This window comes from Bufo gargarizans, chromosome 2 (genome assembly GCF_014858855.1).
Source record: "Bufo gargarizans isolate SCDJY-AF-19 chromosome 2, ASM1485885v1, whole genome shotgun sequence".
NCBI lineage: Eukaryota > Metazoa > Chordata > Amphibia > Anura > Bufonidae > Bufo > Bufo gargarizans.
The window spans coordinates 110,832,299-110,968,021 of record NC_058081.1 but is presented as its reverse complement, the minus strand read 5'-3'; the positions used below and the strand labels follow the sequence as shown (position 1 = coordinate 110,968,021).

Here is a 135,723-nt window from a genome sequence, read left to right as displayed (position 1 = left end):
TTTTACAAACTTTGTTAACCCTTTAAGTGTTCCACAAGAGTTAATGGCAAATGGAGATGAAATTTCAGAATTAAAATTTTTTGTTACTTTGCCTCACAAAAAGTGTAATATAGAGCAACCAAATATCATATGTACCCTAAAATAGTATCAACAAAACTGCCACCTTATCCCGTAGTTTACAAAATGGGGTCACTTTTTTTGGAGTTTCTACTCTAGGGGTGCATCAGGGGGCTTTAAATGGGATATGGTGTCTAAAAACCAATCCAGCAAAATCTGCCTTCAAAAAACCAAATGGTGTTCCTTTCTTTCTGTGCCCTGCCGTGTGCCCGTACAGCAGTTTACGACCACATATGGGGTGTTTCTGTAAACTGCAGAATCAGAGTAATACATTTTGAGTTGTGTTTGGCTGTTAACCCTTGCTTTGTTAATGGAAAAAAAATTATTAAACTGGAAAATCTTCCAAAAAAGTATAATTCTGAAATGTTATCTCCATTTTCCATTAAATCTTATGGAACGCCTGAAGGGTTAATAAAACTTGTAAAATCGGTTTTGAATACCTTGAGGGGTGTAGTTTCTTAGATGTGGTCACTTTTATGGAATTTCTACTCTAGGGGTGCATCAGGGGGACTTCAAATGGGACATGGTGTAAAAAAAAATAAAAGGCCATCAAAATCTGCCTTCCAGAAACCATATTCCTTTCCTTGTGCGCCCTGACATTTTGTCATACAGCAGTTTACGACCACATATGGGGTGTTTCTGTAAACTACAGAATCAGGGCAATAAATATTGAGTTTTGTTTGGCTGTTAACCCTTGCTTTGTCATATATAGTCTCACAAAGTGACTTCAGACCTGAACTGGTCCTTAAGTGGGTTTTTGAAAATTTCTGAAACATTTTAAGATTTGCTTCTAAACTTCTAAGCCTTGTAACATCCCCCAAAAATAAAATGTCATTCCCAAAATGATCCAAACATGAAGTAGACATATGGGGAATGTAAAGTAATAACTATTTTTGTAGGTATTACTATGTATTATAGAAGTAGAGAAATGGAAACTTGGAAATGTGCAAATTTTTTTTTACTCCATTTTACCAGTGTCATGAAGTACAATATGTGACGAAAAAACAATCTCAGAACGGCCTGGATAAGTCAAAGCGTTTTAAAGTTATCAGCACTTAAAGTGACGCTGGTCAGATTTGCAAAAAATGGCCTGGTCCTTAAGGTGAAAATGAGCCCGCTCCCTAAGGGGTTAAGGTAGCAATTTCTGAGATGGTTATTGGCAGTATTCCCATTCTAGAAGTAGCTTTGTTTAGGAATATGTTGTACGTTATTATAATTATTTAATATTTTGACTCAAGTTATTAAAACCATTATTGGCTAAATTTTCTCAGAAGCTTTAGTTTTTTTACCTCATTGTATTGTTGTGTTTTAATGAGTTAGAAGTTGCTTGTATGTACTTGTAGTTCATCACACACTTTGAGCTTTGCCTTCTTAGGTGGGGAGGGGGAGCACAGTAGTCTATTTGTTGTTTCCTTGCGTTTGGTAGACCTATATTTAAAAAATATGACATTACGTTATTGCTTTTATTATTTTTTATTTGCTTTACACCATCTGTCACAGGTTGTATCTGATGGCAGCATTAAAGGGGTTTTCCAAGACTTTAATATAGATCCATCCTCTGGATAGGTCATCACAGGGACACCCAACGATCAGCTGTTTGAGAAGGCAGTGGTGCTCCTGTGAGCGCCGCAGCTTTCTTACAGCTTTTTCTAGGCCAGTGACGACACGTTCATCTGTCCCGTGGCCTAGATGCAGCTCAGCCCCATAGAAGTGAATAGGGATGAGCACGATACCAAGTATGACGCTGTGCTTGGTAAGCTCACAGAAGCTCCGCTGCCTGCTCAAACAGCTTATCAGTGGGGGTCCCTCACCGATCAGATACTGATGACCTATCCTGAGGATAGGTCATCAGTATTAAAATCTCAGAAGACCCTGAGCAAAATCCAGGGTCACTTTCTTGAACTGACCCAGTTCTGCTAAAATCAGTATTGAGCAGCTAAGCTCTGGAGTCTGCTCAATCCCGGGAATCCTCACAAGCTCCGTATGCGTCTCACAAATGCTTTCAGTCACATCCAGATCGGCAGATCCGGCAGGCTTTTCCGACGACGGAACTGCTTGCCGGATCACACTGCCGCAAGTGTGAAAATAGCCTTAGACACTATCACTAGCCGACACTATCAGTTCTATGTCAGAAGCATCAGCAGTGCAAGCTATGCATAGGACAGGGATCAGCAACCTTCAGCACTCTAGCTGTAAAACTACAACTCCCACTATGCATTCTTCCGCTTTGGTTCTTTTAACTCCCATGGAAGTGAAAGGAGGATTCTGGGAGTTGTAGTTTCCAAACAGCAGGAGTGCCGGAGATTGCTGATCCCTGGTATAGAAGCTGCACACCCTTTACAGCATGTCGGGGATATAAAGCAAAAGGCTTTATATAAACGAAAGGATCAAAGAAAAAATTTCAAATGATTATTGATTCTTGAGGTGGACATATAAAACACCTCAAAAAGAGTTTGATCGGGTATTTAATTATATTGTGCAATCAGTAAAACAAGGGGTACAAGCGTCTATGCGAAAATATTAATGATTTATTATACAATAATTTAAAATACAATCAAAGATCAATGTGAAATTCAATAATCTGCAATGATACACAGTGATATGCAGTAACCAAAATTCGCCACTAGATGGCACCAACACAAATATCAGCGCATACACAGTACCTCTCGGACATAAGATGAAATATAACGTCCCAACCACACTTTTGATATATAAAAACGTAATAACGTTAATAAAAGATACGAATCCTTGTTCTGCACAAACTGTGACAAATCTTGGATAATGGGGTAACAATATAAATTATGAAGCCTGGTATTGACTATGGAATGAAATTATTCCAATCTGAGAGTTACCTCTGAAATCAATATTTTGGTCTTTTATTCGGTAATATGCATCGTTATTGAATACTGACAGTATTGATGTAGCACTTTTAACAACTATACTTCCGCCAACAGCAGGGAGTTTGCTGAATATCAGGCTGATTAATTTATATCAACACTGCACAAAATAAAGTTATACATTACCGAGAATGCAGATGATGTGCAGAGACTAAGGGAAATAATCCAAAACACCTTCCTATAAATCTAAAATATACCTTTTAATAGTCACTTAAAAATAAGCTCAGATCGGGCTCAGATCCCATGGATCAAGACAACATATATACAATAAGTATGCTGTATATATCAGAACAAAAAGTTCTCCAGGGTTACTCACGGTTTGCTGAAATAACCCGATATCCTTTCTTTAAGGGTAGGAGGGGGACTCATCCACACAGGGCCGTCTTTGCCGCAGGGCAAAAGGGGCAGCTGCCCCGGGCCCAGTTGCTCCTGGGGGCCCATGGGAGCTCCATTTCCCGACTCCCATTCACTAGTGACTAGGTTGGGGCGTCGCTAGGTTAAAACATTCGGGGCCTGGGCCCCGGATGTTTTGTCCCAGGCCCCGAATGTCCTGCCTGCAGCTAGATACAACTGTATTGCCGTACACAGAACGGCAATACAATTGAATCTAATACACTGGGAAGAGGTGAAGGACCTGTGGTGACATCACAGGTCATGTGATCAGCAAAACAGGCTGTGATAGGATGACCTGGATGATGTCACCATCATGTGACCAGTGCAGGATTGGACCAGAGTGAAGAGGAGGAGCCTAATGCAGGACTGGAGAGGTAAGTGAAGGGAGAGGCAGAGCAATGCTGGGAGTTGTAGTTCTTTAACTGGGATGTATGTTAGGGCTGAAGGGAGGGATGTTATTGACATGGGACTGTATGTTGAAAGTGGATGGTGGGGGGGGAATAATGTTTATGTACATGGGTTTAGGCTACGTTCACACTTGCATTTGGGGATCCGCTTGTGAGATCCGTTTCAGGTCTCTCACAAGCAGCCCCAAATGCATCAGTTTAACCCCAATGCATTCTGAATGGATGCGGATCCATTCAGAATGCATTCTTTCGGCTCCGTACAGCCCCACTGTTCCGTTTTGGAGACGGACCCCAAAATGCTGCAAGCAGCATTTTTGTGTCCGCATGTCCTTGCGGAGCCAAACGGATCCGTCCTGACTTACAATGTAAGTAAATTGGGACGGATCCCTTTGCATTGACACAAAATGGTGCAATTGTAAACGGATCCGTCCCCCCATTGACTTTCAATGTAAGTCAGGACGGATCCGTATAGGGACTTAGAAATTCAAATCTAATACAAACGGATCGGTCCTGAACGGATGCATTCATTTGTATTATCGGTGCGGATCCGTCCTGTACAAGTACAGGACAGATCCGCATGAACGCAAGTGTGAAAGTAGCCTTAGGGGGTGATGTTTACATGGGATTGTGCGTTGGAGGTGGCTGGGGAGGAGATGATGTTATTTACATGGGACTGTATGGTGGAGGGAGGAGTATGACTGCAAGAGGCACTGCAGATCCAGGGGACATTATAGGCGGTCTTATTACTACTGGGGGCTCTATAGGAGGGTCTTATAGATCCGCCTTATTTCTACTAAGCGCACTATGGGGGCCTTATTACTACTGAGGGGTCTGTAGGGAGCCTTATTCCCACTGGGGGAACAATAGGGGGCCTTATTTCTACTGGGGACTCTGTGAGGGTATTATTAATATGGGAGGGCTCTTCTAATAATGGGGGGCATTGTTGAGGAGCATTATCACGGTTGGGGCAGTGTTACTAATGAGGGCATTCTAGAAGGAAATTACTATTGGTGGGACTATGAGGAGCACTATTACTATGGGGGGCAGTAATGTTTCTTCAGGATAGTATTTGGGGGTATTGGGGGGGGGGGGCAGGTGCGTAACTAAAGGCTCATGGGCTCCGGTGCAAGAGTTCATCTTGGGACCCCCTTCCCTCAGTGCTTTGTGTGTCTTCTTATGCGGCACAAGTGTCTTTGGGCCCCTTCATGCTCCTGGGCCCGGTAGCGACTGCTACCTCTGCACCCCCTATAGCTACTCCCCTGGGGGGGAACAGCAAGCAGCAGGATAACACTGTGGGGACTCCAGTTGGGGGATAATGATAGAATGTGAGGAAGCTAAGATGTCTGTGTGTCACACTCTGCAGAGACAAGGCGGCTGAGAGAAGTTGTCCAGACCGAGTGGAGAAGATGATGAGAGAGAAGATCTACAGAGAAGATGATGACAGAGAGGAGACGTCACCTGGAGGCCCTGGATGTGACAGGTAAGTGCTGCTGTATAGCAAGTACAGCAAAGTGCGGGGGGGGGGATCGTTATCCAGGGGGCCCAAGTAAATTCTTGCCCAGGGTCCAATCAATATTAAAGACGGCCCTGCATCCACAAGTCGGGTGTTGAAGAGGAACTTGTTGATAGTATCACCAATGGTAATTTTAAGGGTAATATATTATGTACATCGATGGATAAAAGACCTAATATCTCCCTGTATGTCCCTTACTAGACCTCAACCCAGGGACACCCCTTGGTGGTAGGGTCGTACCTAATCTGAAAACCCCTATAATCCCCTATCCTACACAGAAGGAATGAAAAAGCTGAGTACATATAAGCATACCATTGAAGGACAAACAGTGACAAATAACACAAATTCCCGATGCTGCGTTTCCCCAGTCGGCATAGATCACGACCAGTTCGTCAGGGGAAAGATAATACTTAACCATCGGTCTCACAGTGGAGACTGTCATTCAGTGCCCCTCAATCGAGACCCTCTGGGAGACTAGAGCCAGGATGCAGGCTTGCGATGTCAGGTGTCTCAGTACTAGTTCAAAACTGGCGCCTTAAATACTGTCCTCCCATATCTCACCCCTCCCACATACACGCCCACACCATCTACTCCTCAAATAGTCTACCTTCTACTACTTCACTTGATAATGCTGTCTACCCACAGTTCATATTATCAATATTGATACTTATCGAAGTACTTAAGACGTGTGGAGTGGTTTATCTCGTTACCTGCCAATGCCCCATGAACTACATGGGGAAGACAAAGAGGGAATTGAGGAGAGTTCGGGAACATCTAGGAGACATTAAACATGGACGGGATGAACCGGTGGCAAACCATATCCATGAGTTTCATGGGGGTAATGCCAACTCCCTAGGCTTTCAGATTATCAAGGTAATCCCACCCTCACCACGAAAGGGTGACTGGGATAGAAGAATTTTGCAAAAAGAATGTCAATGGATCTACAGACTTAAAGGGGTTGTCCATATCAGCATGGCTTCGTGAGGGATCGATCATGTCAAACAAATTTAATCAGTTTCTATGAGGAGGTAAGTTCTAGACTTGACAGCGGCGAATCAATGGATGTCGTGTATCTTGACTTCTCCAAAGCATTTGACACTGTACCACATAAAAGGTTAGTATATAAAATGAGAATGCTCGGACTGGGAGAAAACGTCTGTAAGTGGGTAAGTAACTGGCTCAATGATAGAAAACAGAGGGTGGTTATTAATGGTACATACTCAGATTGGGTCACTGTCACTAGTGGGGTACCTCAGGGGTCAGTATTGGGCCCTATTCTCTTCAATATATTTATCAATGATCTTGTAGAAGGCTTGTATAGTAAAATATAAATTTTTGCAGATGACACTAAACTGTGTAAAGTAATTAACACTGAAGAGGACAGTATACTACTACAGAGCGATCTGGATAGATTGGAGGCTTGGGCAGATAAGTGGCAGATGGGGTTTAACACTGACAAATGTAAAGTTATGCACATGGGAAGGAATAATGCAAGTCACCCGTACATACTAAATGGTAAAACACTGGGTAACACTGACATGGAAAAAGATCTAGGAATTTTAATAAACAGCAAACTAAGCTGCAAAAAACAGTGTCAGGCAGCTGCTGCCAAGGCAAATAAGATAATGGGTTGCATCAAAAGGGGCATAGATGCCCGTGATGAGAACATAGTCCTACCACTTTACAAATCATTAGTCAGACCACACATGGAGTACTGTGTACAGTTCTGGGCTCCTGTAAACAAGGCAGACATAGCAGAGCTGGAGAGGGTCCAGAGGAGGGCAACTAAAGTAATAACTGGAATGGGGCAACTACAGTACCCTGAAAGATTATCAAAATTAGGGTTATTCATTTTAGAAAAAAGACGACTGAGGGGAGATCTAATTAATATGTATAAATATATCAGGGGTCAGTACAGAGATCTATCCCGTCATCTATTTATTCCCAGGACGGTGACTGTGACGAGGGGACATCCTCTGCGTCTGGAGGAAAGAAGGTTTGTACACAAACATAGAAGAGGATTCTTTACGGTAAGAGCAGTGAGACTATGGAACTCTCTGCCTGAGGAGGTGGTGATGGTGAGTACAATAAAGGAATTCAAGAGGGGCCTGGATGTATTTCTGGAGCGTAATAATATTACAGGCTATAGCTACTAGAGAGATATCGTTGATCCAGGGATTTATTCTGATTGCCTGATTGGAGTCGGGAAGGAATTTTTATTCCCCTAAAGTGAGGAAAATTGGCTTCTACCTCACAGGGTTTTTTTGCCTTCCTCTGGATCAACTTGCAGGATGACAGGTCAAACTGGATGGACAAATGTCTTTTTTCGGCCTTATGTACTATGTTACTATGTCCGGGTTCAGAGCTGAACCTGGACATACCCTTATTTTCACCCAGGCAGCCCCCCTAAGGCTAGCATCGGAGCATCTCATGCTCCATGCGCTCCCTTGCCCTGCGCTAAATCACGCAGGGCACGGGCTCTTTTGTTTTCAATAACACACTGCCAGGCGGAAACTTCCGCCCGGCAGTGTGTTCGGTGACGTCACCGGCTCTGACGGGCGGGCTTTAGCTCTGCCCTAGCCGTTTTACTGGCTAGGGCAGAGCTAAATCCCACCCATCCGTGCCGGTGACGTCACCGGGGTTCCTGGCAGCCCCATGGAGAGCCCCGGTACATCACCGGATCTCCAAAGCGCAGGGCGATTTAGCGCAGGGCAAAGGAGAGCATCGGAGCATGAACTGCTCCGATGCTCATGTCAGGGGGGCTGCCGGGGTGAAAATGGAGGGATGTCCGGGTTTAGCTCAGAACCCAGACAACCCCTTTAAGACATCTAGTCCTAACGGCCTAAATGAACAACTATCATTTGGCTGCTTTCTGTAGGACCTACATGTTCTCTCTCTCTCCTCCTCATCCCTTACACAACGGATATGTATCTCCCCCCTTATCCTTTGATTCCCACCCCCCCCCCCTCTTCGGTCTCCAGCTTCTAAATGGGGCTCTATATATTTTTAATATTCATGCCAAGTTGTTTTATATTGGATCACAAGAGATCTATGACTATATAATAAAACCACAATGGGGTCAACCTTATTTTTATGGATGTCCCCACTGTGGTATGTTATGTGGGCAATTATATGAGTTAGGCCTCTTTAACATGGGTGAGTTTTCCGCGCGGGTGCAATGCGTGAGGTGAACGCATTGCACTCGCACTGAATCAGAACCCATTAATTTCTATGGGGCTGTGCACATGAGCAGTGATTTTCACGCTCTATTTTGTGCGTTTTTCACGCAACAGCAGGCCCCATAGAAGTGAATGGGACCGCGTGAAAATCGCAAGCAAGTGCGGATGCGGTGCGATTTTCACGCACGGTTGCTAGGAGACGATTGGGATGGTGACCCGATCATAATTTTTTTCCCTTTATAACATGGTTATAAGGGAAAATAATAGCATTCTGAATACTTAATGCAAGCCGGGCTGAGCGAACAAGTGGATTAAGGTGAGTTAAATTATTATTTTTATCCCCTCCAGCACTATTATACTATGCATTCTGTATTCAGAATGCTCTTATTTTCCCTTATAACCATGTTATAAGGGGAAATAATGCAATCTACAGAACACCTAACCTAAACCCGAACTTCTGTGAAGAAGTTCGGGTTTGGGTACCAAACATGCCGATTTTTCTCACGCGCGTGCAAAACGCATTAAAATGTTTTGCACCCGCGCAGAAAAATCGCGCATTTTCCCGCAACGCACCCGCCTCTTATCTGGGCAAAAAACATGACTACTTATTTCTCTGGCCTCCTCCCCCCCCCCCCCCCTCTTTTTTGACACGCCCCCTCCCCTCTATAGGCTCCCATTCAATTGTGCCTTCTTTGCCTGCAGATTTATGAAGTTCTGGAATATGTTATGTAAAATAGAGATTTATAGTAATTATAATCATAAGGAGATGAATGCATAATGTGTTGGATACATAAAGATCTATATCAGTGATGGTGAACCTTTTAGAGAGTGCCCAAACTTCAACCCAAAGCACACTTATTTATCGCAAAGTGCCAACACGGTAATTTAACCTGAATTCCACAGTCAAACATAGTATATCTTCCATGTACTCTATCATTTAGCTATAATAGCCTGCTACACTCAGTGCGCTGCCTGTGCTGTTCATAGCGAGCCCTGCGCTGATGAAGGGCAGGAAAAATCTAAGTCATATTAGTGTGCCATAGACTTTTTCCAGGGTGTGGGTGCCGCCTCTGGCACCCGTGCCATAGGTTCGCCAACACTGATCTGTATGGTACTCTGTTTCACCTGTCAGAATGTGGTTCCGTATGATGGAACGTGTAAGCAAGTATTAGATGATGAGGAAACTTCACTTCCGGTCTGTGGAACGCATGGAGGTGACGTGACATCCGGCCTCCGAGCCCGGCGGTGACATGACTTCCGCTCTGTGGACGCCAATACATTGCGAGGACAGGGAACCCCTACCACCAAGGGGTATCCCTGGGTTGAGGTCTAGTAAGGGACGTACAGGGAGATAGTAGGTCTTTTATCCATCGATGTACATAATATATTACCCTTGAATTACCATTGGTGATACTATCAACAAGTTCCTCTTCAACACCCGACTTGTGGATGAGTCCCCCTCCTACCCTTAAAGAAAGGATATCGGGCTAATTCAGCAAACCGTGAATAACCCTGGAGAACTTTTTGTTCTGAGATATACAGCATACTTTTTGTATACACTCACCTAAAGAATTATTAGGAACACCTGTTCTATTTCTCATTAATGCGATTATCTAGTCAACCAATCACATGGCAGTTGCTTCAATGCATGTAGGGTTGTGGTCCTGGTCAAGACAATCTCCTGAACTCCAAACTGAATGTCAGAATGGGAAAGAAAGGTGGGCTACAACAGCAGAAGACCCCACCGGGTACCACTCATCTCCACTACAAATAGGAAAAAGAGGCTACAATTTGCACGAGCTCACCAAAATTGGACTGTTGAAGACTGGAAAAATGTTGCCTGGTCTGATGAGTCTCGATTTCTGTTGAGACATTCAAATGGTAGAGTCCGAATTTGGCGTAAACAGAATGAGAACATGCATCCATCATGCCTTGTTACCACTGTGCAGGCTGGTGGTGGTGGTGTAATGGTGTGGGGGTTATTTTCTGGGCACACTGTAGGCCCCTTAGTGCCAATTGGCCATCGTTTAAATGCCACTGGCTACCTGAGCATTGTTTCTGACCATGTCCATCATTTCATGACCACCATGTACCCATCCTCTGATGGCTACTTCCAGCAGGATAATGCACCATGTCACAAAGCTTGAATCATTTCAAATTGGTTTCTTGAACATGACAATGAGTTCACTGTACTAAAATGGCCCCCACAGTCACCAGATCTCAACCCAATAGAGCATCTTTGGGATGTGGTGGAACGGGAGCTTCGTGCCCTGGATGTGCATCCCTCAAATCTCCATCAACTGCAAGATGCTATCCTATCAATATGGGCCAACATTTCTAAAGAATGCTATCAGCACCTTGTTGAATCAATGCCACGTAGAATTAAGGCAGTTCTGAAGGCAAAAGGGTGTCCTACACCGTATTAGTATGGTGTTCCTAATAATTCTTTAGGTGAGTGTATATTTAATGTATATGTTGGTGGTATATAGACAGGACATTATAGATAATTCTACTGTATAATAGACGCTTGTTTCAGGACCTGCTGCTATTTCTCCTAAAACTTTTTTATGTTTGTTGTTTTTTTCCAATAAACTTTATTCATTTCTCCACAGATACAATACACTGGGGCCTATAGGCACATAACCATAGCGTCCCATAAGTCGGTCTTCCTTATTCATGATGGGAGTTATTCACCAGCAGCGAGTGGTATAGCCCTCCGCCCCTGAGCTGGCGCCATCCCCGCTCCATATATTATCATTGTATCTATCGCTCTTGACATTGATACAATTTTCTCCTGATTCGTTATTTTGTGTCACTGACACCTGAACCAGTGATGTGTAACCTGCTGTTCTGCAGCTGATGTGTTACTACAACTCCCAGCATGCCATGGAAAATGCAGACTGTCAGCCTATGCTGGGACTCCACAACAGCTGCACATTGCAGATCTGTAATATTAACAAAGGGTTAATGTACCATGCGGTGATCGGAAATATACAGGGCATACAGGTACGCCCTGTGTCCTAAAGGACTCGGACGACAGGGTGCCCCTGACAAGAGTCCTGTAGACACAAGTGAGGGAAGCACAAGGAGCTCGAGTTTGTTCCTTGGGTAAATTGTTTGAACATTAATAAAACATGGCTTAGCTAATTTTGATTAACCTGAGAAAGGAAAGGAAGAAAAAGGAATAGCATCACAGGACCTCTGATGCTGAAGCTAAGGCAGCCACTCTATATCCTGCAGCTGTGATACGATAGTGCAGGTTTCCTGCCTGCCTGAGGCTGTGGCCCCTTCTGCCCAGATGATCCTGCTGGAGCAGAGGAGGACAAATGGCTCCAGTGTTGATGGAAAATAGGCTTCAGGGGGCAATCTGGTACTGTTCTGGTGCTAATGCTATGCTTATTTTGTAAATTTCTGATTCTTGGCAAATACATTTTGTACAAAATTATTTGGACCCATCTGCCAGCGTTATGGCGACCTCTATAAGATGGGAACCTAACACTAAATACTACCTGGTGTAGTGGCATATGGTCCGCCTTAAAATTATGGGAATGCAGGTTCCACGTGCATGCTGGGTCCACTCTGCCTTTTAACATTTTCTGTGCCATAATGGCCTCCATTAAATCCAGGGAATGCAGGTACCAACATGCATGCGAGTATGGACCCAGCATGCATGTGGAACCGGCATTTCCTGTATTTTATGGTGGCCAGTATGGTACAATAACAGGTAGTATTTAGTGTTAGATTCCTGTCTTATAGAGACATCGCCTTGATGTTTGGCAGACGGGCCCAAATAATTTTGTACAATGCTGTTGCATTGTCTTTTTTTCTTCGTGTGTGCAGCCATGGCATTGGGATGTGCTAACTGACCCCTATTTGTATGTAAAAAAGGCCACGCTGCATTTCTAAAGGTCTTCTAAGCATCAAGAAACCATTAGCATAGTAGGTGGTTGCGCTGGGTTTTGGGCCAGTACGGTGGACGCGGCGGCCAGTCTAAGAGTTGAAAAGTTGCTTCTGCCCTAAGTAAGGCCTGTCTGAGCATCGCAGAGAAAACCGGGGAGTATTAGCTGGAAACGATTGGCTAATGTTTTCACCTAGAGTTTATAATCGTGGTCAAGCAATGAAATTGGGCAGAAAGATTGAGTCTTCAAGGGATCTCTACCAGATTCATGGAGATCTGTCCAGGAGTCAGTAACACAGTGAATAGGAGTCAGAAGAGTAAAAACCGAGTTAAATAGTGCAGTTAGGACAGGTATTGTCAGAGGATGGGATGTTTTGTAATACTATGCCAAAAGACCATCTGGATCCAGTGTTTTCCCATTCAATGCCACAAAAATGGCCCGCCAAACCTCCTCCTCCTCCATGATATCAGAATCCAATGAGTATAGAAAAGAATTAAAGGAGTTATCTAGCTTAAAACTTTTACTCAGTCCCCATTAGAGTAGCCGGAACAGTAGCTGTGGTCATACTTACTTGGTACCTGCGTTACGGCTTAGTTGCTTCATGGCTGCCTATGCAGGTCTAGGGTCTCTGGGAAACAACAGTACCGGTAATTTGCTGCAGTGGTCAAGTGCCACCTCGTCAGCAGGATGCTGATTCTCAAAGACCCCGGACCTGCGGAGGTGGATGTGGAGCGATGGAGCCGGAATCCAGTGGGGGAGACAAGATAAGTATGAACACCACCTGAGGTCTGGACACTTTGAAGGCATCTGTTAAAAGGTTTAAAGCTGGATAACCACTTTAATAATGGAGAGGAGACCAGGGACTGCCCTGTAGAGGTCTTCATAGTAATCACTGAATATTTAAGCAATTTATACAGGTTTAGCAGTAACTGTGCCAGTCAGAGGGTTCTGCAACTGGATGACTGGTTTATAAAGTTGACTAGATTTAGTAAGGGTCGCTAATAATTTACCCGTCTTATTGCCCCAACAATAGAATTTAATTTATGATATCTGCATCTGACAATGAGACTATATATAAAAGAGTCCAGAAGATGTTCAGCCATGAAGTATTCTTGTGGTCTCCGTAGAAGGGGATAAGACAAGCGCACCTCGGGCCTGTAACGAGGAGTTATGTATTTCATCAAACCCTTTCTCCTTCTTTCTACACGAGAGATAATGGACTGTTATACATTTTTTTGCTTTATTTTTGGTTTTCTCCATTTATTAGATTTCTATATTTTATCTTTTATTACATATTTTTCTTCATAATCTATGTCCGGGCAGCAGGATGTGTGTCCTTATATAAAGGGGACTTAGGGCAGCAATCAGATAATGTCTATACACAGAGATGCAGGGAAGACATGGCTAGTGTGTCCTCTGCCTGCCCTTTAGCCGCCTCTATTCCGCTTATTCGCCGGTTTCATCATAACTGCAGCAGCAGAAGAATCTGAGGCATCTGCAGGAGATAAGACGGGAGGGGGGTCATGAGAGTGGACAGGTCAAGTGGTAACAGTGGGGACTGATGAAGAGAGGGGTAGGAGGTCCTAGAGATACGAGCTGATTACAGTGAGTCCTGCTGCTGAGTCCCCCCACAATCAGCTGGTATCACTGGAGGAAACATTTAGGGAACTCTTCTAGAAAAGTCAAGTGTTCACCATAGGGTAGGAAATGTCCTCTATAGCGAGAGTGGCCCTCTGTGATGCCTCTCTGTTCGGGATGATAGAGAGGATGCTGACAGGGGACCCTCAAATATTTTCTGCATTTGCACTAATAGAAGGAGTATAGGGGGGTCATGTTAATTTGTGTACCTACCTTGTTAGTCTGTTCCTGCTCCTCTTTCTGATGCTGCTTGGAAAAGTAAGAATAGACTTAAAAAAAGATTCCCTGCATCGGCAAACACAGTGGGGCTCTAGTGCCCCAAAAAACAATCTAGCCCCCCTCCCTAGTTCATGAACGTTTAATGCAATTAAATCAATTATTTATGTGACCAATAGGGGGAGCTCATTGCATACTGATGTATCATAGAGTTCACTGTGTAAACCCCTATGCAGTGAGCTCCTTCAAGTGGCAGTTACAGGTAGACTGAAGGTAAATTATTACTTACCTGCTGCTCTTGTTTTGTCTTCTCAGACAATTTGGTGTCCACCAACCGCGTCTTGTCCTAAAGGAAAAGATTAAAGTAGATAAGATCAGCTCCATGTGATGACAGGATCAGTCTATACAGTTCTGTACACGGAGAATGTCCTATGGACACTAAATGAGGCAGAGCTCAAAGCAGGAAAGTATGTGACCACTACAATTCAGTCTTACTTATTCTATAAACTTACTGGGTGGTCTCCTCAGTTGGTCGGGCCGGCATCGCCTCTATGCTCAATGGTCTATAATGAAAAAAACAGCTCTGACAACAATGTATGGGCTTCGATGACATAGTTATATATACCTATATCTGGAAATATCAGCTCATTATATATAGAGTCTGTACTCACCTTGCTGTGTTCTCAGCTTGTTCCTCCACTACAGTCCCTTTCTCCTCTACTTCCACTACTCCAACCTTTTCCTTTTCCATTTCTTCTCTAGCATTTTCCTCCTTTACTTCCTTCTCTCCCGCCTTTTCCTCCTCCGCCACCTTCTTCTCCTCCTCTTCTTCCTCCAGTTCTATTTCCTCCTTGCTATTAGATATAGAACATACATTATATCAGCACTTTGTTCTCACCATTATTAGGGGAGGAGTTTAGATGGGATATTTTTTAGAGAATGGAATAAACCTCAATAATCCTCAGTGTGATGCTCTATGGTTTGTGCTCCCCCCCCCCCCTGTTGCCCAGGCTCCAGCATTGCTAGTTACTCACTGCCAGGTTTATACACTTACATAGTGTCCATCTTAAAGGGTGGTTCCAATTTCTTCACTGTTCGTATCCTATAATAGAAAACAGCTCTGGTTAATGGAACTACCCAATTTACACCCCAAATATAAGATATGGCAAGACTGGTGCCCCCATTGATCATTATCACATTTACTAGTAATAATTAATATCCATGGCATCACAACATAATTAACCCCTTGCATCTGGAATGTTTTATGATGAGAATGTCGTCTATATAGCGAGTCTCTCAGATAAATAGACTGATATTAAATTCAGAAGCTTTCCTTCTACCTTCCTATAGAGGATACAGGAGAATTGTCCTTTCTATAAATATGCATGTCACATATCTTGGGGGACAACTCCTGGATCACCTTGTAAGGCAGACGCCTATATTGCCCCATTATTCTATGATATAATCACCTTACTGGCAGCTCGGAGCCCTCCACCGTCCACCACCACCTGTTAGGGTAATACAACAAGATTATATTTACAGGTTAGGAATATTCTCATTCATAGACATGATACAATATGACACCATTTGAGATTTCCATAGTAACAGCCAATCAGATCTCTGTGTTCATTTTCCCGCATTTTTATGTATAAGGCCTGATGACTGTATGAAATGTTTTGTGGTTGCCTGAAGTGTGTTTTCTGTGCACTCTGCAACGCATGGAGATTTAAACTGTGTCCTTTCCACTATGGACATCTCATATATGAAGGTGGAGCTGTGGATGAAGAATACTTTTATCTATTAGTATTCAGATCTAGAGATAGAAATATTATAGATTATATATGACCTCTTGACCTTGGGGTGCTTTACCTATAGGTAGAATGATGGGTGATGTTCAGGACAATAAATGTCGCATGTTGTAGATCAGTAATTCTTCTACACAGTGTATAAGATTTATCAAACTACTGCAAAGTGAAGGTGGTGCAGTTTTCCAGTGTGACCCATCAGATTGTAGCTCTGAAAGCCAGTTGGAAAATGCAAAATATGACCTGATTAGCTGCTATGGAGAACTGCTCCACAGGTGTTTTGCCATATTCTTGATTAATCAATTCAATCACTGTCCTAACTCAATACACAGAACTTTACATTAATGTACTTACATGAGAGCCTGATATTTTTCCTCTTCACTTTCTTCTTCTGACTCTTCCTCTTCCACCACCGCACCTTCATTCTCATTTTCAGTATTGATGACCTCCACCATCACTTCCAGTACTTCTTCTTCCTTGATGTTCTTCTCCTCTACCTCCTTGATTATATTGTCCTCCACTTTCCCCTGCTTTTCGATGTTTATCTCCTCTTCAATCTTAATCTCTTCCTCCTCTCTGATCATAACCTTCTCTACCTCCTCGATCTTAATCTCCACCTCCTTGATCTTAACTTCCTCTGCCTCTATGATCTTAATCTCCTCCGCCTCCTCAATCTTAATCTCCTCCACGGCCTCTCTGATGTTTATCTGCTCCAACTCCTCCTCAGTGTTAATCTCCTGCAACTCCTCGATGTTAATCTCCTCTATCTCATCCTCCATGGTTATATCCCCCAAGATGTTAATCTTCTCCTTCTTGATGTTACCATACTCCACCTCCTCATCGATGTTAATCTTCTCCATCTCCTTCTCCTCAATCTTAATCTCCTCCATCTCCTTCTCCTCAATCTTAATCTCCTCCTCCTCCTTTTTCTTCTCCTTGACTTCTTCCAACCTAAGAGTAGATAAGACAGTGAGAGTCCAGGACATGCTCTATGTGCTCTATAGATATAGAAATGATGAACAGTCGTATAGAAATGAGTTATGGATAAGCCCCAATTACCAGATCTATCCTCAACTAGTACCATACCTCAGGACCTGAGCCTATAACGAAAAATTTCTATTAATGTTTATGTCTTATCTAAACTTCAAGACCTATCCTCAAGTCTTCACTTATTGGTCCTTGAACTTTATCCCATATCTGACCATCAAAACACTAACCGATAGCAGCAACTACGGATCTCCCCAGCACTCAAAACCCTGAGGATCCACTTACGGTTACCAATACCCAAAAAGTACTAGGGGATACAGAAACAATAAACACAGTAATATCACAGTACAGAGACTCTGTATAGGTGAAAACATAATGAAGTTCAGGCACAGGAATGATGCACACAGCAGAGATGACCATGGGGCTCTATAATAACACTGAGGATGGGGCCACATGCTATTTTCCACACCCCCTTACATCCTCTATAGTCATCATTAACTGCACCTTATATCTTACTGAAAATTGGCCTCCAGTTGTTTGACCCCATAGCAACTGAAATGTCTGCAAACCCAGCAGTTTTATCCCTAATCCACATAGCAAAACACAGAATGTCCCTTCCAAATCTCCTACTTCCCTGACCCAGCAGCTGGCAGCCACCACTAGGGGGAGCTCACTGAATACGGATTTATAAAACAACAATCAAACGGCATGTGAGCTGTATACAGTGAGCTTGCCCCTAGTGACCACTGCAGGAAAAAACACAACAGGAAGCAGAAAAAGCAAATGCATAGAGCAGCCCCTGTCCCATAGCAGTCACCAAGTCTGTCTCTGATATTTATACATTCCATCACTGGGCCCTTCCAGTGAATGTTATACGCTCAGTGGTAGTTGGGCTATATCGTGGCCTTTGCATTCTTGTATTCACCTTGATTTGTAGGGCGCATTTTATCATATTTGAATTAAAAGTTAATTTTTAAGGGTCCCTTTATAATTTTGCTTGTTGTGCAGTCACCAAGTCTCCCTCTGCGGTAGGTACACCACTGCCACCCGCATCCCTTCTACTGGGCCCATCTGTGAAGCTTCTACATGCGGTTATACTCAGGTGCTTAGAGTAATTAGACATATTGTACACTTACAGGAAAGATGGACTTACCTGACTCTACGCAATTCACCAACCAAAACTGTAGAAGAGGAAAAGGAAAGAGGCCATTACTGAAGAGAAGGAGACATGATAGAAAAAGATGACAGACACAACAGGAGCTGAGGACACAGCAGACTTACCTCCAGCACCAACTACAACCCTCAGGGGAGTGTCAGCTCTGCAGCCCCTTATATAACATGTGTGATGTCATAATGTGTGGGGGAGGAGCCAAAAGCACAACATTCCATAACATCATAAAGAGGCCGGAGGAGATAGCCAATCAGAATGTGCGGGGAGGAGCCAAAAGCACAGTATTCTGTGACATCATAAAGAGGCCGGAGGATGCATCCAATCAGAATGTGTGGGGAGGAGCCAACAGCACAGTATTCCGTGACATCATAAAGTGGCCGGAGGAGGCAGCCAATCAGGTGTAATCTATATTGAATGTATGTAAATTTCCCACCTTAGCCCTGTACAATGGATGACATTATACACTCACCTAAAGAATTATTAGGAACACCTGTTCTATTTCTCATTAATGCGATTATCTAGTCAACCAATCACATGGCAGTTTCTTCAATGCATTTAGGGTTGTGGTCCTGGTCAAGACAATCTCCTGAACTCCAAACTGAATGTCAGAATGGGAAAGAAAGGTGATTTAAGCAATTTTGAGCGTGGCATGGTTGTTGGTGCCAGACGGACCGGTCTGAGTATTTCACAATCTGCTCAGTTACTGGGATTTTCACGCACAACCATTTCTAGGGTTTACAAAGAATGGTGTGAAAATGGAAAAACATCCAGTATGCGGCAGTCCTGTGGGCGAAAATGCCTTGTTGATGCTAGAGGTCAGAGGAGAATGGGCCGACTGATTCAAGCTGATAGAAGAGCAACGTTGACTGAAATAACCACTCGTTACAACCGAGGTATGCAGCAAAGCATTTGTACAGCCACAACACGCACAGCCTTGAGGCGGATGGGCTACAACAGCAGAAGACCCCACTGGGTACCACTTATCTCCACTACAAATAGGAAAAAGAGGCTACAATTTGCACGAGTTTACCAAAATTGGACTGTTGAAGACTGGAAAAATGTTGCCTGGTCTGATGAGTCTAGATTTCTGTTGAGACATTCAAATGGTAGAGTCTGAATTTGGCGTAAACAGAATGAGAACATGTATCCATCATGCCTTGTTACCACTGTGCAGGCTAGTGGTGGTGGTGTAATGGTGTGGGGGATGTTTTCTGGGCACACTTTAGGCCCCTTTGTGCCAATTGGCCATCGTTTAAATGCCACGGGCTACCTGAGCATTGTTTCTGACCATGTCCATCCCTTCATGACCACCATGTACCCATCCTCTGATGGCTACTTCCAGCAGGATAATGCACCATGTCACAAAGCTTGAATCATTTCAAATTGTCCATGACAACGAGTTCACTGTACTAAAATGGCCCCCACAGTCACCAGATCTCAACCTAATAGAGCATCTTTGGGGTGTGGTGGAACGGGAGCTTCGTGCCCTGGATTGTGCATCCCTCAAATCTCCATCAACTGCAAGATGCTATCCTATCAATATGGGCCAACATTTCTAAAGAATGCTATCAGCACCTTGTTGAATCAATGCCACGTAGAATTAAGGCAGTTCTGAAGGCATTAGCGGGTCCAACATCCGTATTAGTATGATGTTCCTAATAATTCTTTAGGTGAGTGTATATGTTGTCTTGATCCATGGGATCTGAGCCCGATCTGAGCTTATTTTTAAGTGACTATTAAAAGGTATATTTTTGATTTATGAGAAGGTGTTTTGGATTATTTTGACTTATACTTCCCTGGTTGTTATTTGCTGCTGAGGCGGTTTTCGTGTGTTAGAGACTAAGGGAAGTCAGCTCTAAGGTACGATCTGGTCATTAGGATCTTTCTCCTGGGTTTTCCTTGTTTCTCTGTATTTTCTAATTTTTTCTTGTTCTTTTTGTTTCCGTTCTGTTCCTCTCCATCGTGTGTGTGGTTTATGATTACAAACTTATCAGTTAGACACACCTTCCTAGCTTGGAGTTGTCAAATCATTGTCGGCTAGGCTTGTACATATGATAATGACTATGATGTCACTATATTACCCAGAATGCATTTCTGCTGTTGGTGTAATGTTACCCATTCGTACCTAGGTGGCACTATTGCATAAGCTACTAGCATCATACTAGTAATGGTTAAATGTCCAGGTCTGATTTTGTCTTACATTCTATACACATAACATAAGGAATCCTAAATCAGAGATAAGGGATTATCTTTGATAGAGCACTTCTGCTGTTGGTGTAATGTTACTCATTTACCCTTAGGTGACACTATTACCTAAGCTATTAGTATCATTCTGTTAAGGGTTAAATATCCAAGTATGACTTTATCTCACATTCTATACACATGACCTTTGGAACCTAAATCAAAGCTAGAGGGATTAATTCTAACACTTCTACCAAATAAGCACAGACTTTTAGGCACCTTTGGAATGTTTCCCACATTGTTAATTTATAGGACCAATAACAATATGATGAGCCTTGCTTTCTCACAGAGATATCTGTGCCTCCTCTGCTACACCAACGGGTGCTTGATGGTTAGTTAAAATACCACATCTTTACAGATACTCATTAACAAAGTCCATATTTAAACAGTTCTCATCATATAATAGGAATATATGTGTTCCTTTTGAGAAATATATATGACAGATACATAAATGTCCTTAAGAATACGTAACAATATAAAACGATACATATGTCTTATTGATTTTCTTGTACAAAACTAAGGTTGATTATAGGCGTATATAGATATCACAGATTTTTTGCTTCATTAAAAAACACCAAACTGTAGAGGTAATTAGCACCAGCTGCATCTGGAGAGCACCCTTATCTCCTGTCATAAATCCATAAGGAGACAAGAAGGCCTCGTCTCAGACTGGTACATCCATGAGAAGAAATCTTAACAGCGTCCTTCCCATGACCCTCTCTCGGCCATCTTTAAAATACATACATATATCAATATGGCCTCTTATAGGTCTAATCAAATCCACTATAATTATGATATTTAGATACATTTTGTATACACTTATGAAAAAGCACAACAAATCCCCCTTTATTACAATATGATCCATTGAAATAAAATTGAATTTTATTGGAATGCCAAAAGGGCTTTTCATACAGGTTCCTTTATGAACATAAGTTCTTGTTTAAATTGTCCGTTACACTCATGAAGATTTATTGAGTGGGTCAATAACTTTGAATGTAAGTTAGTGGTGACGATAGTGTCCTCCACAACGGAATATAAGTCCGATAAATGTTGCTTCTGATTTTCCAGCTCTGCATGAATATTCATCAGATTCTTAGCGAACCGATCTCAAGTTCCAATGTCTTAATAGAGATGGAATTAGCAACTGATACATTGGTGGCAACGACAGCACCTACTACGGCAAAGATTATGGCGGCTGCAATCACAGAAATGAAACGCTTTGGTCGTTGACTCGTGGAAAACTGTTCGCTGGTCAGAGTTTTTCTTGTTTGTTCCAGGATCTGTGTAATCCGTTCTTGGGAATAATCGACTTGCATATCTTTATCTCTGGAGACTGAATCTCGGAAACGTTGAACTGTCTTTTAACGGAGATGTTTGGATCCAAACTGACGTAAATCTTCTTGGATAGAATCCTCTTATTCGTCAAGATGAATCCCGTGGTATTCTGCAGCATGACCCCAGATGAAGGGCCTGGTACAGCGATCGGTACAGCGATCGGTTCAGCGTGGAACTTCTTCCCCAAGACCAGGACGATGTATATAACAGCAACAATCTTTGATGCCATCTTGCGCCTATAATATATTGTATGAAAAATATGAGCACATACATCTTTCCACTTTTCCTTTTAACAACCCTACGATGAAAGAAGTGATACTACCATATATCTTCAATTTGGCATAGTTTTCTTTCTGGAACAGAGCAAGTTCTTGGTTCATAAGTGAGTTAAGAGATAATTAGTTACAGAGGAAAAATACATGAGGATAGGTTAGTACACTCGTATGTTTATACTATACCAATCTTGGGTGTCCACCTTTAGCTAGAACCTTGATATCTCTTTACTCCTCCTCATCCGGTAATCCTTCCATTTGGCGAAGTTGTGACCTGCAAAGCGTCTCCACCTACACTTATCAAAGAGCCATCAAACGATTTCAATCTCCGCCTTTCTGTCACATCCATAACCTGTTGGAAATAACTATATGACAATATAGTTACTTGTGATCCTGTGTCAAGTAAACCACTAATCGGCCCGACAAGTTCATCTTAGAGATAAGAATCAACAAAAAATCGGCCTTCAACCTGAAACAAATCACATAAGAAATTAGGATGTTCACTCATCTGACGCTTTTTGAGGATTTGATCCTTTTGCAGCGATGCGACTTCTGTAGAAATCCGGACATTCTCACTGCATGCGGCAGCAGCCCCCACCTTTGGGGAAAACTGGATTATATCACAGTTTACAGACGGCGGCTCACAGATTGACGCTGAGATGATGGGATCACTCATTGGAGAAGACACATTAGTGCACGAATCAACATGGTTAGGCTGCAAAATAGACAACACGTCAGACTCCTCCTCTTTAGCCTCAATTTTAGGGTCAGGAACGCTGCAAGGCAATATAGGATTAGAAATCACATTAGATTCTTCTGCAACCAGCTCGGTAACCTTGCGTTGGCCTGGGCTCTGACCCCGCCCTGCCTGCTTTATAGGTCTGAGCTGGGACATCTTAACTATTTCAGTTAATTTAGCCACTTAACTCCTTAAAGGGGTTATCCGACTTAAAAAAATATGTGTTAGGGCTGCTTTATACATCATTTAAGATACATTTCTAATGTACTCACTTTATTGATTTTGCGCTGTTTCCACACTGCTGATTTGGGTCATGTGACCCCCGACGTCATCAACCCTTCTCTGGCACTGACGTCTCGTTTACAAGCTTCTCCCTGCTTGAGGGAGTGGCCCAGCTCTGTCAATAGAGCAGCAGGGCTGTCATTACCATACACAGGGCTGACTGTGCAAAACAGAAGCTCCTGTGTTGCACTGAAAGAGTGTACAGGAGAGCTCTGATTAGGAAAGGGTTACCCAGGTGCTGCCAGTCGCTGTATTGCTGTGATCCAGGAGCAGGAATGAAGGACAAGCAGCTCAGCCAATAAAAGGGAGAAGGCAAGTCAGGACAGCCAATCAGATGAAAGGCCCGCCCTCTCTGCTATTTACACTAGAGAGTAAAGACATGTGCTTCTGCCTGGGCTCTTAGATTTCCCGGGGAGAGGAAGGTGGGGGTGACTGCATTGTGTATATTGTGGGTATGGAGCGGTGGGGGTGACTGCATAATGTGTATGGAGGGGTGGGGGACACTGCATTGTGTGTATGGAGCGGTGGGGGTGACTGCATAATGTGTATGGAGGGGTGGGGGACACTGCATTGTGTGTATGGAGGGGTGGGGGTGACTGCATTGTGTATATTGTGTGTATGGAGGGGTGGGGGACACTGCATTGTGTGTATGGAGGGGTGGGGGTGACTGCATTGTGTATATTGTGTGTATGGAGGGGTGGGGGACACTGCATTGTGTGTATGGAGGGGTGGGGGTGACTGCATTGTGTATATTGTGTGTATGGAGCGGTGGGGGTGACTGCATTGTGTGTATGGAGGGGTGGGGGTGACTGCATTGTGTATATTGTGTGTATGGAGGGGTTGGGGACACTGCATTGTGTGTATGGAGGGGTGGGGGTGACTGCATTGTGTATATTGTGTGTATGGAGGGGTGGGGGACACTGCATTGTGTGTATGGAGGTGTGGGGGGACACTGAATTGTGTGTATGGGGTGGGGGTGACTGCATTGTGTATATTGTGTGTATGGGGTGGGGGAGGGGGGACACTGCGTTGTGTATATTGTGTGTATGGGGTGGGAGAGGGGGACACTGCATTGTGTGTATTTGGTGTATGGAGGGGTGGGGGACACTGCATTGTGTGTATGGGGTGGGGGTGACTGTATTGTGTATATTGTGTGTATGGGGTGGGGGAGGGGGACACTGCATTGTGTATATTGTGTGTATGGAGGGGTGGGGGACACTGCATTGTGTGTATGGGGTGGGGGAGGGGGACACTGCATTGTGTGTATTGTGTGTATGGAGGGGTGGGGGACACTGCATTGTGTGTATTGGGTGGGGGTGACTGTATTGTGTGTATTGTGTGTATGGGGTGGGGGAGGGGGACACTGCATTGTGTATATTGTGTGTATGGAGGGGTGGGGGACACTGCATTGTGTGTATTGGGTGGGGGTGACTGCATGTGTACATTGTGTGTATGGGGTGGGGGAGGGGGACACTGCATTGTGTATATTGTGTGTAGGGGGTGGGGGAGGGGGACACTGCATTGTGTATACACAGAGCTGCCTCAGAGCTTAGATACACAGAGCTGCCTCAGAGCTTAGATACACAGAGCTGCCATAGAGCTTAGATACACACAGCTGCCATAGAGCTTAGATACACACAGCTGCCATAGAGCTTAGATACACACAACTGCCATAGAGCTTAGATACACACAGCTGCCATAGAGCTTAGATACACACAGCTGCCATAGAGCTTAGATACACACAGCTGCCATAGAGCTTAGATACACACAGCTGCCATAGAGCTTAGATACACAGAGCTGCCATAGAGCTTAGATACACAGAGCTGCCATATAGCTTAGATACATAGAGCTGCCATATAGCTTAGATACATCGAGCTTAGATACACAGAGCTGCCATAGAGCTTAGATACATAGAGCCTGTGTTTCTGCAATGTGACAGGATGATCTGTCTGTGTGAGCTAGGAGATGATCATGTGACTGGTTTATGCAAAGTTAGGATGTGCAGAGCAGGGTGAGGGGAAGGTCAGATTGTTTACGCCCACAAGTATTCATGAGGCAGAGCTCAGGCTTTGTTGTTACACGCCCCCTCAGCATTGTACTTCAGCATGTAAACATAGCAATGACAGAACCATGAAAAGGTGTAAGTATGGGTTTTAACTTGATGAAATCTAGCTTAACCAAATTATATGTATATCCAGATGGGTTTTAAGAGTTTTTTTAGTTTTTTTTTTATTAACTCGGATAACCCCTTTAACCCCTTAAGGACACAGGGCGTACAGGTACGCCCTTGTGCCCTGGTACTTAAGGACACAGGGCGTACATGTACGCCCTGTGCATTTTCGATCACTGCCGTGCGGCTGGCAGTGATCGGAACCCGGTGCCTGCTCAAATCATTGAGCAGGCACCTAGGCTAAATGCGCGGGGGGGTCCCGTGACCCCCCCATGTCGGCGATCGCGGCAAACCGCAGGTCAATTCAGACCTGCGGTTTGCTGCGATATCTGCAGTTTATGATCCCCGCGGTCCCTGACCGCGGGGATCAGAAACTTTAGGATTCAAAACTTTGTCCAGTATTCCTCCCCCTGCACCCCTGAGTTATTTGGGCACGGTGGGAGGTGCAGGGGGAGGGTTGCGGGCGGTGCGGGCGGTGCGGGAGGCGGGCGGTGCGGTAGGCGGGATCGCGATCCCCCGCCCGCCTCCCATTGCGTAATCGTTGGCGTCTAGTGGGTATACCAGGGTGCCAGCACATTGCTGGCACCCTGGTATAAACGGCTGACATCGGTGATGCGATGTCAGCCGTTTAACCCTTTCCATACAGCGGTCCGTACGGACCGCTGTATGGAAAAGGTTAACAGTAAGAGGGAGCTCCCTCCCTCTCCCATCGGGGGGCTGCTGTGCCTTTGCAGTCCCCCGAATGGAGAGGGAGAGAGCTCCCAGGCAGCCCCCCCAAGCCCCGTCCTTACCCTTCCCCGTCTGCGCAGTTCTGACTATAACTGAGCAGACGGGGAAGGTTCCCATGACAACAGGACGCCTTCTCAGGCGTCCTGCTGTCCATGGTTCTGAACAGATCTGTGCTGAAAGGCATAGATCTGTTCAGACAAAGTGTAAAATACAGTATAGTACTATATATTGTACTGTACTGTATTATGTAGACATCAGACCCACTGGATCTTCAAGAACCAAGTGGGTCTGGGTCAAAAAAAAAGTGAAAAAAGTGAAAAATAAAGTAAAAATCAAAAAACACATTTATCACTGATTAAAAATGAAAGAAATAAAATTCCCTACACATGTTTGGTATCGCCGCGTCCGTAACGACCTGATCTATAAAACGGTAATGTTACTTTACCCGAACGGTGAACGCCATAAAAATAAAAAATTAAAAACTATGATGAAATTGGAATTTTGCCCACCTTACTTCCCAAAAAAGGTAATAAAAGTGATCAAAAAAGTCGCATCTATGCCAAAATTGTAACAATCAAACCATTATCTCATCCCGCAAAAATCATACCCTACCCAAGATAATCGCCCAAAAACTGAAAAAGTTATGGCTCTTACACTATGGAAACACTAAAACATGATTTCTTTTGTTTCAAAAATGAAATCATTGTGTAAAACTTACATAAATAAAAAAAAGTATACATATTAGGTATCGCCGCGTCCGTATTCACCGGCTCTATAAAAATATCACATGACCTAACCCCTCAGATGACCACCGTAAAAAAATAAAAACGGTGTAAAAAAAGCCATTTTTTGTCATCTTCCGTCACAAAAAGTGTAATAGCAAGCAATCAAAAAGTCATGTGCACCCCAAAATAGTGCCAATCAAACCGTCATCTCATCCCACAAAAAATGAGACCCTACTTAAGATAATCGCCCAAAAATTTAAAAAACTATGGCTCTTAGACTATGGAGACACTAAAACTTTTTTTTGTTTTAAAAATGAAATTATTGTGTAAAACGTACATAAATAAAAAAAATTGTATACATATTGGGTATCACCGCGTCCGTGACAACCTGCTCTATAAAATTACCACATGATCTAACCTGTCAGATGAATGGTGTAAATAACAAAAAAAAAAAAAAACGGTGCCAAAAAAGCTATTTCTTGTTACCTTGCCGCACAAAGTGTAATATAGAGCAACCAAAAATCATATGTACCCTAAACTTGTACCAACAAAACTGCCACCCTATCCCGTAGTTTCTAAAATGGGGTCACTTTTTTGGAGTTTCTACTCTAGGGGTGCATCAGGGGGGCTTCAAATGGGACATGGTGTCAAAAAAAACCAGTCCAGCAAAATCTGCCTTCCAAAAACCGTATGGCATTCCTTTCCTTCTGCGCCCTGCCGTGTGCCCGTACAGCAGTTTACGACCACATATGGGGTGTTTCTGTAAACTACAGAATCAGGGCCATAAATAATGAGTTTTGTTTGGCTGTTAACCCTTGCTTTGTAACTGGAAAAAAAATATTAAAATGGAAAATCTGCCAAAAAAGTGAAATTTTGAAATTGTATCTCTATTTTCTATTAAATCTTGTGCAACACCTAAAGGGTTAACAAAGTTTGTAAAATCAGTTTTGAATACCTTGAGGGGTGTAGTTTCTTAGATGGGGTCACTTTTATGGAGTTTCTACTCTAGGGGTGCATCAGGGGGGCTTCAAATGGGACATGGTGTCAAAAAAACCAGTCCAGCAAAATCTGCCTTCCAAAAACCGTATGGCATTCCTTTCCTTCTGCGCCCTGCCGTGTGCCCGTACAGCAGTTTACAACCACATATGAGGTGTTTCTGTAAACTACAGAATCAGGGCCAGAAATAATGAGTTTTATTTGGCTGTTAACCCTTGCTTTGTAACTGGAAAAAAAATATTAAAATGGAAAATCTGCCAAAAAAGCGAAATTTTGAAATTGTATCTCTATTTTCTATTAAATCTTGTGCAACACCTAAAGGATTAACAAAGTTTGTAAAATCAGTTTTGAATACCTTGAGGGGTGTAGTTTCTTAGATGGGGTCACTTTTATGGAGTTTCTACTCTAGGGGTGCATCAGGGGGCTTCAAATGGGACATGGTGTCAAAGAAACTGTCCAGCAAAACATGCCTTCCAAAAACCAAACGGCGCACCTTTCACTCTACGCCCCGCTGTGTGGCCGTACAGTAGTTTACGGCCACATATGGCGTGTTTCTGTAAACGGCAGAGTCAGGGCAATAAAGATACAGTCTTGTTTGGCTGTTAACCCTTGCTTTGTTAGTGGAAAAAATGGGTTAAAATGGAAAATTAGGCAAAAAAATGAAATTCTCAAATTTCATCCCCATTTGCCAATAACTCTTGTGCAACACCTAAAGGGTTAACAAAGTTTGTAAAATCAGTTTTGAATACCTTGAGGGGTGTAGTTTCTTAGATGGGGTCACTTTTATGGAGTTTCTACTCTAGGGGTGCATCAGGGGGCTTCAAATGGGACATGGTGTCAAAAAACCAGTCCAGCAAAATCTGGCTTCCAAAAACCATACGGCGCACCTTTCACTCTACGCCCCGCTGTGTGGCCGTACAGTAGTTTATGGCCACATATGGGGTGTTTCTGTAAACGGCAGAGTCAGGGCAATAAAGATACAGTCTTGTTTGACTGTTAACCCTTGCTTTGTTAGTGGAAAAAATGGGTTAAAATGGAAAATTAGGCAATAAAAGGAAATTCTCAAATTTCATCCCCATTTGCCAATAACTCTTGTGCAACACCTAAAGGGTTAACAAAGTTTGTAAAATCAGTTTTGAATACCTTGAGGGGTGTAGTTTATAGAATGGGGTCATTTTTGGGTGGTTTCTATTATGTAAGCCTCGCAAAGTGACTTCAGACCTGAACTCGTCCCTAAAAATTGGGTTTTTGTAAATTTCTGAAAAATTTCAAGATTTGCTTCGAAACTTCTAAGCCTTGTAACATCCCCAAAAAATAAAATATCATTCCCAAAATAATTCAAACATGAAGTAGACATATGGGGAATGTTAAGTCATCACAATTTTTGGGGGTATTACTATGTATTACAGAAGTAGAGAAACTGAAACTTTGAAATTTGCAAATTTTTCCCAATTTTTGGTAAATTTGACTTTTTTTTATGCAAAAAAAAATATTTTTTTAACTTTATTTTACCAGTGTCATGAAGTACAATATGTGACGAAAAAACAATCTCAGAATGGCCTGGATAAGTCAAAGCGTTTTAAAGTTATCAGCACTTAAAGTGACACTGGTCAGATTTTCAAAAAATGGCCTGGTCCTAAGGTGTAAAAAGGCTGTGTCCCTAAGGGGTTAAGGACACAGCCTTATTTCACCTTAAGGACCAGGCCATTTTTTGCAAATCTGACCAGTGTCAATTTGGTGATAACTTTAAAACGCTTTTACTTTTCCAGGACATTCTGAGATTGTTTTTTTGTCACATATTGCACTTCATGACGCTGGTAAAATGGAGTCAAGAAAATTCATTTTTATTTATAAAAAATTACAAAATATGCCCAAAATTAGCAAATTTCCAAGTTTCAATTTCTCTACTTCTATAATACATAGTAATACCTACAAAAATAGTTATTACTTCACATTCCCCATATGTCTACTTCATGTTAGGATCATTTTGGGAGTGACATTTTATTTTTGGGGGACGTTACAAGGCTTAGAAGTTTAGAAGCAAATCTTGAAATTTCTCAGAAATTTTCAAAAAAACAACTTTTTAAGGACCAGTTCAGGTCTGAAGTCACTTTGTGAGGCTTACATAATAGAAGCCACACAAAATGACACCATTCTAGAAACTACACCCCTCAAGGTATGCAAAACTGATTTTACTAACTTTGTTAACCCTTTAGGTGTTCCACAAGAATTAATGGAAAATAGAGATGCAATTTCCAAATTTCACTTTTTTTGGCAGATTTTCAATTTTAATATTTTTTTTTCCAGTTACAAAGCATGGGTTCACAGCCAAACAAAACTCAATATTTATGGCTCTGATTCTGTAGTTTACAGAAACACCTCATATGTGGTCGTAAACCATTGTACGGGCACATGGCAGGGCGCAGAAGGAAAGGAATGCCATACGGTTTTTGGAAGGCAGATTTTGCTGGACTGTCCCATTTGAAGCCCCCCTGATGCACCCCTAGAGTAGAAACTCCAAAAAAGTGACCCTATTTTAGAAACTACAGGATAGGGTGGCAGTTTTGTTGGTACTAGTTTAGGGTACATATGATTTTTGGTTGCTCTATATTACACTTTTTGCAAGGCAAGGTAACAAGAAATAGCTGTTTTGGCACAGTTTTTTGTTGTTGTTATTCATCTGACAGGTTAGATCATGTGGTATTTTTATAGAGCAGGTTGCCACGGACACGGCGATACCTAATGTATAATTTTTTTTTTAATCTAAGTTTTACACAATGATTTAATTTTTAAAACAAAAAAAATCATGTTTTAGTGTCTCTATAGTCTGAGAGCCATAGTTTTTTCATTTTTAGGGCAATTATCTTAGGTAGGGTTTGATTGCCACTATTTTGGGGTGCATATGACTCTTTGATCGCTTGCTATTACACTTTTTGTGATGTAAAGTGACAAAATATGGCTTTTTTTACACCAGTTTTTTTTATTTTTTTTAAAGGTGTTCACCTGAGGGGTTAGGTCATGTGATATTTTTATAGAGCATGTTATTACGGACGCAGTGATACCTAATATGTATACTTTTTTTATTTATTTATGTAAGTTTTACACAATGATTTCATTTTTGAAACAAAAAAAAATCATGTTTTAGTGTTTCCATAGTCTGAGAGCCATAGTTTTTTCAGTTTTGGGGCGATTATCTTGGGTACGGTATGATTTTTGCAGGATGAGATGGTAACCATCACTCGCTGCCACAGCAGAGCAGTGGGTGATGGGGAGGGAGGGGGGCCCCCTCCCTCTCCCATCGGGGGCTGAAAAGGCACAGCAGCCCCCGATGAGAGAGGGAGGGAGCTCCCTCCCTGTTAACCTCTTCCATACAGCGGTCCCTACGGACCGCGGCATGGAAGGGGTTAAACACCTGACATCTGTGCCAGCAGTGGTGAAGATGTTCTGTGATCTGTATCGTCCTGAGGTACGTTCCTGACGTGTGAAGTAAATGATCCCCTGATCTCCCAAAAACTGGATCAGATATTCTAATCCTTATCTATGCCCATCCCCTCTTGGATTAGGGATTTTCAATTAGATAAGTTGGGTGTGACGCATGTTAATCATGGGGATGATGCCACTTAATTGGCATTCCTTAGAAACTTCTGCCCATCTACCACTTGATGGCACTGTTGTATCATATATGAAATTTAAATATTTTAAGAATTAACACATATATATGGCTTCATTTTACAACTTAAACTTTGATCTCTCCCAACTTAAATCATTTAGGAGGGACTCTTCTTTGATACTTTTCCAGACATCATGGATCCATCTTGACAGTTAACATATCATCTTATTTATGGTCAGATAAGAGAACAAAATCTTTTAACTTTACTCCTGGATTGTGTACCCTGTCTATTGAGTAATGATGTTTGAAATAACATCAGCTCCTCTGAATGGATCCTATTTAGGAAAATTCAACTTAAACGCTCTCTACATCCCCTAAGATTATATATCCACTCAGTGAGATACACACAGTATAAAATATACATGAGCAATATTTGGTTATAATACATCAATATTGCATAGTATATATGAATCATTAACAAGTTCAAACTCTAAATAAATGCACACATATATCTATTCCACACCAGATGTGTTTTATGGGTATCTTTCCTTGTCAGATCATGGCTCAGCCATGAAACACCCATTGTTCCTCAGACAGACATGTTTAGAGAAACCAGTACCGATAAATCCATGTCTCTAAACAATAATAAAAAGTATAATGTTCTCTATATATTCACTTTTAACAGATTGAACTTGCTATGAACCCATCTTGTTTTCAGGTTCATGCTGATCACATGCTGTTAAAGGCAATGATCATCCATATTGAATATAGTATCATCAGATACATTGTACACTTATGAAAATGCACAACAACTTGGCACAGGTGACTTAACCCTAACATCCCTTTCTAGGGGAAGGTGTGGGGAACACTTCTGTGGCCTTCGGCGTCGCTAGCGCCTAGTAAGGCGATTACCGTTTGAAACGCCTGATTTAATTGGGTTAAGGCCTCCTATGTAATCATGCCATCACCCTCGGGTGGCTTAGGGTCTCAGATGGATTCCGCTTTAGGAGCACGTGATGATGACATATCTATATTTTTGGGTGTGAGATCTGGAGGATCCAAAAATCTCTCATTATCAGACCGATGTTTCAATGTTGACTATAGTATGGCTTGGTCTATCTGTTTGCTACAGTCTGCAAATACGGAGGTTCAGCTCATCTGCCTCCTTTTTTAGTCGATGATGGGCATCATGGCTGAGATTGAGCTCATGTTTTAAGTCCTCGATTGATTCTTTTGCAGATTCTAACTCTGTTTCAATACAGGGTATATAGGCCTGCATATCTGCTATGTGCACATTTCTACTCTTTAAGAGGGTACTGACTTCTAATATTGCATACAGGACTGATGGCAAAGATGTGTTGGTCTTTACTGCTGTTACTTTTAAGCACAGAAAATAGATTAGATGTCTCCTGACTGTACCAAGTGATGTCCATACATCCACACATTCTCTCTTGGCTTCTGCCTGCAGCTCACTTAACCATGCAGTTACATCCTGATCCAAACTCAACCGTGAATTTACATATTCGACAATGTTATGGATTAACTGTCCGGGCTAGATGGACTACCTTGTGTAGCTTCACCAGAACCCGCTTCACTACCGGCTGCGCTAATTTTCTCTACCAATAATCAGTACACAGATATATCAAGAAAACTATGGAACGTTTTACTATTTGCACGTATAATTAATAAATTAACACAATCTCGCTGGGGCCTCCAATTTTATGTTGTAGATAATAAAATGATGAGCCTTGTTTTCTCACAGAGATATCTGTGCCTAATTTTGTATGTAGGAAGCACGTGAATAAAAATACATTTCAGTCCACACCATTTAAAGTAGCTTTCCATGTGATATAAAGTATTAGTAGAAGTATAAAAACCTCAGAGTGCTGTAAGGAAAAAAAAAATCTATATTATTGTTGCCCTGCCATTCCCTGACTGTTCCCGCTCCTCCTCTAGTCTCTACTTTCTGGTGTCCCTCAACACGCAGGAAATGACTTCTCAGTCAATCACTGGCTATGGAAGGTCAAAGCTGCGGCCAGTGATTGTCACATTGGTCATTTCCAGAGTCCAGAGACCAGTGGAGGAATGGGAGCAGCAGGGAATTGGTGAGGTAAGATTTATTTTTTTTTTTTTTACAGCAGGCCAAGGCCCCATTCACATGACTGTACTATTGGTCTTTGCTGCTGCTCCAGTAAACAGTTGCTGTGACTTGTTTTGGCTACTGTGTACCCTATACAGTAAATTACATCACTGATAATGGCTGACTTGTCTCAGCAGACACTGTGTGCTCACCTCCTGTCCTCTACTGAGCAGACTCCTCATCAAACGTTCAGCATGTGCGCAGTGGAAACAGTTATCTGCCTCCAGTGTGCCATCTGTTGTGCGCAGCTGGCAAGTGAAGCAAGCATGCACACTGTGAAGACCCACCCTTCTGCACTGGTCGAACGAGGGCTTTCACAGTCTGCGCAGTAGAAGACAGAACGCAAGTGTGCAGTGCCGGCTGAACGGGGTAGACAAGGCAGCTATTATCAGTGATGTCATATATAGGGGACGCCGCAGCTAAAACAAGCCACGGCAACTGTTTAATGCAGCTGCAGCAAAAATGAAGAATAAACACAATATGGATACAAAATAATGAACAAAACAGGAGCAATAACTGAAATATTGAGTAACTTGAAAATATTGCTAAGTGATCAACCTCTTTACAGGTGAAACTCGAAAAATTAGAATATCGTGCAAAAGTTCATTTGTTTCAGTAATGCAACTTAAAAGGTGAAACTAACATATGAGACTCATTACATGCAAAGCGAGATATTTCAAGCCTTTATTTGTTATTATTCACAATCTCAGAAAATTAGAATACAGTGTCACACTGTAGTCAGCTTTTAAATCCATAACACCCGCAAAGGGTTCCTGAGCCTTTAAATTGTCTCTGTGTCTGGTTCAGGTGGAATCACAATCATGGGAAAGACTGCTGACCTGACAGCTGTGCAGAAAACCATCATTGACACTCTCCATATGGAGGGAAAGCCTCAAAAGAAGTTGGATGTTCCCAAAGTGCTGTATCAAAGCGCATTAATAGAACGTTGTGTGGAAGAAAAAGGTGCACAAGCAGCAGGGATGACCGCAGCCTGGAGAGGATTGTCAGGAAACGGCCATTCAAAAGTGTTGGGGACTTTCACAAGGAGTGGTCTGAGGCTGGAGTTGGTGCATCAAGAGCCACCACACACAGACGGATCCTGGACATGGGCTTCAAATGTCGTATTCCTCTTGTCAAGCCTCTCCTGAACAACAAACGTTAGAAGCGTCTTACTTGGGCTAAAGAAAAAAAGAACTGGTCTGTTGCTCAGTGGTCCAAAGTCCTCTATTCTAATTAGAGCATCTTTTGCATCTCATTTGGAAACCAAGGACCCAGAGTCTGGAGGAAGAATGGAGAGGCACACAATGCAAGATGCTTGAAGTCCAGTGTGAAGGGGGGGGCGGACCCTGACTGTGCAGCGTGATGGGCGCTTGTTAGAGAGCTCCCGCAACATAGGCCTGTATTTCAGCTATAAATATTGCTCACCTTGCCCCAAGATGGTGAAGATAGGCAAAGACAGAGCCAGAGACAAGAAGTAGCCTGACTGCAGCGGGTGATGGCGCCAGAGGGGAAGAGAGATCATTCAGCGGACTCTGATGCGGAAAGTCTATCAGACTCAACAGTGGCCAGTGTGACAAGAGACCCTGCACAGGTATCCCAGCGCTTCCTAAAGCAAGCCTTATCTCAAGCCATTATGCCAATCATGAGGGAATTGGCTGAAATGAAAAGTGATCTTAAACAACTGGGCCACAGAGTGGAAACCCTCGAGACAAATCAAGCGGCCATAGTTTCTTATAATGCTTTACTGGGCAAAAGCTATGCTGCACAGATGGACTGTCTTAACACAGCATTTGCTTTAATAGAGGACCAAGAAAACCGCAGCCACAGAAAAAAGCATTCGGATCCGTGGTGTTCCTGAAACAACGTATGACCAACTACCAGATGCTGCAACAACCATATTTACTAGCCTGTTGGGAGAGGAGAGGGCAACAAAGATAGTGGTAGAACGTATTCACGCTTGCTGAAGCCGGCGCCAAAGCAAAATGAGCCCCCACGAGACATAGTATGTGGCCTCCTCAGCTACTTAGATACTGCAGCGCTGCTGAAAGCAGCCAGAGGAAAAGAAGGCCTGCAATTCGAGGGTGAGCGCATTCTTTTATTCCAAGACATAGCCCCCTTGACTTTGTATAAAAGACGGCTGCTACGTCCATTAACAGATCACTTGAAAAAGCCAACCATGTCGCTTTTAGGTGGCTTTTCGCCTCGCGTTCACTAAAATTGGGAAGAAATACGCCAGCAGACCTCCCGACTGCGTGGACCATCCTGCAGATTTCTCCGCTGGACATTCCATCGTGGCTGTCAGTGAATGCACAGCAAGATTCCCTCCCTGCCTTACTGGACCTGGAACCTGGTCTCTAGTGGGGAAGAAGACATCATCCAGCCCTAAGAAGCACCCCTCCTGAGTCATGTCCTCTAATGTACCTCACAATTCTCATTCAGTTAGTGATCAAGATAATAAGCAGGGGGCTCACCATGCCACCACAAGTTTATGCACCTACTACATGTATATTTTCATCTTGTTTTATTTTTCTTTACAACCATCCCTTCCCCTCCTCCTTCCGCCCTCCCTCCTCCATGTGGCTTATCTCTAGTCCATATGCGTAGAATGCTTATAAATGTTTGTTTAACCTCTCTAGGACACATGACGTACCAGTACGTCATGTGTATTTCGATCACCGACAGGCGGTGATCGGAACAAGGTGCCTGCTCAAATCGTTGAGCAGGCACCTTGGCTAAATGTGCGGGGGGGGGGGGGGGAAATCCTGTGACCCCCCCTGTGTCGGCGATCAATTCAGACCTGCGGTTTGCGGCTTTTTATGGTGCGGCGGGCGGTGATGCCATCGGGTCCCCATGGGGCTGTAGGGGGGACCCGATGGCATGGAAGGCAGCGTGATGCCTTCCTGAGGCATCGCCGCTGCCTTCCTGTGACGTGCCTGTGAGATACAGCCCCCTGGATCTCACAGGCCGGAAGCTTTATGAGTAATACTCACTGTATTACTCATACAGCCAATGCATTCCAAAACAGAAGTATTGAAATGCATTATAAAGGATTAGACCCCCAAAAGTTAAAGTCCCAAAGTGGGACAAAAAAAAGTGAAAAAAGTTAAAAAAAATAAAGTTTTCCCCCCCAAAAATTAAAAGTTTCAAGTAAAATAAACAAAAACGTAATTTTCCCCAAATAAAGTTACAAAAAATTGGTAAAAATTGGTAAAAATAGGGGGGGGGGGGGAAAGTAGACATATTAGGTATCGCTGCATCCGTATCGACCGACTCTATAAACATATCACATGACCTAACCCCTCAGATGAACACCATATATAATAAAAAATAAAAACTGTGCTAAATAAACAATTTTTTTGTCACCTTACATCACAAAAAGTAAAACAGCAAGCGATCAAAAAGGCATATGCCCACCAAAATAGTACCAATCTAACCATCACCTCATCCTGCAAAAAATTAGCCCCTACCTGAGAAAACTGCCCAAAAAATTAAAAAAAATATGGTTCAGAATATGGAGACACTAAAACATCATTTTTTTTTGTTTTTAAAAAGCTGTTATTGTGTAAAACTTACATAAAAAAGTATACATATTAGGTATCACCGCGTCCATATCGACCGACTCTATAAAAATATCACATGACCTAACCCCTCAGATGAACACCATAAAAATAAAAACTGTGCTAAATAAACCATTTTTTTCAACTTACATCACAAAAAGTGTAATAGCAAGCGATCAAAAGGTCATATGCACCCCAAAATAGTGCCAATCAAACAGTCATCTCATCCCACAAAAATCATACCCTACCCAAGATAATCACCCAAAAACTGAAAAAACTATGGCTCTCAGACAATGGAAACACTAAAACATGTTTTTTTGTTTTAAAAATGAAATCATTGTGCAGATTTTGAATGCAAACAGGTAGGGCCGGCAGAGAACGATCCTGTTCGCTGGCCCTGTCAATCAACATGCAGAGGGGGCGTCATTATGATAGGAGGATGCAGCTGCTACCAGCAAGTAGCCGCCCTACTTGCTGGTAGACAGGTAATTTACATATTATAAAAGTATGTTTTTAGCAAAATCTACTGAACCAAAATGATTAATCATATTATGTATGGATAAATCGCAGTATAGGGGTTATAAGTACACAAAAACAAAACAAACAAAAAAAACTGTTTAGTGGGGTGACAGAAGCCCTTTAAAGCTATCATGGAGCACCCACATAACCAGGGACTCCCATTACCTAGTCAAGTACCCGCTTATTCTACGGAGGCCTTTGCGGATGATTTACTCATCTTTATCGCCAATCCTTTGGGGGCCTTCACTCACTTATTTGATCTCTTTGAGAGATTCGGAACACTCTCCAACTTTAAAATTAATCATACTAAATCTGAGGCCCTTAACATAACAGCCCCGACTTCTGCAGTGTCCAAACTAAAACTGACTACTCACTTCAAGTGGCAATCTTCTCACCTCACTTACCTGGGCATCAAGATACCCTCAGACCCATCAAAGATTTACCAGATCAATTACCCACTTCTGCTAAAGGAGATACAATCACACTTGAAGTCTCTCCAGATTCCCTTTCGTCTCCTGGATGGGGCGCAAAAATCTGCTCAAAGCTTTTATAATGCTCAAACTACTCTATGCCTTACAAATGTTGTCAATCTATATACCAATGCACTTCTTTAGACAAAGTAAATCCACCTTCTCTTCCTTTTTATGGAATGGAAAGAAAGCACGTCTGGCATATAGTAGACTTGTATTACGAAAGGAGCATGAAGGTCTGGGTCTCCCTGACCCCCTGACATATTACAGAGTGGTACACCTAAAAAGATGGCTCCAACTTAATGCGGCATCTAGTCAGGTGCTGGGTACTTAACTTGAGCGGTGCGCACTGAGTCTGGAGCGGCTGGCGGGCTTGTGGGGACTGGGAGTAGCTACACCAACAAGTAACCCTCTTCTCAAAGGGAGTATGTCAGTAAAGCGTTATGGGAGCGCTTGACATTATTCATTCCCTATCACCTCTTTTTCCGGCTCAGCTGATCCCGTTTCTCAATCGCCCAACAGTTAAACAACCGTCTCCAATTTGGAGCAAGTTTAAAGGCCTTTCATTGGCAACCTTTTTGGAGGACCTGGCGGATGTTGAGGGGGTCCCCAAACCCAAACTATTATCTACCTTTAGCATAAACTTTCTAGATAGGGCAGAGGTATTGATGACTTGTAGGGCACTAAAGCAGAAGAAGATAGCATTAGGAGAACATACATGGTTTGAAAAATTGCTCCTTGGTGATAGATTACCTCGCAAACTGATCTTAATCCTGTATAACTCCCTCTTAACTAATCTATTAGGCCTACAAAACATGGATCTGTGCTGGAGATATGGGGAAAAAGAGGGTACACTAAGTCACATATTTTGGTCTTGCCCGAAGATCTCAGGGTATTGGGAGGAGGTACAGAAAGAAATTAACTTAATCACTTCAAATAATATTAAGCTTACACCGGAGTCGCTGTTGTTGTGGCTACCAAATACATGGCGCCCAGCTAAGAATGACCTGGCCACCCATCTTCTCCAGGCAGCCAGGTTGCTGATCCCACTTAAATGGCTTAGTAAAGACCCCCGACTTGGCCCAATGGGTTGACAAGGTAGATCACATATGTCGCCTTGAAGAACTGGCTGGATGGGAAGATAGGAATCATCATAGATACATGAATCTTTGGGGACCTTGGAAACAATATCGAGTAATAGGCCAAGGCAAAACATAGATGTCATGTCCTTGTCTGGGTAGCAACTTACTAACATATACATGACTTTCTGAGTACTTATAGAACATGGAGACGCAGAAGGGGAATCACAAATTGGGCACATGCTCACTTCTGTACTGGACCAGCACAACAGACTAGGAGCCTATGCCCCCCCCCCCCCCCCATCTACACTCCTTTACTTCTTGTTTCCTTATTTATTATTTGTCTATTGTAAACTATTGCAGAATAGATATACCTACCAAATACCATGTAACCATATATTGTGCCTTGACCTTCATCCTCCCTGGAAAGGAAGCTTTATATTATGTATAGAGAGGTCAAACATGTTACACTCTGTTTGAATATATAATTGTATTCTTAATTCTTGCGAATTGTACAGTTAATGTCAGTTTCAATGTATTATTTTGCTGATTAATAAAAATAAATGTGAAAGAATTCCAGTGTGAAGTTTCCACAGTCTGTGTTGATTTGGGGAGCCATGTCATCTGCTGGTGTTGGTCCACTGTGCTTCATTAAGTCCAGAGTAAACGCAGCCGTCTACAAGGAGATTTTGGAGCACTTCATGCTTCCTTCCGCAGACGAGCTTTATGGAGATGGTGACTTTATTTTCCAGCAGGACTTGGCACCTACCTACACTGCAAAAAGTACCAAAACCGTGTTCAATGACCATGGGATCACTGTGCTTGGTTGGTCAGCAAATTCTCCTGACCTGAACCCCATAGAGAATCTCTGGGGCATTGCCAAAAGTAAGATGAGAGACTTGAGAGCGAACAATGCAGAAGAGCTGAAGGCTACTATTGAAGCATCCTGGTCTTCCATAACACCTCAGCAGTGCCATAGGCTGATGGCATCCATGCCACACCGCATTGAGGTGCCCATACCAAGTACTGAGTACATATGCATGGTTATACTTTTCAGAAGTCCTACGTTTTTCTATTTAACATCCTTTTTTTTTTTATTGATTTCATGTAATATTCTAATTTTCTGAGATTGTGAATTGGGGTTTTTCATAAGCTGTAAGCCATAATCATCCAAATTATAACAAATAAAGGCTTGAAATATCTCGCTTTGCATGTAATGAGTCTATCTCATATGGTAGTTTCACCTTTTAAGTTGCATTACTGAAATAAATGAACTTTTGCACAATATTCTAACTTTTCAAAATGTTACCAGTAATCTCCTTTTCTTTGATCCTATTTTATGTCATATAACAGTTATAACTGATAAATACAACATATAAAGAAATCTTTTGTATGTAATCCTGAATTTCAGCCATGTCCTCCTCACGGTCTTTGGTCTGGCTGTAAAACACCTGGCTGGAGAAGAAGCCCTCTCTCCTCCGCCCTGTTTATAGCAGAACAAACAGATCAATTAGTCCCTCTCCCTTAGCTGTTCCCAAAACTAAAAGCTTAAAGGGATTGTGCGGGTTTTTTTTATTGATGACATATCCTCAGTCCGACACCTGACACCCCCACGATCAGCTGTTTGAAGAGGAGGCGGCGCTCCTTGCGACTGCTGCTTCCGCTTTAATTTGCTGTCCGTCATCTCAGAAGTGCAGTGTAAACAATTACTTGTTTCATTCACTTGAAGGGAGCAAGTACTTGTAATTACACTACGCTGCTGCCGCAAGGGAGATGATGGGCAGTGTAATGAAGAGGAATTAGTGCTCGCATGGAACCCACCTCTTCAAACAGCTGATCGGTGAGGGTGCTGGGTGTCGGAACCCTGCAGATCAGATATTGATGACTTATCCTGAGGATAAGTACTCAATATAAAACCCCTGCACAACCCCTTTAACTCCTGTGTTGTCTGCAAGATTTTTACAAGACTGTCACAGGAACCTGCCGAAAATCTATCATGCTGATGTCTGAGTCTGTTTCCTTTATCGTTCAGTTCCAGATTTAGAGTTCTTTTTAAATATATTAGTATTTTTCCCTTCACCCATGACAGCACCATAGAGAGAGAGAGAGAGATGGATGGATCCGCCCCCACAATTGGTCAACAATCAAAAAGGTAACACCCTCTTCCTCCCTCAGTATGGTTTCCTGTCCTCTGGACAGAGGAGCCTGGAGCATGCAGCCTCCAGGGCTGTGAAACAAGGAACACCTTATGATGGATTGAATTTAGGCGATACAGCGAATATTTGTGTTATGTGGTTGGTACAAATCTGGTTCACTGCCTCATGGCTTCAGGGCCTGGTTGGCTGCCTCATGGCTTCAGGGCATGCTTGATTGCCTCATGGCTTAAGGGCCTGTTTGGCTGCCTCATGGCTTCAGGGCCTGGTTGGCTGCCTCATGGCTTCAGGGCCTGGTTGGCTGCCTCATGGCTTCCGGGCCTGTTTGGCTGCCTCATGGCTTCAGTGCCTGGTTGGCTGCGTCTTGGCTTTAGGGCTTGGTTGGCTGCCTATTGGCTATGGGGACTGGATGACAAACTTCAGGCCTTCCTGGCTGTATGCCTTTGATTTTATGTTGGCTTGGCTGAATTCTGATGCCTGTGTTGTCTGCAAGACTTTTACAAGACTGTCACAGGAACCTGCCGAAAATCTATCATGCTGATATCTGAGTCTGTTTCCTTTATCGTTCAGTTTCAGGTTTAGAGTTCTTTTTAAATATATTAGTATTTTTCCCTTCACCCATGACAGCACCATAGAGAGAGAGAGATGGATCTGCCCCCACAATTGGACAGGAAGCCTCAGAGCAATCAAAAAGGGAACACCCATTCCTCCCTCAGTATGGTTTCCTGTCCTCCGGACAGAGGAGCCTGGAGCATGCAGCCTCCAGGGCTGTGAAACAAGGAACACCTTATGATGGATTGAATTTAGGTGATACAGCGAATATTTGTGTTATGTGGTTGGTACAAATCTGGTTCACTGCCTCATGGCTTCAGGGCCTGGTTGGCTGCCTCATGGCTTCAGGGCATGCTTGATTGCCTCATGGCTTAAGGGCCTGTTTGGCTGCCTCATGGCTTCAGGGCCTGGTTGGCTGCCTCATGGCTTCAGGGCCTGGTTGGCTGCCTCATGGCTTCAGGGCCTGGTTGGCTGCCTCATGGCTTCAGGGCCTGGTTGGCTGCCTCATGGCTTCAGGGCCTGTTTGGCTGCCTCATGGCTTCAGTGCCTGGTTGGCTGCGTCTTGGCTTTAGGGCTTGGTTGGCTGCCTATTGGCTATGGGGACTGGATGACAAACTTCAGGCCTTCCTGGCTGTATGCCTTTGATTTTATGTTGGCTTGGCTGAATTCTGATGCCTGTGTTGTCTGCAAGACTTTTACAAGACTGTCACAGGAACCTGCCGAAAATCTATCATGCTGATATCTGAGTCTGTTTCCTTTATCGTTCAGTTTCAGGTTTAGAGTTCTTTTTAAATATATTAGTATTTTTCCCTTCACCCATGACAGCACCATAGAGAGAGAGATGGATCTGCCCCCACAATTGGACAGGAAGCCTCAGAGCAATCAAAAAGGGAACACCCATTCCTCCCTCAGTATGGTTTCCTGTCCTCCGGACAGATGAGCCTGGAGCATGCAGCCTCCAGGGCTGTGAAACAAGGAACAGCTTATGATGGATTGAATTTAGGTGATACAGCGAATATTTGTGTTATGTGGTTGGTACGAATCTGATTCACTGCCTCATGGCTTCAGGGCCTGGTTGCCTCATGGCTTCAGTGCCTGGTTGGCTGCCTCTTGGCTTTAGGGCTTGGTTGGCTGCCTCTTAGCTATGGGGACTGGATGACTAACTTCAGGCCTTCCTGGCTGTATGTGCAGTACGCAGCCCTGCAGGGTGAGAGATGTTGAGGTCACAGGGGTAGTTACTAACCAAGGGTGTTTTTGGTACTCACAGTTTTTTATATACCCTGGGCAGGCGTACAGCAGTGATGGAGAGGCTGGCACATGGATCCTCTGGGGCACTCTCTATGTATAGGGACCAAGCCCTGTGGTAGGTGAGGTGCCCTGGGTGTTGCAGGTTTACTGTGCCGGTGGCAAGATCCCTTTAAGTTTGTGACGCCAGTGCCGGTAACGGTGGCACACCGATTTATTGTAGTAATAACTGAGGAACACAAGTTGCAGTGAACCAAAACTTCCTTTTACTGAATAGTTAAACTATTTACAGTCTTTAGTCAGTTCCACATGTAAAAGGTTGTGACAGGCAGGCTTTATATAAAACGGCAGGCAAAGTCCTTGCAAGATACTCAGAGGGAATAACACTTACAGATCAGGCTGTATTTTTCCTCAGTTCCTGTCTGGCTTTCTCCAAGGCCCGTATGCCCTATTGCTGGCTTTATCCTTGGGTAGGGAAACTTTCCTCTGGTATATGTATCCTTGCTGTAGAATATCCTTCTGCCCTTCGGCTCTCTATTTGGCTGGAAATAAACTTGGCTCTGCACTGTACTTGTAAGGGAACTTCAGGAGGCAAACTCTTCCCATGGATGCAACTTCTGAGCTTACTTTTGCTCAGGAAACTCAGGCAGGCTAGACTGCACTAACTAGCCTCCTGGACTATACTGCACTGACTCTACTGATTTTATGTTGGTTTGGCTGAATTCTGATGCCTGTCTGGCTGAAAGAGGACCTTTCACCAGAATTAAACATCTAAACTAACTATACAGACATGTAGAGCGGCACCCAGGGACCCCCCTGCACTTACTGTTATACCTGGGCGCCGCTCCGTTCTCCCGTTATTGCCTCCGGTATCTTTACAGTTAGGCTCCACCCAGGGGAACCTGCCGGCGCCTCCTTCTCCCATGCTGCAGCGCTGGCCAATCACAGCGCTCAGCTCATAGCCTGAGAGGCTATGAGCTGAGCGCTGCGATTGGCCAGCGCTGCAGCATGGGAGAATGAGCCGACGGCAGGTTCCCCTGGGTGGAGCCTAACTGTAAAGATACCGGAGGCAATAATGGGAGAACGAACCTTTTTAAATTAGAGGGGCAAAGGTTTGGAAGTAATATCAGGAAGTATTACTTTACCGAGAGAGTAGTGGATGCATGGAATAGCCTTCCTGCAGAAGTGGTAGCTGCAAATACAGTGAAGGAGTTTAAGCATGCATGGGATAGGCATAAGGCCATGCTTCATATAAGATAGGGCCAGGGGCTATTCATAGTATTCAAGTATTCAGTATATTGGGTAGACTAGATGGGCCAAATGGTTCTTATCTGCCGACACATTCTATGTTTCTATTCCTGGTTGACTGAACAGCATGTAGCGTCTATACCTAGTCGGCTAAATGTCTGCGAGACTATGCCTGTCTGGCTGGCTGCCTTTTAGTCTGTGTCTGTCTGGCTGCCTTTGAGTCTGTGTCTGTCTGGCTGCCTTTGAGTCTGTGTCTGTCTGACTGACTTTGAGTCTGTGTCTGGCTGGCTGGCTGCCTTTGAGTCTGTGCCTGACTGGCTTTCCTGGCTGACTGACTTTTAGTAAATCCCTGGATGGCCTCATGTGCTTATGGAGCTGATTGCTTCTGTGTTTATGCTTGCTGGGATGACTGCTCCTGCAGCCTTGCATTGTAGCTGTCTGCTTCTGCTGCTGGGCTTATCTAGTGCATTTGTGTTTGATTGGCTGGCAGCTTCTGCGGCCGTGTCTGCATGGCTGGCAACTTCTGCGGCCGTATCTGCATGGCTGGCGGCTTCAGCGGCCGTGTCTGCCTCTGAGTGGGTGTCTATGTGACCAGCTGTGCCTGAGGTTTTGCCATGTCTCAGTGGTGGTCTACCTTGGTGGCCATGCATGCAGGGTGGCTATGTCTGTCAATTTGTAGTTTAATGGTCTACAATAAGCATAGCACTCCAACAAAGCCCTATAATGCTCCTGGTGGAGAGTGAGAATATGGGCTGGACCATATTGTTTGGATGGCCTACAGGATATATGATGTACCAACAAAGCCCTATATGGCTCCTGGTTAAGAGTAAGAAGATGGGCAGGAACATTTAGTCTGGATGGCCTACAGGAGGTATGGCGCACCAGCAAAACCTTATAAATACTTGCTGCCGATCTAGAACTTCCCAGGATCGGTGGTTATCTGCCAGGGGCCTCTCTGCTACGGTAGTTCCGGCAGTGGGGACCCTAGGAGGTCTGAAGGGCCCAAGGGGCTCTTTGGACCTCTCGCGGCAGATCCATGAGCTCCTCCAGAGGATGGATGCCACGGTAGGGTTCCATCATGGATGCCAGATTGCGAGGAAATTTGGAGATTTTGATGTCTGAAGTTCTTCTGGTAAATGTAACAAAGGGCCTCTAGTGGATCTTGGATCAAAGCATCTGTCTCGCAATATATTCTGCACCAAAGGAATCGGTGTTCAGCAATCATCTTCAGTTTGATTATTCTGTATCAAGATAAGTACTTTAATATGTTTTGTTAGATCTGTTATGATTATTTTGATAAACACTTGATAAACCCATATGAGATTTCTTTTATAAGACTATGCTGGGCTTTAAGTATAATGTCTAGTATAAAAATTTCCTAGGGTTTTGGGATGTTTATTGATCCGACTTTTTTTTAGTTCGGACATCTTGTTAGCCTTTGGGTTCCCTATGCTTCCATCTGGGTCTTCTAAGTTTAGATTACTTTTCAAGCACGGTCCCGTCTGAGGGGTGTTTTTATCTCTCTGCTATTCGGTCTCTCTATGGTGCTGTCATGGGTCAAGGGAAAAATTATAATTACACTTACCGGTAATTAGATTTTCCAGAACCCATGATAGCACCCCTCTAATTCCCTTCCTGGTGCTTATGGTATGGTTGATGAGAATTGTTTCTGTCTTTCAAGTAAAAGAAAAAAAAAAGAAAGGAAGAATGAAGTAATAGGAATTCTATTTGTACAGCCCTTAGTGATCTACTCTGGAATCAACACTGAGGAAAGCAGTGGGTGTTCCCTCTTTAATTGCTCTGAGGCTTCCTGTCCAATTGTGTGGCTGGATCCATCTCTTGCTGTATGGTGCTGTGATGGGTTCTGGAAAAATCCAATTACCGGTAAGTGTAATTATCATTATTTATTACAGCATCAACAAAACTACTAATTTATCCCTTAGATGTAAAGTCCACAGGTACTGGAAATGTGGTGGATATTTTGTATGGAATTGTACACAGAAAATCCACAGCAGATTAAAGTACTAGCCATGTGGATGAGATCTGAACAAATCCCGTCCACGCGCTGCAGGTCTGCTGTCCTTTTAGTTGCTGTGAGCTTATTTGTTGGATGATGTCTGCACGAACAATGGTGCTACCATATATATACTTCCATTAGGCACATGTGACAGCATATCATGTCACCCTAAATTGAAAACACTTCTTCTGGAACTTGTGCTTGAGATTCTTTATTGCGCAGCATACAATGCGGTTTGGAACGGGACCTTTTACTTTGTCAGGTAATAGGAGATACCAATGAGCAATAAAACGCAAAATCGGAATGTGACTGTACAAACACAAATAGAACGCAAGTGTCAAAAATGAATAGCTCCTTGATGGGACAAACCCAGACACTTAGCATATACACAGATATAATACAAAAATGTATATAAATATTGTATCTTTATTGAAATCGATAAAACAAATAAATAGATGCATAAATTGGCAAAGACAGACACAACCACATGGAGAGTGCACACAATACGTCGGGATTAGTAATATAACAAAAAGAGAGCTGAAACAGCCACCATATATACCGCACGGCCACAAAATATTAAACTCCTATAATTGCACAACACACCAGCGGTAATGTTCATACAAAATCTTTATTAAACATATATGCATACTGACAACATGAATAAATAATACATGATAAAAACTCAGTAGGGAAATACAGAAGAGTGTGGATGAAATCCCCCCAAGACCACTACATATATCAATAGATCATGCTTATATCAAATTGCCACTGCCTGTATAGTGCACAGGACACTGTATAAATCAAAATAAGATATTGAATGTGCTCAAATATCAGTCAACTCGATGAGTGCACAACCTCACCACAAGTTGCATTAGCCAAACCTGGGTGGATTGAGATGACGGATGAGCATACCACTATGCACAAAACAGCGTAAACCCAGTGACACCAATAACGGCATATAAAGTACATATCAATACTGAACCTGGTAGGGGGGCGGCCCCATATTTGAGCACATTCAATATCTTATTTTGATTTATACAGTGTCCTGTGCACTATACAGGCAGTGCCAATTTGATACAAGCATGATCTATTGATATATGTACTGGTCTTGGGGGGATTTCATCCACTCTTCTGTATTTCCCTACTGAGCTTTTATCATGTATTATTTATTCATGTTGTCAGTATGCATATATGTTTAATAAAGATTTTGTATGAACATTACCGCTGGTGTGTTTATAGGAGTTTAACAATACGTCGGGATATCAAGTTATAGCATTGCAAGTAATGGAAAAGGTGGGATGGAAAAACAAGTTTAAATAAATACAAACCATGTGGCTTCCCCACCTAGATAAAAAAAAAGCATGATTTACAGACCCGGCTAGTGGCACCTCCTAGAGACCCCGACACGTGTTTCGCGCCAGCTTCCTCAGGAGGAGTAGAGGTAATACACAACACACACGTTGCAGCCACTGTGCATGGTGTGAATTACACGATGAAGGAACTGGTTCGATTCCAAAACGTGCTGTATCTGCAGAATGAAGAATGTCAAGTGCAAGTTCCAGAAGTGTTTTCTTCAAGAAACGCCACATTGGTGTCCTAACTTTTTTTCCTGTGCATCCTGTTGTTTATATGGCCTTTCCCTTCAGAGCCTGGCAAGGACAGCAAGCAGCAGCCAGGGACGCTCCTCTATTCTGCCCATCAAGGTGTTATGCCCTGTGCATAACCATTCAAGGTAAGCGGGTATATCCCGTATCCTTTGGCCTGTCACCTAATGGTCCTTTTTACAATGTGCTCTCCTTTTTTGTTTCATGTGATGCCATGGTCTGCTGAGCGCTTCTCTCTGTTTAATTCATCATTGTGCAGGGGGGGTTCATCATTCATGCCCCCACTGATCAAAACATTTGATGTGTCCAATGACGTATCAACAGTTTTTGGAAAGCGTGGTTACTCTTTAAAAGGAACCTGTCAGAAACATTTGGCATATTATACTAATGGCATGGTGCTGCAGGGCTCGTTATACTGAAATCAAGCATGCCCCCGATGACAATCCTGTTTTAGAGATACTTAATTTTGAAAAGTACCTTTCTGTATGTAAATGAGGTGCATGGGCAGAGCACGTCTGAGAACCCGCCCATCTTAGTTTGACTATTCCTCTACCTGACATATTCACGGATATGGTGGATTTAGGAGGATGTGCATGTGCCACAGAGAGGAATAGTTCTGTCTCCATTCATGGCCAAGGCCAGAAAGATGGTAAAGGATGTGATGTTAACAGAATCTGCATTTTTTGAATTTAATAATAATATGAATCTTTAGAAGCCAATCCACGGAGCTTCTGAAAGGTAGGTACATTAAAGACTTTGGCTACATGGACACGACCGTTCCGTTTTTTGCGGTCCGCAAACTGCAGATCCGCAAAAAACGGAGGCCACCCGTGTGCCTTCCGCAATTTGCGGAATGGAAGGCCCATTGTAGAAATGCCTATTTTTGTCCGCAAAATAGACAAGAATAGGACATGCTATTTATTTTTTGTGTGGCCACGGAACAGAGCAAAGGATGCGGACAGCACGCGGTGTGCTGTCTGCATCTTTTGCGGCCCCATTAAAGTGAATGGGTCCGCACCCAGGGCGCAAAAAACTGCGGCTCGGATGCGGAACCGAAAAACGGTCGTGTGCATGAGGCCTTTCTCTTAGAGGTGTGTGAGATGGGTCTGTGGGAATCAATGTACCGCACAAAACCCTTTAAACAGGGCAGTTCACTCTCTCGAAAAATACTTTTTTCATGTGATTGATACAGGTTTTGAATAAATCTAAATAAATGGGATGATTTACAAGCTACATTTTGTGTTTATTCATGATGTCTTTGTCTTATATAAAAATTAGTTGGATGATCTTAAACATGTAAATGTGACAAATTAGCAAAAATAAAAGAATTCAGGTGAGCGGCAAGTACTGTTTCATAGCACTGTATGGTTAAGTTCACATTGATACACTCGGAAGTGGAGTTGGGATTTTTACACACATTGGTGTAAGTGATTGGAAACTACAACCAGATTTGTTCACAGGGGCCACCATTAGAAATTTGCTCTTAGCATGTGACAGCCTTCACCCAAAGGCAACCATCAGGGCTCCAAAAGAGTCAAGGCGACTGATTCAATGGAAATGTGGTAAAATTCAGGAAAAGAAGGTGTGCTCTACAGGAGTTGGATCATGGGACCTGCCCTTGCAGGCTCTCTCTTGCTATTCACCATCATTAGTTTGTCAAATAAAACAGTAGGTTAAAGGCTAATCCGCTCACTCATTTTCTCCAATAAGGATACAATTAAACAACAAAAAAACGCGTCCATTAAATACAAACACACTGTCTGTTTTTCATGGCCATTAAAAAGAGAAAGCTTTTTGTTTGTTTTTTTAAACCCTAAGGCCTCTTTCACACGGGCGTGAGTTTTTTTGCCCGGATAAGAGCCGGGTGCGTTGCGGGAAAATGCGCGATTTTCCCGTGCGAGTGCAAAACATTGTCATGCGTTGCACTCGCGTGAGAAAAATCACGCATGTTTGGTACCCAAACCCGAACTTCTTCATAGAAGTTCGGGCTTGGGATTGATGTTCTGAAGATTGTATTATTTTCCCTTATAACATGGTTATAAGGGAAAATAATAGCATTCTGAATACAGAATGCATAGTAAACCAGCGCTAGAGGGGTTAAAAAAAAAAAAAATAATTTAACTCACCTTAGTCCACTTGCTCGCGAAGCCCGGCATCTCCTTGTGTCTCCGCTGCTGATGAACAGGACCTGGGGTGAGCTGCTCCATTAAATACAGGTTAAGGACCTTCGATGACGTCACTCCGGTCATCACATGGTACGTCACATGATCTTTTACCATGGTGATTCACCATGGTAAAAGACCATGTGATGACCGGAGTGACGTCATCGAAGGTCCTTAAGCTCTATTTAATGGAGCAGCTTACCCCAGGTCCTGTTCATCAGCAGCGGAGACACAAGGAGATGCCAGCTTCGCGAGCAAGTGGACTAAGGTGAGTTAAAATTTTTTTTATTTTTTTTTAACCCCTCTAGCGCTGGTTTACTATGCATTCTGTATTCAGAATGCTATTATTTTCCCTTATAACCATGTTATAAGGGAAAATAATAATGATCGGGTCTCCATCCCGATGGTCTCCTAGCAACCATGCGTGCAAATCGCACGGCATCCGTACTTGCTTGCGGATGCCATCCGATTTTCACACACCCCATTCACTTCTATGGGGCTTGCGTCACGTCAAAATCGGAAAATATAGAGCATGCTGCGATTTCAACTGAACGCACAAGTGATGTGTTAAAAACATCGCTCATGTGCACAGCCCCATAGAAATGAATGGGTCAGGATTTAGTGCGGGTGCCATACGTTCGCCGCACGGATCGCACCCGCACGGAAAACTCGCCCGTGTGAAAGGGGCCTAACTCTGCAGTGCGCTTAGTATACCTAATGTCTTCCATGTTGCCCCCTGGACATCAAATGCACCTCACTCTGAATACTGAGCCTGTGAGTGGCATCCCAGTAATATATAATGCCCCTCTTAGCGTATAGTGCCAAAACAAAAAACAAACCTCAACCAGGTGCACGGGCTGGAACACTCCCACCTTACTGTAGGCAGCAGGACCTGTGCTCCCAACATGATCATGTGACATCAGGTCCCGTTGCCTCCCATTTTTCCCTGGGGGTCTAATCTGTAAAGAAATACAATTGCTTTCCACCATATTACATTGCATAGAAACAGGAGTCAATTTATTAAAGGGAAGATGTTCGGTTGAACATGGTGTCTGAGTTGCAGGGTGCATGTTATAGAGCAGGAGGAGCTGAGCAGGTTTATATATAATGTTGTGGGAAAAGATTCAGTAAAACTTGCAATTTACTCTTAATTTCGTGCTCTTTCTGGGCTTTGAAGTCCAGGAGGTCCCATCAGTGATTGACCGCTATCTCTGTATACACAGTCATAGAGGGAAGGCTGTCATCACTGATGGGACCACCTCTTCAGCTCAGACACCATGTTCAATGCGAGTCTTTTTTTTTTTCCAGGTCAGGGACCGTGCGCCATATCACTGAATAAACAAACATAGTACCCACACAGTCAGTGTTTGGTCAGTGATTTCCATCAGCGATTTTGAGCCAAAACCAGGTGCGGCTCCAAACACAGAATAGGTGCAGGTCTTTCCCTTATACCTTATTTCTTTGGCTCACAATCACTAATGGAAATCACTGACCAAAACACTGTTGTGTGAATGAGGCTTAAGGTAACCACATAGTTTATGCAAGCCCTAGAAATGACAGTGTTTGCTCCATAAGGCTGAGTTCACACTTGGCGTTGAGCTTACTGTCAGAAGTAAAACAACAAAAATAAAGACAAATAAATAAATACCAGACAAAAAATAAATATTATGTACGATAATTCATGGAATGTGTGTTACTAAAATTAATATAAGCACTCGACATGAAAGTATCAGGCTTTAGTCACATACGTTTTGGATATTTCATAAAAACCTGGCTAAAATAGTGCAGCATGCAGCACTACGATGGAAACCCAGCTAACTCCATTATAGTCAAGAGGTCTGCCGATCGCACTTGGCATCAGTCATGTGATGGATCTGGAACTGCCAATATTTTCATTGTTCTGCTCCTATAAAAGAGCAGAACAATGGAAATAACAATGTAGATGTGAACGCAGCCTTAAAGGGGTTGTCTTACTTCAGCAAATAACCTTCTCTACATAATAAAGGCTAATACAATCCACTTACTAACTAATGTATGGTGATATTGCCATCTTTGCTGCTGGATAAATTTTTCCATCCTATTATACACTGCTTGTTTCCATGGTTACGACCACCCTGAAATCAATCAGTGGTGGCCGTGCTTGCACAGTATAGAGAAAAGCACTAGCCTATGTGCGCTCCTATGATCGCGGCCTCCAGAAAGGCCGGCACTTTTTCGTATAGTGGGCAAGCACGGCCACTGCTGGATTTCAGGGTGATCGTAACCATGGATATCAGCAGTGTATATTGTGATACAAAAGTAAATCAAGCCAGCAAAGGAGGCAATATGGACAATCACAATACATTAGTAAGTGGTTTCTATGAACTTTCTCTTTATAATAAATGCTATTAACTGAAGTGACACAACCCCTTTAAAGGGGTTGTGCCAAGTTTTCAATTAGCGTTCGAGTGTGAATGGGGGATAACCGAATGGTGGGGGTTCGATATTGAGAACAGGGTCCTGGTGCCATCATTTGATGTAGCGGCAGGTCGAGCATGAACCTTGGTCACTCCATTCATTCTCTGTGGGAGTGCTGGAAATAGCAGAGTACAGCACTTAGCCATTTCAAAGAATGAATGGAGCAGTAGGGTGCATGCTTGACCAGGCTCCATGAAATTGGGGGTACAGGACCCCGTTCTAAGGATCAGTGAAGCTACCAGTGGTCAGACCCCCAGCAATCAGTTACATATACTCCATCCAGTGCATAGGGGATTACTTAAAGGGTTTCTATCACCAGACATACTGTTATGTAGCTGACTGACATAGCGATGCGCCTATATCAGCACTACATAACAGTATGTTTCTAACATTAGTCCCTGCTGCCGTTTTTGTTAAAAAAAGCACTTTTATTATATGCTAATGAGCCTCTAGGTGCTATGTGGGCGTAAAATCAGCACCTAGAGGCTCCGTCCACTCCCCCTGTATTCCGTCCAGGTCCAGTGTTGTGCCCGCCCCGCTCCTCTTGATTGATGCCACTGTTCCCTGCATCGTTGGCGAAATCCTGCACCATTCACTTCGGTCTTCGGCGCAAGCGCAGTGAGTGAATGCCGCTCTCCTGATGCCGGCTTCCTCACTGTGACGTAGTCGGCGCAGGAGCGGTGAGGAATCCGGAACCAGGATCGCATCATTCACTCACTGCGCCGAAGACAGAAGTGAACGGCGCAGACGCGGGATTTCGCCAACGATGCAGGGAACAGTGGCATCAATCAAGAGGAGCGGGGCGGGCACAACACTGGACCTGGGCGGAATACAGGGTGAGTGGACGGAGCCTCTAGGTGCTGTTTTACGCCCACACAGCACCTAGAATCTCATTAGCATATAATAAAAGTGCTTTTTTTTAACAAAAACGGCTGCAGGGACTAACGTTAGAAACATACTGTTATGTAGTGCTGACATGGGCGCATCACTATGTCAGTCAGCTACATAACAGTATTTCTGGTGGTAGAAACCCTTTAAAGAGGACCTTTCACTACAATAAAAAAAAATCTAAACTAGGCATGCAGACATGGAGAGCGGCGCCCAGGGATCTCCCTGCACTTACTACTATCCCTGGGCGCCGCTCCGTTCTCCTGGTATAGGCTCTGGTATCTTCATATTTTCAGCTCAACTGGGAGGAACCTGCCGTCGTCTCATTCTCCCAGGCTGTAGCGCTGGCCAATCGCAGCGCTCAGCTCATAGCCTGGAGAGGTTTTTTTTCTCTCTCAGGCTATGAGCCGAGCGCTGCGATTGGCCAGCACTACAGCCTGGGAGAATGAGACGACGGCAGGTTCCTCCCAGTTGAGCTGAAAATATGAAGATACCGGAGCCTATACCAGGAGAACGGAGCGGCGCCCAGGGATAGTAGTAAGTGCAGGGAGATCCCCGGGCACCGCTCTCCATGTCTGCATGCTTAGTTTAGATTTTTTATTGTAGTGAAAGGTCCTCTTTAACAACCAGGCTCAACCCCTGTAACCTGAGCAATAGCTATTTTCAAATATAATACATGATAAATGTCATTGGCTGATTAGACGACTCCTTTAAAGGAGGAAAAACACTAAATGTGGTTAGTTGCTATGGGCAACAAACAAAACAATTTTTTTTTATAATGTAACTACTTTCCCAGAAGCACTGAAATAAGAAATGATGGTGGCCAATGAGATTTTAGCCTATATTTTCTGACACACTCTCCATATGCAACAACTTGATGTTAGAGGAAGTTCACAACTTTTCCTAATTCATCTCAATGTGGTAAAGAAAGAGAATTTCAGCTGTGTAAAAGTACACTTTTTAATTAAACAGATACAGCATATTTTTTTAAATACAGATATGAGTCTTGTAAAACATTACTCTGTATACAAAATGTCCTTAAAGGGGTTTCCAGGCTCCCGATATTGATGGCCTATCCCCAGTATAGGTCATGAATATCTGATCACTGCAGGTCTGACGTCTGGCACCCCCACCAAACAGCTGTTCCCACTACTGCACTTTAACCCCTCAACAGTCACTTTAAAATTGAAAAAACACTCCCGAAAATGTAACTTTTTTATTGTAGATTTTGAACTTATGTCAAATACAGTTGGCGCACCCCTTGGGTGACTGAAGTGCATTTTACCCCTTAGTGACATAACCAATTTTAGCCTTTATGACCAGTAACATTTTTCCCCCCTCCATGTTCCTGTTTTCTTATTTTTTTATTTCGCTGTAGGAGACCTTAAATTTTGTAGGATGAGTTGTAGTTTTTTTGGAACCATTTTCAGGTACATCTAATGTATTAAATAACTTTTCTTATTTTATTTTTAGGGGGAAAATAACACTCCCCAGCAATTTTAACATTATTTTGTGGGATTTATTTTTACAGCGTTCACTATGTGGTATAAATAACATAACTTTATTCTGTGGGTCAGTAAAATTATGATGCCATATTTAAATAGTTTTTATTATGTTATAATAATTGCAAAATAAAAATCATTTTTTTTTTACAAAATAATAGTTTCTTCGTGTTTGTGTTCCAAGACCCAGAAAATCCTTATTGCTATTACTGTAGTGTGTAAAGTTTATTGCTAGAGAAGCGGTTTGCTTATTGTATGGTAAAGATTGAGTGTCTGGTGTTACTTACTTCATGCTGTGATCCAGGCGCTGGTAAACGTCTGGGTCATAGCTTCAATAAATGTCCTAATGTGGCACAAAGAGGCTATTAGATAGGCAAGTGCTCTTATTCTCAATGAGGAAAGTATGTTTCCAGATTGAGGGAAGAGAGGGGGATATGTAGCATGCACAGAAGTTCATATTTGGGAGGAGGGAAGGGGGGGGTTACTATTTTACTGCAGGTTGTCACCTCTGCGCCCCTCCTGAAGGGAGGTGGGTTGTTTTAAACCTATTTCGGGCTATGTAGCAGCTAAACATATGTCCTGGTCATGTTTGAAAACTGACAATCTAAGCTTCAAAACAAGACCAAGATCAATACATTAGCTGCTACAGGTAGGGAGATATAACTTTTATTCAGCTATTCACTTCCAGCTTCTATCACTCCCGACATGATTTCTAAAAGACTATATCTCCCAATGTAGAGGAGCTAATGCTGCGATCCTTGTCTTGTTTTACAGCTTAACTTGCCAGCTTTCAAAGAACAGGACCATATCTCTATCTTCTACACAGCCCGAGATATGAAGGGTTAAAGCAACTGTACCCCTAACCCAGCTGCTGGAGCTGTGCTCGGGATAAAGGTATTTTTCTCAAAACATGAACACAGTTCGTGCAAATCTGTTAGGGGGTTAAACAGAGCTGGAAGAACAGCTCCTTCCAAAGTGTAGCGGCCGTGTCTGGTTACTGCAGTTCGGTTCCTACTCACATTAATGGGAACTCCGCACAACCACTCCACTTTGAAAATAGCTATGCTTTCTGTTGCTAGTACCTGCATCAGAGGCTGCAGGGAACAGCTGATCGGCGGAGTTGCATGCTGTCAGACCTGCACTGATCAGATACTAATGACTATCCGGAGAATAGGTCATTAATATCAGGAGCCTGGAAAAGCCTTTTGATCTCTACTTCCTTCTGGATATCAACACGTGTAGTTGAAGGTGCAAAATATCTATTAATTCACGTACTGAATATGTGACAATGAAAAGACATATATAGAGCTGACCGCAACATCACATCAGTCATCCTTATTGGCTTAACACCATTTCTAAGGAAAACATCATTGATAGCGTCACACTGCAGTGACCCAGAATAAATCTACATCATTTTCTGTTAAATCGATAGGTCACTAGATTTTCTGGATATGAAACATGCCCCTCCAAATCCAGGCATCACACTGAACATAGACGCTGAAGGGACAATTAATTCACTGTGTGCTCCATTTAAACTCCAGATAAGGGATACAATTAGATTCCCTTAGGGGCAGAAGAAGACGCTTTGTTTGCTGGCGGTCCAGTCCCTTATCCTTGCTGGTATTTTTCAAAGAAATAACACCAGCAAGGTGCTTTAACCTCACCCCCCTGCAGAGGGCCCTCTTCTTCCAGGTCTCCAGGCACATGTACCTCCTCCGTTACCGGTTAGAGGGTTATAACCTAATGGGGAAAAAATTGTAAACATAAAAAAACATGTTGTATGTTGGCATGGTTATATATGCAGAGTCATGGTAAGTAACTAGTTTCCTGTTCAGAAAGCTTTGTTCTGTAAGAGGACAGTTCTTGTGTGCCCTCTGCAGGACAATACGAGTATGACATGTGGATTTCTAAATAAAACCCTGTTAGTGCAAAATATCCCTATGTGCTGTGTTACAGTACAAAGCTCGGCCTTGTGTATACAGAGCCATGGGTACAGCCAGAGGATCAGCGGTGACACAATTCAGCGTCATTGAAAGATCAAGCTACACGTGCCTATAGACAACTATGGAGAGGAAGCAGGAGTCTAGCTGCCATGACATCTTATAAGTATAAGCAGCAGCATGGAGGACATAATACAGCAGTATTGAGCAGTGTAGCTGTGAATCCAGCACTGTAGTGATTCAGTAAACACTTACGATAAGCAGCAGCAGGATGAAGAACATAATACTGCATTACTTAGCAATGTCCAGAAGTGGATGAGATAGAAAACCTACTAAAACCAAAAGGTAAGGTCTCTGTGTGTATGTATGCTTTACGCTCACACTCGGAAGTTGCTCCCCCCTAGAGTGTTATGGGCTCTTTGTAACCTGATCCCTCAGTAAGGCTAAAATCAGAGGGGCGGGATAGAAGGGAGTGTGCCTGATCAGTGGAGAATGGGGCATTTTTCTCTAATAAGATTAAATACTAGCGTTATTATCCCCCAGTATTATTACTGGAGGCATTTACACTATATACACATGCATTACATAGTTCACTTGCTTAGCAATGTAAAATAACAACGTCTGGTTTATTTTATGGTTCAATATCTTTTTATTGAAATACAAAGTACATATTAGCATAAATCGTTTATCGGTTTCTTTTAAACCCCTGACCCATTTTCTACCACACCTCTCCCCGCTTAATACATACTGACCTCCACCCCTGAGAGGTCTCCGATCTGGTTTTGGCTTTGGAGCAGCTGATGATGTGGATGTGCTGGGAGCTGGCTCCTGAGGCTGCAAATGAATAAAAAGAAATATGCTAACAGTATAAGAAAAGAAAGGATAAGGCCCCTTTCACGCGGGTGCAATGCATTGCACCCGCACTGAATCCGGACCCATTCACTTCAATGGGGCTGTGCAGATGAGCGGTGATTTTTCATGCATCACTTGTGCGTTGCGTGAAAATCGCAGCATGTTTTATATTCTGCATTTTTCACCTAACGCGGGCCCCATAGAAATGAATGGGGCTGCGTGAAAATTGCAAGTATCCACAAGCAAGTGCGGATGCGGTGCGATTTTCAAGCATGGTTGCTAGGAGATGATGGGGGATGAGCAACCCTGGACCCCATTAAAGTCCATTCACTGTATTATTTCCCCTTATTACATGGTTATAAGGGAAAATAATAGCATTCTTAATGCAGAATGCTTAGTATAATGTCAATTGAGGGCTAAAAAATAATGAACACATAACTCACCGCATCCACTTACTCGCGCAGCCGGCATCGTCTCCTTTCTTCTTCTTCTTTCAGGACCTGCAAAAGGACCTTTGATGTAATCGCGCTCACTGCGTGGTGAGCGTGATTACGTCAAAGGTTCTTTTACAGGTCCTGAAAGAAAAAGAAAGAAGACGATGCCGGCTGCGCGAGTAAGTGGATGCGGTGAGTTATGTGTTCATTATTTTTTAGCCCTCAATTGACATTATACTAAGCATTCTGTATTAAGAATGCTATTATTTTCCCTTATAACCACGTAATAATGAAAAATAATAAAATCTACAGAACACCAAACCCAAACTTCAGTGAAGTCCGGGTTCGGGTTCGGTTCTGGGTACCACATCCAGTTTTTATTCATGCGCGTGCAAAACGCATTGCACTCGCACGGAAAAAAAAACCTGAACCTCGGAATGCAATTGCAGACAAAACTGACTGCAATTGTGTGCCTACTCGCACGGGTTTCCCGCAATGCACCCTGAACCCATCCGGCCCTCAACCGCGACGCCTGTGTGAAGGGGGCCTTAATCTCCACATAAGAGAACATAAACATCAATGGTCATTTACACACAAAGCGACCAGCATGCAGGATTCATATAATCCCGTGTGCATGCCATTTACTAAGGCTTCTTCCCCACTAGCGTTAGGCTTGTCCAGCAGGGGAACAGACTGCCGGATCCGTACTACAGTGTACCCCCATGTGCTGCCGGAAATCCAGCCCAGCCCCATTCACTATAATGGGGACGGGCGGGAGATGCAGCCGCAGCACGGCAAACAGCTGAATTTAATGATAACTTTTAATTAGCGATCTGTTGCCTCACTCTGGAGAAAAAGTACTTATATGTAAATAAGTTAACTGCACTGAGGACGGGCCCAAGCCACTCTGTGCACCATGGTTCTCCTGCTTCCTCTGCCAGTCCCTCCATCTCCTTCTTGATTGACAGGTCAGGTGACATGACAGCGGAGTGGCTGGCAGAGGCAGCAGGAAGAGCAAGGGTGCACAGAGTGACTTGGGCACATGGATTAACAGAACTTTCCACTGGAATGAAACAACAGATCTCTAAGTGATACGTCATCACATTTAACTGAGCTAGTCCTACAAGGCACTGTGCCTGGTTTAACCCCTTCCCGACATCTGCTGTACAGGTACACAGAGAAGACACCCGGGGCTAATGTTTGCGATCGGCAGTAATGCCGATCACAGACATTTAACCCCTCACATAACCACAGCATCTGAAAAAAAAAAAACAAAAAAAAAACAAAACAGAAGCACGTGCTTTTCAAGCAGGATCGCCTCTCCCTGGCTGAGATCGGGGAAGTTGTTCCGTTGAAATAACAAGACAGAACCTGTACTAGGCTTCTAGGTTTATTACTGGTGTATTCCAATTCAGGCCTGCAGGTGGCAGCCCTGTATTAGAATATACCAGGCATGCTCAACCTGCGGCCCTCCAGCTGTTGCAAAACTACAACTCCCATCATTCCTGGAAAGCCAACAGCTATCAGCCTACAGAAGGGCATGTTAGGAGTTGTAGTTTTACAACAGCTGGAGGGCCGCAGGTTGAGCATCCCTGGAATATACCAATCTTTTTATATTTTAATTAGTGTTAAGCGAATCAGGTTTAGATTTTTGTATCTGAACCAGATTAGTTTGTAAACTTAGTTAACAATATAGCCTCCGTGGTACCGTAAAATGTATGGAGGTCTTTGTGAACTTGCAGCAAATATCGTGAGACTTTTTTCGTCTCGCGTCTATGATGTGACACTTTGTTTATTCGCATAAATTACAGAGTCAAAATCCGATGCTGAACTCTACTTTCTGTCTCATTAACGAAGCAGAGTTCATCTTCGGATTTCGACACTAATTTATGTGAATGAATTGTGTCACGTCATAGATGCGAGATTAACCAAGTCTCGCGATATTTGCTGCAAGTTCGTAAAAGAGTTATGGCTCTATGAAGGAAGGGAGGGAAAAAAAAATATATGAAAATCACCATGTTAGAAAGGGGTTAACAGTGAATTTCCAGCTGACATTTAAGGGCATGACTAGCTGACAGAAAGCAAACCAAAGTTAAATATCAGGCTAAGGGCCCTTGCAAACGACCGTATGCCCTCCGATACATACGGTCCATGAGCGGCATTGATCGTGCGCACAGAATCATAGATTACAATAATACTGTACACGTCGGGCCGCCCGCGGGGCTATGTCCCACATTTATAAGATCATATGAGTGCGGGACAATAGCCCCGCGGGTGGCCCGACGTGCACAGCATCATTGTAATCTATGATGCTGTGTACTCCCATGCGCACAATCAATGCCGCTCTGGGACATATGGCCCGCTCACAGACCGTTTGTCTTGGAGGGCATGCGGTCGTGTGCAAGGGCCCTAATTGTGGATCCTTTGGTTGAACAACTGCAGCTGTGTCCACTTGCTTTAAAAAAACTAAACTTTTTTTTTTTTTTTTCTACTTCCCCAGATGCAGGCCAAATGGCGAATGTTCACGTTATGTCAGATTATTGCCAGAAACAATGTAGGAACAAAGATTCGGTGAATTGTCTGCAGTAACTAGTCTCACAGACAAAGAACCTGACCAATTTGTGGCCAACAGTAGGACATCAGTGTCAGACATTGACCTCATGTCTTAGGATTCTTAGGCCACCGCTGAGAAGCTATAAGCTATGGAGAAGCTAGCCAAGTTGTGTCCAGTCTTACCTGACTTAGGCGAGAGGTCGCCTTGTAACTTTTTCCTTCCTTCATACTCTCCCAGCTCTCAATCTTCTGACGCCTTTTCTCTTCTTCCAGCTAAAATGCAGCACACACAGTGAGGTGGTTAGAGAGGTAGACTATATGATGACTGTTACATATTCCTGTTTTCACATTCACATTTTAGGAGGACGCATGCACCAGCAGTTCTGCACTTGTGTCAAAAAGTGGCGCACTGCCTGCGATCCACATACATATTCTATTATGACCTTTGGGGTATGGCAAAAGGAGCACCAATAGAAGTTATTCTGACACCTAAGGCTAGTTTCACACTAGCGTTCGGCTGTCCGCACGTGACCTCCGTTTCAAGGGGCTCACGAGCGGACCCGAACGCTTCCGTCCAGCCCTGATGCAGTCTGAATGGATGCGGATCCGCTCAGACTGCATCAGTCTGGCGGCGTTCAGCCTCCGCTCCGCTCAGTGAGCGGACACCTGAACGCTGCAAGCAGCGTTCGGGTGTCCGCCTGGCCGTGCGGATCCGTCCAGACTTACAATGTAAGTCAATGGGGACGGATCCGTTTGAAGATGCCACAATATGGCTCAATCTTCAAGCGGATCCGTCCCCCCATTGACTTTCAATGTAAAAGTCTGGACGGATCCGCTCAGGCTAATTTCACACTTAGATTTTTTTTGCAAATATAATGCAGACGGATCCGTTCTGAACGGAGCCTCCGTCTGCATTATTATGATCGGATCCGTTCAGAATGGATCCGATCGAACGCTAGTGTGAAAGTAGCCTTAGTAGTGTTGAGCAATCTTGTGTTTTAAGTTCGGCGTATCTAAGAATTCCGTTATGGATTCCCCTACCACGAACCATAACGCAACTCTATGATGGCATGCACCACGGAAGCCTAAAGGAATGTCACAATAGAAGTCTATGCATCCAAGTATTGACATTAATCCAGTTTACTGCCTTGAGCGCCTTTCACACGAGCGAGAATTCCACGCGGGTGCAATGCGTGATGCGAACGCATTGTGCCCGCAAGGAATCTGGACCCATTCATTTAAAAGGGTCTGTGTACATGAGTGGTGGTTTTCACGCATCACTTTTGCGTTGCGTAAAAAAAAAAAAAAAAAAACGCAGCATGCCCTATATTCTGCGATTTTCACGCAACGCTGGCTCCATAGAAGTGAATGGGGCTACGTGAAAACTGTAGGGGGGCTTGCGGATGCGTTGCGATTTTCACGGATGGTTGCTAAGAGATGTTGTTTGTAAACATTGTTTTTATCACGCGCAAAAAAAAAAACGCAGTAAATCGCATTGCACCTGTGCGATAAAAACTGAACGCGAACGGCTTTGTTTGCGAAATCGCGCAGTTTTCAGTGCACACTTCCGGACACGCTCGTCTGCAAGGAGCCTTAGTCTACCAGGGACAATAACTTTTACTGCACTAGACCTGGGTGCTGATGAATACCATCTGACCGGATGCTAGGTGTCCCTGTAGATCTGGCTGCTAAATCTTAGGTTATCTGACGCAGTTCTGTAAGGCCTGGCTTAGTGAGAGCAGCACCCAGGCTTATAGAGAACATCGGTTCACACTGGGCACAAATGCTATGAATTTTGCTTGCAGTTTGTGCTCTGACCTCTTCTGCTTCCCATGATTCACGCAGAGATATGTATTATATCTGGCATCGTGCTCTGCTATGTTCAGATTCCCACAATCCAGGCTGCTACGAGCAGGAGAGGATGCTGCCAGGACCGCCATGTCAGTATTTGTATTGGGTAAACCAGCCAGCGGTTTTCACTGCCAACATGACTATTGTTACGCTGGGTGAGGAACCCTGGCAAGACATCTCCCCTCATACAGTATGTGCTTATTTACTAAAGTATAAGCAAACTTCTTCAGAGAAACCCAAAAAGACAATACGAGAGCCCCAGGGTGTGACAGTGTGGAGCAAATCTTAGGAAAAATTTGCCATTCTGCATGGGGTTCTGGTCCCCACCCTTCTGGATGGACAGAGTCACGTGCACAGCTACAGCCAATGACTGGTCTCAGTGGTGACGTGTTCCCAAGTGGTACATCACTACTAGGTCACGTCACTGCTGAGGACAGTCATTGGCTGCAGCAGCGCATATGACCCTGTTCGTCTAGAGGTATACAGGCTGGGATCAGGATGATTGATGAACGGAGACAGGAAGCGGGCACAGAGCAGTGAGAAGCAGAGGAGTACGATTTGTTTTTCAACCGGCACACATGCCACTGGGGACAGCTAAAGAAGACCCAAAGGCTGGACAACCCCTTGAAGCATAAGACAATAACCTCTACCCACCTGTCTCTGCTTCTCTTTAAACCTCTCGGCCTGAGCGTTGAGCTCCTCCTGCATCCTCAGCCTGGCTGCAGCCACTGCTTCCTGTCTTCTAACCACCTCATCCGGGTCTATAAAGAAAAACATTTACACCCTAAAGGTGACCAGACCGATTCTGCACAAAGGATCACACATTTGCATTGCTGCAGTGCTAATATGCTTATCATTGAGCTTTACATTGGGTGGCTATCATTACAATGGCTTAAGATCATTATACTCTGCATGTGCAAAAAAATAACTTTTTCTGATATGGAATAAAAGGAAAAAAAAATAAAAAAATCACATATTAAAAGATAAAAAAAAGAGCCAAATATTGCCTTACACTTAAAGGGAATGAGTCATCAGATAATGACCCATTGTTTAAATCATGAATTTATGTTAAACATATTCTCAAATAATTTGTTTAAAGGGACTGCAGCACAAAGTGTAGGTGACGTGATGACGTAGTGGACGTCGCGCTCCCGGCTCTCCCCGCTGCTCTGCTACCTCGCTGCCGCTTCGAGTATGCTGGCGTCTGTGTGCCGAATCCTCCATCTACCCTCTCAGTGACCGGGACCGTGTGATCAGCGCTGCTGCCTTTTGTCCAAAGCCTGCCACGCTGCTGATATCGGCTGTTAGGTTCAGGCTGCCTCCGGCTCTTTCTTGATTGTGCCGTGCTTGATGCTGCCGCTCCTGCCTCCTTTCCTGCTCTCCATTTTACTGTGAACAGTTTTGCAGTCTGGAGGTTTTCTCTCCTTTACCTCCGTGGAGTGTGCCTCCGGTTCCTGCCTGATCCGCTACCCCCCCTTGCTCTGATGTCAGTGAGTAACCTTGTGTTCCCTCATATCTGATGGTTTTTTGAAGAAGCTATAAGCTTCTCTCCTCTAGTGACTAACCTCCCTATAAACTGCTGACTCCAACTAACCTTGAATGGACTTTGAATAAGTTGTGTATGATTGCATATGATTACAAGCTGCATTTGATCATAAGATCACAAGAAAGCCAACTTTAAAGTCTAAAATATAAGCTGGAGAAGGGGGGGAAAAAAAAAAAAAAAAGGAAATAAGAGGAGAAAGAGTATAAAGAAGAGTGGACATAAAAAAAAAAAAAAAAAAAGGAAGAGTGAAAAAAAAAAAAAGGGAAGATAAACAAGAACTAAGAAGAAGGCACTGAAAAAAAAAAAAGGAAAAAAAAAAAAAAGGAAAAGGGGGATAAGGAAAAAAAAAAGGAAAAAAAAAAAAGGAAAAAAAAGAAAAAGAAAAGGAACAAAAAAAAAAAAAAAAAAAAAAAAGAGAAAGAGGGAGAGCAAAAAAAAAAAAAAAAAAAAAAGGTATATATTTAAAAGAGAGAAAGGAGGCGGAATAAGGGGAAAAAAAAAATCAAATAAATATCTAAAAAAAATATATTTAAAAAAATAAAATAAAATTAAAAAATAAAGAGGAATAAGATATGGGCCCAAAAGCCCCAAGGCGTTCGACCGATCTATCAGGTCAGAAACATGGGTCTAGAACGGCTGAACCAACAAAACTTGACCAGTTTCTGAAATCCCCAAGGGTCAATACGAGGGGCGGACAAAAGGAATTCTCTGAAAAAAAAAATTATGAATTAGAGGTAACTGAGCGAGAAATACAAAAAGGCGCTAGATACCCTGAGGAGGAGGATGGAATATTGGGGGAAGTTATCCCTGATGACAATTCGTCCCCGCTGGAAGAAATACTCCTAGCGGTTAAACAGAACGGAGATTTAATACAGGTGGTTACAACCCAACTTGGATCTATTCAAGTTGATGTGGGACTAATAAAAGATGAATTGACCAAAATGCGAGACAGACTCAACACCCTTGAAAGTTCTGTCACCCTTATACAGAAGGAATCCAAAAAAATAAATACGGAAGTTTCTATACTTAAAGTGGAAAATAATCTCCTGAAGAAAAAGGTAGTGGACCTTGAAGATAGGTCACGAAGATATAACGTGAGAATAATAGGGATTCCAGAGGGTGAGGAAGGAAAAAATCCAACCGAATTTGTACAGAAACTAATTCTTGAGAACTTTGGTAAAGAGTCATTTTCTCCTCTTTTCATGATTGAAAGAGCTCATCGGGTCCCAGGAGGAAAACCAATTCCAGGGAGACAACCTCGGACAATCCTTGCTAAGTCACTGACTTCAGGGGACAGAGATGTCCTCCTGAGAAGGGCGAGGGAATCCTCACCGGTTGTGTATAACGGGATTAGACTGGCCTTTTTTCCTGACTTTTCGAAAGAAATACAAGAAAAGAGACGCACATTCATGATTGTTAAAAAGAAGCTAAGAGAGAGGGATATTAAATATTCTCTTATATTCCCGGCCAAACTGCGGATTATTTTTGAAGATAAAACTTTTTTTTTTGATACCTCAGAAGAAGCCGCGGACTGGATTGAGCGAAACAATCGATGACTCAATTGGGTTATGAATTGACGGGAATAATTAGTAATATAAGGGGCTCATACCCCTAAATGTAGTCTTCCTTGCTTCAAAATGGCGGTGTGGGGGTGGTTGACTGGGGGGAGGGTCGAGGGTTGGTCATAGGAAAGAAATCTACTACAATATGTGGTGGGTTGCCTGTGGGAGGGGGGTGAGGGGGGGGGTTGGGTTGTGGTGCGTCAAAGTAGGTGTGGTTCCCTTTTTTTTCAGTTTATTATTCTCTTTTTCCATCTTGTTTTCTCCTTTTTCCCTCTCTCCTAATCTTCCATTTAACCATTGTTGATGACGATGATTAGAATTTTTTCTTGGAATGTACGTGGTTTGGGGGAAAGAGGTAAGAGACAAGCGGTTTTTGACTTGACTCAGGCCCATCTACCAGCAATAGTATGTTTGCTCGAGACCCATCTTACTGAGGAGACCACTAGAGTGGTCGACAGGGGATGGGCTGTGCATACGTATCATTCTACCCTCTCCAATTACTCGAGAGGTGTTACGGTGTTGATACATAGACTTATTGACTTCGTTTGTGAGGCATCCTCTGTCGACCAACAGGGAAGATTTATTTTTCTATATTGCAGGTTAGGGGGAGAGTTATGTATTTTGGCCTTTGTCTATATCCCTCCGCCATTTTCTCTTCTGGTTCTTAACTCTCTTCTATTATTCATGGATAAATGGCCAGAATGTCCAACATTGATTATTGGTGATTTTAATTGTGTCATCGATCCTTTACGTGATAGGGTCTCTATGAGTGCTAGGGGTGACAGTACGGTCCAGGGGTCCCCTCTCGCACGGTTCTGCCTGGAGGCTGGATTTGAGGACGCTTGGGAATATCTGGGACAGGGGAAAAGGGTTTTTTCATGTTTTAGTAAAGCCGGTAAATCATTGTCTAGAATTGACCTAGTACTGATAAATAGCAAATATATGAAATTGATAAAACGAATGAAATATGAAACAAGGTCAATATCTGATCACTCCCCGTTAGTACTTGAATTATGCTTCTCTCAGGATAGATATATATCAAAACCTCCTTTTAGACTAAACCCTTACTGGCTATCAGTCATAAAGACACATGAAATAATTCGAAATGAAATAGGCCGATTCTGGGATATCAACGACGGCTCAGCAAAAATTCAAGTGGTATGGGATACCTTTAAGGCGTACATGAGGGGATTGATGGTTAGTAATATCACGAATCTTAGAAGAGAATATGGAAAAAAACAGAAAAATCTAGAGAAACATGTGATCTTAGCGACAGAATCCTTCCATATAAATAAGACGGAGAAAAATAGGGAAAATATGCAAAAAGCCACACAAATATATGCTAATTTTTTACTGGATAAAGCTCAACAGAATCTTTTCTTTAAAGGGCAAAAATACTTTACTGATTCTGGGCGACCCGGTAGGCTACTCTCCAGAGTAATCTCCAATCAACAACCTAAAAAACATATAGAGAAGGTTCGAGTGAGGGATGGTAGAACAGTTACTGGTCAGGGTCCGGTGGAGAAGGCCTTTTTTGATTATTTTCTTGATATGTATAAGGCTGATTCTAATATTACAGACGATAAGATAGATCTCTACCTAGATAGGATTAACTTTTCAACTATTACTGAGAACCAAAAGAAAGCATTAGAACTGGAGGTCTCAATTAAGGAACTTGAGGGAGCTATTAAATTATGTTCACCTAATTCTACTCCTGGTTCAGACGGGCTTCCATATGAATTTTATAGCAAATATGGGGACTGTATTTTTCCTAGATTACTGGAGGTCTTTACTGAATCAATGGAGGATGGGAGGTTGCCAGATTCAATGATGGAGGCTACAGTGATACTAATTCCAAAAAAAGGCAAGGACCCTCTAGATTTAGAATCTTACAGACCAATTTCACTGCTTAATGCAGATGTAAAGCTTTTGGCGAGGGTCCTTGCTACAAGGCTCTCTGGGGTCATCTCCTCCATAGTCCATCCGGATCAGAGCGGTTTCATTAAAAATAAGGGTACACATTATAATCTACAACGGCTCTTTTCTAATATCCAGGCCCCTGGGGGGACCGCCCGCTCCATCCTGTCATTAGATGCCTCTAAGGCCTTTGACAGGGTGGAGTGGCGTTTCCTCTGGAAGGTTCTTGCTAGGATGGGCTTTGGAGAGAGGTTTATACGTACTCTTAGGCTATTGTATGGATCTCCAAGGGCTAAATTGAGTCTTAATGGAATTTTGAGTAGCAGTATCGAGTTAAACAGAGGCACCCGTCAGGGTTGCCCACTATCTCCCTTATTATTTGATATATATATCGAACCCCTTGCGATGGCCATTAGGCAGGACGATCAGATCAAAGGATTTGGTACGCTAGGAACACAAGATCGTATCTCACTATATGCAGACGATGTTCTGTTTTTTATAGATCATACGGAAACCACTCTCCCTAGGATTATTCAAATGGTTAAATTATTTGGTGAGGTTTCTGGTCTTCTTATAAACTGGACCAAGACTAGTCTGCTTCCAATAGACCCCCTACCACAGAAAGAGATTCCTGTTACACAGTTGGATATTGTTGATACTTTTCAATATTTGGGTTTGACGATATCGCCTCGGGTCGAAAATTTTGTAGAACTTAATTTGATCCCCATAATAGTAAAGATCAGAGCTAAAATAGGAATTTGGCTGAAACTTCCCCTATCTAGAGCTGATCGAGTTTCACTAGTCAAAATGGTGATATTACCACAATTGCTCTATGTGCTCAGGAATACACCTATTTGGATACAAGACAAACATTTTAAACTTATAGAGAGACTAATTAATGATTTAATATGGGGAAGAAAGCGAGTTCGAATTAAGTTGGAGTATTTGTATAGATCAGTGGAGTGCGGGGGTTTAAATCTCCCCTACTTTAAGGGATACTTTATTGCAGCCCAGCTATTGAGGTGCTATGAATCAGAGCATAGCGCACTACTGGGGAAGTTGGTAAATAGTCATGCCCACAATAATATTTTTTCCTTGTTGGAATCTGGCCTATTGAAGAGCTATGAGCAAGGCTACAGAGAGACTATAAAACTACTCCTTAAGGTGTGGGCTACAACTAGGACATGGTTGAAAGTTAAGGGTTCACTTACATTTACGCCTCTTTGGCATAATTTGTATTTACAAAGGCTGGATGAAATTGCAGCTGACACATTTTGGCAGAAGAATAAAATTTTATATATCTCACAGGTAGTTAAAGATAGAGAAATTAAATCCTATATAGAAATGATACAAAATTTAAAAAATCTTTCATGGTTTAGGTATTTCCAATTGCGTTCTGTGTTATCCAGCTTGGATGATAAGCGGCTGTTGGATATAGATAATGTATCCTTTCTGAATGATTGGGTATCAGGTACACATTCCAGAATAAAAATTTCAAATATATATAAGTTATTACTTAAAGCACGGTTTAGTGACATACACTCTCCAGGACAAAAAGCGTGGGAGGTGGACTGTCCGAATGTACAAATAGAAGGGTGGGATAATATTTTTGGGAATCTATCTTCACTATCCCAGAACTTTAACCATGTCCTGATACAATTTTATATCTGCCACAGATTATATATTACTCCATTGTGGATGAACAAATGTGGGTTAAGAGACACGTCCAACTGTCCCAAATGTGACACTGTAGGAGCAGACTTTCTCCATATGATATGGACCTGTCCAGAACTTATAAACTACTGGAACGGTATCAATAACTATATTATGTGTAAACTAAAAATTCGAATTCCTTTTGAACCACAAGTATTTATTCTCAATGATCTCTCCAAATTAAAAAATCATAAGTATCAAAAGATTCTTTTGAGTAGAGTATTGATGTTGGCTAGAGTTTTGATCAGCCGCACCTGGTTTGCCCGATCTACTCCAAACAAAAACACATGGATAAATTTAATTGATAAGGTAATGAACTATGAAAAAATTTTATACAGACGGAGGGAAAATGAATATCAATGGACCAGGATATGGGGTGGTTGGAGGTCTGGTTAGCTGAGATCAAGTTGTTTTATATATAAGGGTCCTACTTTGACGCACCACAAACTGGGAGGGAGGGAGGGGAGGGTTTTCTAAATATTTTGAAAAGATGAGTGGAATATACGCACATATAATCACTTGGGTTACTAAGAATTGAGAGACTGTAATACATTTTTTATTGTAAATGTTTTGTAGTTTTCCCAATAAAAAAAAAAAAAAAAAAAAAAAAAAAAAAAGGGACTGCAGCACTTGTATGAGCGCTGCCTTCTCTTCATTGTTTACCAGCGCACCATCACAACTGCAGCGGTGAACAGTGCAATTACAACTCCGCCGTCCCATTCACCTCTATGGGACGTTCCCTCCTGATCACTTGACTAGGAAGGAGCTGTTCCATTGAAGTGAATGGGATGGCGGAGTTGTAATTAAACTGTTCACCGCGGCAATGCTGGTCTCTTCAAACAGCTGATGGGCGGGGATGTTGGCAATTGACCCCCCTCTTTCACCTATAATTTTTGTGACATTTTGGGGGGGGGGGGGGGGGGGGGGGGGGGATTGGGTAAAAAAAACACTGAGATTCAGACATTTTTTTCCCCCTACAGAGAATGCCAGAGCACACGGTGATTAAGAAGACAAAAACAAAACACCATGGACCTAAAAAAAGTGAAGAAAACAAACATTTGTACTGCTTTTCAGTAGCTGCATTTATTTGTTTTATGCATTTATATAGCGCTACTATATTCCGCAGCACTTTACAGACATTAGCATCACTCGCTGTCCCAATGGGGCTCACAATGGGTTTTCTCCCACACTCTTTGGAGTGTGGGAGGAAACCCAACCGAACACGGGGAGATCATACAAACTCCATGTGGTTGTATGACGACAAGTGATAGCAGAAGCCATTGCTCATCTTCATACTGTACAGGCTTCACCTCTAAGGGCAGGCAATTGTTGGGAAGGAGCACTTCCTTTCTGAAAATCGTGTGCTCAATTGTTGCATGAAAATTACAGCTAGCGTCTGGATGTATTATTTTTATTTATTTATTTTTTAACTAAAATGCGCAGCAAAAACACCATAGAAAAAAAAAGACCTGTATGCAACTAATGAAAAAGATTTAAATACACAAGACGTTCCTTTACATGCAACCAAGGATATAATAGATGGGCATCTGTACAGATGAAGTAGTTATGCAGGCTATATAGACTGATAACCTATCCTTAGAATAGGTAATAAATACTGGCTCGGTGGATAGGTCCGACACCTGGGACCCCCACCGATCAGCTGTTGGAGAAGGCAGTGGTGCTAGAAGGCTTCTGTGTTTTTCCTAGGCCAGTAACGACATCTTTATCGGTGACATGACCTAGGCGCAGCTTAGCCCCATAGAAGTGAATGGGGCTGAGTGCGATACCAAGCACAGCCACTATACAATGTACGGCGCTGTGCTTAGTGAGCAGGAAGAATCCCGTGGCAGGAGCGCCGGTGCCTTCTCAAACAGCTGATCGACGGGGGTCTCGGGTGTCGGACTCACCGATCAGATACTGATGACCTATCCTGAGGATAGGTTATCAGTAGTAAAGTTTTGGAAAACCCTTTTAAAAGGGGTTGTCTGGCCGGTAAAGTTATTTTAAAGGGAGGCTCAGAAGTGATACTCAACTTACTGATTTCTTCCCGGCCCCTCTTGACACACTCCTTGAAATTGAACATTTTCTGTTGCAAGACGCCAAGCTAGATATAAAACAGCCTAACCCCTGCCCCTTGAACAGACTACCTCACATTCTCTTACACTGAAAGGGAGACAAGAGGGGGGCCAAATGGATGTCTCCTCGGACACATATGGACACATTTTTTAATACAACGGGGGACAAAGAAGCATATAAGGGAGGATATTATGGTAAGGCCATTACTCTAGTATATCAGTACGCCATATAGCTAATATCCCACTTATCCTGGACAGCTGCATTGTGATATGATGTCTCAGCAAATCATAGGCCATTCTGCAGAAAACAAAAAACTCAAGAAAAGCTGCAACAAATACCTTCTGTGGATCTGGGTGCAGATGTCAGCAAAGAGCTGAAGTTGTCCGAGAACCTCTGCTTCACAATATACAGTAATATACAGCCCAGCAGGATAAACCAGCCATAGCTCGCCAATGTGGTGCCAACTGCAGGAGGAAGGAACATGATGAGAAATGGCTTCACCCCCCACCCACCCATATACATGGCCTCTTCTCACTGCACAACTCATCAGTAACACATTATGTGTAGTGAACATATTCTATGTAAACCTCAGCAAAGCTCCCAAAGCATAAGGTGATCAAGTCCCTATTATCCTAAGAAAGGTCAAAAGAGTGTGTTTTGGGTCTCCTTGTGGGCTGGTATGGGGCAGTATGCCTCTTTTTGTTTACTGCCCTCTCCATGTCTTGTTATAGCACCAGGGAGACTATGCCTACCCGCTGCCCAGTCAATAGTGCATTTACCAGTGACATCAGATTACATTAGCTGTGAATGCCTGGAAATGGGTAATATGTGCAGCGGGTAAGCGGGGATGGATGCACTAGTAAAACCACTGATCCTGAGCATATGATGTGACCGATACTTCCAGCTGCTGACTGTTTCAGGCGCACCGAGGCGCGATCCTTCTGAGCTCCATGAACCCATAGCTGTCCATAGTGGGGTAACCACCAGCTGCATTGCCCACTTCATCAGGGTTAGGAGCAAGCCAGGGGACCTGCACATAAGAGGTACTGGCACGGCCACTTATAGGGTAGGAAGGATGAGGATGAACCCAACGATCAAACCCAGGCCATCAGAGAACCCACCTATAGGCTTGGACTCCGCCAGGTGGGTTCCGGCCTGCTAAGGGACCTCTACCCTGAGAGGTGTTAGCAAGGAGAGGCCGGACACCCCCCAGTCCTAGTCCCAGCCTTAGGCTCTAAAAGTTCTTGTAGAATCTCTTCAACCCAAGAGCAGGGAACCTCTCTGCGTCTATCCCCTGTAGGGACCAGAAGAACACTGGTGGGTGGAGGTGGGAGGGACCTTTTAACCACTCTGTTTCCTGTCCCAAGAAGGTCTTAGGGGAACAACCTCCTGTTGTGCTGTCATGAGGGATTAGCTGGAAAATATCGGTGTGTCTTATGGGGCAAATACTAATGAGGGCTCATGAGTACAGGAGGACCAGGAAGCGGTGAATGCAGCACTCCCCATGTGGGCTCTGTACTCACAGCTTCCTGGTCTTTTCCTGCAGGGCTCCGCACACTGTGGTCTGATTGAAGGTCTGAGCTGCAGTCTAATTAGCATTAGGGATCTGATCTGAGATCTGATTGGGGGTCTGATCTGAGCTGAGGTCTGATGTATTATATTTTCATTATTTTTCTCCTCTAAAACCTAGGTGCGTCTTATAGAGCGAAAAATACAGTAAATGTATTGGATTATATAGGTGAACCACAAAAGCAGAGGAATAATCGGATTTAGTAACTTTGTTTAGTAAATTCGTGGGTGGGGGCACCCTAATTGCCCTCTGCGATCTGTGGGTAAAATAGTAAAGCTCCAGAATCTGCGGTCATGTAATAAAGCTGTATGGTGAGATACTATGCTTGACATATTCGCAGTCCAACTATGTTTACCGATCCGGGTTCTGAATGTCCTTGAGGTGTCTCCCACATACTGGAGACCACATATTCTGAAGAACAATCCAAAGAGGGGGGGGATCATTCAGGAGAACTGGCCAGAATCCGGCGGATCTCCTTGTGGGAATTGTTACAAGTAGTTAATAAGCTGTATCTGAACAAGCCACAGGACTTCTGGAACAATGGAAGAGATTTATCAAAACTGGTGAAAAGTAGAACTGGCTCATAGCAGCCAATCAGATTCCACCTTTCATTTTCCAAAGGGGCTCTAAAAAACTAAAAAAAAAAAAAAAAAATAGGAGGAGGAATCTGACTGGGGGAACTAAGACAGTTTTCTTTTACACCATTTTTGATAAATCTTCCCCCAATGTTCTTTGGACAGATGAGACTAAAGTGGAGATGTTTGGCCATCTATAATGCACAGTGGTCACACATTAGGCTTGTTTTGTAGCCACCTGGGCACCTTGCAGTCATTCAGTAGAGGATCATTTGCATATAATAAAACCTCATTTTTCTCAGTAATGTGAGCACAAATGAACATGGGACCAACACAGATGCCTTTAGCTGCCAAGAGCACATGTAACAGGCCAGCCAGCGTCATAAGTACAAAAGACCTAGGTTTCCCACGACCAGGGGTGCACCTAGGGTTGCCATCCGTACGGGAATGACCTGGACAGTCCGGGTTTGTAATCCTGTGCCCGAGTACAAGCCTTTCTCAGACCTGGGCACAGCGATCAGCTGGGAGTGATGCGATGCTAGCCCAGCCTCCCTCCCCTCTGTTGGGGTTTGGCTTTGGCTTTAAGAAAAAGGTGGCAACCGTAGGTGCACCACCAATGAGGCCAGGTGAGGTGATCGCCTCAGGCAGCACCAGGTAGGGGCAAGAGGGGGGGGGACGCAGAAGGGCCATGGGAAATGAGCGTTTTCATTGTGGCAAAGGGGTTAGGTTAAGAAATTGGCATTGGGGGGTGCGTTGCCGGTTCAGTTTTTGCAGCAGAAAGGCTAGGTGCACCCATGACTGTATGTACTCCTATGTCCATGTATCAGATTTGGGGGTTTGGCGCGCGGTGTCATTGGAGGTCTTCAGGATGTCACCTAGTCTCCACACACCTGTTACCATTATCCTCTACTATCAGGCACATTGCTTTATGAGCAGCGCCCTATCCTGGTGGTATCCTCGGGGTCTTACTGCCTGCAGGGATGGATGCGCCCCGCTATGTCGCCCACACCCATGCTGGTTACACTCCCCGTACCGACCTGTCCCCTGGAGGAATTGGCTCCACTCCACCTCTATATCAGGCTTGGCAGCCGGGACATCCTGGTCCCCCAACTCCATGCTGACTGTGCCAAATCCGCAAGTCCGGCTTCTTCTGTGTGTTTATTCCGCTCCAGCCAAATAGCCAATGACAGCTCAGGGTGACGTGTCCCTGTCTGACTGACGTCACAAGCAGGCGCCCTGGAGAAAGCTGCGTTCCAGGCCTCGCTGTGAGGATGACAGGCGGACATGTGATTGGACGAGCGGGTGACGCCCGCAGACTGTGAGGAAGTGTCCGCGGGTTACTTTCTCGGCCCATAGGAAACGCATGCTGTGAGGCCGGGCTGCTCTTGGAGACATGTCGGCTTTCTCCATGGAGACTCTGGGTGAGTAGAGCCTCTTCCTGGTTTCCCACCTGGCGGGAATCTTGCGGTTGCAGTCTTAGAGTTGTGCGGCAACGCTTCCTATTTAGCCAAGTCTGTACAGGGTCCTGCACATGACAGCTCCTCTGTTTTTAGCAAATGCTGCTCCTCGGTGACCTGAGCGCCGGGCTGCGCCTGTCCCAGTGTCAATTTGGCACATGGCATCCTGGCAGTGCCCGTATACACCCATCTATAAACCAGACTGGAAATGAGTCACAGGTGCTGTCTGCTGAATCGCATGGCTGGATCCAGTTAATTTCTGTGTCACATATGACCAATCGATGCCATCGGAACGCACTGGGGGAGATTTATCAAACTGGTGCAAAAGTAGAACTGGCTGAGTTGCCCATACCAACCAATCAGATTCCACCTTTCACTTTCCAAAGGAGCTCTGAAAAAAGGTGGGATCTGATTGGTTGCTATGGGTAACTCAGCCAGTTCTACTTTACACCAGTTGTGACAACTCTCCACTGACGCCAGACAAGTCATGTGTGTGAGGACCCTCAGGGGGATCTTTCTGGTGTCCACTCATTGTACTGGTTGAAGAACCTACTGACTGTTCTGCGTGGATGTAGATGAGGACCACAACCTTGTTTCTGGGCAGATGCTCTATTTCCTCTGTTTTCAAGATCTCTGCTTTTGGTCAATGGATGAAAACTTGGCATCAAAATTGTACTGCTCACAAGTACAAAATACAGCTTGAATAAACTTATGAGCGCTGTGTCATTGAGTGCCAGCAAGCAGACATTGTGAAAGCAAAAGTATATTAGAAAGTTACTTAAAGGGGCTGGTCTCCTGAACACATATTAGCTTGTATCTACTGGATTGCTGAATATGGAATAAAGTCTCCACGTCTCATCGTTTGCAACCATGAGTGCCGCCGTTCTCTCACATTGGATTGCTTCTGGGGGACTGGTTTGAACTCTGCTCCCACCCGGGCGTGCAGCGCTCCTCCACTGGTCTGTGGGTGCTGTATCTCTCCTCTTTTTGTGAACACAGCCCATGTCCATATTCTATATAATATTAAGAATCAGATGTTTGTCGGGTGCGAGATCAAGGTGATAAGCTGATCTTCCTGGTGTCGCCTTTTTAAAGGAAATTTGTCAGGAGCAGCACTGCAGATAAGGAGTCCAAATCGCCATTTTTTATCCCCCCCCCAATTCCTCCGCTGTCAGTGCTCAGAGCTGCACCAAAATACACAGCCAGGACTGCTGTGCTGTGCTAACATAATAGAGAGGACTTCTGTGCGCATGCACAGCAGTCCTGACAGTGTATTTCAGTGCGGCTGGTGGGGGGATACAGATTTCTTTTAAGAGACTCCGTTATGTCAGCTACATCCTTATAGTGCAGCCGGCTGGCGGGGGTGGGGGGATACAGATTTCTTTTAAGAGACTCCGTTATGTCAGCTACATCCTTATAGTGCAGCCGGCTGGCGGGGGTGGGGGGATACAGATTTCTTTTAAGAGACTCCGTTATGTCAGCTACATCCTTATAGTGCAGCACTTGTTTTTGGAAGTTCTGTATTAGAGCAGCTGGAACATAGACATAGGGTGAGAGAGCGCCCCACACAGGCTGATGAAAGGGTTGCATCATTTGGGAAAGAGGATCCGATTGTAGCAGACATTCAGTGTATGGCTAGTTCCACATTTGCGCTCGCTGCTCTGGTATTCTGATGTGGCAGATTAGAATCCTGGAATTGTATCGGTTCCGTTTTTAATCCGGAACTTCATAAAATAACTTCAGGTTGCTTCCTTTTTTTTTTTTTTTTTTTTTTAACGGTTTATAAACCGCGGCTTGCAGCGGTTTTATGTCCGGCCGAAATACCTGATCACTGCCAGATTAAATGGATGTCTTTGGTTTCTGGATCACCTACATCCTTTATTGCCTGTTCTGTTATGGTCCGGTACGTTAAATGCTCTGGTGCCTTCTTCAAGTCTAAAAACCTGTACTGACCAACAGTGATCACATGGGCAGTGAAAAGTACTCTCCCCACTGTCCTTGTACCTTATAGACAACAATAGACGCTCTTCCGGAGAAATGGATCCTGCCGTTCACTTCTGCTGGGAGCACATTGAACCAGATCGTCCAAACTTTCAGGCGTCATGCGCAGATAGTCAAAATTTTTCGGGCCATGATCTGAGCTCGGGATTATAGCCCTTGTAAAACTGTCCTGGTCATTCAGGCGGAAGTGATTGGGTGAATCCAATACCGGCGTCTACGTCTTTCCCTGGCACATCGTCTCCATCAGGATCTTGCGTGCGCTGGCAGCATCTTCAGAGTATTCTCCCGGTTCTAGTTATATCCCATTTTAGTGGACATACTATGTAGACAGTGCAAATAAAATAACCTATTGTCCATTGAAAAAGCCAAGCAAAGAACAATAAAAAATATAAAATTGATCCATTAAAAGTTCATAAAAATTTAACGGATCCGACAAATTGATTCAGTAAACTATTCAATAGGTTACATCTGGTATCTTCCATTCCATAGTTTTTTATTCTATAATGGGTCCATTAGTAAAGGGTCCATGGACTCAAGTGTGAAACTAGCCTAAATGAGATATTTGGGTAAAGAGGAATTGCCAGTTTGGTCGGAGTCAGTAAGACTGTACGGTGTCTATATTGAACTTGTAATTATTACCAGGTGTTAAAGGGGTTGTCCACTATTATTATATTGACTACGTATCCTATAGCTCATCAGTATCAGATCGGTGGGTCGGGAACTCCCAGCACCCCCGCTGATCAGCTGTTTGAAGAGAAGGCAGCGCTTGTACGAGCGCTGTGTTCTCCCCCCTGAAGTGACTGGGCCGGCAGAGCTGTAATTACACCTGCTTGCCGCTACAATGTAAACGGCGAGCAGATGAACAGGGAAGAGAACGCGGCTCTCATACAGGTTCTCTTCAAACTGATAAGCAGCGGGGGTGCTGGGAATCAGACCCCCGCCTATCTAATATTGATGACCTATCCTGAGAATAGTTCATCAGTATAACAAAAAGAGGACAACCCCTTTTAAAGGGGTTTTCGGGAAAAATAGAAAAAAAGCCACAAGGGGTTAAAATAATAAATGGACCACACTTGCCCTGATCATTCCCATTCCACTGCTGCCATTCCGACTGGTTTGTCCCCGCAGCTGGTCACTTCGTGATTCCAACTGGTCGAGTTGGAAATATTAGTAAAGGCCCATCCAGCCAATGACTGGCTCAGACAGGTGACCACTAGCGCTGTGATTGGCGGGGTGGGCCCTTCCTGACATTTCCAGTGTGTGAGACCAAGACCAGGAAGTGGAGCGCGAGGACCGGAGCAGCGAGAGGAAGTGCGGCTTGTTTTTAACACTTTGTGTCCTTCATTTTTTATTTTTTTCCCCCTTTTAAACTGTTTATTTTCCTGCATGGGGATTTACTTTTCTGTCTTGTATGCTGATACTTTCTTCTTTCCTCAGGCGGAGAACCAATGGTGATGGGTTCGCTAACATCTCCAAAGCCAGGTGGCAGTGCCCAGTTTCTGCCTGGTTTTCTAATAGGTGACCTGCCCACACCTGTAACACCACAGCCACGGTCGTCATTAGGATTTCTGGAGTCACGATCACCAGTGTTGGGAGGTAATGTATGAGAGGAAAAAAATGTCATATGTGCCATGGCTGTCGCTCATAAGTGGCCACCGCAGGGAGTCATGTCCAACAAGTGGATTGTTTTCTGGATATCATTTCTTTGAAGTCACCCCATGTATTCTGCTTCCTCTCCTGGTTCTTTAAAGGGAATCTGTCACCTATCACACTATTTGCGCTGACACATAGCTGTGATTCTCCTGATTAAAACACTGTATTTCTTTTGCTGATTCGAGGCTCCGTTCCTCCGATACTTTTTCTTAATGTGCAAATTAGGCCTTTGGTGCAAGGAGGGCGTCACATATTGCACCCAAGCTCCACTCTTTTTCTGTGGCCAGCCCCCACCTTGCTGTTCTGGCACTGCCTACCCCCAGGAAGGGTCTGACCACCGAAAGAAGTGGAGCTTGGGTGCACCAAGAGCAATGAGGATGCCCTGAATGCACTGAAGCCCGAGTTTGTGCATTTGAAATGGATTATAACTTTGGCACAGAGTTTTAATCAGATGACTCGCAGCTATGTGTCAAACCGTTTACTAGAAAGGTCACTGAACCATCTGTCCTTGTGACTCATTGTACACAACATAGCCATAAGAATAGAGGCTCCAGAATAATTACATGGCGATTGCAAGTAGTCCCCCCTCGCTTGACTTTCTCAGTCAGACCATTCACTATGGCCAGAGAGGGAAGGGGGATCTGATAAGTGCAGTGTAGGCCTATAAAGCGAGCTGTCATACTGTTCTACAATCTTTGGCCACCTGATGGAGATATCTGCCTGTAGTTAACTGTCACTTTTTACTAATAAATTATACTTTATTTATTTTTTATTATGTTTTTAGGTGGTTCTCCTCCTCAGCCTGTGGTTCCTTCTCATAAAGATAAGAGTGGTGCGCCCCCTGTTGGAAGCATTTATGATGACCTGTTACTCCCAGGTTTTAATACTACACCTTTACGTTCCAAAAAGCTGGTAAAGTATGTTTCTGTCTGCCTTGACCAGTAGGCTGTCGGGTTAGGAGCTGATGACTTATTCCCTATTACTTCTATAACCAGTGGCCCGCCGCCATTTATTTTTTAGGGAGTTTTGTTTGCTACTTGGTGAATAATATTATTTGCACCCCTTTTGCTGAGCCATTGCCCGAATATACCCAGCAGCCATATCATAGTTCTGATTTCTGTGGAGATAGGTGGTGCATATCGATGGAAGTTGGCACTGGAGAGCAGATTTAGCGTTATTCTTTTCCAAATGCCATCAGTTTGCATACGTTTTGATGGATCCAGAAAAAGATAAATATTCTAGTTGCCTCATATTAAAGGAGTGCTTCGGGATTTATGTATTAATGACCTATCTTCAGGATAGTATTGCAGCTCACTTGAATGGGGCTGGACTGCGCCTAGGCCATGTAACCTATGAATGTGACATCACTGGCCTAGGATCTGTATTATTTTCCCTTATAACATGGTTATAAGGGAAAATAATAGCATTCTGAATACAGAATGCAAAGTAAAATAGTGATGGAGGGGTTAAAAATTAAAAAAAAAAATTAACTCGCGAGTCCACTTGATCGCATAGTTGCGGATCTTCTTCTGTAATGTTGAGCTGCCGGCTAAGGACCTGTGGTGACGTCACATCACATGATCCAATTACATGGTCCCTCACCATGGTGATGAACCATGTGATTGGACCATGTGATTAGCACAGTGACGTCATCAAAGGTCCTATTGCTGTGCACAGCAAAGAAGAAGACAGAAGAGATGCCGGCTGCGCAATCAAGTGGATTAAGGTGAGTTAAATATTTTTTTTATATATATATTTTTTTTTTTTAACCCCTCCAGCCCTATTGTACTATGCATTCTGTATTAAGAATGCTATTATTTTCCCTTATAACCATGTTATAAGGGAAAATAATACAATCTACAGAACACCTAACCCAAACCCGAACCCGAACTTCCGTGAAGAAGTGCGGGTTTGGGTACCAAACATGCCGATTTTTCTCACGCGCATGCAAAACGCATTCCAATGTTTTGCACTCGCGCGGAAAAATCGCGCATGTTCCCGCAACACACCTGCACCTTTTCCCGCAACGCCCGTGTGAAACCAGCCTTAGCCTCCCCGCAGCTTGCCAAGCTTGACTCCGTACATTGCATAGCGGCTGTGCATAGTATTGCAGCTCACTTGAATGGGTCTGGACTGCGCCTAGGCCATGTAACCTATGAATGTGACATCACTGGCCTAGGAAAAGGCCTAAGCGGATCCCAGAGAACCTCTTTAACCCCTTAAGGACAGGGGTCATGTGACCCCCCCCCCCCCCAATGTCGGCGATCGCAGCAAACCGCAGGTCAATTCAGACCTGCGGTTTGCTGCGCTTTTTGCAGTTTCTGATCCTTTAGAGTGCCTAAAATCAAGATTTTTCACCCCTCCCTGCACGATTTGATGCCGGCGGGTGTGGTGCGAGGGGGGGGGGGGGGGGTGTATGTCGCAGGCGGTGGGGGCGTTGCGGGGGTATGTCGCAGGCGGTGGGGGCGTTGCGGGAGGCGGGCCCCTGCCTGCCTCCCCTTGAAAATTCGTTGGCTTCTAGTGGGTTATACCAGGGTGCCAGCACATTGCTGACACCCTGGTATAAACGGCTGACATCTGCGCAGATATCAGCTGTTTTACCCTTTCCATACCGCGGTCCGTACGGACCGCTGTATGGAAAAGGTTAACTGTCATCGGTCAGGGAGCTCCCTCCCTCTCCATCGGGGGGCTGCTGTGCCTTTGCAGCCCCCCGATGGAGAGGGAGAGAGCCCCCCGCAGCCCCGTACTCACCCTTCCCCGTCTGCGAAGTTGTGGCAGACGGGGAAGGTTCCCATGGCAACAGGACTCCTGCTGTCCATGGTGCTGAACAGATCTATGCTAAAAGCATAGATCTGTTCAGTGTAAGCAGACATCAGACCCACTGGATCTTCAAGAACCAAGTGGGTCTGGGTCAAAAAAATGTAAAAAAAAGTTAAGATAAAAAAAAACAACATTTATCACTGAATAAAAATTTAAAAAATTAAATACACTACACATATTAGGTATCGCCGCGTCCGTAACGACCTGATCTACAAAACGGTCATGTTACTTTCCCCGCATGGTGAACGCCATAAAAATAAAAACTATGAGAAAATGTAAATTTTGCCCACCTTACTTCCCAAAAAAGGTAATAAAAGTGATCAAAAAAGTCGCATGTACGCCAAAATAGTACCAATCAAACCGTCATCTCATCCCGCAAAAAATGAGACCCTACTCAAGATAATCGCCCAAAAACTGAAAAAACTATGGCTCTTAGACTATGGAGACACTAAAACATTTTTTTGGTTATTGTATAAAAGTTATTGTATAAAACTTACATAAATAAAAAAAATTGTATACATTTTAGGTATCGCCGCGTCCATGACAACCTGCTCTATAAAATTACCACATGATCTAACCTGTCAGATGAATGTTGTAAATAACAAAAAAAAAAAAAAAAAAAAAGGGCCAATAAAGCTATTTCTTGTTACCTTGCCGCACAAAAAGTGTAATATAGAGCAACCAAAAATCATATGTACCCTAAACTAGTACCAACAAAACTGCCACCCTATCCTGTAGTTTCTAAAATGGGGTCACTTTTTTGGAGTTTCTACTCTAGAGGTGCATCAGGGGGGCTTCAAATGGGACATGGTGTCAAAAAAACCAGTCCAGCAAAATCTGCCTTCCAAAAACCGTATGGCATTCCTTTCCTTCTGCGCCCTGCCATGTGCCCGTACAGCAGTTTACGACCACATATGGGGTGTTTCTGTAAACTACAGAATCAGGGCCATAAATAATGAGTTTTATTTGGCTGTTAACCTCTTGCTTTGTAACTGGAAAAAAAAAATATTAAAATGGAAAATCTGCCAAAAAAGTGAAATTTTGAAATTGTATCTCTATTTTCCATTAAATCTTATGCAACACCTAAAGGGTTAACAGAGTTTGTAAAATCTGTTTTGAATACCTTGAGGGGTGTAGTTTAGGGTTGCATCAGGGGGCTTCAAATTGGACATGGTGTCAAAAAAACTGTCCAGCAAAATCTGGCTTCCAAAAACCATATGGCGCACCTTTCACTCTACGCCCCGCTGTGTGGCCGTACAGTAGTTTACGGCCACATATGGGGTGTTTCTGTAAACGGCAGAGTCAGGGCAATAAAGATACAGTCTTGTTTGGCTGTTAACCCTTGCTTTGTTAGTGGAAAAAATGGGTTAAAATGGAAAATTAGGCAAAAAAATGTAATTCTCAAATGTCATCCCCATTTGCCAATAACTCTTGTGCAACACCTAAAGGGTTAACGAAGTTTGTAAAATCAGTTTTGAATACCTTGAGGGGTGTAGTTTATAGAATGGGGTCATTTTTGGGCGGTTTCTATTATGTAAGCCTCGCAAAGTGACTTCAGACCTGTAGTGGTCCCTAAAAATTGGGTTTTTGAAAATTTCTGAAAAATTTCAAGATTTGCTTCTAAACTTCTAAGCCTTGTAAAATCCCAAAAAAATAAAATATCATTCCCAAAATAATTCAAACATGAAGTAGACATATGGGGAATGTTAAGTCATCACAATTTTTGGGGGTATTACTATGTATTACAGAAGTAGAAATTTGCAAATTTTTCCCATTTTTGGGTAAAATAGGTATTTTTTTATGCAAAAAAAATTAACTTTTTTGACCCAATTTTAGCATTGTCATGAAGTACAATATGTGACGAAAAAACAATCTCAGAATGGCCTGGATAAGTCAAAGTGTTTTAAAGTTATCACCACTTAAAGTGACACTGGTCAGATTTGCAAAAAATGGCCTGGTCCTAGGGCTGCAGCTAACGATTATTTGAATAATCGATTAGTTGCCGATTAATTTCTACGATTAATCGATTAATCGGGAAAAACGACAAAATTACAAAACAGAGAGGTTTATATGATCTTACTTGAAAAATTATGTTCAAAGGTCATATTAAAACAAATTGTGGACGACACTATTATGGGGGATCTGTGGACGACACTATTATGGGGGATCTGTGGACGACACTATTATGGGGGATCTGTGGACGACACTATTATGGGGGATCTGTGGACGACACTATTATGGGGGATCTGTGGACGGCGTAGTTATGGAGAGGGGGATCTGTGGACGGCGTAGTTATGGAGAGGGGGATCTGTGGACGGCGTAGTTATGGAGAGGGGGATATGTGCACTGTTATGGGCATAACAGTGCACAGATCCCTTTCCTCATAACAGTGCACAGACCCCCCTCCCCATAGCAGTGCCATACACAGACCCCCCTCCCCATAGCAGTGCCATACACAGACCCCCCTCCCCATAGCAGTGCCATAGACAGAGCCTCCCCCCTCCCCATAGCAGTGCTATACACAGACCCCCCTTCGCATAGCAGTGCCATAGACAGATTCCCCCCTCCCCCTAACAGCCCCGGCCCCGATGCTTGCATCTTTATTTTACCTTTTTACAATGATGCTCCCGCTCCTGTAACAGCCAGGCAGAGCGGACGGCGGCGTAACGTCACTCAATCACGTGACGCGCCTGCTCCGCCCACTTCATGAATGAAGGAGGCGGAGCAGGCGTGTCACGTGAGTGAGTGACGTTACGCCGCCGTCCGCTCTGCCTGGCTGTTACAGGAGCGGGAGCGTCATTGTAAAAAGGTAAAATAAAGATGCAGCGCCCGCCCGAATAGCAACGAATCGGCGATTATTCGATAACTGGATTCGTCGACAACGAATCCAGTTATCGAATATAATCGATTACATCGATTAATCGTTGCAGCCCTACCTGGTCCTTAAGGTGAAATAAGGCTGTGTCCTTAAGGGGTTAAGGGAGAAAAATTTCTACCCAATTCCAAATCTGGGAATCGGAATAAATCCCAGGCTCAATGTCCCACCTCCAGAAATCTAGTACCCATCACCTGCAGTATTTTTAGCTTCAGAGAAGGCATCCAGACCTTTCTTGAACTTGTTCAATGAATCGGCTATCACAACCCACTCTGGCAGAGAGAGCTCCATAGTTTCACTGCTCTTACAGTAAAGAATCCATGTCTATGATGACGATCAAACCTCCGCTCCTCTAGATGTAGAGGATGCCCTCTTGTCTTAATTACTGGCCTTGGTATAAAAGACTATTAGAAAAATCTGTGTGCTGTCCATTCCTAAATCTGGACATTGTAATTAGATCGCACCTAACCCCAAGTTTGATAGCCTGTCATGGTATGACAATCATAATTATCTTGGTTGCCCTCCTCAGAACCAGCTCTAGTTCAGATATGTCCTTCTTGGACACAATATTCCACATGTGATTTCTTTTTTAATTTAAGCTGTGTGTGGAAGAGAAACAAAATACCATGGTCTTCTTCTAGTTTCCAGGCCTGCATACTTCTAGAGTGATCGAGACTGTCAGCAGTATTGACCATATTAAACTGCTGACAGCCCTAGGTAGAGGTACAAATATACCTCTGTAGAGCTTTTCTCATCAGAGTTCAATGTTAATCTAAGTTAGGTTTAGCAGAACTGCATATGGTCCAGGTGTTATGTCCACAATACCGAAACGAAAATGGACCATGTGGCCCGTAAAACCAGTCTAAGATCAGGGTTGTGGTTTGAAGGGCTATTCCCGTTATAACAAGTTATGCCCCATCCACTGGATAGTGAATAACTATCAGATTTGTGGAGGTCCTATCGCTGTGACCCCCACTGATAACTAGAGCGGGGGCCCTGTAAACTGTGGAGCCCCCCGAAATGGACAGAGCAACCGGCCCCTCTCATTCATCATTTTCCATGCCAGTTTATGGACACAAACTATGTGTGGACTTTCTTTCTTGGAGGGGGTTGTCTTAAGATGTGGAGGAGGTGAGCTGGAGCCACAGCACCGACCTTCAGTATACTGCGTGGTCTTTCAGGGCTAGACCAGCCAGCGACGTGCTACTTCCTGACTCCTTCCTCCTCATGTTGCCCGAAGTGCAAATATGGAGCACGAGCACGTTCCACTCACTATTAGGGGGAAAGAGGGGTGTTGTAAACCACAGTATCCAGTGGCACTTCTCAGATCCATGCACAATGCTGATATCTGGTGCTTGGCCAGGGAGCTTTCAACTCAGATGAGGCCATAAGCAACTGAATTCTGGAGGACATCCCGTGCCTCACAGGTCAGGGAGCCGTGCTTCACTGTTTGAGAGGTACTACTTTAGAGACCTTTTTACTTGGACATTTTGCTGACTGGTCTTCTTTTTAAGCGTTAGGCAGTTTTTTAAAGAGCATTTATCCCATCACATCATAACCTTGCTGGTTGTCCTATGTGATTGGCCCGAATTTTACCAGCCAGCCAGTTGCCCATGTTCATTGTGAGAGAATCTGAATTTTATGACGAGGCTTCTTCATATCAAACTGTGAAGAATATTTCCCTCTCCTTTATATGACTTGAGGGGATGTGAATTGGCAGCTCTGGTTTCTTTCATTCTACTAGTTGGGTCCAGTTTACCAGGTTTACTTCTTGCACCACATCGTGATCCTGTGGTGTCAGATTTTTCTTTATTACTTTCCTCTATACTGATGTAGTTATTGATATACCATTTTTCTTAGCTATATTACTGTTTGCATGATTCTTAATATGACTTCTGTTCTTTTTACAATGTAGACGACGTTCACAGCAGGAATTCCATTGACCCCATCAACCCCGTATTCATGTAAGATTCGGTCACAAAATCCAAGCTGTTACTGTTTTGTGTACCTTTGTGAACCATCGCTTGTATATTAAAGAATTGCTGGCCCGTATTTCTTCCATTCTTCAGTACTGTAATACAAGTGAAGGTTCACAACGTGTGAATGCTGCCATAGAGCTAAAGAGGACCCGTCGCCATGAAAATACTGAGTTATCTGCAGGAAGTATGCTATAGAGCAGGAGGAGCTGAGCAGATAGATATATATCGTTTTATGGAAGTGATTCAGCATAACTTGTAATTTATACATTTAAAGGCAATGTACACCTTTTGTGGGCAATGATTTTATGATTGCATTGTACTTATTTTGAGCTCAAATTTTTTTTTTCAATCGGTCTTTACTAAAAATATGGAATCCTTTATTGTGTACAGAGCTGACTAGCTGCCTGTGGACTTTGTCTTTTCCGTCATCTGGGGAGCAGAGGGACTCCTTATGTCTGTTCTCTGGCATTATAAACACTCATCATAGCTCAGTTATTTTCTTACTGATAGGAATGTGGCTTAAAGGGGTTGTCCGGGTTCAGAGCTGAACCCGGACATCCCTCCATTTTCACCCCGGCAGCCCCCCTGACATGAGCATCGGAGCAGTTTATGCTCCAATGCTCTCCTTTGCCCTGCGCTAAATTGCGCAGGGAAAAGGCATTTTTAAATTTTTTTATTCTGTGACGTACCAGGGCTCTCCATGGGGCTGCCAGAAACCCCGGTGACGTCACTGGCACTGATGGGCGGGATTTAGCTCTGCCCTAGCCAGTAAAACTGCTAGGGCAGAGCTAAAGCCCGCCCCTCAGAGCCGGTGACGTCACCGAACACACTGCCGGGCGGAAGTTACCGCTCCGGCAGTGTGTTATTGAAAACAAAAGAGCCCTTTCCCTGCGCGATTTAAGCATCGGATTTTTTTTTTTAATAAAGGCCAATTGAAAATATGATTTTTTGCCAAAAATGAGTAAAATGTAATCATAAACAAAAATTGCCTCATAAAGGTGTACATAGCCTTTGTCTCCGATATTTTTTTTTTTTAATGCTTAGGAGTCACATAGGCAGGCTTATCAGTGATTGACAGTCTTCCTTTACTTAAGTCATGCAGAATTGGCTGCCAGTCACTTATAGGATTACTCAGGTGACTCCTAAACATTAAAAGTGCAGATAGAAATGTGTAAATTACAAGTTTTACTGAATCTTTGCCCTTAGAACTATATATCAATCGGCTCGGCTCCTCCTGCTCTATAACATTCTGCCTGCAGATAGCACAGCATTTTCATGGTATCAGGTTCTCTTAAAGGGGTTGTCTGATCATGGACAATGGGGGGCATATTGCTGTTGTCTTATAGGTGCGGGTCCCACCGCTGAGACCCTCATCTATATTGAGAACGGGGCCCTGCAAGTGAAGGAGGGCGCATGTGCGGCCCCCGCTCCCATTAATTTTTATGGAGCCGACGGAAATAGCCGAGCCAGCGCTCTGCTATTTTCGCCAGCCCCATATAAAATGAATGGAGGGCGGCTGCGCATGCGCAGTGCACCCTCCTTCACTTGTGGGGCCCCGTTTTCGATATAAGCGGTGGGACCCGCACCTATAAGACAATGGGGGCATATCCTAGCAATATACCCCCATTGTCCATGATGAGAAAACTCCTTTAAGTGTGCCTTCAGTGACGGAATAATGATAGATATTCTTTTGGTGCTTTGTCTGTAAATATAAATTGCCCTCCAATTAAAAAGTCTTAGGATGTAGTGGGTTATTTGATACCGCAAATAACTGGTTACAATATTGCTAACAGATGTTTATTTTTGTTCTATGATCCACAAACTCAAAGGGGTTGTCTACTGTCCAATGTAATTATAACCACCCCGCTCCATCCACTTCAATGTAATTAGTGGGGAGCTGTCCCATTGAAGAGAATGGGGACGGTGGAGCTGTAGTCTGTCTTGTTAAGGTGGATTTAGATGGGCCAACCAAGCGGCCGATTATCGGGAAGGAGACGTTTCTTCCCGACAGTTGGCTGATCGTTCAGTGAAGGAGAGCACGTATTTACATGCAGTGATCTCCTCCACTGTATGAGGACGGGGGAGCTATTGCGATCCCTCATCCTCATACAGAATCATGGCTTCTGAGCAGCAGATCGCTGTTTAGACCACACAATCTGCTACTCAGAAGCCACGATCGGTGGTGCCTGCATAAATGACAGGATCGCTCGATGAACATGCGTTTCACGATTCCCTAGAAACAGGGGAGCGAGACAAGGGGGATAAAAACGAAATATGGCACCGAAATCTGTCAAGAAGTGGCTAAAGCCAGGTAATGGCATGACGTAACGGGTTCACTTTTAAAGGGGTTGCTTGCTTTTAATATAAATTTCAGGAATGCCATACATTAATGTAAAGACCTAAAAATCAGCTACATTGCTTTTGGGGTTATGCTAGCCCACATGGAGACAGCGCCCCCTCAGTACAGATTTTACACCAACTGCTGTGTACATGGCCTTCCGGAGGTGTCGGCTGTGCAGTTTCTGAAACCATTCAGTACAAGTGCAGATACAAGGACATGCGTTGCTTCCCTGGATAGTCCTGTATCTGCGCCTGTGCAGCACCTGCACAGTAGAGGACACTGCCACCATCTTGAGAAGAGATATGGCTGCTGCAGCTTATTTACATAGACTAAGTTAAGCCCAGATTTACTGAATACTTATGCCATTGCACATTAGTGTTTGGTATTTTGGAAATTTATGTAGAAAGCAAGCAACCTCTTTAAGGGAAAAAACAGCTTCTGGTCGCAAAAAACAAAACTAAGGAAAAGATGGACTGGGGACTACATAAAATGTATAATTCAACAGAAGTTGAGATTCTGATATTGGTGACCTATCCTCAATATCGGATCGCTGGGGGTCTGACACCCGGCAGCCCTGCTGATCAGCTGTTTGAATAGGCTGCAGAGCTCAGGTGAGCGCTGCAGCCTTTACTAGGTCAGTGATATCGCGTGGCCTAGGCGCAGCTCCGTCTCAGTCCAGTGAATGAGGCACAGCCACTATACAATGGACGACGCTGTGCTTACTGTATCACCACAGCCTCCTCAAACAGCTGATCAGTTGGGGTCCTGGTTGTCAGACCCCCGTCCTGTGTTTCACCTTAATGATTATTTTAGTCTGTGCTTACTGTCAATTCAAAACTTCTATGTTAACAGCTTCAGGAGTATTCAGTCCATCAACCATTATGCAAAGCAGACAAGCCACGCTATCGCCTGCTCAGCTCGATCCATTTTATACACAAGGTGATTCTTTGACCTCCGATGACCAGCTGGATGATACTTGGGTTACAGTATATGGGTGAGCCATGTTCTATTTTTTTCTACTCTGTTTTAGAACAAGAAAAAAAATGGAGAGAGAGAGAGAGAGAGACCCTCCACCGTCACTCACTAAAAGTGTCATTAGACTGTAGGAAATCTGCACCGGGCTACTGTGATGGGGGAGAGTCTGATGTACTCGGGAGTGAGATCGAGAGTATGGAGGATGCGCAGGAGAAATTCTGTAGAGTATGTGAGGAGCGGAGAAGAGGAGAGGGCGCAATGAAGAAGGCCTTTGAGAATGAGAGATTACATGTGGTAAAGTGAGAGTAGGTCAGAGATGTACAGAGGGGACAGATTATGGATGGGCTTGTATATCATTGTTAATATTTTGAACTGAATTTGCTGGGCAATGGGGTACCACTGAAGAGAGAGCTGGAGTAACCAGGCAGCAGAGTTTAGATTGGATTGGAGGGGCACAATAGATAGGAGCCCACAGAGGAGGATGTTGCAGTGTAGCCAGAAGGTGATGAGGGCATGCAGTAGTATTTTAGTTGACTCCTGGTTGATGGAAAAAAAGTGGATATGAGAAATATTTTTGTCTTGCACTTCTTGTGGAAGACGTTGAAGTGCAGCCCAGATGTAAGCTGTGGTTCAGTAGATTTATGTTCCTGTAAGACTTATAGAAAGATATTCAGTTAAAAATATAATATATCATTTGTATATATAGGACATGGATATATAGATATGCTTTACATCATGAGAAACTAAGATTGATGTATTATGTGCCTAAGGGCTGTTTCACACGAGCGTGTCCCTTGTGGGAATCACTTTTCGTATAAGAGAGGGATCATGCTTTCTGGACTTAGGAAGGGCACGGCATTATAGTGATTTATTATGCTGTGTGCCTCTACATGACCTTACTTCTACAGGATTATACTGACATTAAACTGTCAGTATGATTCCGGTACAGAAAGGTCAGGCAGAGGCATACAGCATTATAAATCATAATAATGCTGTGTGCTTCTAAGTCCAGAAGGCACGATCCCTCTCGCACACACAGTGATTCCCACAAGAGACACACTCATGTGAATGAGCCCTAACCGTTTGACACTGCTGTTCTTTTTCCACAATTATTCCTTTTTGGTGTAGGTTCACATCTCTTGCACTCAACTTCGGTTCCAGCAGAGGAACAGACTACTACCACCGGATCCCCATTGACTATAAAGAGATTTGACGGGAATCCATCTGCTTTCCAGCATTCGGACGGACAAACACCATTGCATGCACCGGTATTTGTTCCGCCGAAAGCTGTCTGATCCCTTTGTTCAATAGGAATCTGGTGGTATCTGGCTATGCCTGATAAGGTAACTCCCTTACTCTGTTCCTCTGCCAGAACAGACTAGCAGCTAAAGGTGTGAACCTAGCCTTATGTATGTATACAGCTGATGTTATCCTCCGTCAGATATGCAGATGTTCACCCCATGCCTGCCAGGTGAAAAGATGTGACTCACCAGGTGGCAGCAGGTCTGATACCTCTGTGTTCGGACATGTAATGATGAGATCTCCAGTGATGTAGGCCTTATTCAGATTGTCTTCTAGTCTACGTAAACATAATGCGATTGTAAATGTAATGCTATATGCACATTGCAGAATGATGGTGAGCTGTGGGCACTTTGTGTAGAATATTTTCAGGGGTACGGTATTGGCCTGGTGATCTCTATGGATTCCATGTTACTGATACAGCCATGTGCATAAAGCCATGGGGGGGGATTTATCATGAGGGATATATTTAAAGTCAGTTTTGCTAGAGTCTGTGTTGGCGTACTTTATGCCACATTTATTTCACATCACACGCTCTTCTAGAGTGAGATTGCAACTTTTTTTTTTTTTTTTTCAATAATAAATCTGGAGTGAATCTCATTAACATAACTAGCCACACCCACTTTTCTTTCAAAACTTGAGCGAGTGGTGTAAAAGTGCAAAACATTGCAAAGTTTTTGTGCGAGTGTAAAAAGTCGCGAAAGCCCTATTTTGTGACTTTTTGGCGCCAGATTTCTGGAATGAAGGAAACCAGGCCCTTAGTCTTTGTCTATATTTCATTCTTGTGCCTTATGTTTCAGGTTTCCTCAAGCCTCTGCGTCTTACATATTACTACAGTTTGCTCAATATGGGAATATAGTAAAACACGTGGTAAGGATTGCTTTCCTCTCTGTTTTATGAGTCTATGTAACTAAGTTAAAAAAAAAAATCCATGCTTGCTTACTATGGCTGCAAATCTTTAGCAACTAATTGTGCTGCATGACGTGACTTTCACATACATAAAAATGACATTGACATCATAACTCTTGCTGTTAGTAACTAGGGATCTTTTAACTTCTGATGTTAATGGTGACTACTCCAGATATATAACACTACTGCTTGGCAGGTTGTGATGTCTTGATTAAAGGGGCAACACGCATGCCCGACCTGCTGCTCCAATCATACAGGGAGATGGCACAGATCACTTATCAGTGAACAGAGGATATTTGTCTTGTGAAAACCCCTTTAAGCTGGCGAGACTGGAGGATCATCTAATGTTCTAGTGTTGCCTCCCTTCACCTCCCCATCGAGACAGCTGATGTGCAAGGAGATAAGGGTCGGGTAGATCTTTTTTGTTTTCCCCTCATCCCATTCAGGTCACACACACCCTCAGCTAAGCCAAACTGCCATATTTATAGGGGGTCTGGATAGATAATGGTCGTCCGAGCAAGCATTCAGCTGACATCAGTCTAATTTGTAATGCTGACCTAAGGCCGAATTCATAATTCAGCTAAATATTAGCAGCCATATTAGGGTTTCACCTAAACAATAGACCATTTTCTGAATATACTGTTTATTTTATTTAACCTGCTATACAGATGTCGAATGCTGGAAACTGGATGCACTTACAATACCAGTCCAAGCTTCAGGCAAGGAAAGCTCTAAGTAAGGACGGCAAGATATTTGGCGATTGCATTATGATTGGCGTGAAACCTTGCATAGATAAGGTAAGTACGATGATTTGTACAAAAAATTACATACATTTTCCTCCTCCCACCATTTCCATATTCAGCTACTATTCTCTTATATGAAACAAGTACAGATTACCTATACTGTTTAACAGGGGTCAAGTCCTGGGAAAAAGGTGTGGGAACTCACCCAAGATCCACTGCCACCCCGACCCCCAGTAGCCTCTCCATCAGCCCCCAGTGCACGTTCCCGCAGGACTCGAGCCCTGCTGTTAAACCAATATGAATATTGTGTGCATCTTCCACCATAAAAGCTATTCTGAACTTGGCTGTTTACGGCCCACTGCTATACTGAGATTTTCCAGGATACATTGATAGTGTCATTTTAGCATAGACCATCAATCTATAATTATTGAGGGTCCATTTGTCATGACCTCTGCAGCTCATCGTGAACAGTGGTAGTGGTGTTTGCTAAAGTAATTCTGCAGAAACCCTGCTGGAGCGGTACCACATGCAGTACTTGACATAGTGACGCGTATTGCTGTCTTTAACTGCTTCCCTGCCCATTCACTTGAATAGGCTGAGTTGCACTACCAGATACAGCTACATGGACATTGCTGTCAGGTACTGCACTGAAGAGGCCTCTGTGTTGCAGGAAGCAATCATGTCTATTCTTGCTGATCGTGGGGTTCCCTCACTATGTAGAAATCCCAGAAACGCCTTTTTAAAGGGATTCTGTCAGCAGTTTTGACAGTGCTAAACTGCTGACGGCACTAGGTAGAGGTTGAGCAGTACAAACATATCTTTTGGTGGAACTTTTATTATCAGGAGTAGTGTGAATATGATATTTATTCTGACAGGTTATGCTCCTGCAAGTACCTATTGCGAAGAACTCGCTGCATTGAGGTGCTTCACGGCCCCCAACCTCTGTGACAGCTGTAGTGGTCTTCTGGTTGAATGTTACAGCTGCCCCCAGAGGGGAGTTCTGTGAGAGCAATTCACTTTGAAGCTCTGCTTTCTGGACACTTGCAGGACCACAACCTGTCAGAATAAAAGTTCATATTCACACTACGCCTGATAATAAAAGATCCACAAAAGGTATGTTTGTACTGCTCTCTTGACCTACCTTAGCATGGTCAAACTGCTGACAGACCTCCTTTGTCATAGACAAGGAACAAACGACCAGCCCACTCTGGTAGATATAATATGTAAAGCTGAATTTACACAGCCCAATATTTGGTACATTTATCGGGAACGAACATTCTTACGAATGCCTATTCCCTATAATCTGGCCATTGGAAGGTACAGGCGATCCCTCGTACAAGTGAAACGTTCATTGGGTGAAATGATCGGAGGTGCAGAAACCTCAATCATCGTTCCGGGGCAGCAGATCGTGGCATCTAAACCGCACTCTGCTGCCCAGGAGCAATGCTTTTGTATGGGGACAAGTGATAGCAGTAGCGATCACTTGTCCTAATACTGTAGAGGTGATCGCTGCATGCACCTGACTGTCAGAAGGTACACTTGCTTGCCAACAAACGACTGCTCTTTGAATAGTGTAAATGTGCCTTAAAAATCAATGTATGCTAAGTACTATCACCCACCTGGTGAACAAAAACAAATACCATATTTTTCAGACTATAAGACGCGCCTAGGATTTTGAGGAGGAAAATAAGAAATTATTTTCCGTCCGACCTCTGAGCAGACCCCCAGCCTCTAATCGGATTCCCATTCTTCATCAGATCTCAGATCAAACCCCCCAAATCAGACCTCTAACCTCCATCAACCTCTAATCAGATCCCCCATTATAACCATCCAATAAAAGATAACTGCAAATGTCACTTAGTAGTGTTAAGGATCCCACTTATGCTGAAATGTCTGTTGTATTAGTGGCTGCATTCTGTACATACCTGGATCACTCCCCACTCTTGATGCAGCATTTGCGACCCTCTGACAGCTGTATTGCAGCAATACAATTGTTGTAAATGTAACATTGAACATAACTCCAACTTGCCATATTGCGACTTGTGAATGTACAATGGCAGTAGTTCCATAAAGGTCATAAGATTTAATGAAGAGATAATGGTCTGTGAACTGTGACTTAATCTTGAACGTTTTGACTTTTTTATTTTTTACAGTCTCATAGTGGACCTCAGGTTAACAAAGTGCTATTTGTTTTCAGAGTTTAATGGAAAGTAGTGAGAAAGGCTTCCGCATCATCGGTCTATTCAGTTGTTACGCCGCCAGTTAAAAGCGTAAGCTCTCCGCGTTCAGGGATGAGACCTCTTGCTGCAGCTTACAGAGCCTCAACTAGTCCCTACAAGGTATTTTGACTCTACCCAGGCACTTACATCCCAGATAGCATGCTTTACACTGCTTATATGTACTGTGTGAACCAGCCCACTGGGCAGAAACGTGCTGTTAACCAGTCAGGTCCACCACAGTGCTCCTTGAACAAAGTGTTGGTTGGCATCTCGCTCGCACCAGTACAGTCATCGGGTGGATGCAGCTTGCGGGCCATTACAATGGAATCAAGGAAATGCCTGTAATGGTGTATCCAAGATTTTTTTCCCTCTCTCTTCTGACAAGTTTATTGTAAACCATTTCTATAGTTCCCAGTGCAGTACTAGCACAGAGTTTTACATGTGGAAGCATTTAAGCAGCATGATGGCTCAGTGGTTAGCACTGGGGCCTTGCAGTGCTGGGTTCGAATCTGACCAAGGACAACTCGTGCATGGAGTTTGTGTGGGTTTCCTCCTACACTCCAAAGACATACTGATGGGGAACTTAAATTGTGAGCCCCATTGAGGACAGTATAATCCTAATGTCTGCAAAGCTCTGCAGAATGTCAGGGCTATGTAAGTGAGTATGACAAAACAAAAAAATCTCCTGACCCTACACCCCTTATTTGCCCCAGAATGTTGCAGTCTTCTGATGATAAAAAAAATTCCCGGCGATATTGCTTGTAGTTTATATTGATCCTGTTCTTGCTGTAATGGCAGTCAGATTTTGATGCACCAATTTCCTGGTGGTGGTGTGGCCATACAGATCTGCCCTTTAGGCTGAACGTCAAAATTATTATTATTTTCAAAAACTGCTGTGGCCAAATGGTTTAAAGTGATGTCACACCTAGGCACAGCTCATCCCCACTGAAGTGAATGGAACTGATGAGGGGTACCAAATACAGCGCTGTACTAGGTGAGCTGAGAGAAGGCTACGCTGCTACTGAGAAAACTGTTGTCTTCTCAAACAGTTGATCGGCGGGGCTCCTGGGACCCCCCACTGATCAGATAATGATGACCTATCTAGAGCATAGGTCATCAGTGTAAAAGTCTCGGAAAACCCCTTTAAAATCTACAGATGAAACTTGAAAAATTAGAATATTGTGCAAAGTTCATTTATTTCAGTAAAGCAACTTAAAAGGTGAAACTAACATATGAGACGCATTACATGCAAAGCGAGATAATTCAAACCTTTATTTGTTATAATTTGGAGGATTATGGCTTACAGCTTATGAAACCCCAAAGTCACAATTTTGAGGTCTCCTTTGCACAGGGGGGATGGATTAATTAGCTGACTAGAGTGTGACACTTTGAACCTTTTCACAATAGACAAATTTTAAGCTGCATTAATGCTATTCCTTTTAGGTTGCATTACTGAAATAAATGGACTTTGCACGATATTCAAATTTTTCGAGTTTCACCTGTATGGTATACTATGAGTGTCTACAAACAGATTTTTTTTTTTTTTTTTTTAGGGTCAGTGGCGTTATCAAAATGTCAGTAAAATGAATGTCAAATAATAAAAAACATACTAAAAAACATGGAACATGTGGCAGGTCTAAAAGCAGGACCACAGTATAAAACGACAAACCTACACTTTAGGATCCATTCATATGTCCATAGTGCATTGCGGATCCGCAATACACCCGGCCTTTACCCCCATAGAAATGCCTATTCTTGTCCGCAATTGCGGACAATAGGACATGTTCTATTTCTTTTCCGGTGCTGCGGACCGGAAGATCGGGGGCTCTCCGCATCCATTCTGTCCCCATAGAGAATGAATGGGTCCGCACTCGTTCCGCGATGCGGACCCATTTGCAGACGTGTGAATGGAGCCTTCATTTGAGTTGGCACTAAGAAAGCGCCTAGATTCATCTTCATATTTCTTTTTTTTTTTCTTCTTCTATATTGCAGGTGTTCACGGACAGACAAACTCCTAAAAAGGATGACACCATAATATCTAAAACTCTGGAGTATCTATTTGGATGGTAGTGGTTTTAATATCATGCAGCAGCTTACAACAGTTGTTTTTTACCTTATTTATATTCTAACAATTTTTTTACATGAACTTTGTACAACGAAGAACAATGATAATTCTTCAACAATGGGTGCTATTTTATTAGTATTGCTGACAAATCAAGAAAAATGTTTACAGGCATACCAAAGAATATCCCCCTCGTACAGCGGTAGACCCCCGAGATCAGTGCTTGGGGACTACATTTTAATACTACACGTGTTAGGAATTTTTATTGCATTAGATATGTATCAGTGATAATGCACAATCACAAAGTGCAATAACTGCAATGGGTTAAACAATGGTGGAGCCCCAGCTAAAAAAAAAAAAAAAATAAATATAGTGACTGCCAATCAAAGCAAAAAAAGCACAATTTTTTGTAGTGCACCAGTATTGTTGTCAGTGTATCAAAATCCGGTGGACAAACGGCGCCAAATGTAGTTGCTGTATAAATTCATGCAGTCCATAGAAAGGATGCCCGGGAGCTGGATAAAGTACAAAGGAGAGTAACTAAACTGATAAGGGGCATGGAAGGTCTTAGTTATAAGGAAAAAATTTAAATGTATTTAGTCTTCAGTAGACATAATTAAACTATACAAATGGGCCATACAAAAAAATATGGTGAAAAGCTGTTCCATGTGAAATCCCCTCAAGAGTAGGGCACTGCCTCCATCTGGAGAAGAAAAAGTTCAGCTTTTAGAGTCCGAAAGGCTTCTTTACTGTAAATCTGTGGAATAGTCTACCTCACGATGTGGTCACAGCAGGAACAGTGGGTAGTTTTAAAATGGGCTTAGATTAAATTATTAATGAAATGATATTTTTTTTTTTTTTAACTATGTAACTGATATGTAAACTATATATGCAAGATACTTTGAGAGGAATTTCTTTCCCCCTGACATTTTTTTTTTTGTGTGTTTAAAGTTGAAAAACCTGGTTTTCTGACTTAAATTGTAATTTGCATTTTTATGCTGCCTTCACCAGTTTCTAAAAAAAGGGGAGGCCCAGGCACATTTATTAATTTATGCCAGAAGCTGGCATAAATTATAACTGAAATCTAAGGCAGCTGAAAGTCCTAGGTCTGTCCCTCCTCGGGGGACACACTAGTCTTGATAAATCAGGGCCTTTGTATCTCGTATGATTTTTGGAAGTATGCTGTTTTGCATTGGCTAGAAAAAAAAAAAAAAAAAAATAGTCTGTATATAATTTTTATTTTTTTAGGACTGATTCTTTTGGGATGTTTTGTTGAAGTCTATTATTGTCTAGGACAGAGATGCCCGAACTGTGGCCCTCCAGCTGTTACAGCCTACATCTATTAGGGCATGGTGGGAGTTGTAGTTTTGCAACAGCTGGAGGGCTGCACCTTGAGCATCCCTGTTCTAAGAAAACATAAATCAAACTGGGTAGTCCTTCTAGCAGTTTTGTATTCATACTGTATGTACCCACATGCTGGATCAGTGTCTTCCATCTTTTGAGGGTTTTTTCTTTCTCACCCAGGATCCATTGACTTATATGGGGAGCATACATGTTGTATATATCAAATGAAAGGTAGAGGATGATAGGCACATAATTGATTTACAACAGTCCAGCTTTTTAAAACTGGGGGGTGCCAAGAGTCTAATATTGATGGCCTACCCTAAGAATCAATCAGCTGTGTGAAAGGGCTGCTGTGCATGGGTGAGTACTGCAGCCTCTTCACTATTTAAGGGCCCTTTACATGGACCGGAATTGCACAGATTATCGCTAACGAGTGTTCATAGTAATACCTGATAGCAATGATGCGGTGGTGTAAATTTACTGCCAATAAACAAGGAAAATGCTCATTCATCCTAATGTGTAAACACTATCTCCTACCTGCAAACGAGTCCTTAAGGGAAGAGTGATGGCATTAGTGATTGCTCCACCAAAGTCTGGGGGAGATTGCTTGTTCTCCTCCCCTAGCGCTCAGCAGATTGTCAGGAAGGAAGCGGTCCTTCCCAACAATCTGCGGTAATATCCTCATGTGTATATACCGGTCTAGTGAAGTGGCTAAAAATCTACTGCTAAAAGTAGATTATTTTTCAATACCACCACACCAGCCTACATGAATGAAGTGGCTGCATTGACTGTTGATTTGGGCAGAAAATGGGCAACAAGAGTCAGACCCTGCTCATCGAAGATTGATAGTCTAGCTTTAGTTTCACATGTGGGATAACTGCATTCAATTGTACTTGTTTTATCTTCTAAAAATTGTAAATATGTGTCATATCCTTTTATTAAATATTGTAATGTCAAACCAACTTTTATATGTTTAGACCACCAGCGCTACACTATCACTTAACTGGCAATGTATCTTGTCACAATCCAGAAGTCTATCTAGCCCAGTGCAGCTTCATGAAACGCCATTAACTGTTCCAGTTCTATCCTTATCTTGAATGAACTTCGTAACAGTCCTTGGTTTGAATCCTGTGTCGATGCATTTACCCCTATTGCAAAGGTTATAAGACAGCTAACACATAGCAGTAGCTGGACTGCAACATGTGTCAGCTATACCCATATTGTGGCCTACAAACCACAATATACAGGCACCAGCCATGTGCACACCATATCACGGATGTGGACCCATTGACTTGAATAGGTCCGCAATCCAAAAGATACAAAGCAGAAAGCCACAGAAGCACTAGGGAGCGCTTCTGTGCCTCCACACCAAAAAAATATATAGAATATGCTCTATTTTTTGCAGTGTGGATGGATCACAGACCCAATCAAGTTAAATGGGTCTGCATCCGTCAGTGCAGGCCAGAAGGACGATGACTGTGCATTGGGGACCACAATTTGCAATCGCCAATGCACACGTTCATGCGCATGACCCCCTACAATCATACACCTATTATTAGCAGTGTATTGGTAAGGGTGTATTCACATGACATTTGTTAAAAATGTTTGAAAATTAAAGTTCCATACATGTGAGGAGGTTGCTTCTGCACAATGAACAGCAATTTCTGTAAGCCTCATTTTGTTGATGAGTCTCAGCAAAAATTACAATATGCTGAATGTGAACAGACGCTATGCATATTTATGCCATTGTATTGCTCCTCCATTCATTTGCAGTGATGCACCATCTAAAGTGTTAAACCCGGCCACCCTAAGTATCAAAAAGCCCCAGACAATAACCAGAACCTTGAAGTATTTATATCATGTGAAATGTACTGGCTATATGTCATTTTTCTAACCTGTTCACCATGGCACACCTCCCTGGGGGAGCTCCTCAGACCGGATGTGTGGGCAGAGCAGCAGCAAAGTGAAAGTAAAAATCCCAGCATGCACTGCAGCAAGCATGCTCAGAGGAGCAGTCACATGACATCCCCGCCCACCTGTGTTCCCATGGAGACAAGAGCCCCTCCGACATTATAAATATCTCAGTCATCAGTGAATAACTGCAGTCCCAGCAATAAAGAGAGGTCACTACCCCTCCCATACAGTCACTACCATGTATCACACATTTGTTGGTGGGGGAGTTACCCTGTTCATCAACTTGCTGTAGGGCCTAGTAATTTCTAGTTGTGCCACTGGATGCAAGCCATGAATAGAAGGGGAGATTAAGACAACTTTCACACTGGCATTTCAGGGTCCACCTGCGAGATCCGTTTCAAGGCTCTGACAAGCGGCCCCAAACGGATCAGTTTAGCCCCACTGCATTCTGAATGGATGCGGCTCCGCTCAGAATGCATCAGTTTGGCTCCGTTCAGCCGCCATTCCGCTCTGGAGGCGGACACCAAAACGCTGCTTGCAGCGTTTGTGTCCGCCTGGCGGTGCGGAGCCGAACCGATCCGTCCTGACTTACAATGTAAGTCAATAGGGACGGATCAGTTTACATTTACACAATATTGGTGCAATTGTAACTGGATCCGTCCCCCATTGACTTTCAATGTAAAGTCAGGAGTCCCTATTAATATACCATCGGATTGGAGCAAACTCTGATGGTATATTTTAACTTGAAGCGTCCCCATCACCATGGGAACGCCTCTGTTAGAATATACCATCAGATTTGAGTTAGATCGTGAAAACTCAGATCCGACAGTATATTCTAAAACAGAGGCGTTCCCATAGTGATGGGGACGCTTCAAGTTAGAATATACTAAGAACTGTGTACATAACTGCCCCCTGCTGCCTGGCAGCACCCGATCTATTACAGGGGGCTGTGATCCGCACAATTAACCCCACAGGTGCTGCACCTGAGGGGTTAATTGTGCGGCTCTCAGCCCCCTAATCGTGTGCTGCCAGGCAGCAGGGGCCAGATCCCCCTCCCTCCCCAGTATTAAAAGCATTGGTGGCCAGTATATTCTAACAGGCGTTCCCATGGTGCTGGGGACGCTTCAAGTTAGAATATACTAAGAACTGTGTACCTAACTGCCTGGCAGCTCCCGATCAGGGGGCTGAGATCCGCACAATTAACCCCTCAGGTGCATCACCGGAGGGGTTAATTGTGCGGATCTCAGCCCCCTGTAAAAGATCGGGTGCTGCCAGAGGGCAGTTAGAATATACTAAGAACTGTGTACCTAACTTGAAGCGTCCCCAGCACCATGGGAATGCCTCTGTGTTAGAATATACTGTCGGATCTGAGTTTGTGAAAACAAAGATCTGAAAAAACTGTTATGCAGACGAATCCGCACTGAACGGATACCATCGTTTGCATTAATAGGTGCGGATCCGTCTGTGCAGATACCAGACGGATCCGCACCTAGCGCAGGTGTGAAAGTAGCCTTATCATTTGCCTTGTTTCTGAAATGTGGCGTTAAAAAGTTGCAAACTATGTGTTTGCGACTTTTCAACTGTGCCTTTAAAAATTGAGATGCTCACATAGCGAGGAGCATCCTGTCTATCATCACACGACTTGCTGAGAAATCCTAGAATATATGATTACCCTTCACCTGGAGAAAGAATTTATTGTAGTCCTACATCTGTATATACAGTATAAAGGGTGTCACAAATTACCAGTGTACACTGGTACCTTATAAACAGTATATAGCTGTGTGTCCTACCTGTACACTGTATATAGAGACACCCCTTCCCTGTACACTGTGTATTATGATAATGAGATCCTCCGGTGCAGGGGTCACATCTCTGTATACAGTGTACAATGATGGTGGTGGTGGTCACATATCACAGTATACAGAGGGTCACACATCTATATACAGTGGTGGTGATGGGAGTCATATCACTGCAAGCAGTATACAGAGGGTCACATCTCTACAGTTTACAATGGTGGTGGTCATATATCACTGCATACACAGGGTGACATCTCTATATACAGTGATGTGGGGGTCCCATATCTCTGTATACAGTATACAGAGCGTCACATATCTGTATACAGTGGTGGGGGTCACATCACTATATACAGTGTTCAGGAAGGCGAGAGCACACATTTACAGATGAGACCAGTGACTGCTGATATCACCGACCTAAGCCATATTGACAGCTCAGAAGGGGTTAAACTCTTGGTCTGGCTGTAATAAACATGTCTGTGATAAGATCACAGAGCAGAGGGGCCATAAACAGGACAGACACTGGGATTGCTCACAGTTTGTGTTCCACAGCACCTTCCTGGCTATGCTACATCCTCACATACAGCAGTAGCCTCTCAGTATAGGAGACTGAGTGGATGGAGTCTACAGTCAGCTTCCATCAACCAGAACAGCTTCTCCTCAGTCTCCCTTAGGGTACTTTCACACTTGCATTTTTCTTTTCCGGCATAGAGTTCCGTCACAGGGGCTCTATACCGGAAAATAACTGATCAGGCATATCCCCATGCATTCTGAATGGAGAGTAATCCTGCATCAGGATGTCTTCAGTTCAGTCATTTTGACTGATCAGGCAAAAGAGAAAACCGCAGCATGCTACGGTTTTATCTCCGACGAAAAAAAAAACTTGCCAGATCCAGCATTTTTTCCCATAGGAATGTATTAGTGCCATCCTTCCGTTCTGCGCATGCGCAGACTGAAAAAAAGGTGAAAAAAAATGCCGGATCCATTTACACCGCAAAGACGGATCTGGCATTTCAATGCATTTTTTCGACTGATCAGGCAGGCAGTTTCGGTGACGGAACTGCTTGCTGAATCTCTCTGCCGCAAGTGTGAAAGTAGCCTTACTCCTGCAAAAGTTTCTTTATTTTTGCTTGAATCTTCCTGCTAAGCCCCTCCAGCCCTGCACAGCCAGGAGTGTCAGTCACAGAAGAAAAGCACATCTGATACAAGCAGGGTGCTTTAGGACCCAGGGAGCAGCACACTCCTTCAGGCATGGACGAGTTTGCTTCTCCATGGCGCGGCCAGCGAGAGCAGGCAAACCAGGCGGGGGCGCGGCCAGCGAGAGCAGGCAAACCAGGCGGGGGCGCGGCCAGCGAGAGCAGGCAAACCAGGCGGGGGCGCGGCCAGCGAGAGCAGGCAAACCAGGCGGGGGCGCGGCCAGCGAGAGCAGGCAAACCAGGCGGGGGCGCGGCCAGCGAGAGCAGGCAAACCAGGCGGGGGCGCGGCCAGCGAGAGCAGGCAAACCAGGCGGGGGCGCGGCCAGCGAGAGCAGGCAAACCAGGCGGGGGCGCGGCCAGCGAGAGCAGGCAAACCAGGCGGGGGCGCGGCCAGCGAGACGAGAGCAGGCAAACCAGGCGGGGGCGCGGCCAGCGAGAGCAGGCAAACCAGGCGGGGGCGCGGCCAGCGAGAGCAGGCAAACCAGGCGGGGGCGCGGCCAGCGAGAGCAGGCAAACCAGGCGGATCTGCTTAAGAAGATATATTAGTAAGTGCAATATCTCCCTACTTTCTTTACAGTTGTAATAAGTGCTAAGTGGCCAACCCCTTTAAGCTACAGGAAGGTTTCTGCTGTGTCAAATTTAAATCAAAATCATGTGGATTGTTACATACAGAATTTCTCCAGATGTCACAGAATGAAATCTGCAGATAAAATCCACACAAAATTGACATGCTGTGGATTTCGTGATCTGCACAGTAATTTCTGTACAAGAAATGTCCACAGTATATCACACGTTCAAAATTCCCACTGTGTGCAGGCAGCATTATGGAGATTCTGATGAATACACCAAACATTCAGTCATCTATGGTTCCAAAAGAGTGAACACTCAGGCAGTATGGTAACATTCAACTGATATACAAAAACATTTATTGGAATAAAATTTACAGTGGGACATCACAGCTCAGGACCCATTTACAGTTGTGTCTTCATCCATCTCCTCTTCTGCTTCCTCTGAAATGAACACATCGGTTCCTGGGAATTGTACAAAAGAGACATGTGAACAGTAAAGTCAGCCTAGTCATCTACACTGATACCTAAAGACAGAATCCTAATGCAGAGGGTTTACCGATAGATAAACTTCAGACTCTAAAGGAGGCCGACTGGAACTCCTTCCTACATTGGCTAAGCATGTACATGTTCTCCAGTGAGTGGGGAATAAGCCACTACTAGACACCTTTGATGGTGCCTTATGTCCCTTGAGAACAAAATCAGGCATGATATAAACCAACATGCCCAATCATGTTCTCCATCCACAAACAATGCGATTGTTGGACACACATTAGATGGTCAACTGACATTCATCTTTAGTTAAGGAAATATATGGCATTATCTTGCCCCTGGTTGTCTTGTCTTTCACAACAAAAAACAATGGCTCAGCAGCTATCATCTGTTAGTCTATTACAGTGTTCCTCAACTCCAGGCCTAAGGGCCCACATTCCAGTCATATTTTAAGGATTTCCTTGATATTGATCGTGTGATATAATTAGTGTCCATGCATCAGGACTTACCACAGGTATTCATTCTGTGGGACATTCTCAAATCATGACCGGCAGGTGGGCCCTGAGGACTGGAGTTGGGGAACTCTGGTCTATCAGACCAAGCAGAGGAAGTATTTTGTTGCTCTGAAATTCTACAATGATCACCCTGTTCTCTCTCCATCTTGGTGATTTAGTTGTCCCATTGCTTAAAGCAACCCTCCAGTTCAAGGGAAACTGTGACCTTGTCATCTTTTCAGTTGCAGAGCCACCAATCCCCAGGCTCCTCTTCTGCCAATAAAGATGGCTTTATTTTTTCCCCAGACTATCTTGTGCAAACTGCATTTGGCAGTCTAAGACACTTGCTTCTTGTCCAGCCCTGATCTTGGACTGTCCAGCAATGCCGATAAGACAAGTAGTCTAAGAACATGTGGCCATCTTGGTTGTTAGAAGAGGAGCCTTGGAATTGGATGATCTGCAGTTGAAACTATGACAAAGAGGTCACCAGATAAGGTTTTCTTTGTTCCCTAGCTTGAACCATAGGGTCATTTTTACTTTAGCCATGTAAGTGAAGCATGGCTTTTATATCTGCTTGACATACTGGTTGGAAATACTCAAACAATTTACTCTATGCTGAAAGTTTTAAGATAGATTGAAGAAAGTCTTACCTGGAGGACGGTCTTTGCCAGGAATCTGACCAGACTGCAGCAAACCTTTGAGCCTCTCCACTTCTGCTAGGGTTGTAGCATTGGCTATGGCATTCTGTAACATTACCATGTAAACGTTGGAAGAATTACAAATCTAATCAACCACCAATAAAATCTCTCAAAAATGTATGCGAGTATATGTTTAAAACCATCTAGGAATCTCTGGTGCACACACCACTGTGTATAGAAGTGAATAAAGCAACCAATGTCACCGCAGACACATCCAGCATAGATGAAGTCTTATTTTGCTCAAAAGACAACAACTAACTCATCAACGGTAGGCTGGGAATTCTTCTCATGGACACCATGGCATGCCCAGAAGTCATTCCAAAAATAGGCTGCCTTTCTTATGTGTAATTTCAAGAGATGAACAAGATACTAGAGGGGTTGCCTCACAAACTCATCTCATTTTCAGATGGGAAGACATTAGCGAGGTTCTTTAGGAGAAAGTTTAATGTCCTGATAGTAAGTATTGCAGAACTGTATACTAAAAATAAAAATAAAGATAAACAGTTCTTCGACAAAGTCAGATCACAATATAAAGTTGAAATGTCAACAGCAAATTAACACCGTTGTATAAGGGACAATGGTTTTAATTTGCTAAGTATGAAGTTACAGCGGCTCACCCTCTCACCGTATGGATAAGGTGTTCGCCCTCAGGTCCCACCCTCAGGACCAGCAAGGATAAATGAGGTAAATGGTTTTAATTTGCTGTTGACATTTTACCTTTATCTTGTGATCTGAATTTGCTGAAGAACTGTTGATCTTTATTTTTTTATATAAAATTCTGAAATACTTAATTTCAAGGCATTAAACTTTCTCCTAAAAGGTAATCCCCCGAGACTGCTAACGATGCACCAAGCAGCTTTAATACCTTGATGGCTTCAACGTCACTGGGTGAAGGGCCAGATTTCTTCTTTTCAGCTTGTAAACCTGCACCGGGCGTGAATCTATAAACCAAAAAGGCGGCAAAAGTTTCAACAAAAATCAATTCATAAACAGTTATTGGCTTCTCTCATCTTTCAGTGGCGACACCATGAAAGTGATTTCAACCCAGTGTAGTATCTTATCTTGGTTAACAACTGATACATAAAGAAAGCTTCTTCACAAGCACCTTGTGGGGAATAGATCTGTGGTCTCTGAACACTGCATAATTATATGGTCAGAAGACAAATTTGTGGATAATTTAGAATTAAAAGCCCCGATTTGCTTGTCAGTCATTTGGAGACTTCCCATGATTGCAGGTTTACAGTGCAGGATATGACGACACGACGTGTGCCATTTCCAGCATTCCTTTAGCAAGATGTGTGCCTGAGGAAGGTGCTTATGAAGGAAACTTTCAAGCTTCAGAGAGAAATTCGTATCTTACGTTCTTGATCTCTTGGCAATATCCTTTGCAAGCTGTGCACCCCGCTTGCCCTTGAACATACTCGCCGCTTCCTGTCGCTCCTGAAGCGATACCATACACAGAGTTAAATCAGCAACAGCAAAGCGAAGACTGGGAACTAACTGCTCAGCAGTCGTCTTGTTACAACAAAAACTTATGTATGTGCTCATAGACTAAAGCAAAGTGAGCCGCCCCAACAAGGTCAGTGGATCTATGGGACATTTAGTGCCTTACACGTACAGAATATTTCCCTGAGGATTGTCCACTCTCAAAATGCTATGGTCAAGTTTAAAAGGAATTTACACCAAGGAGAAGTTGTTGGAATCAAATTAAAAACTTTCTATGTATGGATGTAATGATGATAAGTGATTACAATATTACTGCAAAAGATATATATTGGGGAAAACTAACATTGGAAGGAGGCCCTAGTACCTGTTGGACCACCTCTAACCCAGATACAAGATACGGTAGGACATGGAGGCATACAGGTTCTGTATGGTATCCTGCAGCACATGTGCCCACAGATTTGTACAGCTGAGCTTGTAGATCAGGGATCTGCAACCTATCTGCTGTGAAACTACAACTCCCAACATGCAAACATGGTTGGCTGTTCTTTTAAGGCTACTTTCACACTGGCGTTTCTGGGTCCGCTTGCGAGATCAGTTTCAGGGTTCTCACAAGCGGCCCAAAACGGATCAGTTTAGCCCCAATGCATTCTGAAGGGATAAGGAACCGTTCAGAATGCATCAGTTTGCCTCTGTTCAACCTCCATTCCGCTCTGGAGGCGGACACCAAAACGCTGCTTGCAGCCAAACTGATCCGTTCTGAACGGATACAATTGTTTGCATTATAGGTGCGGATCCGTCTGTGCAGATACCAGACGGATCCGCACCTAACGCAGGTGTGAAAGTAGCCTAACTCCCACAGAAATTAATGAAGAATTCTAGTAGTTGTAGTTTCAGAAAAGATAGGAGTGCTGAAGGTTGCTGCTCCCTGCTGCAGATTCTGCACTCTTGTAGGGTGCTGAAGCTGGCGACCCAGCTGCTCCCATAAATGCTAAGTTGGCGATAAGTCTGGTGACCGGGCAGCCAAAGAAATGCTGTAATCTGGTAGAGACATTCCTGGGAAACCCTTGCTGTGTGGGCGAGCATCATCCATGCCAGTTGGAAGCCCTGCCATGATATTGCTGTCTGAGGGATTTTTTTTTGCCAATGGATGTATATTATATCCAATTATGTTTTATTAATTAAACATCAGTCTGTAAAAGAAATAATGTGTGTATATTTTTATGTTGTAAAGCAGCTATGCTCAACCTGCGGCACCCCAGCTGTTGGCAAAACTACAAGTCCCAGAATGCCCTAATAGCTGCAGGCAGTCCAGGAATGCTTAGAGTTGTAGTTTTGCAACAGCTGGAGGGCCGCAGGTTGGGCATGCCTGTTGTAGAGAGATCTGGTAGTGGTCTGTGCTCCACTCCCATTTGAAACAGCATGCATGCTTGGCCAGCATCTTAGACAGCGTTCACATCACCATTTTGCTTTTCTTTCTTCTGATCTGTCATCTATTGTGCTCATTTTGCATCTGTTTGTGTCAACTCCGTTAGAGATCAGTTTTTTTTTTTTTTACAAAAGAGGTTTTTCTTGCAGGACTTTCTCTCGTCCAAAATAACAGATCTGACGGAACAGACTCAAACTGATGCAAAACCAATGCACAAAATAAAGGATTAAAAAAAAAAAAAAAATCTGAAAACAAAAACAGTGATGTTGCCATGCCGTAATTGGCCTCCTGCCACATTAACGCTATGTCTGAACTAAACCCTACAATGAGATTACGCTACGGAACCCATTTTGGGCTACACAGCAATAATGTCAAGTGAGGAGCAGGAAGTGTCAGCTTATGGTGATAACTAATATTTTTTATGGCTAGTTTAAGATAAAAACCTGATTTAAAGGATTATTTCCTTTAAGTGAGTGTATAGATTCCAGAACACTTAAATCCTGGTAAAGCCTTTTTCTGTCAGATTTATGGACATGACAAATGTCAGTGATAAGAACAAGCCTTTAAGGGACCAAGTGAGAACTCTGACTGCAGCAAATGGAAACTTTTAAACGTTTGTGCAGAACAGGCAGCTCTCTGCTATAGAGAAGATCAATCAGTGCCAAGCAGATTACCGAAGACAACTTACTGATAGTCTGACTTTCTGGAAGTCCAGCACACGGACCTGCGGTACCTTGAAAACGACATACAATCTGTAATGTCGTTTGTTAATGACTGGATTTCTTAATAAACTGAAAAAGAAAACAATGAATGGTTACTGGAAACAATGGTTACAGGAAGAGCAACCACACCCAAGATGTGCAACACGGGTAAGGCCACATGGAGTAGATTTAGGGCTCATGCACACTTTCCATCTCCATTCCTTTTTTTTTTGCAGACCGTATACGGAATCATTAATTTCAATGGGTCCCACCAAAAAAAAAAAAAAAAAAAAAAAACAGAAGGCACTTCATGTGCATTTAGTTTCCGTATGACCGTTCCGCAAAAAAAATAAAAAAATAAATAGAACATGTCCTATTATTAGTACTGTTCTATTAGGGGCCAGCTGTACCGTTCCGCAAAATACGGACGTCATCCATATTTTTAGCGGATCCTTTCAATTACGTTTTTAAATCCACTTATTTTTTCGTTCACAATCAGCTTTTTTGCGGAATACCTTTTAGTTTCTAATGGTGCAATTTAATACTCCATACAATGTACTGAGAAGCTAGGAAAATGATTAATGGGGTGGCATTGAAAAAAAAAAAAAAAATGTAATCACGCCATTTTTTGATTTGCAATATATTCTGACATATATACTTATATATTTCTATCTATGGAGGTAGGCGAGCACTCTTTTTTTGCAGGGCGAGCTGTCGTTTTTAGTGATACCATTTTGGGGAATGTAGGACTTTTGAATCACTTAAGTAAGACTTGATAGGAACGTTAAAAGGTCTTGTTTCATCCTGCCGTTACTAAGGCGAGATGAGAGACATTCCCTCTGGCTGGTGGTCAGGAAACAGCAGAGAGTACCGTCACTCACTGTTTTAGTGGCAAACATTGCGGCGCAAGGAAGTTATCGAAAGAACATAGAACAGCAAGCTATGCCGTTTCCGAGTTAGGGAAAGCGTATTGCTTGCTATACTAAGCCGTTTCCATATCTTCCATGAATTGCAATGTTTGCGCCAGTGCTATCTGCTGTTTCCCGGCCAGCGGGCAAGACTGTCTCAACTCGCCTTAGTAACGTCAAGATGAGACAATGCCTTTAAGGATGGCAGGCCTTGAATACTTCAGAAGGCATTGATGATCTTGTTTGGAGACATCCAGGTACTGGAATCGGCCTGGTCCCAGGAAATTACCTCTCAATGCTGTAGTTGTAATTGACCACAGCAACTGAGGGGTTAAGTGTCTGTGATTGGGGTAAAGTGTCCATGTGATTTTCATAGAAAAATTATGTTTCAGCTGCAAAAACTTTATCCATTAAAGGGGTTGGCCAGTTTATATTACTAGCTTCACATGGACTGGTAATAGCACAAGCATGCAGCTAGTAATAAGCATGATTAAACTATCAGCACTGATCTCTGACACTTACACTGGGGACGGACTGTTGAAGCGCACATAGACTGGTAATTGTTTCTATAGTGTGCAAGCACGGCCAGTGCTGCTGGATTGCAGGGTGGTGGTAACCCCTGAATATGAGCAGTGATGGAAAAATGAATCCAGCCAGCAAAGGCGGCAATATAGACAATCACAATACATTAGTAAGTGCCTGGTATTAACTTTCTCTACGCAAGAAAACCCCTTTAATTAGTAAAATATTTACAGTATATTACTTACCAGAGATAAGTGAGATTCTTAAGTGTTGACAGATTATCCAAGTCACCCTGAAAAGAAGTGCAAAAAAAGTGAAAGCAATGTAATAAACTGCAGCGCTACTAAAAAAAAAAAAAAAAAAAAAAAAAATATAGAGAAATCTTACCAGTTCCAGAATACTGTTATTTGTGAGGATCAGCTCCGTGAGATTAGGTATAACATGTTCAAGTCCTTCTCCAATGCGGCTAGAAATGACAAAAGACAGACTAACTATTCTGCATCTGCAACACCAAGCTAAATCTGATAAAAGCAAATATTCACCTCAATGCCAAGACAAATCCAAACGGTTTATATATACTGCACAATGTAATAAAGCCAAAACTAAAAACCACAGGGACCGTTCACAGCGCTCTCTTCAACACCACAATAATGCATGCAGGGTTTAGAGTGAATTCTGAAATTCACAACAGACATAGCGTTGTTTGCTTGGCATTTTTAAAGTTTCTGACAAAACACAGCGTGCTGTGGGTAAGGCACTGTATCGGGCATCTGTCCTATCTATGGAAGTGCCTACAGCCATCAGGCCATCACCTACTGAGCCTATACATACGTTACATAAGTGTATATTCACACACAGACTTATTGCAAAAATCCATGCACTTGCTGCAGAGACAACTCCTTTGAAATGTATGGAACAGATTTTCAGTCTACAATTCTCCCATATGTGAATTTACAGATAATGCCTGGATATTTTTTGCCCTATCATATTCTGCCAAATGTTTGGCCAAACGTACCTGGAAACCAGGAAAAGCCACTAAACCTGAGGCGTTGAGGCCATCATCTGCACAGATGGTAACCAAACATTTTCAAGGATGTATTATATAATTGGTGCCAAAGGGGTTGTCCCCTTTTTACTCTTGATGACCTATCCTCAGGATAGGTCATCAATATCAGATCGGCGGAGTCCAACTCCCAACCATCCCCCCGCCGATCAGTTGTTTGAAGAGAAGTCAACGCTCATACAAGCTCCGCCTTCTCTGCTCGCCGCAGCAACTGAAGCGGTGAGCAGGGTAATTACAAGTATGGCGTCCTCATTCATTTCTATGGGATGGCTCTGCCTGTTCAAGTGAATATTAATATAAAAGTGAATGGGGACGCTATACTTGTTTTGATCAAATCGTTTTTATTATGCAAATAAAAGTAACATACTATAAGACAGTTTGTGTCCACAATTTTCCTTTAACCCCCCCCCCACCTAGTTGTACAAAAAAATGGCACAAGACAGTAGCATATATCAAAATGACTGGTACATCTCCAATCATTATACATCATATACATAAAGAAAAAAATAAGACCAATTGCAGAATTACTTGACTGTTAAAGACCTCACATTCAGCCCAACCCCCCCCCCCCCTCAGATCAGAGCATGAATTCTCAAAAACTTCTTATATTACTACATGCGTGTGAGACAACCATTCATTCCACAACTTCTCAAACTTCTGAGGGCAACCTCTCCTAGCAAACACACCTCTTTCTAAGGTCAGCATATCATGCACCTTTCTCACAAATTCTTCCATCGTTGGCGGACTCCCCTGGATCCACCTCATAGCAATCAACTTCCTGGCCACATACAACAGCCTCCCTACTGCCACCTTGACAGACTCTCCCCCACCAATCCCTTTCACAGTACACAAATCTTTGGATCCTTCTGCACCCTCAACTCAAGATTATGGTTAATCAAGGTTAACACCTCATCCCAGAAATTACTTAACACTGGACACGACCAAAGCATAAGAAGCAGATGGGGACGCTATACTTGTAATTACACTGCTTACCGCCACAGTTGCTGCAGGAAGCAGAGAAGGCAGAGCTCGTATGAGTGCTGCCTTCTCTTCAAACAGCTGATCGGTGGGGGTCAGGAGTTGGTCCCCGCTGATCTGAGGTCATCAGTAGTAAAAAGCAGCCAACAAGCTTGTACAATCATATATTGGATGGGGCGACGTCTTTATTCAGTGCCTGCATGTATTCATACTACAGCGCCTGGATGCTTCCCACTGAAGCTCAGACCGAACGTGGCGATGCTGCAAACTGGCATTACCGGCTCTGAATAATACAAGGAGGGGTCATAGGTGGCACAGAACCAGACCACAATGAACATGGACCATCTTACCATATTCTGTTATTGTTTAGTAGTAAGCATTTAAGCCTCTTCAGCAGAGGAAATCCATCCACCTTCCTGATCTCATTGTCTGAAAAATCTATGGTATCAAACTGGTCCAGTGTGGCCCCAAGATTCTCAATCACTGGGATTTTGTAAGCTGAAAAGGACAAAAATAATTTATTAAACCACACATATAATAATTTCCCCACTAAGACTCTGGCGAGCATAAAAAAAAAAAAAAATGAAGTGCTGCTGTGAGGAGTATGGTGCCCTTTACAGCCATTTGTAAGAAGAGGTTACTTACACATCCTGAGCCGTGCTTACCGAAACATGATATAAATAATAGTATGTCTAGTGCAGGGCTCCTGATGGCGACCAAAATGGTCGCCAATGCGACTTAGAATTTACAAATGGCTAAAAGACTTTAGTCTTGTCGCCATTTGTGACTAGACCCGCCCTCGCAGCTCTGCAGTTGCATACAGTGGCGGGGCACAGGAGATGATAGTTCTCTGCCCCGCTGCCGGTGTTCTTAGCAGCGCAGTGGAAAATGAGTCTCTCCCTCCCCCTGTGCTGCTGCTGCCAATAAGAAGAGAGACGGAAGGAGGGGCTGTGGCCACTGCGCCACCAATGAAGATAACTGACCTGTTAATACAAATACAGAATCAAATAGCCGGCACCTGACCTCTATGACAGAGAGCTGCGATCCACTGCAGTTAACCCCCCTCAGGTACCGCACCTGAAGGGTTAACTCAACTGTCACTGATCGCAGCTCCCTGTCATAGAGGTCGGGTGCCAACTATTTGATTCCGGCACCCGCCTCCTGTATTTGTATTAACAGGTCAGTTATCTTCATTGATGGCGCAGTGCACCACCCCCCCAGTATAATAAACATCCACAAGTCCAATGCAGTTAATCACTGGCCTGAGCGGTAATGTCAGCATCTGACAAGTAACCAGCTGGGAGAGTCACATGACGGCACATCAGTCTGGTGGGGACGGGAAGCAACGCCATTGCCGTGTGACACAAATGGCAGGTATCTTGTATTTTACTTTTTAAGACAGAGACCCCCCTAATATTGTGCATTCCTGGTCCACAGTGATCACATGATCAATTCCGCAATATCGGGAATGGGTGCAGACCCATTCATTCTCTATGGGGCCAGAAGAGATGCGGAGAGCACACTATGTGCTCTCCGCTTTTCTGGAGTGCACCTCCGAACTTCCAGGCTTCGGCCCCGAAACTTCCAGGCCGCGGCTCCACAAAAACAGAGCATGTCCTATTCTTGCGGACAAGAATAGGCATTTCTATGGGGGTGCCGGCCGGGTGTATTGCGGATCTGCAATACACTACGGGTGTGTGAATGGACCCTAAAGGGGTTTGGTCACTTCAGCAAGTGACATTTATCATGTAGAGAAAGTTAATACAAGGCACTTACTAATGTATTGTGATTGTCCATCCATATTGCCTCCTTTGCTGGTGGGATTATTTTTTTTTTTACCACATTATACACTGCTCGTTTCCATAGTTATGACCACCCTGCAATCCAGATTGTCGTGCGTGTACATTATAGGAAAAAGCACCAGCCTATGTGCACTCCCACAGTCCCAGCTAGCACTTTATCCTATAGTGTGCAAGCAGGGCGGTAATAACCATGGAAACTAGCAATGTATAATGTGATGGAAAAATAAATCCCGCCAGCAAAGGAGACAATATAGACAATCACAATTAGGGATGAGATAAAACATCCGAAGTCGATTTGCATAAAACTTCATTAGAATACTGTACAGAGCGAGCGCTTCATACAGTATTAGAATGTATTGGCTCCGATGAGCCAAAGTTATTTCAAAATGGGAAATGGTTTTTAACAGTAGAAATTCATTTTTGAAGTTATGTGAAGTCTCACGAGACTCTGCAAAGTAATAACTTCAGCTCACCAGAGCAAATACATTCTAGTACTGTACGGAGCTCTCGCCCCATAGAGTATTCTAATGAAGTTTCACCCGAAGTCGATTCGCTCACCCCTAATCACAATACATTAGTAAGTGCCTTGTATTACCTTTCTCTACATGATAAGTGCCACTTACTGAAGCGAGCCTGTTCCACGTGCACATTTAAGGCATATCCATTGCATACAGCTAGGTGCCGGTGAAGTGGATGGAAGAGACCCTCCAGTGTGACACTGGGTCAGGGGCCCCTCACCATCTAGAGGTGCAGGGAGCGGAGAGCACAGCGCCCCTCACAGGCAGTAACCTGCCTCACAGATAGTCAGAGGCTCATGCACCGGAGCCGTCGGCTGCTAGTTCTGGACCTATGCTTCCCACCCACGGTCAGAGTCTTACCCCGCAGGTCCAGCTCCCGGTCCCGCACCGCATTCGTGTACTGAGCCGCCTGCTCAATGAGATCTGCCGTGAGCTTCACCATGGCGCCTTCACACAACCGCAACACGCCGCACAGAAAGCGCGCTCAGCACAGGACGACTAGGCCGCGCTACGTCACTTCCGGCAAGAGTCTGCGCTTCCCATGTGACCAATCACAACACGGAAAATGCCAGGCCAGGCAGAAAGGGTCGATCAAAGAATAAATCGAGCGCCAAATAACTAAGCGTGCCGGAAAATAGTCTGCGTCCTGCACGAGTACAATGTGCTCTAGTCTAGTGGGGTGTCAGTCTGCCAGCTCGGGGAGGATGCATACATCTGTAGCTGGCGGGTCATTATCAGGAGCAGATATTTAACACCTGCTGGCGGTGATTTGTTTCATATAGAGCGCCAGGACGTTTAGGGAGGCATATATTTAAAGGGGTTCTCCAGGAATTACAAATGGATGTATAGCTATAACAAAAAGAAAAAAAAAAAACCCTACAGGAAAGATACAATATAGTGTATATATATATATATATATATATATATATATATATATATATATTATGTATATATATATATATACACAGTACAGACCAAAAGTTTGGACACCACCTCATTCAAAGAGTTTTCTTTATTTTCATGACTATGAAAATTGTAGATTCACACTGAAGGCATCACAACTATGAATTAACACATGTGGAATTATATACATAACAAAAAAGTGTGAAACAACTGAAAATATGTCATATTCTAGGTTCTTCAAAGTAGCCACCTTTTGCTTTGATTACTGCTTTGCACACTCTTGGCATTCTCTTCATGAGCTTCAAGAGGTAGTCACCTGAAATGGTTTTCACTTCACAGGTGTGCCCTGTCAGGTTTAATAAGTGGGATTTCTTGCCTTATAAATGGGGTTGGGACCATCAGTTGCGTTGTGGAGAAGTCAGGCGGATACACAGCTGATAGTCCTACTGAATAGACTGTTAGCTGCTTTTTTCTTGCCATAATACAAATTCTAAGTAAAGAAAAACGAGTGGCCATCATTACTTTAAGAAATGAAGGTCAGTCCGTCTGAAAAATTGGGAAAACTTTGAAAGTGTCCCCAAGTGCACTCACAAAAACCATCAAGCGCTACAAAGAAACTGGCTCACATGCGGACGGCCCCAGGAAAGGAAGACCAAGAGTCACTTCTGCTGCGGAGGATAAGTTCATCCGAGTCACCAGCCTCAGAAATCACAGGTTAACAGCAGCTCAGATTAGAGACCAGGTCAATGCCACACAGAGTTCTAGCAGCAGACACATCTCTAGAACAACTGTGAAGAGGAGACTGTGTGAATCAGGCCTTCATGGTAGAATATCTGCTGGGAAACCACTGCTATGGACAGGCAACAAGCAGAACAGACTTGTTTGGGCTAAAGAACACAAGGAATGGACATTAGACCAGTGGAAATCTGTGCTTTGGTCTGATGAGTCCAAATTTGAGATCTTTGGTTCCAACCACCGTGTCTTTGTGCGACGCAGAAAAGGTGAACAGATGAACTCTACATGCCTGGTTCCCACCGTGAAGCATGGAGGAGGAGGTGTGATGGTGTGGGGGTGCTTTGCTGGTGACACTGTTGGGGATTTATTCAAAACTGAAGGCATACTGAACCAGCATGGCTACCACAGCATCTTGCAGCGGCATGCTATTCCATCCGGTTTGCGTTTAGTTGGACCATCATTTATTTTTCAACAGGACAATGACCCCAAACACACCTCCAGGCTGTGTAAGGGCTATTTGACCATGAAGGAGAGTGATGGGGTGCTGAGCCAGATGACCTGGCCTCCACAGTCACCAGACTTGAACCCAATCGAGATGGTTTGGAGTGAACTGGGCCGCAGAGTGAAGGCAAAAGGGCCAACAAGTGCTAAGCATCTCTGGGAACTCCTTCAAGACTGTTGGAAAACCATTTCAGGTGACTACCTCTTGAAGCTCATGAAGAGAATGCCAAGAGTGTGCAAAGCAGTAATAAAAGCAAAAGGTGGCTACTTTGAAGAACCTAGAATATGACATATTTTCAGTTGTTTCACACTTTTTTGTTATGTATATAATTCCACATGTGTTAATTCATAGTTTTGATGCCTTCAGTGTGAATCTACAATTTTCATAGTCATGAAAATAAAGAAAACTCTTTGAATGAGAAGGTGTGTCCAAACTTTTTGTCTGTACTGTATATATATATATATATATATATATATAATGGGGAGGTCGGGGGATGGTGTATTATCCCTATATCACCCTAGATATTCCTTTGCCCAGGGCTGCCCCCTGATGGTGGAGGTTCCCTGTCCCCGTACCTAAGACTGATATACCCCTATTATGACCCTACAAAAATAGGTAATATTAAAACAGTGGTATCAAAATAATAACACACAAAAATATTGGAGCAATATGAGTTCCTAGATATATAGATAAAGCTAATCAATCCACAAAATGGTATAATGAACCCGACGTGTTTCATCTTTAAATAAAGGTTCATCGGGGGGGTAATACAGAAGCAAACATAAAGCAAGGTAGGGATCAAGAGATAGATAAATAAACCGATGTCAAATGATAATAGCTCCCAGGCACATGAGTTGGACAAGATAGTCCCCACAGATCATACTTCAGAGAGGACTTTCTTTTGTACCCACCACCAAATTTAATGTGTTTACATGGGTTAAAGACCTGAACCTCTTTTGTAGAAGACTGAAATGGCATAAGTTCTTCCCAAACACTAACAGACAGATTTGGGCATAAATATTGATAAATTCCCTAATCTCCAGACACTGATGGATTTATGGGAGGAGGGATCTAGGGAACCTGGGGAGGGCCCTTTCACTGACCTTCGTCCCACTAGCACCAAAATGCCCCCACCTTTTCATTCTGAACACATAGATATATTTCTACATTTAGTTGTCTCAGATCTGGAACAATTGAAAATAAGTCAACCGGTTCATCAAAACTTCTCAATTGGGACTAATTGCTCTGAGTAACCTGGAAAAAGATAACCGGATCATAATTAAACCCTTTGATAAGGGTGGCAATCTGGTCATTCTTGATCACTATAAATACAGTCCTGACCAAAAGTTTAAGACCACTTGAAAAATGGAAAAAAATCATATTTAGCATGGCTGGATCTTAACAAGGTTCCAAGTAGAGCTTCAACATGCAACAAGAAGAAATGGGAGTGAGACAAAACATTTTTTGAGCATTCAATTTAATGAAAACAACGAATAAACTGAAACAGGCTGATTTTCAGCTGATCAAAAGTTTAGGACCACACCTCCAAAAAAAACTAAACCCCCCCCCCCCAAAACAGAAATCCAACTTCCAAACATGAACTCAGTAATGAGTAGTTCCGCCATTATTGTTGATCACTTTAAAAATTCGTTTCGGCATGCTTGATGCAAGCGTTTCCATGAGGTGAGTGGGAACATTTCTCCAAGTGGTGAGGACGGCCGCACGAGGGCCATCTACTGTCTGGAACTGCAATATATGAAAGACTGGGCACACCTCAAGATATTAAGCCACTTACCTTTATTTGTTAAGACAGTTCAAAATAATACCTAATAATACCTAACAATCATAAAACAGTATCTATAAAATGAATAATAAATTAATATAACGGTGCAATCATTCTAAATACACTAAAAGCACTAGTGATCCTAAATAGCAGCAAATATATATATATATATATATATATATTATTTTTTTTTTTTAATTACTGAATGTATGTGCGCAGCAGCGCAAATGGACTTAGGTAACTCGATCCCAATAGCAGAAAATATCAACCGCAAATATTGGAAACAATGTCCTTAAAGGGAACCTGTCACCGGGATTTTGGGTATAGAGCTGAGGACATGGGTTGCTAGATGTCCGCTAGCACATCCACAATATCCAGTCCCCATAGCTCTGTGTGCTTTTATTGCGTAAAAAAACCTGATTTGATAAATATGCAAATTAACCTGAGATGAGTCCTGTACGTGAGAGGAGTCAGGGACAGGACTCATCTCAGGTTAATTTGCATATGGATAAAATCGTTTTTTTTACGCAATAAAAGCACACAGAGCTATGGGGACTGGGTATTGCGGATGTGCTAGCTGTCATCTAGCAACCCATGTCCTCAGCTCTCTACACAAAATCTCGGTGACAGGTTCCCTTTAAGGAATAGCAGCACTAGTACAGCAGCAAAACAGAAAGCAAGGTAGCTGTAAGTTCGTATCGCTAATAGGCAACTTTGTACCACCTTGATAGCGCACACAGTGATGCTGTTCGATGCAGAAACAAACAAATATACAGTGGCGTCCCGCTGCATATATATCTCAGCGGCGTCCCGCTAACAGTAACTGTGTAGTAGACTTAGGCACACCGACCTCAGTGTCGGAACGGTCTTACCCGCTTGGTGCGACCCCGGCCGTCCTGCAGTGTTCAATGGAATTTTCCTTTCACTCAAGCAGGATTTTGTTTGCCGCGTCGTGGATCTGCGCACATGAGTCCGCCGGTTTGGCTTCGGACCCGATGTGATGATGCCTTCCACGCGGACCTTTAGCAAATGTTCAGCACCTGTCTTAATCCTTTACGTAGTGCACTACCTTTTAGAGAGATGGGGGTCTGACCAGACGCGTTTCGGGGTTGTGGAAAATAAAAAATTGAGAGTATTTCCGGTTTGATGACCCATGCCTCTCCACCATATAAAAGAGCTTTATGGGGGAGGGTGGTCTGATAACCACTGAAGAAGGGGATACTCCAACCCCGAAACGCGTCTGGTCAGACCCCCCCATCTCTCTAAAAGGTAGTGCACTACGTAAAGGATTAAGACCGGTGCCGAACATTTGCTAAAGGTCCGCGTGGAAGGCATCATCACATCGGGTCCGAAGCCAAACCGGCGGACTCATGTGCGCAGATCCACGACGCGGCAAACAAAATCCTGCTTGAGTGAAAGGAAAATCCCATTGAACACTGCAGGACGGTCGGGGTCGCACCAAGTGGGTAAGACCTTTCCGACACTTAGGTCGGTGTGCCTAAGTCTACTACACAGTTACTGTTAGCGGGACGCCGCTGAGATATATATGCAGCGGGACGCCACTGTATATTTGTTTGTTTCTGCATCGAACAGCATCACTGTGTGCGCTATCAAGGTGGTACAAAGTTGCCTATTAGCGATACGAACTTACAGCTACCTTGCTTTCTGTTTCGCTGCTGTACTAGTGCTGCTATTCCTTAAGGACATTGTTTCCAATATTTGCGGTTGATATTTTCTGCTATTGGGATCGAGTTACCTAAGTCCATTTGCGCTGCTGCGCACATACATCCAGTAATTTAGGATCACTAGTGCTTTTAGTGTATTTAGAATGATTGCACCATTATATTAATTTATTAATCCATTTATAGATACTGTTTTATGATTGTTACCCTTAAGGTATTATTTTGAACTGTCTTAACAAATAAATGTAAGTGGCTTAGTATCTTGAGGTGTGCCCAGTCTTTCATATATTGCTTTTACACTTTTTCGAGTAGTGGGGTGATACTACTCGACTGCGGGCACCCCATTTGGTGGTTTCACAAACCTGTGCGTCTGACTACCTTTGATTGTACTGTCTGGAACTGTTGTCCATTTTTGTAAACTTCCCTTGCCATCCACCCCCAAAGGTTCTCAATTGGATTTAGATCTGGGGAACACGCAGGATGGGCCAAAAGAGTGATGTTATTCTCCTGAAAGAAGTCCCTTGTCCTGCGGGCATTGTGTACTCTAGCATTGTCCTGTTGAAAAACCCAGTCGTTACCACACAGACGAGGGCCCTCAGTCATGAGGAATGCTCTCTCCAACCTCTGGACATAGCCAGCGGCGGTTTGACGCCCCTGTACTTCCTGAAGCTCCATTGTTCCACTGAAGGAAAAAGCACCCCACACCATTATGGTGCCCCCTTCACTGTGGCGCGTAGAAAACATCTCAGGTGGGATCTGCTTGTTATGCCAGTAACGTTGGAAACCATCAGGACCATCAAGGTTAAATTTTTTCTCCTCAGAGAATAAAACTTTCTTCTACCTTTGAATGTTCCATGTTTGGTGCTCTCTTGCAAAGTCCAAACGAGCAGTTCTGTGGCGTTCAAGGAGACGAGGTCTTTGAAGACATTTTTTGTTTTTGAAGCTCTTCAGTCTCAGATGCCGTCTGATGGTTATGGGGCTGCAGTCAGAACCAGTAAGAGCCTTAGTTTGGGTCGAGGATCGTCCAGTGTCTTGACGGACAGCCAATTAGATCCTCTGGCTCAGTGCTGGTGAAATTATTTTTGGGTCTTCCACTTGACTTTTTTGTTCCATAACCCTCAGGATCATTTAAGAAGTTCCAAATGTCTGTCTTACTGCGTCCCACCTCAGCAGCGATGGCGCACTGTGAGAGACCCTGCTTATGCAGTTCAATAACTCGACCACGTTAAAAAAGGGAGAGTTTTTTTGCCTTTTCCATCATAACGTGTGACTACCTGACAGAAACTGATAATGAATCCACATCTTTGCACAGATTTGGCCTTTTAAAGGCATGTGGTCCTAAAATTTGGATCAGCTGAAAAACAGCCTGTTTCAGTTTAACCACTTCAACCCCGCTAGCTAAAACCCCCTTCATGACCAGGCCACTTTCTACACTTCGGCACTACACTACTTTCACCATTTATTGCTCGGTCATGCAACTTACCACCCAAATGAATTTTACCTCCTTTTCTTCTCACTAATAGAGCTTTCATTTGGTGGTATTTCATTGCTGCTGACATTTTTACTTTTTTGTTATTAATCGAAATTTAATGATTTTTTTGCAAACAAATGACATTTTTCACTTTCAGCTGTAAAATTTTGCAAAAAAAACGACATCCATATATACATTTTTCGCTAAATTTATTGTTCTACATGTCTTTGATATGAAAAAAAATGTTTGGGCAAAAAAAAAAAAATGGTTTGGGTAAGGCTACTTTCACACTAGCGTTCGTCGGTCCGCTCGTGAGCTCCGTTTGAAGGGGCTCACGAGCGGACCCGAACGCTTCCGTCCAGCCCTGATGCAGTCTGAATGGATGCGGATCCGCTCAGACTGCATCAGTCTGGCGGATCCGTTTGAAGATGCCACAATATGGCTCAATCTTCAAGCGGATCCGTCCCCCATTGACTTTACATTGAAAGTCTGAACGGATCCGCTCAGGCTGCTTTCACACTTAGAATTTTTTCTAAGTTATTAATGCAGACAGATCCGTACTGAACGGAGCCTCCGTCTGCATTAATATGATCGGATCCGTTCAGAACGGATCCGATCGAACGCTAGTGTGAAAGTAGCCTAAAAGTTATAGCGTTTACAAACTAAGGTACAAAAATGTGAATTTCCGCTTTTTGAAGCAACTCTGACTTTCTGAGCACCTGTCATGTTTCCTGAGGTTCTACAATGCCCAAACAGTAGAAAAACCCCACAAATGACCCCATTTCGGAAAGTAGACACCCTAAGGTATTCGCTGATGGGCATAGTGAGTTCATAGAACTTTTTATTTTTTGTCACAAGTTAGCGGAAAATGATGATTTTTATTTTATTTTTTCTTACAAAGTCTCATATTCCACTAACTTGCGACAAAAAATAAAAAATTCTAGGAACTCGCCATGCCCCTCACGGAATACCTTGGGGTGTCTTCTTTCCAAAATGGGGTCACTTGTGGCGTAGTTATACTGCCCTGGCAATTTAGGGGCCCAAATGTGTGAGAAGTACTTTGCAATCAAAATGTGTAAAAAATGGCCTGCGAAATCCGAAAGGTGCACTTTGGAATGTGTGCCCCTTTGCCCACCTTGGCTGCAAAAAAGTGTCACACATCTGGTATCGCCGTACTCGGGAGAAGTTGGGGAATGTGTTTTGGGGTGTCATTTTACATATACCCATGCTGGGTGAGAAAAATATCTTGGCAAAAGACAACTTTTCCAATTTTTTTATACAAAGTTGGCATTTGACCAAGAGATTTATCTCACCCAGCATGGGTATATGTAAAATGACACCCCAAAACACATTCCCCAACTTCTCCTGAGTACGGCGATACCAGATATGTGACACTTTTTTGCAGCCTAGATGTGCAAAGGTGCCCAAATTCCTTTTAGGAGGGCATTTTTAGACATTTGGATCCCAGACTTCTTCTCACGCTTTAGGGCCCCTAAAAAGCCAGGGCAGTATAAATACCCCACATGTGACCCCACTTTGGAAAGAAGACACCCCAAGGTATTCAATGAGGGGCCTGGCGAGTTCATAGAATTTTTTATTTTTTTTGCATAAGTTAGTGGAAATTGATATTTTTTTAGTTTTTTCTCACAAAGTCTCACTTTCCGCTAACTTAGGACAAAAATTTTAATATTTCATGGACTCAATATGCCCCTCAGCGAATACCTTGGGGTGTCTTCTTTCTGAAATGTGGTCACATGTGGGGTATTTATACTGCCCTGGCTTTTTAGGGGCCCTAAAGCGTGAGAAGAAGTCTGGAATATAAATGTCTAAAAATGTTTACGCATTTGGATTCCGTGAGGGGTATGGTGAGTTCATGTGAGATTTTATTTTTTGACACAAGTTAGTGGAATATGAGACTTTGTAAGAAAAAGCAAACAAAAAAAATATATATTTCCGCTAACTTGGGCCAAAAAAATGTCTGAATGGAGCCTTACAGGGGGGGTGATCAATGACAGGGGGGTGATCACCCATATAGACTCCCTGATCACCCCCCTGTCATTGATCACCCCCCTGGTAAGGCTCCATTCAGACGTCCGTATGATTTTTACGGATCCATGGATACATGGATCGGATCCATGGATCGGATCCGCAAAACACATGCGGACGTCTGAATGGAGCCTTACAGGGGGGTGATCAATGACAGGGGGTGATCAGGGAGTGTATATGGGTGATCACCCCCCTGTCATTGATCACCCCACTGTAAGGCTCCATTCAGACGTCCGTATGATTTTTACGGATCCATGGATACATGGATCGGATCCGCAAAACACATGCGGACGTCTGAATGGAGCCTTACAGGGGGGTGATCAATGACAGGGGGTGATCAGGGAGTGTATATGGGTGATCACCCCCCTGTCATTGATCACCCCCCTGTAAGGCTCCATTCAGACGTCTGTATGATTTTTACGGATCCATGGATACATGGATCGGATCCGCAAAACACATGCGGACATCTGAATGGAGCCTTACAGGGGGGTGATCAATGACAGGGGGTGATCAGGGAGTGTATATGGGTGATCACCCCCCTGTCATTGATCACCCCCCTGTAAGGCTCCATTCAGACGTCCGTATGATTTTTACGGATCCATGGATCGGATCCGCAAACTACATGCGGACGTCTGAATGGAGCCTTACAGGGGGGTGATCAATGACAGGGGGTGATCAGGGAGTGTATATGGGTGATCACCCCTCTGTCATTGATCACCCCCCTGTAAGGCTCCATTCAGACGTCCGCATGTGTTTTGCGGATCCGATCCATGTATCCATGGATCCGTAAAAATCATACGGACGTCTGAATGGAGCCTTACAGGGGGGTGATCAATGACAGGGGGTGATCAGGGAGTGTATATGGGTGATCACCCCCCTGTCATTGATCACCCCCCTGTAAGGCTCCATTCAGACGTCCGAATGATTTTTACGGATCCATGGATACATGGATCGGATCCGCAAAACACATGCGGACGTCTGAATGGAGCCTTACAGGGGGTGATCAATGACAGGGGGTGATCAGGGAGTGTATATGGGTGATCACCCCCCTGTAAGGCTCCATTCAGACGTCCGAATGATTTTTACGGATCCATGGATACATGGATCGGATCCGCAAAACACATGCGGACGTCTGAATGGAGCCTTACAGGGGGGTGATCAATGACAGGGGGGTGATCAATGACAGGGGGGTGATCAGGGAGTGTATATGGGTGATCACCCCCCTGTAAGGCTCCATTCAGACGTCCGCATGTGTTTTGCGGATCCGATCCATGTATCCATGTATCCGTAAATACGACGTCTGAATACAGGGGGGTGATCAATGACAGGGGGGTGATCAATGACAGGGGGTGATCAGGGAATCTATATGGGTGATCACCCGCCTGTCATTGATCACCCCCCTGTCATTGATCACCCCCCTGTAAGGCTCCATTCAGACGTCCGTATGTGTTTTGCGGATCCGATCCATGTATCCGTGATCCGTAAAATCATACGGACGTCTGAACGGAGCCTGACAGGGGGGTGAACAATGACAGGGGGGTGATCAATGACAGGGGGGTGATCAGGGAGTTTATATGGGGTGATCATGGGTGATCAGGGGTTCATAAGGGGTTAATAAGTGACGGAGGGGGGGGGGGTGTAGTGTAGTGTGGTGTTTGGTGCGACTTTACTGAGCTACCTGTGTCCTCTGGTGGTCGATCCTAACAAAAGGGACCACCAGAGGACCAGGTAGCAGGTATATTAGACGCTGTTATCAAAACAGTGTCTAATATACCTGTTAGGGGTTAAAAAAATCACATCTCCAGCCTGCCAGCGAGCGATCGCCGCTGGCAGGCTGGAGATCCACTCGCTTACCTTCCGTTCCTGTGAGCGCGCGCGCCTGTGTGCGCGCGTTCACAGGAAATCTTGGGTATCGCGGGAGGACGCGTATATGCTTCCACCCAGAAGAGCAGGGCCGCCGGCAGGACGCAATCCTGCGTACGGCGGTCCTGTAGCGGTTAAGGGTCCATTCACACGTCCGTTGTTTCTTTCCTGATCTGTTCCGTTTTTTGCTGAACAGATCTGGACCAGATCTGGACCCATTCATTTTCAATGGGTCCTGAAAAAAAACAGACAGCACAATGTCAGTAAAAAACGGAACAGATCAGGAAAGAAACAACAGACGTGTGAATGGACCCTAATCGTTATTTTCAATTAATTGAATGCTCAAAAAATGTCAATCTCACTCTCAACAAATCTCACTCTCATTTCTTCTTGTATCATGTTGAAGCTCTACTTGGAACCAACAATGTAAAATATGATTTTTTGCCATTTTTCAAGTGGTCTTAAACTTTTGATCAGGACTGTATCAGAAAATGTGTTTGGATCTACTTCATGATAAGAATAGTTATACCATTTGCCCACCGATCCCTCCACCCTATTTCAAGCACAATTAAAATCTTTGGGGTCTGGAACTGGGGGTTATCAACAATACGGAATTTACCTTCCTGTTCCCCAAATCTACACAAATTGCAACCTTATACTGTTTACCTAAAATACATAAGGGGTTGCATCCCCTTAAAGGTCGGCCTATTGTTTCCGGAGTCGACTCTCTGACACATCACTGTCATCATTACCATCTTTTACAAGGGACACCATGGATTTTCTTCGTAAAATTTAAACCATAACAGTGGATCAATCCTGCTTCTCAGCAAGTATTGACGTTGAATCGTTAAATACATCAATTCCCCATGACAAGGGCTTAGCAGCGACTTTACACTATTTGAATACCAGGGGCATTCAATATCGCAACCACAACAGTTTCATCCTATGTCTGTTAGAATATACTCTTACACACAATTTTTTCATTTTTAACAGATCCTTTTACCACCAGCTTAGGGGGACAGCTATGGGGTGCCCCTGTGCCCCACATATGCTAACCTCCTCCTGGGCTGGTGGGAGGACACCTAGGTCTTCCCAGATTATCATGTCTGGTGGAACAATAATATCATTTTTTGGACCCATTATATCAACAATATTTTCTGGATCTGGAACAGCAGTAAAGAGGAATTCTGTAGGTTTGTAAAAACACTTAATGACAATGATGTTGGTCTCAGTTTTACCTTCGAGATACAGATGGAATATATCACCTTGCTTGATGTGGAGGTTAGAAACAGCAAAAGTAACCTGGTCACCTTAGAGTTTTGAAAACCAACTGCTACTAACAATATTCTTCATTGGAGTAGCCATCATCTCCCTGCAGTTAAAAGGGGAATCCCCAGGGGTCAATATCTGCGCAGGTGTAGAAACTGCTCCAAACTTAGTAACTTCCACCGTGAATCTAGGAAGCTACAGAATAGACTTATACAAAAGGGATATCCACAACCTATTTTAAGGGATGATGTCCAATCCACTGAGTCAAAAATCAGGGATGAACTTCTCATACCCAGAGCCAAAGAGTATGCAAAAGATAATCCTTTGATATCTACTTTTGAGATCAGAGCCATTCTTAATACCTACTGGCCAATTTTAACTATGGACCCGGACCTTTCTACGGGTACTTTCACACTAGCGGCAGGACGGATCAGACAGGCTGTTCACCCTGTCGGATCTGTCCTACAGCTATTTCGCCGTGCCGCCGCTCCATCCCCATTGACTATAATGAGGACGGGGCAGAGCTCCCGCGCAGCACGGCGAGAGGCTGCCGGACTAAAAAGTCAGACATGCAGTACTTTTAGTCCGGCGGCCTCTCGCCGCGCTGCGCCAGAGCTCCGCCCCATCCCTATTATCGTCAATGGGAATGGAGCGGCGGCACGGCAAAATAGCGGCAGGATTAAGTATTATCATTTGACATCGGTTTATTTATCTATCTCTTGATCCCTACCTTGCTTTATGTTTGCTTCTGTATTACCCCCTGATGAACCTTTATTTAAAGATGAAACACGTCGGGTTCATTATACCATTTTGTGGATTGATTAGCTTTATCTATATATCTAGGAGCTCATATTGCTCCAATATGTTTGTGTGTTATTATTTTGATACCACTGTTTTAATTTTACCTATTTTTGTAGGGTCATAATAGGGGTATATCAGTCTTAGGTACAGGGACAGGGAACCTCCACCATCAGGGGGCAGCCCTGGGCTAAGGAATATCTAGGGCGATATAGGAATAATTCACCATCCCCGACCTCCCCATTATATATATATGTATCTATATACTATATGGTATCTTTCCTGTAGTGGGAGTTTTTCTTTTTGTTATAGCTATACAGCAATACATTTTTATATGGGCACACTTGTACCCTTACCCATCTATGTGACATAATAAAGATATTTTTTCAATTTTCACGTTAGCCTTGATATTTCTGACTTATAATAATTTTCTACGTGACTCACCATCTATCTGGATACATCCAAATTTTTGCACATGCACATTGCACATCCATTTTCCCGCTACACACTATATACACCCCCACAAACACAGTCTATAGATTAGAGTTTGTGTCCTGTTACTCAGGAGAAGCTTTCTTTGTCTTACCGCCAGTACTTGCTGGTTGATTTAGAGCAGGGGTGCAGAACCTTTTTTGGTCTGGGGGCCGCATTGTCATATCGCACTATTTCAAGGGGCCGCAAAAAAAGTTAATCAGCGCTTGTTTGCATCAGCCTATTACACAAGCTAATGCAAAGTGACTGGGGAGGAATGATCACTACCACAGTCATTCCTACCTCATTCACTTCTATCGATTATCGGTAGCACATTCCTGATTACACCGTGAGATGTGCTGACGATAATTGTACATTTTTCATCCTGATAAAATATGCAAATCAGACGACAAACGAGCGATTCCTTGTTTATCAGCTGATCAGAGGCACGATTTTACCGGCCAGATTTCAGGAATGAGCGCTCCTATGAACGTTTGTTCCCAGTAATTGTCCTGAATATTGTGCCGTGTAACAGGGTCTTAGAGATTTCCTGGTAAAAAATGATTTTTAACACATTCCTGCAGCACGGGCCTGAAACAGAAGATTCATACTCTCCTGCTCCCACTGCCTCCATCTTCCGGTCCCAGTGCTGTTTACATCCGGTTGGATATGGGCATAGTCACTTGTACCTCTCCAGCCAATGACTGGCTTCAGTGGTCATGTGGCCACAATCAGCGTGTCACCGCTAAAGTCCGTCATTTGCTGGTGCTCCGGGACCGGAGGATGGAGGCAGCGAGAGCAGCCCGGAGCAGGAAAGTAGGATTCTTCTGTGTCAGGGACTATGCTGCAGGGACATGTTAAAAATAATTTTAACTAGTAAACACCTTTAAGTGGCGACATTTCCTTCCTGCCTCCTATTCACAAATGAGAGCTTTACTTGGATGCAGACCCATTCACTTCAACGGGGCCGCAAAAGATGCTGACAGCACTCCGTGTGCTGTCCGCAACCGTTACTCCGTTCTGCAGAATGCAGAACATGCATGGCTGGTGTCCTGCGGACCAAAATAAAAGGTACGGTCGTGGTACGGTCGTGTGAGTACGAAGTCTTACTTGGCGGAAAAACACTTATTAGTTATTGGTTAACCCTTTAATGACCAGGCCTCAAAAAGGCCTTACAGTCACTTTTTTGTGATTTAGCACACGTGGTTCAAACACTTTTTTTTTTTTTTTTTTTTTTAACTACCAAAATAACTTATAGCTTTTACAGCCTTTTTACTACATAACACATGGCTTTTTAATATATTATTTTAGTTTTATTAGGGGGAAACTGTGCAATTTTCTTTTTTTTAAAGTCATTTTAATTCAAACTATAGGTCATTATTTAAATATCCAAATATATGTGTTGGATCATTTTATTATACAATATGTGTAGTTTCACATGAATGGGGTGATACTTGTAATGGTTTTGGTTGGTATGGGAGGTATTTTCTTTTATGTATTTTACTATTTATTATTTTTTAACTTATTTTTTGTAATATTTTTCTGCTACAAAAAGACCATTGGGGGAGACTGACTTTTTTTTGCATATTTTCCTTTTTTTCCCTTTTATTTGTATTTTATTTATTTTGTATCTTTTAATTTTTTTATCATCACTTTTTTATTTATTTTTAAAATATATTTTTGCCACATAATATAACAGTGAACAATTTTACTTTGCACTTTTCCTTTTTATAGTTTTCTTTTACTTGTATGTTATTTATTTATTTTACATATTTTTCTTTCATATATTTTTCACCGCTGTATGTCGTCCCCCCCCAAGAGGTTTATTAAAAGACCTCTGTGGGACACTGACTTGCTTTTTTTTATTTTGCACTTTTATTTTCCTTTTATTTGGATTTTTTTGTACAGTATATTTTCTTCCAACAGACAGCTATACAGCCGGGTGGCTGTCCATGGACAGCCACACTCCCTCCGCACTGCTCTGTGGCACCCTTTTTCTTCCCTGGTATTGTGCAGGCAAATTGGACATCTCTTACAAAGTCCACTCCTCACTTGCTCTGCTGCAACACTTCAGATGTCCATGCTCCTACAGACTCTGCTCTAGTGATTTGTCCCCTGATCATCATTACTATGGTGACTACCTCTCTTCATCCTAGTCAGGGACCTTGCTCCACAACTGGTCTGCAGCCTGTGATCCTGGGCCTGGTCCGTGGCTCAGGCTTCAGCACATCCCTGGCATAGGACAGTGCTCCACTTCCAACACTCCTGCACCACTTTGTCACCTGTGAGTCTTGTGTACCTTTGATATGCTGCTGTATCCCTCTTCTGGCGCACCCCTAGCAGAGGATACACATGACATCCCAGCATGGCTGCTCCACATTCTGCAGGAAACACTCTTCTGGTTCTGTTACCTGGATGAAAGAACAAGTTCTCTTCACCTGCTGTAGAAAAGCATAGTGCCAAGAGATGAGTGCCTTAACATGCCGTATGTGCTGCACTCTTCCCAATATGCCATTATTAGGTGCTTATGAGGGGATGCTTATTGTCCTTCAAATTGGGTGACATACTGGATATGCCATGGCTTATCACTACAAGGGGGCTGGCAATTTTTCAACTGAGCTCCCTCCATGAAGCTGAGCACAAGTCCCATCAATGGTGCTACATCTAGTGGCCAAATTGTGGCATTGCATCCAGGCCATCATTATCTTCCAGTGACAGAGCAGTGTAGCATTGTAACCGCAACTCATCTTAGGACTTCGGAGGAGCGAGGCTTTGTATAGGGCAGAGCTGGTGAGGCTCTGCAGTCCTCTGCCCCTGACACCCGGCAATCACGTGATCGCCGGGTCTAAACTGCACATCACGCCTCTCACCTGTGTGAGGAGAAGGCAGAAGCGCTGATACACTGCTTCTGTCTTCTCCTCGGGTCTCATGCTGTCTCTGACAGCCGGGGGCCCGTCCTGCTACAGTGCATGAGCAGGAGCTGTAATCCTGCAATTGTGCGTCGCTCCCGGCAGAAACACAGCTGATCGCACGATCAGCTGTGTTTCTTCCCAGAAGGACAGGGGCCGCAAACCATGGCTCTGGGGGCCGCAGGTTGTGCACCCCTGATTTAGATGCACCACGGGGAGGCGAACCAGCTTTACACCCCATACCGTACCATCACTTCACTAGACAGATACAAATCTGCTCAGCTGGCCAATATCAGATTGCTCAGCCCCCCACACACATACAATCGCAATACAATCCGATCTTATAACGGTAACATTAAAGCTAATATTTCCCCTTCAAAGACCTAAATACTTTTTGCTGTGTTGCTGAGGACAGTATTTTCAATACTTGAAGTAAAAAAATGTGGGATTATATGCTTGCATCTTTATCCTGTAGCACATGTTGGAGCGGGGATATGATAGGACCCGGGTCAAAGAGGGAAAACAGAGTATCGTGAGGGGGATACGGAAGGAGCTATGGAGGGAATTTAAGGGGAAGCACAGTTTGATCGCGATTATCAAACATTGGTCGGATCTAAAGAGGAGCCATATCAGGTGGATACAAACACTCAATGGTCATTGGACCAAAAATATCCCTTTAGGGGTCTCTACTAAATAAGTATGAGGTCAAAATGGTATCTTTATTTCATCATTTAAAACACTCAGTGTCAAACTGTCAGTCCACAGTAGGATTTGATGCTTGTTTACCTAGTAGCTGCTAGCGGTAACTGGGGGATTGATGTCACCTCTGATGACTAATATAGGCACAGCCAAGTACTCTGTACACTATATTTGGGGACAGATGGTTTGTGTATTGAATTGTTGTTGGTTTTAATATGGGTATTGCGTATCCCTAATATAGCAAAGTCTGTGTATACTGTTGGCAACAGTGTTGGACTTTATTGACAATGAGGGTCAGGCAGACACTGCAGTAGTTAGTCTATACTTGATCCATTGGCAATCAGCACATGCATGCAACCTATCTCGGTATCGGCATGCACTGTTAGTGATTTAATAGTACTGAAATTGAACTGTACAACTCATTTGCAGTTAATTTATGCCGGTTTATGTCATAAGGCTTCGCACTTGTATCGATTGCCCTGAGAGTGTAACAATGTGCTCTGTTGCTGAAAGCTGTCCGGGTGCCGCCCTCGTCTGTCCTCTGTCTCCACCAAACAGTATCAGACGTTCCCTTGAAGATATGAGCAGTGGCAAACACACATCTGACTAATTGACCCTCAGCTACTCCCATCGCTCCCTAGGATTCCTTACTGTGAACGGTCTAAAACTGGAGCGCAGCACTATTACACCCCTCCCAACATGTTTCGCCACAGAAGTGGCTTCGTCAGGGGACGTGGGGTACTAGCGTGCGCGCGCTTGAAGATGCCGACTAATATGCATTACAGGAGCCCGCCAAATATTTTTGCAACCCCACCTGTAGCCCCCCCCCCTTTTTTAGGACAGAGCAATGTCCAATTAAGGGACAGGGACAAATGGGCTTACAACACAAAGTGAGTGTAATTGGCAGTGAAAGATGTCATCAGGGGTCTGAAAAATATGTTACCCCAGGGAACACAGGGTTCCCTCATGAGGGAGCTGAAAATACAGACAAAACATTGGCAAACTCAGACACGACCCAAGTTATTAATCTGTCAGCACTGCCCTTAACGGAGGCACAAATTACACTTCTAAAAAGAGGTCTTACATTTACACCAGTACCACGGTTTGATAAGTTTAGTTGGGTGAAGGATATAAATTTATTTGCACGGAAACTAGCACTGCACAAACAATTTGCAAGTATGTCATCTGATACGGGCAAATTAATCCAGAAAGAAAAACAAGCACTATACAGGTCCTTCTAAAAAAAATAGCATATTGTGATAAAGTTCATTATTTTCTGTAATGTACTGATAAACATTAGACTTTCATATATTTTAGATTCATTACACACAACTGAAGTAGTTCAAGCCTTTTATTGTTTTAATATTGATGATTTTGGCATACAGCTCATGAAAACCCCAAATTCCTATCTAAAAAAATTAGCATATCATGAAAAGGTTCTCTAAATGAGCTATTAACCTAATCATCTGAATCAACTAATTAACTCTAAACACCTGCAAAAGATTCCTGAGGCTTTTAAAAACTCCCAGCCTGGTTCATTACTCAAAACCGCAATCATGGGTAAGACTGCCGACCTGACTGGCGAATAGGCTGTTCCCAGAGTGCTGTATCAAGGTACCTCAGTGGGAAGTCTGTGGGAAGGAAAAAGTGTGGCAGAAAACACTGCACAACGAGAAGAGGTGACCGGACCCTGAGGAAGATTGTGGAGAAGGACCGATTCCAGACCTTGGGGGACCTGCGGAAGCAGTGGACTGAGTCTGGAGTAGAAACATCCAGAGCCACCTTTTGCTTTGATTACTGCTTTGCACACTCTTGGCATTCTCTTGATGAGCTTCAAGAGGTAGTCACCTGAAATGGTTTTCACTTCACAGGTGTGCCCTGTCAGGTTTAATAAGTGGGATTTCTTGCCTTATAAATGGGGTTGGGACCATCAGTTGCGTTGTGGAGAAGTCAGGTGGATACACAGCTGATAGTCCTACTGAATAGACTGTTAGAATTTGTATTATGGCAAGAAAAAAGCAGCTAAGTAAAGAAAAACGAGTGGCCATCATTACTTTAAGAAATGAAGGTCAGTCAGTCCGAAAAATTGGGAAAACTTTGAAAGTGTCCCCAAATGCAGTCACAAAAACCATCAAGCACTACAAAGAAACTGGCTCACATGCGGACCGCCCCAGGAAAGGAAGACCAAGAGTCACCTCTGCTGCGGAGGATAAGTTCATCCGAGTCACCAGCCTCAGAAATTACAGGTTAACAGCAGACCAGGTCAATGCCACACAGAGTTCTAGCAGCAGACACATCTCTAAAACAACTGTTAAGAGGAGACTGTGTGAATCAGGCCTTCATGGTAGAATATCTGCTAGGAAACCACTGCTAAGGACAGGCAACAAGCAGAAGCGACTTGTTTGGGTTATAAGGGAAAATAATAGCAATCGTTAATACAGAATGCTTAGTAGAAGGTCAATTGAGATGGCTCTTTCTTCAGGACCTGTGGTGACGTCACTGAGCTCATCACATGGTCCAATCACATGGCCCATCACCACAGTGATGGGCCATGTGATTGGACCATGTGCTGTGATGTCACCACAGGTCCTTTAGCCGGCAGTTCACGATTAAAGAAGTAAGAAGAGATCGGCAACTATGCAATCAAGAGGAGGTGAGTAAAAAAAATTAATATATTTTTAACCCCTCAATCCACATTATACTAAGCATTCTGGATTGAGAATGCAATTATTCTCCCTTATAACCATGTTATAAGGAAAAATAATAATAAAGACCGGGTCCCCAACCCGATCGTCACCTAGCAACCATGAGTGAAAATCGCACCGAATCCGCACTTGCTTGCGATTTTCACGCAGCCCCATTCACTTCTATACCAAATAGATCATGTTGCGATTTTCACGCAACGCACAAGTGATGCATGAAAATCACCGCTCATGTGCACAGCCTCATAGAAATGAATGGGTCCGGATTCAGTGCGGGTGCAATGCGTTCACCTCACGCATTGCACCCGCACGGAAATCTCGCCCGTGTGAAAGAGCCCTTAAGGTATGACTCTTTTACTGTTGCACAAAGCCAGAGGCAAGACCTAAAGAAATATTTCTTTACTTCAACTGCGAAATGGAGAAAGAGAGAGAAAATAGTGAGGCCAAGGGGCGAACAGAAGAGACAGAGAAAACGGCACAGAGTGTCCAAAGTTTGGGATCATTTCAAGCTAAAAAAGAACCATATGTGAGCAGCCATTTTCAGGTCTCTCCAGAGATGTTCAATTGGGTTCAAGTCAGGGCTCTGTCTGGGCCACTCATGGAAATTCACAAAGTTGTCCCGACTCCCTAAGCCTCTCCTGTGTTGTCTTGGCTGTGTGCTTAGAGTCATTATCTTGTTGGAAGATGAACCTTCATCTCAGTCTGAGGTCCAGGGAACTCTGGATCAGGTTTTCATTTAGAATATCTCTCTACTTTGCTCCATTCAGCTTTCCCTCAACGCTGACCAGCTGCTGAAAAACACCCCGCAGCATGATCCTGCCACCACCAGGGGAGGAAGCCTTAAGAGACATGGGGAGGAGCAGACAGCAGGGAATGGTAGCAGGCTTGGGCACTTTGAAAAAGAAAGCTCGCCCAGCTGGGCACTTGGGAGCTATTTTTCATAGGAATAAAAATGCTTTTCCTGGACATAGAATAAACACCCAGATGACATAAAGGTATGGTTAGGCTGAGTTCACACCTCAGTTATTTGATCAGTTATTTCCATCAGTTATTGTGAGCCAAATCTATAGATTACACATGTGATGGCATGGTGTCTTGCAGCGCTGAGGTCCTAGGTTTGAATCTGACCAGTTGTACTACTTATAAGTTTAATGACAGTGGGCAAAACACTAACAATCTTTCTAGGAATGTGA

General features: G+C 43.6%; 2 protein-coding genes and 1 pseudogene across 2 annotated transcripts; 1 reads left to right on the top strand and 2 right to left on the bottom strand.

The window, feature by feature from the left end:
- Nucleotides 1–54,354: 54,354 nt before the first annotated feature.
- Nucleotides 54,355–74,698, bottom strand: SELENOS (selenoprotein S). The gene is made up of 6 exons (XM_044279407.1): nt 74,541–74,698; nt 71,697–71,822; nt 63,199–63,305; nt 60,877–60,966; nt 57,607–57,688; nt 54,355–56,654 (listed from the first exon to the last, which is right to left on the bottom strand). Exons 1-6 carry the CDS (start codon nt 74,617–74,619, stop codon nt 56,575–56,577), a joined length of 564 nt encoding a protein of 187 aa, XP_044135342.1. The 5' UTR covers nt 74,620–74,698; the 3' UTR covers nt 54,355–56,574.
- Nucleotides 74,699–74,783: 85 nt separating this feature from the next.
- LOC122927509 lies at nt 74,784–98,691 on the top strand (annotated as a pseudogene).
- A 5,290-nt stretch (nt 98,692–103,981) lies between these two features.
- On the bottom strand, nt 103,982–115,351 carry SNRPA1 (small nuclear ribonucleoprotein polypeptide A'). The gene is made up of 9 exons (XM_044279405.1): nt 115,058–115,351; nt 112,728–112,875; nt 110,724–110,802; nt 110,582–110,628; nt 108,894–108,996; nt 106,694–106,773; nt 106,199–106,274; nt 105,286–105,379; nt 103,982–104,114 (listed from the first exon to the last, which is right to left on the bottom strand). The coding sequence occupies exons 1-9, from the start codon at nt 115,137–115,139 to the stop codon at nt 104,044–104,046; spliced, it is 780 nt and encodes a 259-aa protein (XP_044135340.1). The 5' UTR covers nt 115,140–115,351; the 3' UTR covers nt 103,982–104,043.
- Between the last annotated feature and the right edge of the window lie 20,372 nt (nt 115,352–135,723).

Excerpts from the sequence above, each read along its gene's own strand:
- SNRPA1 (XM_044279405.1), bottom strand. The coding sequence starts at position 115,139 with ATGGTGAAGCTCACGGCAGATCTCATTGAGCAGGCGGCTCAGTACACG. Across the intron at positions 110,629-110,723 it reads ATAACAGTATTCTGGAACTG|GGTGACTTGGATAATCTGTC; the intron begins GTAAGATTTCTC and ends ACTTCTTTTCAG. Across the intron at positions 108,997-110,581 it reads AAGAATCTCACTTATCTCTG|TTTATTAAGAAATCCAGTCA; the intron begins GTAAGTAATATA and ends TTTCTTTTTCAG.
- SELENOS (XM_044279407.1), bottom strand. The coding sequence starts at position 74,619 with ATGGAGTTGGGGGACCAGGATGTCCCGGCTGCCAAGCCTGATATAGAG. Across the intron at positions 60,967-63,198 it reads TTAAAGAGAAGCAGAGACAG|CTGGAAGAAGAGAAAAGGCG; the intron begins GTGGGTAGAGGT and ends GCTGCATTTTAG. Across the intron at positions 56,655-57,606 it reads GAGACCTCTCAGGGGTGGAG|GTTATAACCCTCTAACCGGT; the intron begins GTCAGTATGTAT and ends TTTCCCCATTAG.